This window comes from Sorex araneus, chromosome 4 (assembly GCF_027595985.1).
Source record: "Sorex araneus isolate mSorAra2 chromosome 4, mSorAra2.pri, whole genome shotgun sequence".
Taxonomy (NCBI): domain Eukaryota; kingdom Metazoa; phylum Chordata; class Mammalia; order Eulipotyphla; family Soricidae; genus Sorex; species Sorex araneus.
The window spans coordinates 190,101,025-190,238,380 of NC_073305.1; the positions used below are offsets into that span (position 1 = coordinate 190,101,025).

At 65.1% G+C, this 137,356-nt stretch overlaps 4 protein-coding genes and 1 long non-coding RNA gene across 11 annotated transcripts in view; all 5 read right to left on the reverse strand.

The window, feature by feature from the left end:
* Nucleotides 1-6,435: 6,435 nt before the first annotated feature.
* On the reverse strand, nt 6,436-31,279 carry LOC129404311 (uncharacterized). The gene is made up of 3 exons (XR_008629826.1): nt 31,118-31,279; nt 21,417-21,489; nt 6,436-6,514 (listed from the first exon to the last, which is right to left on the reverse strand). It is a non-coding gene; the product is annotated as an uncharacterized LOC129404311 (long non-coding RNA).
* A 4,178-nt stretch (nt 31,280-35,457) lies between these two features.
* Nucleotides 35,458-40,729, reverse strand: SFT2D1 (SFT2 domain containing 1). Of its 3 annotated transcripts, XM_055135151.1 has the most exons (8): nt 40,595-40,729; nt 39,762-39,848; nt 39,054-39,136; nt 38,695-38,776; nt 37,816-37,851; nt 37,339-37,397; nt 36,539-36,568; nt 35,458-35,856 (listed from the first exon to the last, which is right to left on the reverse strand). In XM_055135151.1, exons 1-8 carry the CDS (start codon nt 40,655-40,657, stop codon nt 35,817-35,819), a joined length of 480 nt encoding a protein of 159 aa, XP_054991126.1. In that variant the 5' UTR covers nt 40,658-40,729; the 3' UTR covers nt 35,458-35,816. The 3 variants fall into 3 exon arrangements, 2 of the variants coding, with proteins under 2 accessions (XP_054991126.1, XP_054991125.1); XR_008629772.1 differs by lacking the exon at nt 35,458-35,856 and having other exon boundaries at nt 36,538-36,568; nt 37,816-38,776; XM_055135150.1 differs by lacking the exons at nt 35,458-35,856; nt 36,539-36,568; nt 37,339-37,397 and having other exon boundaries at nt 37,715-38,776.
* A 6,170-nt stretch (nt 40,730-46,899) lies between these two features.
* Nucleotides 46,900-51,765, reverse strand: MPC1 (mitochondrial pyruvate carrier 1). Of its 2 annotated transcripts, XM_055135222.1 has the most exons (5): nt 51,594-51,763; nt 49,178-49,181; nt 47,914-48,010; nt 47,533-47,665; nt 46,900-47,302 (listed from the first exon to the last, which is right to left on the reverse strand). In XM_055135222.1, the coding sequence occupies exons 1-5, from the start codon at nt 51,662-51,664 to the stop codon at nt 47,281-47,283; spliced, it is 327 nt and encodes a 108-aa protein (XP_054991197.1). In that variant the 5' UTR covers nt 51,665-51,763; the 3' UTR covers nt 46,900-47,280. The 2 variants fall into 2 exon arrangements, with proteins under 2 accessions (XP_054991197.1, XP_054991198.1); XM_055135223.1 differs by lacking the exon at nt 46,900-47,302 and having other exon boundaries at nt 47,529-47,665; nt 51,594-51,765.
* Nucleotides 51,766-53,857: 2,092 nt separating this feature from the next.
* On the reverse strand, nt 53,858-121,070 carry RPS6KA2 (ribosomal protein S6 kinase A2). Of its 4 annotated transcripts, none has more exons than XM_055135147.1 (23): nt 120,858-121,070; nt 117,801-117,860; nt 104,932-104,982; nt 77,315-77,431; nt 75,952-76,033; nt 75,626-75,706; nt 75,093-75,172; nt 73,592-73,698; nt 72,286-72,323; nt 71,808-71,950; nt 70,744-70,814; nt 70,441-70,529; nt 69,525-69,589; nt 66,320-66,422; nt 65,224-65,354; nt 64,998-65,123; nt 62,757-62,846; nt 61,843-62,001; nt 61,113-61,274; nt 60,792-60,868; nt 59,813-59,930; nt 58,736-58,873; nt 53,858-54,219 (listed from the first exon to the last, which is right to left on the reverse strand). In XM_055135147.1, exons 1-23 carry the CDS (start codon nt 120,918-120,920, stop codon nt 54,196-54,198), a joined length of 2,175 nt encoding a protein of 724 aa, XP_054991122.1. In that variant the 5' UTR covers nt 120,921-121,070; the 3' UTR covers nt 53,858-54,195. The 4 variants fall into 4 exon arrangements, with proteins under 4 accessions (XP_054991122.1, XP_054991121.1, XP_054991120.1 ...); XM_055135146.1 differs by lacking the exon at nt 53,858-54,219 and adding an exon at nt 56,437-58,000 and having other exon boundaries at nt 70,744-70,781; nt 120,858-121,069; XM_055135145.1 differs by lacking the exon at nt 53,858-54,219 and adding an exon at nt 56,437-58,000 and having other exon boundaries at nt 120,858-121,068.
* Nucleotides 121,071-131,397: 10,327 nt separating this feature from the next.
* The window catches only part of RNASET2 (ribonuclease T2), an 11,171-nt gene continuing 5,212 nt past the window's right edge, over nt 131,398-137,356 (reverse strand). Inside the window, exons 6-9 of the mRNA XM_004601068.2 lie at nt 136,165-136,278; nt 133,247-133,292; nt 132,341-132,415; nt 131,398-131,680 (exon numbers count right to left, since the gene is read on the reverse strand). Of these exons, the coding sequence (XP_004601125.1) occupies nt 131,507-131,680; nt 132,341-132,415; nt 133,247-133,292; nt 136,165-136,278 (409 nt within the window). The 3' untranslated portion in view covers nt 131,398-131,506. The remainder of the gene's footprint in view (nt 131,681-132,340; nt 132,416-133,246; nt 133,293-136,164; nt 136,279-137,356) is intronic.

Consider the following 137,356-nt stretch of genomic DNA (forward strand, 5'->3'; position numbering starts at 1 on the left):
GAGCTGGTGTAGACCAGGCCGCAGGCTGCACCCACTCATCAGTCTGGTGTGTGGCCCAAGCCCTGGAACTTCAGGGCCTCGACCCAGAGGGTCTTAGGTGTGGGACACACACATTCACACACTCACACACACATACTTACACACATTCTCACACTCACATACACTCACACTCACACATATCCACACATCCACACTATACACACACAGTCACATACACACATACACTCACACACTCAGTCACACACACACTCAGTCACACACTCACACAGTCACACATTCACACACACTCACACATACTCAGTCACACACACAGTCACACAGTCATCTACTCACACACACACTGAGTCACACAGTCACACACTCACAGTCACACTCACACACATTTAGTCACACACACAGTCACACACACTCAGTCACACACATGCTCAGAGTCACACATTCACACACACTCACACACAGTCACACACTCGCAGTCACACACACACACACACACACACACACACACACACACACAGAGTCTTCTCTGCTCTGGCTCCAGCTGTTTGACAAACTGCTGTCCCGGGAGCAGACTCAGTGAGTAGCGGGCGGCCTCCCCCTGGGGGGGCACTCGCCGCCCCAAACAGCTGAGGAATGTGATTGCAGGAAGAGCAAAGTCAGCCTTGCAGGTGAGCAAAGAGATAAACCCAGGCAGGCCTCCTGGAGGAGGTGATGGAGGAGTCTCCCCAGGAGAGGAGCTGAAGGCCTCAGCCCGTCAGGGGCAGGAACTGAGTCAGTCATCGGCCCCCTGGGAATGGAGGTGGGGGAGGGGACGAGCGATTACTGGGATTACTGGGACGACAGCTGAGGTTTTCACACCTGGAGGGGGAGGGGTGACATGCTCTCACACCTGGGCCTTTCCTGCTCCCGGGAGGGGCTGGGGGCCCGGCCTCCCTCTCTGACAGCTGAGTCTGCCCCAGCAGGGCCCCGCTCCAGCCCAGGGGGTGCGGGCGGGAGGCAGGAGGTGGCACGGGCGAGGGGTCCGGCACCTCTGGGCGGACCCTCCCCACCGACGGGCCACCTCTGGGGCCTGGGCCTGTCTCCCTGGTCTCTGCGGGCGCAGGGAAGGGCGCTGGCACCGAACCCGGGCCCAGCCGAGGCTGCAGCTTCCTCGGCCCCACTCGTGGGTTGCAGCCGCGCGCCCAGCTCTCCCTGGCCCGGGCGCCCCGCGGAGGCCTCCCCGGTCCTCCCCAGGACCGCGGGAGGCTGGTCAGCCCGCGCCCAGGGCTGGGCGGCCACGCGCAGCAGCACGGCTAGACGGCCATTTCCAGGCAGTTGAGCGGATGAAAGGCGCGCGGGGGACCGGCCCCCTGATGGCCACTACAAAGGCCGGCTGCCTGCTTCAATCGGGCCGCCTTCATTCACATGCTGATAGCCGCTCAATTGCTCCTCCGGAGGAAGGCGCCCTCCCGAGGGACCCAGCCTCTCCCGCCCGGCTCCGTGGGAAGCCCGCCCCGGGGACGCGCTGGGAGCCACCGGCCCGTCCCTGATGCAGGGGAGCCCGACCCCCAGGAAGACGGCACCGCCGAGCCCCCCGCCCGGCTTGGGACCCTGGGCCCGTCCTGTCCCGGGGGACTGGGAGATGGTGGCCATGCGGGCCTAGGCCGGTCTCCCTGAGCCCGTCCAGCCTGGCCCTGACCGGTCAGCGCCTGCGACCACTGCCGGGACCCAGGTCTGAGCAGAGGCATAGCGTGGGGCCAGGCCCTGGGGTCCCACCTGAGTGTGGGGCGACGGAGAACCTCCTCTCTCCTCCCGGCAAGCTCTCTGCCCCCAGGCATTACTGGGCGTGTCACCTGCAAACCTGGCTGTGCTCACCTGTGATTCTGTTTGTGCTCATCTGGGCCAAGTTCACCTGTGCGTCTGGGTTATGCTCCCCGTGCACTGACTGTGCTTACCTGTGCACCTGGTCATGCTTCCCTGTACCCTGGGCCGTGCATTCTGTGCCCTGAATCATGCTCCCCTGTGCATCTGGCCATGCTCACCTGGGCCATTTTCACCTGTGCACCTGGTCCACGCTCACCTGAACACCTGGCCATGCTCACCTGTACACCTGATCATGCTCACCTGTACACCTGGCCATACTCACCTGTACACCTGGTCATGCTCACCTGTACACCTGGCCATACTCACCTGTACATCTGGTCATGCTCACCTGTATACCTGGCCATACTCACCTGTACTCCTGGCCATGCTCACCTGTACACCTGGCCATACTCACCTGTACTCCTGGCCATGCTTATCTGTACACCTGATCATGCTCACCTGTACACCTGATCGTGCTCACCTGTACACCTGGCCATGCTCACCTGTACATCTGGCCATGCTCACCTGTACACCTGGCCACACTCACCTGGCCATACTTACCTCTACACCTGGCCACACTCACCTGTACACCTGGTCATACTCACCTGTACTCCTGGCCATGCTCACCTGTACACCTGGCCATACTCACCTGTACATCTGGTCATGCTCACCTGTATACCTGGCCATACTCACCTGTACTCCTGGCCATGCTCACCTGTACACCTGGCCATACTCACCTGTACTCCTGGCCATGCTTATCTGTACACCTGATCATGCTCACCTGTACACCTGGCCATGCTCACCTGTACACCTGGCCACACTCACCTGGCCATACTCACCTGTACACCTGGCCACACTCACCTGTACACCTGGCCATACTCACCTGTACACCTGGTCATGCTCACCTGTACACCTGGCCATACTCACCTGTACTCCTGGTCATACTCACCTGTACATCTGGTCATGCTCACCTGTACACCTGGCCATACTCACCTGTACTCCTGGCCATGCTTATCTGTACACCTGATCATGCTCACCTGTACACCTGATCATGCTCACCTGTATACCTGGCCACACTCACCTGTACACCTGGCCATGCTTACCTGTACAACTGGCTATGCTTACCTGTACACCTGATCATGCTCACCTGTACACCTGTGCCGTGTTTACCTGCACACCTGGTCATGCTCACCTGTACACCTGCACCGTGTTTACCTGCACACCTGGCCATGCTCACCTGCACACCTGGCCATGTTCACCTGTACACCTGGTCATGCTCACCTGTACACCTGCGCTGTGTTTACCTGCACACCTGGCCATGCTCACCTGCACACCTGGCCATGCTCACCTGCACACCTGGCCGTGCTCACCTGCACACCTGGCCATGCTCATCTGCACACCTGGCCGTGCTCACCTGTACACTTGATCATGCTCACCTGCACACCTGGCCATGCTCACCTGCACACCTGGCCATGTTCACCTGTACACCTGGTCATGCTCACCTGTACACCTGCGCTGTGTTTACCTGCACACCTGGCCATGCTCACCTGCACACCTGGCCATGCTCACCTGCACACCTGGCCGTGCTCACCTGCACACCTGGCCATGCTCACCTGCACACCTGGCCGTGCTCACCTGTACACTTGATCATGCTCACCTGCACACCTGGCCATGCTCACCTGCACACCTGGCCATGCTCACCTGTACACCTGGCCGTGCTCACCTGTACACCTGGCCATCTCACCTGTGCTATGCTCATCTGTGCTCCTGGCAATGCTCACCGGCTTGAGCCCCAGTCATACAGATGGAGTAGTGCCTCAGTGACTGATTTGGCGATGCCAGGGTGGCACCCTGGGTCTCACACAGGGAAGGCCGGGCTCAGCACCGCCCCAAGCAGCACAGGAATGTCATGAGCAGGTGCGAGAGAGCAGCTCTGCTTCTGAGGACCCAGCACAGTCCCCTGACACAGGGCCCTCTCCCCGCTCCACCCCTGCTTCCCCACAGTCCCCTGACACAGGGCCCCTCTCCCCCCTCACCCCATTTCCTGGTCCCCCATCCAGGGATGCTTCCTTTCACTCTGCCATTGATGTTTGCCTGTTGAAGGGTTGGTTTGTCTGGGGCCACAGCTGGCCATGCTCAGGGGCTACTCCCAGCTCTGTGCTCAGGGACCATGGGTGCCAGGGCTGGATTCGGGGTCTCCTGGTGTGGCCTCCCTGTCTCTGCACCCCGCCATCCTTCCCACTGGTCGCCACCCACAGGCTTGTCCTGGGAGGAGTCTGGAGGTTCTGGGATGGAGGAGTGGGCCGGGCACGGGCGGGACTGCTCGGGGCCTGACCTGGTAGCCAGCTCCATGTTGGCGCGGGCCGCTGCCCGCCTCTGCTGCAGGCGGCCCCGGGCGCCCGGGCGCTGGTGCTGGCGCTGGCCGCCCACCTGGTCCTGGAAGGGAAGTTTCCTGGCTGCCTCTGTGCTCAGGGCCCGGGCGGCCCCACACCAGGACCCCCGGGCTGCACGCTCGCCCTGGGAGCCCTCGGCCTCTCGGGAGGCCAACCCCGAACCCGCCTTTGCCCTGCGGCGCTGCCCACGCGGGAGGCCGCACAGAGGCGGGTGAGGTGGTGAGTCACGTCCTCCTGCACGGTCCCTGCCCATGAGACTGCAGCCCGGCAGGACCAGCAGGTAGAGGCGCCCCTGGGCGGGGTCAGGCCTAAGAGCCCTACAGAGCCGACGAAGACCCCCTCCAAAGTAAGCGAAGCGATGAGGGGCCTCGGGGATGCTTGTTTGGGTTTGGGGTCACATCCGCGGTGCTGGGGACAGAGCCTGGGTTGCTGCGTGCAAGGTTAGTGCCTCCACCCCAGCACTGAGAAGTACAGGGGCGTCAGACCCGCGGGAGCCCCGGGCGAGCTCCACGGGAGGGGAAGGTGGAGAGGAGGGGTGCAGGGGGCAGGGGCAGTGAGGGAGGGTGAAGTGATGCAGGGGGTGGGGGAGGTGGGGCAGGTGGGGGGAGGAGTCCAGGGCAGCTGCCCCCGCCCACCCCCCCCAGTGCTGGATGGTGACGAGTGGACCCCGGGGGCAGGAAAGAGGGAAGGAAGGGCGAGCGGGAGGCACAACACAGGCCCCCCCCCGCCCCCGCACAGACCCTGCCCGTCTGCCCAGCCCTCCCTGGAGCCAGGCGCAGCCCCCCTCCCCGCCCCCCCGCCGCACTGCCCTCCTGGGCAGGCCCTGGCTCTGTCTCCAGAGACCCGCCCTCGGCGCCCGAGCCCCGTCTGACAGTGCCTCGCCTCTGGAGGAGACTGGGGGTCTGCGTCAGGGTGGGCACCTGCCATGCCGGGCCGGGGGAACTCGGGAGCTACCTGGTGGCCGTGCCTGACCCTGACTTCCTTTGCTCGTTTGGGGCCACACCCGCCATGCTCAGGGCCTGCTCCTGGCCCTGCTCTCAGGGGTACTTGGGGGCTCACGGGCACCGAGCCTGGTGCCACCCCGCTGTACTGTTGCTTGCCAAGGCCGCAACCAGGTGTGGGGTCACCTGAGCGACCCGGAAAGGTGTTTGGGCCCTGAGTGGCCAGAACCGGGGCCTGGCAGCCCTCCCGTGTGCGCCTCGAGGCTGGGCGAATGGGCAGGGCGGGGGGACAGGCTGCAGGAGGCCCTGAGCCATGGCACAGCGGGGACTGCGCTGGCCTTGCAGGCAGCTGACCCGGCTCCCATCCCCGGCATCCCGTAAGGTCCCCCCAGGCACCACCAGGAGTGAACCCTGAGCACTGCCGGGTGAGCCCAGATCTACGATTGAATGTAAGTAGTGAGCTAGTCAGAGAAGATGAAGACAGGAAGGAAGAGGAGAGGAAGAACAAGGAGGAGGAGGGGGAAGAGGGAGAGGAGGAAGAGAAGGGAGGAGGAGAGGAGGGAGGAGGAGGAGGAGGGAGGAGGAGAGAGGGAGGAGGAAGAAGAGGAGGAGGAGGAGGAAGAGGAGGGAGGAGGAGAGGAGGAGGAGGAGGAAGAAGGGGAGGAGGAGGAGGAGGAGGAAGAGGGAGAGGAGGAAGAGGAGGGAGGAGGAGAGGAGGGGAAGGAGGAGGAAGGGGAGGAGGAGGAGGAGGAAGAGGGAGAGGAGGAAGAGGAGGGAGGAGGAGAGGAGGAGGAGGAGGAAGAAGGGGAGGAGGAGGAGGAGGAGGAGGAAGAGGGAGAGGAGGAAGAGGAGGGAGGAGGAGGAGGAAGAAGGGGAGGAGGAAGAGGAGGGAGGAGGAGAGGAGGAGGAGGAGGAGGAAGAAGGGGAGGAGGAGGAGGAGCAGGAGGAGGAGGAGGAGGAGGAGGAAGAGGGAGAGGAGGAAGAGGAGGGAGGAGGAGAGGAGGGGGAGGAGGAAGAAAAGGAGGAGGAGGAGGCAGGGGAGGGGAGGGGGGAGCACGGCCAGTCCAGGTTCTCGGCACAGGAGAGCAAACTCTGAGGAGGTGCGAGATTCCACAGGTCTCAGAGCTGCTGTGGGCAGCGGGGGAGGCGCACAGCGTCCATCCGCCCTGTGGCCCGCACTGCGGCGCTGGCCGGGCCCACGGCTGGGCTCTCGCTCGCTCTCCACCCTGGATCCCAGCCGCAGGGGCTCACCAGCTCGGGGCCTGGACTCAGCTTCCTCGCGGCCTCAGCCTCCCGCCGCTCACACCGGCGCCTCCACTCTGCCAGCCGAGAGGACAGGGCCTGTGGGGAACGGCCGGAGCTCTCCCGCCCGCACCCGGACTGCGGCCCGACAAGCCCCTGTGGGTGCCACTGCCCTCCACGGGGATGGACCCCCAGTGACCTCAGGGGGTGGGACCCCCCAGTGACCTCAGGGGACAGGACCCCCCAGTGACCGCAGGGGACGGGGCCCACAGTGACCTCAGGGGACAGGACCCCCCCAGTGACCTCAGGGGACAGGACCCCCAGTGACCTCAGGGGACAGGACCTCCCCAGTGACCTCAGGGGATAGGACCCCCAGTGACCTCAGGGGACAGGACCCCCCAGTGACCTCAGGGGACAGGACCTCCCCAGTTACCTCAGGGGACAGGACCCCCCAGTGACCTCAGGGGACAGGACCCCCCAGTGACCACAGGGGACAGGACCCCCCAGTGACCGCAGGGGACGGGGCCCACAGTGACCGCAGGGGACAGAACCCCCCAGTGACCTCAGGGGATGGGACCCCCCAGTGACCACAGGAGACAGGACCCCCCAGTGACCGCAGGGGACAGGACCCCCCAGTGACCGCAGGGGACGGGCCCCGCAGCGGCCACCCCAGCAGGAACAGCCGCCCCGGCCTGCTCTGAGATTCGCTTCACCTGCAGGGCCCAGGACAGGCCGGTCCCCTACGTGAGGCTCTTGGCTGGGGTCCTGGCCGGCTCCGCGGGGGTTGGTCATCAGCCAGCCGCGTAGACCCTGGAGCCGGGCTGGTCAGGCTGGCCTGCCCCCTTGCCACCCCCTCACTAAGCTGCAGCCCAGGGAGGGAGCACCCCACACCGGGTACCCGGCCTGGGACAGAGTCACTTAGGCCCGGACACCCTCCCTGGAGCTCCGCAGTCATGGCACGCCCGGCCCTTCCCATCAGAGGCCACCCACCGGGTGACCAGGGTCCCGTGTTCCCTCTGTCCTCCCTGCAGACCGACAGGCCGGAGAGTGGGCGGGACTGTCCCTGGATGGGGGGCAGCCCCACCCCAGATGAGTCGGAGGCACAGACCTGCCCTGGTGGCAGCGGCTGCAGGGAGGAGGTGACCTGGCAGGGGGCATGTCCCAGGAAGGGGCCGAGCAGCGGGGCCCCTGTTGGTCCTGCCCCTTGCCAGGCCCCAGGGCCGCTCGCCGTAAGCCGGGGCCCAAGGGCCCAGCCGGAAGTGGCCCCTGACACGCTCTGAGGGGAAGGAAGGAAAACGCTCCTTTGTGGAAATGGCCTTTCCGTTTGTCGCCAACTCTTGAGCGTCGCGGCGAGAGCAATACCGACTTTTGAGCAGGTTGCAGCACGACACGGCCCAAAATAATGCCACTGGGCTGAGGAGGAACCGCTCTTGGCTGCCAGCAAGAACCCAGGCCAGGAACGTAAAGCGAGGCAGGAGGCCGGTGGCGGGTGCCCAGCAGCTCTCAAAGGGAGACGCGTCCCCGGTGAGAGAGCTAGGCGCACCGTGGCCTTACAGGGTGTGACTTCCTGAGGGCCGGGAGGGACCAGCCTCCCCGGCCGGGCAGGAGGCAGCGGAAGGAGCCCCAGGGCCAAGGGGACAGGACCAGCTGCCCAGGGCGGCTGCACACAGGAGCGGCCTGCAGGGAGGCAGCCCAGGGCGCGTGTCCACCCAGCACCAGCTCGTCCATCGCGATGACCACAGTAGCCTGGGAAGCCCTGTGGGGGTCATTCCTGAGTATCACCCCCAATGCCGTGACTGCCGTCCCGGGGATCACGGCAGAGCGTAGCCGAGCGTCACGGCTGTCATACGCCGTCTCCAAGTACTGCCGGGGTGTCCTAGGCACCACGGCTTGGGAGCATCTGAGCGGGGCCTTAGGTCACGGCCCTGAGGAGCTCTGAGGAGCACGCGTGAGCCTTCCCCCACGGGTGTCACCTCGAGTGGTGCCCGAGTATCATCTCTGAGTGCGTGAGAGCCGGTGTGTGAGTCACGTGCCGTCCCTGAGTCCTGGGTGGCGGCCCCCAGGGCTGGCTGCCCAGTGCCCAGTGGGGGGTCACGCCAGCCCTGCAGGCAGCCGGCTCTCTCTGTGGTCACCTGGGGAGCACTTGGCGCTCCTCCGCGTGCTGGGAACGTGGTGGCACGAGCCTGTGAAGATTCCAGAGCACTCCCTGCAGGGCCCCTGGCACCCCGAGTTTCTGCTGCTTGGGTGCGGGCGGAGGGCATTGTGGTGGGAAGCCTGGGCCAGGGGGTGGCTCCCACAGAGACGCTGGCCCCTGGCAGCACCAGGCCCGGCTCTCCCTGGGGCCGCGCCGGGCTGTGGGCCTTCCGGAGGCTGGACAGCACCGTCTCGGCCGGCAGCTTCCGCTCCCCTAACGCGGGTCAGAGGTGATGCAGGGGCCCCCGGCCTCCTTCCCAGAAGCCAGCCAACCCGCTGGCTCACTGGGCGGTTCTGGTCCGGGGGTGCCACCCGGCCCGGGCCGGCCCAGTGGCCTCACTGCGTGTGCCAGGAAGCCCCTGAGTATGCAGCCCACAGCCTCTCCCCAGGCCTCAGCACACACGCATGAACAAGACAGCGGTTCTCTCAGGCGTGGTCCTTCAGTGCTCCTGAGTCCTCCTCCTCCAGTGCTCCCTGTCCCTCTCTCTCCCTGCTCTGCCTCCTGGCAAAGCACCACACAGGCAGATGGACAGACAAACAGGACAGAGGAACCAGTTCTTGTCCAGAACCAGGGGTGGCTCTCCTGGGCCCTGGGGACTGTGGGGTCACAGCAGCCCCTCCCCAGGGGCCCCACTCCCGAGCGAGTGCCTGAGCAGGCCTGGCACAGACCCCAGTGTCCAGCATGCTCAGAGTGGGTCTGGGATTTGGAAACTTCCTTTGCGAGTCCGAGGGCCAAGTGTATGTGTGTGTGTGTGAGTGTGTGTGCATGCACGTGTGCATGTGGTGTGTGTGAGTGTGCGTGTGTGCGTGTGTGCATGCATGTGTGCATGTGTGAGTGTGTGCATCTACACAGTGCATGTGTGCATGCATCTGTGTGTCTATGCATATGTACATGTGCGCACATCCATGTGTGCATCTGTGCGTGAGCACATGTGTGTACGCGCATGTGTGTATGCATGTGTGCGTCTTGAATGTGTGTGTGTTTGTGTGCATGTGCATGTGTGCATGTGTGTGCATGTGTGAGTGTGTGCGTGTGCACGTGAGTGTGTGTATGTGTGTGTGCATCTGTGCGTGTGCATGTGTGTATGCATGTGTGTGCATGTGTGTGCCTGTGCACATGTGTGCGTGTGCATCTGTGCATGCATCTGTGCATGTGTGCATCTGTGCGTGTGAGTGTGTGTGCATGTGTGAATGTCTGTGTGTGTGTCGTGGGGGGACATGCTGCCCAGTGTTTTGCTTTGCTCTGGAGCCTGTGAGGTCCTGGGGAAGCCTGGGGTCAGGGGCGTTAGTGGGCGCCAGCCCCGCGCTGCCCTGGAGGGGCTCCCCTCGGCCCCTTCCTGGCTGAGCACGGCCCCTCCTGAGCGCGGTCTCTCTGGGCTGTCCTGGGGGCTAACGCCTGGGCCTCGGGGGCTGTGGCCCACACGGCTGTGCTCTGCTGGTGCTGGTCACACCCGGATTCCCCGCTCACGCTCAGCCCGCACCCCTGCAGCCTGCACCCTCAAGACCCCCTCATGGTCCTTCTGAGGAGCGGGTGGAGGCTGGCGAGCCCCGTGGGTCCACCGCCAGCTCCATCCCCCAAGGCAGGGCTGTGCCGCAGACAGGGGGAGGGTGTGGAGCCCGCGTCACGCAGGACGTGCTCACTCACCCCTGAACCATCCGGGCCGGGAAGAGTTTGAAGTATCCGGATCACGGTGAAGAACAGACTCAGAAACAGGGACAGCCAACAACATGGCGTCACAGCAAACAGGCTGCTGGGGCCACAGGGGCACTTAACCGTGGTGGGGACCACACAGAGGGTGGCAGGACCCCAGCAAAGGGGACACCAGCCGCCACAACAAAGCCCCAGTGACTTTCAGAGGCGTGAAAAAACTGGCAAGAGTGATGATCAAAAATTTTGATCATCTCTCAAAATTTTTTCTTCTGGGGGGCTGGAGTGATAGCACAGCGGGTAGGGCGTTTGCCTTGCACGTGGCCGACCCGGGTTTGATTCCAGCATCCCATATGATCCCCTGAGCACCGCCAGGGGTAATTCCTGAGTGCAGAGCCAGGAGTAACCCCTGAGCATCGCCGGGTGTGATCCAAAATGAAAAAAAAATAATTTTTTTTCTTCTTCTGGGTTTGAAGACCCCCAGGACCCAGCCACAGCCATGCTCAAGGCCCCACTCCACACATTCGAACGAGCTTCACGCATGAAGGAACCGGCAGAGGAACCCAGGTGTGTGGGACCCGGGGCTGAGACCTCCAAGGCTGCTCAGATCGGGACTGGGCCTCTTCCGCCCAGATTTCCCATTTCCCAGTAGCTAGGTGGTCACACCCAAAAACGGCCCCGGGGCCACGTAATCCCACCAACGGCCAACATCCAGAGACTATAAAACCAAGCTCCTGGAAGTGCGTGGCCACTTTTCGGCCAACATCTTATAGCCTAATTCTCCCCTTCGGAGAACCTGGCAAGCTACCAAGAGTTTCCTGCCCGCAGGGGAGAGCCTGGCAAGCTCCCCGTGACATATTCATCTGCCAAAACCAGTAACAAGCTGGGTCTCATTCCCCTGACCCTGAAAGGGCCTCCAATGTGGCATCATTGGGAAGGACGAGTAAAAAGAGGCTGCTAAAATCTCAGGGCTAGGACGAATGGAGACGTTACTGAGGCCACTCAAGAAATTCGACGATCAACAGGATGATGATGATGATGATGGGTCTGTATTGAGCCGTTAGAACTGACACCAGCCAGACAAGATTGTCCCACTGACACTATTGTCCCCACTTTATTTATTTTTTTGTTTGACTTTTTGGGCCATACCTGGTGATGTACAGGGGTTACTTCTGGTTTTGCACTCAGGAGCTACTCCTGGCAGTGCTCAGGGGACCTTGTGGATGCTGGGAATCGAGCCTAGGTCGGCCGTGTGCAAAGCAAACACCCTACCCGCTGTGCTATCTCTCCAGCCTCTGTCCCCACTTTAGTGATCACTCCCGTCTCTGTGCTCAGGGATCACCTCTGCTCTGTGCTCAGGGCTTGCTCCTGGCTCTGTGCTCAGGGACCACCCCGGGTGGGGCTCAGGGAACCCTACACATTGCCAGGGCATGGAAGCAGGGACAGCACATCCCCTTCCCTCTCTCTGGCCCTAACAACAGCTGTTTGTATGAGCACGTGCACTCATGGGCTCAGGCAGCAGTGCTCAGACAGGCCAACCTCTAGGAACATCCATGCGGAACCATAGGTGATGGAGAAAGAAGACAGCGGAACAAGTACACAGGAAGAATGGAGGACATCTGCAGAAGCATGTGGGATCATGTATGAAGCATGTGGAAGAGGCTGTGAAGCATGAGGAAGCATGTGTGAAGCATGTGGGAGCATGTGTGAAGCATGAGAAAGCATGTATGAAACATGTGGGAACATGTGTGAAGCATGTGGGAATATGTGAAGCATGTGGGAGCCTGTTTAAAGCATGAGGGAGCATTGTGAAGCATGGGAATGTGTGACACATGAGGAAGCATGTGTGAAGCATGAGGGAGCATTGTGAAGCATATGGGAATGTGTAAAGTATGTGGGAGCATGTGTGAAGCATATGGAAATGTGTGAAGCACGTGGGAACATGCGAGAAGCATGTAGGAGTGTGTGTGAAGCATGTGCGAGCATGTGGGAGCGTGCTCATGAAGAAACTGCCATACTTGGTAGAGGTGCTCATCTGCCCTCTAGGGGCTCTGGAGCTGAGGATGGTGGGAAGCAACTGAGAGAGAATGGGCTAAAGTGGTGGCCGGGTCAGTGGGTCCGGGTAGTGTTGTCAGTGGGTCCAGGTGGTGTCGGGTCAGTGGGTCTGGTGTCAGGGTCAGTGGGTCTGCATCAGTGGGTTGGGTGGTTTCTGGGTCAGTGTCTTCAGTTAGGGTTGCAGAGGGGATAGCAGAGACGGACAAGGACTGTCCTCTGAGGGGACAGCAGAGGCAGACGAGGACTGTCCTCTGAGGGGACAGCAGAGATGATGAGGACTGTCCTCTGAGGGGACAGCAGAGACAGACAAGGACTGTCCTCTGAGGGGACAGCAGAGATGATGAGGACTGTCCTCTGAGGGGACAGCAGAGATGGACAAGGACTGTCCTCTGAGGGGTCAGCAGAGACAGACAAGGACTGTCCTCTGAGGACAGCAGAGGCGGACGAGGACTATCCTGAGAGGATAGCAGAGGTGGATGAGGACTATCCTCTGAGGGGACAGTAGAGGTGGACGAGGACTATCCTGAGGGGACAGCAGAGGTGGATGAGGACTGTCCTCCGAGGGCCAGCAGAGGCGGATGAGGACTGTACTGAGGGGACAGCAGAGGTGGACGAGGACTGTCCTGAGGGGACAGCAGAGGTGGACGAGGACTGCCCTGAGGGGACAGCAGAGGTGGACGAGGACTGCCCTGAGGGGACAGCAGAGGTGGACGAGGACTGCCCTGAAGGGACAGCAGACAGACGAGGACTGTCCTGAGGGGACAGCAGAGGTGGACGAGGACTGCCCTGAGGGGACAGCAGAGGTGGACGAGGACTGCCCTGAGGGGACAGCAGAGGTGGACGAGGACTGTCCTGAGGGGACAGCAGAGGTGGACGAGGACTGTCCTGAGGGGACAGCAGACAGACGAGGACTGTCCTGAGGGGACAGCAGAGGTGGATGAGGACTGTCCTGAGGGGACAGCAGAGACGGACGAGGACTGTCCTGAGGGGACAGCAGAGGTGGATGAGGACTGTCCTCTGAGGGTGGAGAGGTTCTGCAGGGAGGAAGGTCACTGCGTGGGGTGCCCTTGATCTTGCATGGGGCGGCAGCTGATGGGTGCGGTGCTGACACATAATCAGGAAGTCAGTGCGGGAAGGGGAGGAGGATCAGGACCCCAGGGGGCCCAGTGCCCCTGAGGAGAGGGTCCCCAGGAAGAGGCGTGAAGCCTGCCCCGCCCCAGCCGCCCCCAAATGCAAACAGGCCGCCCAGACCTCAGACCAACTGTTGATTCCAATTAGGGCTGGGGGGCTGGGGGCGGCTGCACTGGCCCAGCTGATGTAAATAGGGCACAGCTGCCCTTTCAAGTCGCTGTCCTTAATCAGGGCTGGTGGCTGGAGGCGCGGGAGGCTGGCTTCCTGTCCCACATTAACATCCCGGGATCAAAGGGCTGGAAGATCAGCTGCAGTTTGGTCTTATGGGGCTGGGGACACTGCAGAGCTGGCCCTGGGCAGAGCAGCCACCCGGGGCTCGGGGGCTGGGTGGGGGTCTGCAGGGTCTGTGGGTCTGAGGGTCTGTGGGTCTGAGGGTCTCTGGATCTGAGGTCTGAGGGTCTGAGGGTCTGAGGGTCTGATTGTCTGAGGGTCTGAGGGTCTGATTGTCTGAGGGTCTGAGGGTCTGATTGTCTGAGGGTCTGTGGGTCTCAGGGTCTCAGGGTCTGCTTGTCTGAGGGTCTGAGTGTCTAAGGATCAGAGCATCTGAGGGTCTGATTGAGGGTCTGAGGGTCTGAGGGTCTGTGGGTCTGAGGGTCTGAGTGTCTGAGGGTCTGAGGGTCTGATTGTCTGAGGGTCTGTGGGTCTCAGGGTTTCAGGGTCTGCTTGTCTGAGGGTCTGAGTGTCTGACGATCAGAGCATTTGAGGGTCTGATTGAGGGTCTGAGGGTCTGAGTGTCTGAGGGTCTGAGTGTCTGAGTGTCTGAGGGTCTGAGGGTCTGAGGGTCTGAGGGTCTGAGGGTCTGAGTGTCTGTGGGTCTGAGTGTCTGAGGGTCTGAGGGTCTGTGGGTCTGATTGTCTGTGGGTCTGAGTGTCTGAGGGTCTGAGGGTCTGAGGGTCTGTGGGTCTGAGGGTCTGATTGTCTGAGCGTCTGAGCGTCTGAGCGTCTGAGGGTCTGATTGTCTGAGGGTCTGAGGGTCTGAGGGTCTGAGGGTCTGAGGGTCTGAGGGTTTGATTGTCTGAGGGTCTGAGGGTCTGAGGCTCTGAGGGTCTGAGGGTCTGTGGGTCTGAGGGTCTGTGGGTCTGAGGCTCTGAGGGTCTGAGGGTCTGAGGGTCTGAGGGTCTGAGGGTCTGTGGGTCTGAGGGTCTGAGGGTCTAAGGCTCTGAGGGTCTGTGGGTCTGAGGGTCTGAGGGTCTGTGGGTCTGAGGGTCTGAGGCTCTGAGGGTCTGAGGGTCTGTGGGTCTGATTGTCTGATTGTCTGTGGGTCTGTGGGTCTGAGGCTCTGAGAGTCTGAGGGTCTGAGGGTCTGTGGGTCTGAGCGTCTGAGCGTCTGAGGGTCTGAGGGTCTGAGGGTCTGAAGGTCTAAGGGTCTGAGGGTCTGAGGGTCTGATTGAGCGTCTGAGGGTCTCAGGAACAGGCCCTCAGGCTCGGCCTCTGGAGCCTGTTGGTCTCCCTTTCGGCTACGGGCAGCGAAAAGGAGCCTCTCATTAGTCCCCTCAGCCACTTGGCGAGGAGGGGCCCTGGAGACCCCCAGCACCGGGGCCACAGGAACCTGTGAGCTGAGCAGGGCAGGAGGGAAGGGGCGCGGGGGAGTGGAACAGTGAGGGGAAAGTGTGGAAGGGAATGAACGTGGCGACTGTGCAGTCACCGAGGAACCTCCCTGCGTCCGGGGTGGGGAGCAGGGCCGGCTCTTGGGGCGGGAGGCCAGTGAGGACGGTGCAGGGCTCCAGCTGGGCCTGGGCGCTCAACGCCCCAAGGGTGTGGGAAGCCTTGGGCCCTCCCCAGAGGTGCCTGCAGAGCCAATCCCGAGACCGGCCCTGCACACGGGATCATCCCCCGGCACCCCCGGAATCCCCGACCCCACCAGGAACGAGCCCTGAGCACCCCGGGGTGCTCCAGAAACAAACAAAAAGTGCATGAAAAGGAAAAACAGCCAGTGGATGAGAGGGCCAGCATGGGCCTGATGGGGAGTGGGGGCGGGCCTGCCCGGTGTGGGGGTTAGGGGCCCGGATGTAGGGGTGAGGGGCCAGGGTGTAGGGGTGAGGGGCCGGGTATAGGGTTAAGGGGCCGGGGAGTAGGGGAGGGGCCCAGGTGTAGGGGTGAGAGGCCTGGGTGTAGGGGTGAGGGGCCCAGGTGTAAGGGTGAGGGGCCAGGGTGTAAGGGTGAGGGGCCCGGGTATAGGGTTAAGGGGCTGGGGAGTAGGGGAGGGGCCCAGATGTAGGGGTGAGAGGCCTGGGTGTAGGGGTGAGGGGCCCAGGTATAAGGGTGAGGGGCCAGGGTGTAGGGGTGAGGGGCCCGGGTATAGGGTCAAGGGGCCGGGGAGTAGGGGAGGGGCCCAGGTGTAGGGGTGAGAGGCCTGGGTGTAGGGGTGAGGGGCCCAGGTGTAAGGGTAAGGGGCCAGGGTATAGGGGTGAGAGGACTGGGTGCAGAGGTGAGAGGCCAGGGTGTAGGGGTGAGGGGCCCGGGTGTAGGGGTGAGGGGCCTGGGTGTAGGGGTGAGGGGCCAGGGTGTAGGGGTGAGGGGCCCGGGTGTAGGGGTGAGGGGCCTGAGTGTAGGGGTGAGAGGCCTGGGTGTAGGGGTGAGGGGCCTGAGTGTAGGGGTGAGAGGCCTGGGTGCGGGGGTGAGGGCCCAGTGTGGGGGTGAAGGGTTCAGGCCTGGGGCCCGTTCCGGCTGGGCTCGTGGGAGAGAGAGCTCAGAGGCGGGCGTGCACCCCTCAGCCGCGGCCACACAGGGTCCCTGTCCCCACGGGTCTCTGTCTTGGCTTCCTCCTCCCTCCGTGGCTCCTCAGAGCCTGGTGAGCCCCACGGGACCCCGGCCACGCCCTCCTGTCGCTGGCTCAGGACCAGACAGGCTGAGGCCCGCCCTCCACCTCGGGCCCCCTGCAGAATAACCTCGTCATTACCTTTATGAGCAATTCTTTACTCCAGAATAAAAAAGGACAACTGCCTGTAAAAGGGTCTTTTCTAGAAAACACCTGGGGCTCGGGGAAGGCTCTAGAGGGGAGGCAGGACCGGGGAGGGGCCCGGCCACCCCTGGCCTCAGATGCAGACAGAGGCCGAGGGAGCCGAAACCCGCCCGTCCATCTGCTGGTGGGGGGATGGGGTTAGATTTTTAATTTGTTAATTTGTTTTATTGCGTCCCCATGAAATACACGATTACAAAATTGTGCATGATCAGATTTTGGTCTGTCACTATTCCAGCCCCCGTCCCTCCACAGGCGACACTCCCACCGCCAACCACCCGGCTTCCCGCCCACCTCACCTCTGCCTGCCGGTATGGCTGGGGTCTCTCACTCGCTCCCTCGCTCTCCCTCCCTCTCTCTGTCTCTCTCTCCCTCGCTCTCCCTCCCTCTCACCCTCTTTTTTCCTCTGTCCCTCTCACCCTCTCCCTCTCCCTCTCCCTCTCTCCCTCTCTTTCCCTCTCTTCCTCTCTCTATCTCTCTTTCTTGCTCTCTCTCTCCCTCTCGCTCTCACTTTCTCTCTCCCTCTTTCTCCTGCCTCTCTCCCCTTCCCTCTATCTCCTTCTCTCTCCCTCTCTCTCCTTCTCTCTCTCTCCTTCTCTCTCCCTCTCTCTCCCTCTCTCTCGCTCTCTCTCTCTCTCTCTCGTTCTCTCTCTTACTCTCTCTCCCTCTCTCCTCTCGCTCTCCCCCTCCTTTGGGCATTGTGGTTTGCAGTACAGGTGCCGAGGGCTGCCCTGTTGCCCCTCACTCCTCTCAGCACACAGCCCTTCCCGGAGTGACCATGTCCAACTGTCTGCCAGAGTGGCCCTTCCCTCAAGCTCTTGGAGCTTCTCTCTGAAGGCGCCGAGTAGAGCAGCTCTGACGGCAGCTGCAGCCACGTCCCTGTGGCCGGGGCTGGCACACAGGCATCTGGGTTCTCTCCTCCCATCAGCCGGCACACGGAGACGCAAGTTCACCGAGAGCCACGTCTAGACCAGCACCAGAGGCCATCCACGGCCCAGGGCAGCTGTGTCCGCAGAGCGACGCTCAGAACCGGAGTAGGCGAGAGTGGCCGCCCCGCCCTCCTGGACGGGGCAACACGGGGCCAGATGGTGGCCAACAAATGGTTCTGTACTCCAGACGCAGTGCCCGGTGCCCCCTCACAGCCAGGCGCAGTGCACAGGAGTGGGTGGTGTGCGACGGTGTGGCTATGTGGCCACGTGGCTGTGCAGCTGGTGACTGTGACTGTGCAGTTGGTTGTGTGACTGTGTGGCTGCCTGGTGGGTCACCTGGCTGTACGGTTGCGTGGCTTCTTGGGTGCATGTTTCCGTGGCTGCGTGGGCGGCCCCAGGCATCAGGCATCTCCAGGTGCCCCCAGGAAGCCACGTGAAGAACCACAACAGACACCAGCATCCCTTGGAGCTGCCATCAGGGTGGAGGGGACAGACACACAGCCGGAGAACCACGGCTTGTTTCCACACAGAGAAACATCAGTGAGCACTAGGAAGTGAGCGGCACAACTGTCGGGTTTGTAAGTTTGTGGCGGGCACAGGTGAATGTCCTGTGGAAAGAGCACATACGCCGGAAGACACCTGCGCTCGGAGACCGCCACCTGCTCTGAGCTCGCCTGCCCGGGGCACTTGACCAGGCGGGAGCTCGGGTGGGCCTCACCTTCCAGGCAGGCGTCTGCCCCTCGGGCGCTCCTGTGTCCATCCCACATGCAGTCACATGCCGGGCTCCGTGCCCGAGCCCCCCGAGTGCCCTCTGGCTGCTTCTCCCGGGGCTCCCCGGCCGAGTCCCCGGCGCGCCCTGCCCTGCCGGTGCCGATGCTTCTCTGTGCGGCTCCTTCTGCAGAAGCTGTGCTCTCTCGTGACCGCGTTTTCCCTCCTCCTCGCCTCTCACATCTTCCTAGGCGAGTTTCATTCAATAAAAACCATCTTGCTTGACTAGAGAGAGAGAGACCGTGCCAGGCCCACCCAGAGTGCGGGTGACGGGAACGCCCGGATCCTGTTCCTGCCCCCCAGGCTTCTGGCCAAGGAAGGGGCTCCACCCAGTTGTGCAGAGCTGGCTAGAGCATGGAACGGGAGTGCTCCCTCCCCTGCCGTCGTGGACCAGGCTGCATCTTGCAGCTTACCCCAGACACCTCTGCCCAAGCGTTCAGCCATGAGGACTCCCCATGCCCTGACCCCTACAGAGCCCCGACCCCGCCCACTTCCTGCCCTGGGCCCTGACCGCGCCCAGCACCCTCCTTCCTGCCCTGGGCCGGCCCTTCTCTGCTCCAGTGAGGCAGAGCTGTCACCAAGGGCAGGCAGGAGGCCCCGCCCACCCCGTTCTAAGAGTCCCCTCCTCGAGTGAGCAGCTGTCCCTGTCCCCCCAGTCTCGAGCCAGCCCACGGCCACGGTCCCCTGTGGGGCGACACAGGAGGTCAACAAGGTCAGCATGTAGGCGAGCGACATCAGGGCTGACTCCTGGCTCTGTGCTCAGGGACCGCACGAGGTGGCTGGGATGGAACCTGGGTCGGCTGAGTGCGAGGCAAAGCCACCTGCTGTCCTCCCCGCCGGCCCCTGGGGCCCAGGCTGTGTCCCCACGTGTATCCCTAGGATGGTCTCCGTGTGTCCGTGTGTCCCGTGTGTCCCGTGTCCCCCTGTGTCCCCATGTGTCCTGTGTGTCCCATGTCCCCGTGTGTCCGGGATGGGCCCTGATGGCCGCAGCAGTGGCCGAGACCTGGGCCATGGGAGGGGCCTGTCCCAGCAGGGTGGGGGAGGGCGGGCCCAGCGGAGCCAGCCTGGTGCTCTCTGGTCAGGAGAGGCCCAGGCCGGCCACACGGTCGAGGAGCAAGACCTTGACCCCTGCCCCTCGGGCTCTGTCGAGGTCCCATGGCCCCCCACCAAGCATCAGGCAGGCCTGCCAGAGCTGAGCCAGGCAAGGGGCGGGCACCCAGCACTGCCCGTCCTTGTAAAGCGGGCGCAGGCCGGCACACCTGGCCCCAGTCTAGGAGGCAGAGGAAGTGGCCGAGTCACGCTGCTTTGCGGACTTCAAAGGCCCCCCACCTCTTTACCTTTTATTGTCCGGCTCTGGGTGCCCCAGGCCCTCCCTGTCCCTCTCGGCCCATAAAGGCAGGTGGGGGAGGCCAGAGGCACGATGACACCCCTGCAGAGCCCCGGGAGCCGGGGGCGGGGGACGGCCAGGCTGGGGGACACCCCACAGCTCAGCGGTCACTGCCACGTGCCCCCCCATCCCCACGCTCCCGGAGAACACTCAGAGGACCCGAGGTCTGAGACGGACGCACAAAGGGCCAGAGGGTCAGTGGGCCGGGCTGGTCAGCCCAGAAGAACCAGAGGACGTTCGCGGTGACTCTCCTTCCAGACCCCTCTAGATGCTTCCTTTAAACATTGCGGTGCTTTTTAAACGAGAGAATCGAGCCACTCACATATTTTCACAATTAAGAGTTATTCTGCCACTCCTAAAACCCAAACCAAGAGTATCATGGGTCACAGGAAGGGGAGGCACTCGCCTTGACACGCTGACCTGGGCCACCCCTGGCGGGGTTTGCTGAGCACCCCAGGGGTGATCCTTGAAACCACTGGATGTGGCCCAAATCCAGAAAATACATAACAACAAATGCTCAAACTTTTTAATAAAATGTGAGATATTAGGGAGTTGATTTCTCTTTCACAGAATGTCACTCTATATAGATAAAATAGTAAATATTTAAATAGGTAAAAAGAATCTATTTCATGTCTACTCAACAAGAAGTTTTTAGTGACTGCTGGATAGGTGGTGAGTGGTGGATGGGTGGATGGGCAGGTGGAGGGATGGATGGGTGGGTGGTGGGTGGATGGGTGGATAGGTGTATGGGTGTATGGGTGTATGATGGGTGGGTGGGTGGGTGGGTGGTGGGTGATGGATGGGCGGTGGATGGATGGGTGTTTGGGTGAGTGGAGGGATGGATGGGTGGATGGATAAGTAAATGGAGGGTGTATGTATGGATGGATGGATAGTGGATGGATTGGTGGATGGATGAATGACTGGATGGATGGATGGTAATGGTGGATGGATAGATGGATGGGTGGCTGAATGTGTATATGGATGGCTGGATGGTGGATGGATGAGTGGGTGGTGGATGTATGGGCAAATGGATGGATGGGTGGGTGGTGGATGGGTGGTTGGATGGATGGTGGGTCAATGAGTGGGTGGAATGGATGGTGGGTGGGCAGTTGGTAACTGGATGGTGAACAATAGGATGAGAAGGCAGGGAGATAAGGGGATGGAGGGAGGGATAGAAGAGTGGGTGGGTGGGTGTGCAAGTATATGGGTGGGTGCATGAGCAGGTGGGTGGGTGAATAGATAAAAGAATGAATGAATGAATGAATGAATGAATGAATGAATGATTGGGTAAGCAGATGAATGGATGGTGAAGAGGTGCACGGGTGAGCGGGTGGGAGGATAAGCAGATACATGAATTAATGGAGGCATGGATGAATGGATTAGGGGGTGGTAGTTAAATATCAATCATACCCAGAAGCACTTGGGTTTCAGATGCACACCGCCAGGACAGACAGTATTCTCTTCTTTCTTTAATTTTTTTTTTTTTTTGCTTTTTGGGTCACACCCAGCGATGCACAGGGGTTATTCCTGGCTCATACACTCCGGAATTACTCCTGGTGGTGCTTGGGTGACCATATGGGATGCTGGGAATCGAACCCGGGTCGGCTGCGTGCAAGACAAACACCCTACCTGCTGTGCTATCTCTCCAGCCCCAGTATTCTCTTCTGATAGGAAAATGGTTTCATCTTCATGAGTAAGTGTGCTTCACATGTACCCACATGCAACACGCGCACACAGAGATACACACACACCGAAAGGCCCTTCCCCCGCTGCCTGGGAAAGAATCCCGGCCTCACGCTCACTCGCCCCCAGATGGACGGTAAGTCCACCCTCAGCCAGACGCAAGCCCAGCTAAAGGCTTTGCCACTCACCCTGGGAAGGGGCTGCGGGGTCTTTGTGTGTCTGCAGCAGGCGGGGGGCTCGCCGTGGGGTGGGTCCATGGGCCTAGGAGAACAACACGGCATCTTCAGTTCCCGTGCCGAGAGCTCGCGGCACGGTGACGGGACGGGTGAGGCACCCCATCTCGAGGGCTCAGCCCCGAGGTCGCGGGTGGAGCGGCCCGCAGCCCCGCTGCCTCAGCCGCGCCAACGCGCAGAGAGTGAGAGGCCCCGCAGGACGCCCTGTCCTAGAGGGAATCACCTTTGGTTCTTGACACTTTTATCTCCTATGAATCAGAGTGAGAGAATTCCTAAGACGTGGCATTAGAAAACTAAAACCCACCACATTCACTGCTCCTCAGGACTCCCAGATGTGCCTTCAGAATGCTCTTCTGGTCTAGGGGGGAGGGGTGGGCCGGGGACAGTACCGAGGTGAGGCACCGCCTTGTGTGCGGCCACACCTAGTCCATCCCGGGCAACGCACACAGTCCGGTAGGTGTCGCCTCTGAGCACACAGCCATAACAGCCCCTGAGCATTGCCCCAGGGGCCCAAGACAGCCAACAATAACAATAATAAGCAGATGGCGTGGGGAGAGCACCAGCCCTGCCTGTGAGGTGCTCTCACAGGGCTGGCGCACCCTGGCAGCCGTGCCCAGGCCGCTGGGGAGGCGCTTGGGGTCGGCGGGGGTCCACGGCCGGCTGGTGAGGTTCCTCTCAGCTTAGCACCCCACGAGCGGGTGCTGCAGGAACAGTCTGAGTAGGACAGGGACATCGGCGCAGGAGGGACCCGGCACAGGGGCTCCCACGGCCCGAGCCCACTCTGGACCCGGTGATTGGTGACTTCAGGGGAGTTCTCCGTCTGGTTCGAGGGGGGCCGCCGGGCTCGGGAGCCAGCAGTATCCGTCTCTGGCTGTGCTCGGACCCTGCCCAGCCTGGAGACCCAGAAGGCGCGTGGGAGGCCCAGTGCCCAGAGTGTTGGCGGTGGGAGGCCACCCGCGAGGGTCTCCCCTGCCTCCCAGCCCCCACGGCCCTGGACCAGACCTGGCGGGGGCTCCCGGTTCCCTCCAATTTGGGGGGGCAGGGGGGTAGGATGGGGCGCTTTGGAGACGTGACTCGGACGCTGCTGCGGAGCGGGGAACCCGCGTGGGTGAGGAGTGCGTGGTGCAGGGGTCTCGGGCAGGAGCCAGCGCGGGCGCCAGGAGCAGGGGCGCGGCGGGTAGCTCTGGGAGAGCGCAAGGAGCGGGGACAGGCAGGACTGGACGGGACTGGACGGGACTGGACAGGAGCGGGGCCACCCTGGGCCGGAGACTTGGGAGCCGGGCAGACGGGGCCGGGGAGATGGGGGCAGGGGACATGGGGGGGCGGGGAGAGATGGGGCCCGGGGAGAGACGGGGGCTGGGGGGAGACGGGGGCCGGGGGGAGACGGGGCCGGGGGAAGACGGGGGCCGGGCGGAGACGGGGCCGGGGGGATGGGGCCCGGGGGGAGATGGGGCCCGGGCGGGAGATGGGGCGTGTGGCCGGGCGCGGCCGCAGACAAGCCAAGTCCCGAGTGACCAGAGGCGGGCGCTGGTGGGCGCGCCCCGGGCCGCGCCGCCTTCCCGAGCCCACCCGCCGGGCGGGGGGACTCCCCGCACCAGGGTCCAGGGACCGCGCGACCGCCGCGTCCACGTCTTCTCTGGCCGCGGAGAGGCACGGCGGGGTCTGCGGCGAGGTGGGGCCTGGGGGCGGGGGGCCTGGGGGCAGGGGGCCTGGGGGGTCGGCGGTCGGGGCTTGAGGGCATGGGGGTCTGGAGCGGGCGTAAGTTGGGGCACAGGGGTTTGGGGTCGCAGGGTTTGGGGTCGCAGGGTTTGGGGGTCGCAGGGTTTGGGGACGCAGGATCCAGGGCGCGGGGCTTTGAGGCGCGGGGTCGGGGGCAGCGATCCGGGTCGCAGGGTTTGGGGACGCAGGATTGGGGCGCGGGGTCAGGGGTGCGGGGGTCCGGGGCAGGGGTCTGGGGCACAGAGGGTCCCGGGCGGGGGTCCGGAGCCTGGAATAACCCAGCCCTCCGCAATTTGGCCATGCGGGCGCGTCTCTGCCCAGGGACAGTCTGCAGGGCCGCCCGCGGGGTCCCCCCAGCGCTGCCCGGTGTCCCCGCCTCACCTGGGCCCTGGACACGGTCAGCAGCGACCCCTGGCGGTCAGCACGGCCCCGGGCGCTCGGGGTCCAAGGGGCAGAGGGGATTTGGGGAGGGGACCCTGAGGACCCGCCCCAGCCTAGGGGTCACGCTGCCTTAGGAAGGGGGGCTGGGGCTGGAGCGCCGGACAGTGGTGGCCGGGTTGGACATTTGGCCCTGAGCCAGCCAGGAGTGACCCCTGAGGCCCTCTGGGTGTGCCCCCGGAGCACCCAAAGTGGGCAGAGTGGGGGTTGCTCGTGGCCCTGCGGCCCGGCCCTCGGCTGCTCTCTGCACTGACCTCCTGGGTGTCTGTCCCCTGGGAACTAAGGGAGCAGAGGCTGGGGAGGGGTCCGCGCATCCCCCGCGGGCCTGGCCAGCTGCCTGGCTGCAGGGTCCGCAGCTGCTGTCACCAGGAGCGGGACCCAGCCCTGCCCTGAGGCTCAGGGCGGAGCGGACCCCTGGGACCCCCCCCCCCCCCCGGCCCGGTCCATGTGCGTGGACACAGCCCGAACGCAGGTCACCAGATCCTGCCGGCGTCTCAGGGTCACTGCTGGGCCGGAGGTCAGCGCAGTCATCTCGTCCTGCTCCCCTGCGGACCCAGGGAAGAGGGAACTCTGCCCCCGGCCCAGCCCGCGTCCAGCCAGACCGGCCCAGGGGACAGCCCCAGGAGACCCGCCCGGAGCAAGGGGAGAGCTCGGGCCGGGTCTGTCGGCCACAGGGAACAGTGGCTGGTCCTGCACTGGGCCACAGGCAGCCAGAGGCCCCTCTGTCACGAGGGTGACCTCGTGCTGGAGGTGGAGGCCACAGGCCCCAAGTCTGGGGACAGTGGAGAGGGCCCGGGCGCCTGAGACCCGCCACAGACGGACCCGCTGAGGACGCTGGGCCGTGTGCAGAGAAGGGCAGTGGGGGGCTGTGTCCACTGAGGGCCTGCAGGGTCCCTGACCACCCGAGGTGTGTGGGCCCAGACTCTCGCCCGGGCACTGCCCCGGTCAGTGTGGGTTTGGGACCCGGGACCCGGGCGTCCCTCCTGAGTCAGGGGGGGTGTCACTGTGGCCAGGGGTCACAGGTCAGAGCAGGGGTGCGGCCGGGTGGGGGAGCACAGCAGCGCTGCCACACCGTAGGGGGGAGGGACCCAGAGCCAGGAGCAGCCTGGGCACAGCCAAGTGTGACCCGAAACCCAGCCCCAGAGAGGAACAGACCCTGCGGGGAGCCAGCACAGTAGAGGGGCTCACCTACATGGGAGGGGTGGTCCGGGAGGGGAGGGGAGGGGAGAGGAAAGGGGGAGAGGAGGAGGGGGAGGGGAGAGGGGAGTGAGGGGGAGGAGGAGGGGGGGAGGGGGAGGAGAGGGGAGCCCCAGCCTGTGGGGGGTTCCCCCAACCCCCGTCCCTCCACTGGGGGTCTCGGAGCCCTGCTCCCCTCACCCCGGGCAGTGCCCGCGTGACGCTGCGTCTCCCCTGGGTTTGTGGAGGGGCCGGTGTGGGCCCCGTTGTGTGGGCCCCGCGTCCTCGTCCCCTGGAGCCCCTGCTGCTCTCACGGACCCCCGCAGTCGGCCCTTCCCGAGGGCCTGCGGGGTGCAGGAGGCCGAGACTGGTGGGGGGTCTGGGTGCCACCCCCTGCAGCCGTGCCCAGCTGTGGAGGGCTCCGGGAGGGTTCGGGAGGGGCAGGTGGGGACCCTCTGCCCAGGGGTCATGGCCCGGCCTGGACGCTGCCCACCGACCCGGACCCGCTCCTCCGGCTGTGGGGTCTCAGCCACGCGCCCTTACCTCTGTCTCCCTGCGCGGGTCCCGCTCTGACCTCCCGGACCCCAGGACTCAATGCAACACGCGGGGCCCAGCTCAGGGCCCAGCTCAGGGCCCAGCTCAGGGCCCAGCTCAGGGGCCCAGCTCAGGGGCCCAGCTCAGGGCCCAGCTCAGGGCCCAGCTCAGGGGCCCAGCTCAGGGCCCAGCTCAGGGCCCAGCTCAGGGCCCAGCTCAGGGGCCCAGCTCAGGGGCCCAGCTCAGGGCCCAGCTCAGGGACCCAGCTCAGGGCCCAGCTCAGGGCCCAGCTCAGGACCCAGCTCAGGGGCCAGCTCAGGGGCCCAGCTCAGGGCCCAGCTCAGGGCCCAGCTCAGGGGCCCAGCTCAGGGCCCAGCTCAGGGCCCAGCTCAGGGGCCCAGCTCAGGGGTCAGCTCAGGGCCCAGCTCAGGGGCCCAGCTCAGGGGTCAGCTCAGGGGGCCAGCTCAGGGGCCCAGCTCAGGGGCCCAGCTCAGGGCCCAGCTCAGGGCCCAGCTCAGGGGCCCAGCTCAGGGGTCAGCTCAGGGCCCAGCTCAGGGGCCCAGCTCAGGGGTCAGCTCAGGGCCCAGCTCAGGGGGCCAGCTCAGGGGCCCAGCTCAGGGGCCCAGCTCAGGGGCCCAGCTCAGGGGCCCAGCTCAGGGGTCAGCTCAGGGGGCCAGCTCAGGGACCCAGCTCAGGGGCCCAGCTCAGGGCCCAGCTCAGGGGTCAGCTCAGGGGCCCAGCTCAGGGGTCAGCTCAGGGCCCAGCTCAGGGGCCCAGCTCAGGGGTCAGCTCAGGGGGCCAGCTCAGGGGGCCAGCTCAGGGGTCAGCTCAGGGGGCCAGCTCAGGGCCCAGCTCAGGGGCCCAGCTCAGGGGTCAGCTCAGGGCCCAGCTCAGGGGCCCAGCTCAGGGGTCAGCTCAGGGGGCCAGCTCAGGGCCCATCTCAGGGCCCAGCTCAGGGCCCAGCTCAGGGCCCAGCTCAGGGCCCAGCTCAGGGCCCAGCTCAGGGGCCCAGCTCAGGGGTCAGCTCAGGGGGCCAGCTCAGGGCCCAGCTCAGGGCCCAGCTCAGGGCCCAGCTCAGGGCCCAGCTCAGGGGCCAGCTCAGGGGCCAGCTCAGGGGCCCAGCTCAGGGCCCAGCTCAGGGCCCATCTCAGGGCCCAGCTCAGGGGCCAGCTCAGGGCCCATCTCAGGGCCCAGCTCAGGGGCCAGCTCAGGGGCCAGCTCAGGGGACCGCGTCACACACACCCATGCCACCCCCCTGCCCCCGGTCAACCAGGACGTGGTCGGGGACAGTGCCGGCCAGGTCCCGAGGTCCCTCTCCAGGGCTGACCCGAGCCCGCCGGGTGCACCCTCAGAGACACCCGGGAGCGCAGATTGGGCACCCACCGGGCCTGCAGCACCTCTCCCCGGCCCCGGCCCGAGGCCCCGGCCCTGAGAGTGCTCCTGAGCCTGGCCGGGCCACCCAAAAGTAAGAACAAAATCCTCAAAAAGTACCGAGAAGACAAACAGCTCTCGCCTGAGGCTCCAGCCCGCCGGCCCCGCCCGGCCAGCGCAGCCTCTCGGGACCCAGGACTGGGGCCACGCGGCCCCACCCGGAGACCGGCTGCTGTCTCGATTCTGGTTTCTCTGACAGGGACCCAGGGGCACTGGGAGGGAGCAACCCCAGACGCCCTGCACCCGCCGCCTCGGCCTCCTGCCATGTCCCTGCCCGCCACCAGAGGGCGCCACTGACCCAGCGACAACAGACGCAGCCGGGGCAGGGGGCTGGGACAGGGGACAGGGCGGGGGGGCAGGGGACAGGACATAGGTAGCTGCAGTGTGCAGGCCACTAGGACTTAGAGGCCCTGGGGCCACACAGCACCTGAGCCCCCCAGAGTGCTGGACACAGGCCCCGGAGGGGGCGGGGAGGAGCCAGGCAGGAGCAGAGCTCGAGGAGCCTCGCTGCACCCCCACGCTTAGACAGCCCGAGCCCTCAGTCTGACCCCACACTCTGACCCTGCACTCTGACCCCTGCACTCTGACCCCGCACTCTGACCCGACCCCACACTCTGGGGCTCCGGGCTGGGTTTTGCGGACTGCACAGGGCCACTGGGTAGAGGGGCAGGGAGCGGGGGGGTGTGGTCAGAGCCACTGCTGCCCGGTAGCTGAGCCCGAGCTGGAGGAACGGGCCACTGACGGCGTGGGCGGTTCCGAGCGGGACCCGGGAGCCCCCACGCCAGCCTTCGTCTCTGCTCTCTGTGCCCCGGATCAGGCTGCGTCTCCCCGCCCCTGCACCCGGCCGTGCTGACCATGGTGTCTGTCCCCCCGCTCGGCTCCAGGCCCCTGACCCCGAAGAGAAGCCGCAGCCTGGGGCGTCTGCCATCCCCGTCAGGTGGGGGCTGGGCAGCCCCGTCCTCCTGTTCCCCTGCCCGACCTGACCCCTCCCCGCGCCAGCCCTGCCGCCTCCCTCCATCTGCACTCACGGGGACTCCGGGGCCCGCTGGGCCCGACCTCAGTCCAGCAGGCAGGGCAGGAGCTCACCGTGGCCCCGAGCGTCCCGCTGCTTGTCACAACAGCCCGCGGAGCCCTGGCGACAGCTGGCCCCTCCCGGGTGCGGGTGCGGGTCTGTCCAGGCCACGCCCTCGTCCAGGGTCCCAGGCGCGCCCATTTCTGCATTTCCAGAGCTGCAGGGGGCTGGAGCTTAGGGCCAGTGCGAGTCCCATAGCTGGCAGCCTGCCCGCACCCCGGCAGCAGGCTGCCAAGGCACCGTGGGCCGGGCCCCTGAGCACTGCCGGGGAGCCCACCCCAACCAGAGTTCCCACTGCCTGCTCGCCCCCCAGCCCCCGTGGCCAGTGGAGTGGACGGGGTCCCCGGCAGAGCGTGTCCCCAGCACCCGAGGGGCCTGTGTCCCTGAGAGCTGGGAGCACTCGGGCGAGGGCCTCTCCCTGGGCATGCACGGTGGCTCGAGCTGGCGCTGCTCAGTCGCCAGGCCCCAGACAGACAGACAGACAGGACGGCGGGGTGGCCCTCCTGGGGCACCTTCCTGTCCCGCTGCCCCTTCACCTCCCCTGCACCGTCCCTCCTGGGTGTGGGTCTGTCCGGGCCACCCCGGGGTGCCTGGGGACCCAGCAGGACCGTTTCTGAATGGCCCCAGAAAGGATGAAGCTTCTGCAACACGGGCAGGCTCGAGGCGGCACGTCACAGGACCTGCACCGTGAGGAGGAAGGGGGAGGCGGGGGGGGGCTCAGCCATGGGCAGCCGGGAAACAGGCCAGGAACGGGCGCCAGCCAGTGAAAACAGATCTGTGCACTCGGACCCAGGAACCGAGGCCAGCGGGAGGGGGAGGCACGGGGAGGGGGAGACAGGGAGGGGCCAGGACACGGCGTGGCTGTGGGGACGTTCTGTCACCAGACGTGCAGGCTGGGAGCCCGCGTCACCTGACAGGGGCCGGGTCTGCAGTGAGTCTTCTGTCCTCAGCTGCCGGAGAAACAGACCCCCGAGGAGCAGACGGCCCCTCTGCCGCCCGGAGTCCCACGGCCTCTCCTCGCCACACTCCCGGGGCACACAGGGCTCCCGCGACAGCGCCCAAGGCCAAGTCATGCTCGCTGACTTCCGGAACAAGGTGTGAGGGACCGGGGACCGGTGGGCTCTGGCCCGTCCACGGCCAAGCCCGGGTCGCGAGCACCCTCAGCAGCGACCCCGAGCACAGAGCCCAGAGTCAGCCCCAAGCACCTCTGGGGCTGCCCTAGCACTATCGCACAGTCACACTGTCGTCCCGTTGTTTGATTTGCTCGAGCAGGCATCAGTAACGCCTCCATTGTGAGACTTGTTACTGTTTTTGTACTTTATTTTATTTTGATTTTTGGTTCACACCTGCAATGCACAGGGGTTACTCCTGGCTCTGCACTCAGGAATCACTCTTGGCGGTGCTCAGGGGACCATATGGGATGCTGGGAATCGAACCCGGGTCAGCTGCATGCAAGGCAGACACCCTACCCGCTGTGCTATTGCTCCAGCCCGTTGTTATTGTTTTTGGCATATCGAATACGCCACGGGTAGCTTGCCAGGCTCTGCCGTGCGGGCGGGATACTCTTGGTAGCTTGCTAGGCTCTCCGAGAGGGACAGAGGAATCGAACCCGGGTCGGCCACGTGCAAGGTGAAGGCCCTACCCGCCGTGCTATCGCTCCAGTCCAAGGGTCTGCCCTTAGAAACAAAAAAATGAAATGAAATGAAGTGTGAAGGTGGTGACCAGCTTTTCCCCGGTACTGGTGTCTGAAACGGAAAGCCGAGTGAGTGGATTCCTGCAGCTGCACTAAAACACAGGCAAAACACGTTGCTGCGTCTGTATAGAGTCGGGCTCGGGGGAGGCGTCTGCGGGAGTTGGGGACGTTTCCATGGCAGCCGGGACGCGGTGTCTATGGCAACCGCCGAGGGCTTAGCCAGGGAGGACTGGCCCGCTGTTTCCATGGCAGCGTGAAGCTGTTTCCATGGCATCCGCGACGCCGTTTCCATGGCAGCGGACGCCGTTTCCATGGCAGCCGCGACGCTGTTGCCGGTTCCAGAGCTGCTCTAGGCCTGACCCTGTGCAAGGGGTCATTTCCAACGAGTTTTTCATTCTTTTTTTTTTCTTCTAATAATGTAAGAGTACTGCTATTCATTCAGCATTGATTAAGCTGATTGAATTGGGCATGAACTCAGTACTTTTTTTAAATTCAGAATGTTAATTGTATTTTATTATTTTTTAATAATTTTTTCATTCCCGTGAGATAGTTATAAAGCTTTCCTGTTTGAATTTCAGTCCTACAATGATCGATCACCCAGCCCTCCACAGTGCTCATCTCCCACCACCAAGGTCTCCAGTATCCCCCAACCCACCCTCCCCTGCCTCTAAGGCAGACACTCTCCCCCATGCCCTCTTTTGTACTGCTGATTATGAATAGCTTCAGATGTCGCGGCCGGGCGCTCCTGGAATTCTAAAATGTTAGATATTAGGGCCTGGAGAAACCTCTGCAGCGAGCTGCTCAGTTTGGAGACTCCTTTGTGTGTCTCTGGATCAAGGCCGTGAAGGGGCTTAAGTAGCAGCCGGAGGCGGCTTGTGGGCAGGACCTCCAGGGTCCCCTGGGGACGGGACGAGAGGGACCGGCCCATCCCATTCCTTGAGGCCTGGAGTTTGCCGTCACTGGACCCGCACACCTGCACTTCTCACTGGGTTCTGGGAGGTCATTTCCAACGTGCTTTTGGTCCTCTCCGGGAGTGGCTTGTCTGGAGCTAGTCTCTGCTCCAGACTGCCCTGCCAGGGCCTGGTGGGCTCCGGAGTAGGGGGTCTCCCGAGGGCCCAGGGCTGTTCCGGAGGGGGATTCTCCCGGTCACGGGACAGAGCCCGTGGCTCCCACGGGTGCTCAGCCTCCTGCTGACAGGCGGGTAGCAGAGCGGGTGGGGGCTTGCCGTGCCCACGGCAGACCCAGGCTGAGCCTCAGCGCTGCCAAGACCCCTGAGTGCAGAGCCGGGACCCCCTGAGCATCGCCGGGTGGGACCCAAACAAGCAAAACTGGCCCAGCCCTCTAACGTCAGGTGAACTTTCTTAAACACTTGTGAACAATCCAGCTCCAAGTTCCTTCTTTCCCCACCGTGAGCGGCCTGGTGGGCCCAGCTGGCGAGGGTAAGGGTATGTGCTGCAGAGAGCGCCCGGAACCCAGCACCCCGTGCCCCCGCTGCAGGCTGGCGCCCCTCTCAGGGAGCTGGTGCAGGAGCTCACACCCCTCAGGGGGACGCCCTCCTCCCCGAAGCCCTGCACCGGACAGGGCGCAGCTTACCGCGTCTCAGGAGGGTTGGCGGGCCGGCTCTGTGGGCACCACAGAGAGGCTGCGGGAAGAGGCCGCTCAGAGCATCACCAGCCCAACACCTTCGTCTCCATCTCCAGGAGGCAGCGCGGCCACCCGACGGCAAGGGCCCAGCCTGGCCCGGCCTGGCCCTGGCTGCCCTGCTTCCCATTCTCCGGCCGCCGTCCAGAGCCGCCAGAACAAGGCCGTCTCCTTCTCTCCCCACCCACCCTCCACCCTTCCTGTCATCTCTGCAGAGTCCCGGCCCCCAGACGGCGGGTGGAGAGCGGCGGGCTGTCCTCCTGGTGGCGCCGGCGCTGGGCAGGGCGTGCTGGACAGGCACTGACCGCCCGCCCCTGACCTCTCCACCAGCCACAATGCCGCTTGTGTTCCAGAAACGAGGCCGGCCCTCCTCTCCGCCCGCCCTCCGGAGAGCCAGGCTCCGCGCCCGGGAAGGTCCCGCCGAGGCTGCACAGACGTGCAGGACGGCCACGCAGGGACGCGGGTGGCGTCTGTCTCCATCAGCCTCTGGGCACGTTTCCCGGGGAAGTCGGGATCGGCTCTGCCCCTGCAGCAGGAGCGGGCTTGGGGCGGGCTCAGGGGCCTGGAGGGGGCGCTGTCCCGCTGGCACAGACGGCGACCGCGCCCCCTGCGCCAATGCCCCGCCCTGCCCCCTCCCTGCAAACAGGAGCCGGCAGCCTCCATGGCAGGCGGCCCAGGCAGCCCTGGGCTTCTGACCCTCCCTGGCCCGACCCTCTGACCCCCTGCCCCCGTGCCAGCCTGCCTCACTGGCACACAGCTGCAACCCGCGTCCTCTGCTCAGGAGGGCCAGGCTAAACCAAGGCCTCCACTGGGGCGGCCGTGATGGGCGAGCAGCCTCGTCTCCACTGCAGGCTCCAGGGAAGCGGGGGGGCCGCCTCCCCTCCCTCCCGTCCCCCTGACCCCAGCCTCTGGCCTCCTCCGAGCTGGGGCACGGGCCATCCATGCACACGCTTCCCAGAGGGAAACTGCCGGGGGTCTACATGTCCCCCACCCCCGGCACACTGGACACCACCCAGGTGCCCCCAACTCCCCCATATGAATACCCTGTGTCTGAGCACCACAGAGTACCCTGTCTGAGCACCAGAGTACCCTGTCTGAGCACCAGAGAGCACCCTGTGTCTGAGCACCACTGAGTACCCTGTCTGAGCACCACAGAGTACCCTGTCTGAACGCCACAGAGCACCCTGTCTGAGCACCAGAGTACCCTGTCTGAGCGCCACAGAGTACCCTGCCTGAGCACCACAGAGTACCCTGTCTGAGCACCAGAGTACCCTCTCTGAGCACCAGAGTGCCCTCTCTGAGTGGCACTGAGGACACTGCACACCTGTTGGACGTTAACCTCTCGGGTCCCAGGCTTCATCAGTGAGTTGCCCCTTTCCTCCCCCAGAGCTTCCAGTGCTCCTGTGAGCACCTAACCCCCCGAGCCTATCTTTAACCTTTCCCTTGTGGTTAGCTCTCATCCTCACAGTCCCCCGAACCAGGCCTTGCTACCTGTAAGCCAAGACTTTCCGGTGGCTCTGGACCTTGTATTTGTGGTGAGTTACCGGCTTTCCTATTTCCGCCGTAGCCTTTCCATGGTTCACTACAGAAAAGGTGAGACACAGAAAGGCCATTAACGCTGTGCTCCTGGTATTCGGGAGTTGACTGACTCTGGAATGTGTCTACTCTGGGCATCTGTCATATTACTTGGCTCAGGCCTCGGTTGCTGCAGTTCCTGACACCCCGAGAGGGAGGTCCCGCCGTGGGACTGGGATGGACCCGGGCGAGTGGCCAGGTTACCCAACATCGAAATGGGACATTCTAGAAAGTATGAATGCACGGTCGTGATGCATGGCTTCAGAGCCGGGACCCCCGTGGGGTGGGGAAGGACAAGCTGAACTGGCCTGAGGACTCAGTCTGAGATTCACGGTAAAAGCCTCGCTTGCCCTTGGAGCCCAGAGAACCAAGTTCTGGGGTCCTTATCTCTTACTACGTTTATCCAATACCTGCGAGTGTTAGTAAGTAAACCTAACTGTCGACTCCGCACAACTACGGGAAGGAGAGCAGTGCAGGTGTCCCTGAGAGACGGGGCGTCTCCTTGAGCCAACTCCCCCAGAGAACCGGCCCCGCCGAAACACTTCCCTCTGAACCATCAGCCACCCCTGCGTGCAGTCCAGTACCTCCGCACGAGAGCAGCTCTGCAAGGACGGGCCATGTCACCATCAGCCTGGGAGTCCCCGTCTCTGACCCTCTTCGGGGAGGCGGCACTCAGCCACTGCGTGCACCGAGCACCCCCCACACTTGTGAACCCACAGGTTCCCTTCTGAGCACCACTGAGTATCCTCCTAGCACCAAGTGCCCTGTCCTAGTAGCACTGAGTACCTAAGTACCCTGTCTGAACACACCGAGTACCCTGTGTGAGCACCACTGAGTACCCCACCTGGGACTATCGAGTATCCTACCTGAGCACTGCTGAGCATCTTCTTACCCCACCTGAGCACCACTGAGCATCTCACCTCAGTACCACTGAGGACCATGAGCGCCAGAGTACCCGCCTGAGCCTAAGGAGCTCCCCTGGCCCACATCTGGGCACCGCTGTGTGTGCTGTGAAAATACTTCTGAAGAAAAGCTAGGAGAGCAATGGGGGGAGGAAGGGGGCGGGGCAGGACACCTCCCTCGGGACACGGGCACGCACGCCCCCTGCCCTCCACAGGAAGAGGTGCAGGGCGAATTGTTTCCAGAGTTCAGCGGAAACTCCCGCCTTTCCTCAGGTCTTTCTTGTTTCTCCAGTTGTGTGTGCGTGTGCTTACGTGTGCATGAGTGAGTCTGTGTGCGTGCTGTCTGGATGCACGTGCATGGAGGCGTGTGCTTATGTGTGCATGAGTGAGTCTGTGTGCGTGCTGCCTGGATGCACGTGCACGGAGGCGTATGTGCATGTATACAGATCGTGCTGTGCACACACGCATCCTGTGTCTGTTCTCATGCCGTATGCCTGCCTGTGTGTGCATGCATGTGTCCAGTGGAGTGGAGGCCTGGGGGGTCTCACCGACAGATCAGTGTCCCGGCGTGAAGGGAGAGCCCAGCACCCCTACGTGCCCGGAGCACCTTCTGAGCACCCGGGACCAGGGTGTGTGTCTGGGTTGGCCCTCCTCACTGCTGGTGTCATCCCTGCACCCCCAGGCCCCCTCCATGGGCTCTGCTGTGGCCCCAGGAGCCCTCTCCCCGCTCAGGACCACTGCCCGGGGGTGGGGGGTGTTCATCTCAGCTGCAAGGGCTGGCCTGCACCTGCAGCCTTGCGCCAGAGCAGAGCGCGTACCCAGGCCCTGCGCCAGCCCCACCCCCCGACAAACACTGCGAGCTCTCGGATCGAGTATAACAGATGGGGCTGGAGCGACAGCACAGCGGGGAGGGCGTTTGCCTTGCATGCGGCCGACCTGGGTTCAATTCCTGGCATCCCATTTGGTCCCCTGAGCACTGCCAGGGGTAATATCTGAGTGCAGAGCCTGGAGTAACCCCTGAGCATCACCAGGTGTGGCCCAAAGAAGCAAAAAAAAAAAAAAAAAAAAGAGTACAACAGAGGAGCTCGGGGAAGCAGAGGAAGCAGCCCCGCAGCTGGCGGGGAAGCTGGGGGCGCAGAGTCTGCACCCCGTGAGGCGTCTGCAGGCGGGTGTCCGCTCACGCCGGTGCTGGGGAAGGAGGCAGCTCGCCGCTCCCTGGTGCAGCCGGGGCTCTGTAGCCGTCTGGGCTGGGTCAGACCCCGAGGAGGCCCACCCCCGGCACCACGCGGCCAGTTCCCCGCCGCCCACGACGAGCCGGGTGTTTCCGACTGAACACACGTCTGCGCCCTCTCCCGCCCCCCAGGGCCTGCAGTGCACGGCCAGGCTGCTGCGGAGCCTCTGCCGGCCACCCACGCCCGCCCAGGGGCCACGCGGCACGTCTCTGGAGCCAGCACTCAGCCTCAGTGGACGCCGCGAGGGCTCCCCCGCGTCTCCTCAGGGCCCCGATTCCTGCAGCCCACGGAGAAGGCCGCTTCTCCCCGTCCACGTGGCCCTCCCGTCCGTCAGCCCCACGCCTGGCCACCCCTCCTCGGGGTGCTCCATGCTCAGGCCTGCGGGGGAGGCCCTGACCCACCACAGCACCTTCACCCACAGACCCCGACCACCCCCCCGCCACCAGACAGGCCCCCACCCCCAGGACACCTCTCTCCGTGCCGGGCGCTGCCCAGTGGCATGGCCAGCAGCGTCCACCCACAGGGGAGGCGAGCCTGGGAACTTCTACGCAAGCGACCCAGAAACAGAATGTCCACTAGTGAGTTTACTTCAACATTGCAAAAAGTTTATATATTATGTGTTACATATAATAAGCGATCTTTAGTTTAAAGTAAAAACTTTCACAGTTAAGTGTTTTATAAAAGCTTTAAAAAACATACATTTTTAAAAAGGCACAAAACTGATTCTACCTTGCTGAATTTCTCCTGAGATATTCACATCTCAGACACTTGAACAAACTGGCAATAATCACGTACACTGGCAATGACTGGGGGCCCCGGGGAGGGCAGGGGAGGCCCCTCCCCAGGCACCGGGGTCAGTGGCGGCTCAGGCGGCATCTGAACAGGGGACATGTCCCAGAAGCCGAGCATCGACCTCCAGGGGTCTCCAGGAGTGGCTGGTCCTCAGCCCAGGAGAGAAGAGCAGCATTTGATCACTGCGTCCCTGTGGCCGGGGACAGGAAGCACCGAGCCTGAGACACGCTCCCGCCAGGTAACAAAGGCCCACGGAGTGGGCCGAGTGGGCCTGAGGTGTGCACGCGGCCCCCAGCCCGCCCCACTCCCGGCCTCGTCTCGGGACGTGACTCGCTCTGCTTCCCCTATTGTTGAAAGGACCAGGTACTTCCAACCGAGCGCCCAGCACTGCCACTAAGGCTTTCCCCGAGCGGCAGACTGGGCCCCAGAGGCGTCCACACCTGGCCTCACAACCCTGGCCCTCAGCATGAGTGGAAATCTGCGCGTGGCCACCACCGCTGCCTTGACGCGCCTCAACACACACGTCAGACCTCATTCTGGCCACAGCCTTGTTTCAGAAAGCAGAATTCCTTTCTCTTTTTGCCGAGGCCTTGCACCCCACTGGCTGGTTATTTGCTGTTCTGAGGACCCAGGCGCTCACGACTTCCTGCTGCAGATGCCCCGGCCCCACTTCCACTCCCCCCGCCCCCCACCGCCCCGGCCCACCGTCCTTCCGGTTCTCCCGTCACTAGCCCCTTCAAACACAGCTGCTCTGCGGAAGGACTCATGAGACAACAGCGCAAACCGCTTTCTAGGGACAGGAGGCAGCCCTGGGGACAGGCGAGGCCTGTGGTGTGGGAGCCTCACGGGAGCGCGGGGAGGAGGCGGCTCACCTGGCATACGGGATGTAGGACAGGCTGTACCTGCAAGAGAGTCGGCGGCTCAGGCTTCTGGACACCCAGAGTCCTCCTGAACCACGCAGGTCTGGCCCGGACTTGGGACTCGGACCCGAGACCACCGGCAGCCGTTTCTCTAATGAAAAGGCTGGGCCCAAATGACCGGTTTGGGTTGGAGCCACATGCAGTGGTGCAGCCTACTCCTGGCGCCGTGCTCAGGGCTCAATCCTGGCGGTGCTACGGTCTCCCCTGGGTGCTGGGGACCGAGCCTGTCAGGTCACGCAAGGCAAGCACCTAGCACTGCACCAAACCCCCAGCCCCGATAAGTGACGTTCTTGAAAGCAGAAACCACGAGGATACTGCATTCTCCTCTGGTGTCTCTGTGCAGGGCAGCCAAGAGCACACGGGCGGAGCGGGAGGGCTGGCCACACGGGCAGCCCACCCACGTCCCACCCAGCACTGCATGTGGCCCCGAGACCAAAGAGCAGTGGGAACAGCCGTGCAGTGCCACCACTGTCCCTGTCCTCTCACCAGAGGCAGCGGCACGCCGTGGCTGCCGTCTCTGCCCTGGACAGGTGGGCCCGGGCGTGGGGGCCAACTGCCGGCCTCAGACGCCACAGGGAGGCGGCCGAGGGAGGAATAGCCTCACCCCCAAGGCCCTGCGGACGCTGGACTGCTGAGCCGCGGTAGGAAGGGGAGTCTGACCACGCAAGCCCAGCAGGCCCACCGCTCCCCGGCCCCGACACCAGCCCCTTACTTGGGGACCCCACGGCGTGGCGAGGCCGTGCCGGACTCACCAGGTCATGGACAGGAACTGCAAGATGCAGAAGAGCAGGGCCAGGCCCTTCTTCTCCCACTGTCAAAGCAGACACAGAGGCGGGTCAGGCCTGGCTTCCCGCCACCGCCCCGTGACCACCAGTCCCACCTCACCGGAGGCACCCCCCCCCCCAAGTCCCCGAGTCCAAGTGCACGTGCTGCAGCTCGGGAAGGGCCGGCCGTGGTGGGGGTGTCGGGGCTGGAACCTCCCGGGCTCAGCCCAGCCGCTGGCTCGGTGGCTCCCTGCGGGCCCTGGGGGGCTGCCTCACGGGGGGCCGCCAGCTCGGGTGACTCTGGAACCGTCTCAAGGCCTGGGTCAGGCCTGGGTCCGCGTCCTCAGCTGCTGCTCACAAACAGCTGGCCATGTCCCAAGAGCGGGGTGTGAGTGAGGGGCCCGCAGCGTGCTCGGGGGTCAGGCGTCTGTGCCCACAGCCCTGCCCCGAGGATGCGGGACTCACCCAGAGCGCGGCACAGAGGGTCAGCACCAGGCACAGCTGGGGGAAGAGAGAGTGTGAGAGCAGGCACCAGCTGTCCCCCGGCCGTTACCGGCAGAGCTGTCCCGAGGGACGCGGGAGACCCCTGCCTGGTCTGGGCTGGACCCCCACCCTGTGCGAGGGGCCCCACGCAGGCGGGCTCAGGAATGGCACTGCTTCTTCCCGCCACGATCCAAGGAGACGCTGAGAAGCCCCCACGCCAGCTAAGTCGGGCAACGGGAGCGCAGCCCTGTGCCTGGCGCATGGGGATGGAGTGCAGCACGTGGCCGACCCAGGCGCCATCCCGACACCCCATCCCGACACCCCATATGGGCCCCAGGCATCGCCAGGAGTGACCCTGAGCACTTCAGCGTGCAGTTCCACAAAACAAAAACAAAAAAGGGAAGTACAGGGGAGGACCGGCCACCGGGCTGGGGACGGCACCATCTCTGCTGGCACGGGAGTGCCGGCCCCGGGGCCCGCCGGCCGCAGGGACTGATGAGCAGCTTGCTGAGAACTTGGAGAGCGACAGGGTGGGCAGGGACCAGGCTGCCTCGTGTCTCCGCAGGGCCCCAAGGTCCCGTCCAGTGCGAGCAGGCCGCTGCCCGTCACCGCAGACGCAGCGGGTGCGGCAGGGAGACTGGGGGCAGGGGTGTGAGGCACACACAGGCGGGCATCGCTGGGCACGGGCTGGGCAAACTGCCCCTCGGGTCCAAGCGAGTCTGGCACGGGCTGACAGGGCAAGGTCTTTCCCCTGAGAGGCGGAGACAACCCAGCCCTCCCGGCTGGGTGGGAGTGGACAGACGTGGCCGGAGACCTGGCCGGCGTGGGGGGCGCCCGTCCCGCCCGCGCCCTGCTGCTCACGAGCATGAGGACAGTCGCCAGCAGCCGCGTGGTGTCAAACATCTTCTTCAGCTGCTTCATGGGCCCCATCAGGAAGCAGGTGCTGTGTGCGGGAGCGGGCAGAGGCCGGTGAGCCCGGGGTCACTCCTGAGCACACGGGGGCGACCCCCCTGGACTAAGGACCGCGGCAGCAGCTGTGCCCAGGGCTCCCCTGGACGCCCGCTGCCCGCCCCGGCCGCCCGCCTCCCCGAAGCTCCCGGCGGGGAGACAAGGCGCCGAGCTGGTCCTGGGCTGCCGGCCAGCAGGTCAGTCCCAACTCAGGGCCAGGCCCGCCACGGGCACAGGGGACGCAGGCCGAGGGGCCCGACCTGCAGACGTACCTGGCCAGCGCCGCGATGTTCCCAAAGGTGTAGAACACTGCAAAGAGACGCATGCCCTTGGGCAGCCACAGCAGGCCAGTTCCCTGTAGAAGACAGAGAGACACCAGGCTGCGGCAAAGGGACAGAGAGAAACCAGGCTGCGGCAGAGAGACAGAGAGACACCAGGCTGCAGAGAGAGACAGAGAGACACCAGGCTGCGGCAGAGGGACAGAGAGAAACCAGGCTGCATAGACAGAGAAAGACACCAGGCTGCGGCAGAGGGACGGACAGAGAGAGAGAGACCAGGCTGCATAAAGAGACAGAGAGACACCAGGCTGCAGAGAGACAGAGAGACACCAGGCTACAGGAGAGAAACAGACCAGGCTGCAGAGAGACACTAGGCTGCGGCAGAGAGACAGATAGACCCCAGGCTGCAGAGAGAGACAGAGAGACATCAGGCTAGAGAGACCAGGCTACAGGAGACAGACTGCAGAGAGACAGAGGGAGAGACCAGGCTACAGAGACAGAGAGACACCAGACTGCAGAGAGACAAAGAGAAAGAGAGAGGGAGAGAGAGAGACCCAGCTGCAGAGACAAAGACAGACCACGCGGCCTCAATGGCCCACTCGCCCCTCCTCTTGCAGACTCCTCAGCCAACAGCCCCACGGACTCTTAGAGTGTCTCCCCGGGACGCCCCAGTTCCCGGGTCTAGGGCGCGGGCTCACTCACGAGGATGGAGAAGAAGATGCCGCTGACGAAGCAGATGGCGAACCACTTGAGCCTGGTGCTGAAGCTGAGGGACGCGGTGTCCAGGCTCTGGTCAGGAGAGGCAGCGCGTGACCACCACGGGAGGGAGCGGGGCGCGGGGGTGGGGTGCTCAGGGCCCGTGTAGACGCGCGGGAGACGCCTCCAGACCACCGCGGGCGCCCGGCCCTGGGCGGTGGCCGGCGACGCTGGGGAGCCCCACAGGGGAAAGTCCCCTGGAGGACTCACGGAGGCTGTGCCCGCCCCGTCCAGCACTCGGGCCCCCGCAGGAGCGGCAGACCTGGGGGTCGCATGCGGCGGCCCCGGGCCTCTACTCCCCAGGGGCGGCTCTGGGGGCCGCCACCGGCCCCACTCCCCGGGGCAGGGGTGACCCCCACCCAGCTCCAGGCCCGGGGTCAGTCTCCGGGACGGCAGGGCGCCGAGCCGGGGCCGCATGGGGGGGGCGGCTCGCCCACTCCCCCGCCCGCTCCTTACCTCTGCGGGCTCGTCCGCGCCTCCTCGGCTGGCATGAAAGGCAGACAGGGGTTTAGCTGCGGCGCGGCGCCCCCGCCCCCCGCCCGGACCCGCGCCCGCCCGCTACTTCCTGCCCCGCTCGGGCCCAGGTCTCGGCCTGCCGCGGGGGCCCTGCCCGGGGGTCCCGGGACGGGCGAGGGGCCCCGCCGGCGGGAGACCACCCGGAGGGGGCAGGGCGGCCCCAGCGCAGCGGCGGGGCGGGGAGACGCGGGGGGCGAGGAGGGGTGTCGGGGTCCCGGGGGCGGGGGGCGGCGCCGCGGCCCCCCCGGCGCCCGGCCGCCCACCTGCGCCGTCAGCCCCTGCTCCTCGTCGTCCTGGCCGCTCAGGACCCGCCGCAGCTTGTCCATGGCCGCTCCCGGGCCGCCGTCCTCCGCGCGCCAGGGAAGCCGGAACCGAAACCCCGGCGGCCGGAATCCCGGCTTCCGCTTCCGCTTCCGGCGCGTCACTCCGGCGCGACGCGCAGGCGCGCTTTGCCGGGGCGCGTGCGCAGTGAGGCCGGAAGCGCCCGCGCGGCCCCGCCTCCTCCCGCGGCGCCGCGGGGTCACCGGACGGCCAGCTGGGAGGCGTCTGGGGACGCGCGGGCGCGGGCGCTGGTGTTGGGACGTGGTGTCCGCAGCCACGCCGGGGCCCGCTGACCCCGCTCCGGCCCGCTGACCCTGCTCAGGCCCGCTCACCCCCGCTCGGACCTGCTGACCCCACTCCGGCCCTCTGACCCCTCTCGGACCCGCTGACCCCGCTCCGGCCCGCTCACCCCCGCTCAGGCCCGCTGACCCCGCTCCGGCCCGCTGACCCCGCTCCGGCCCGCTGACCCCGCTCCGGCCCGCTGACCCTGCTCAGGCCCGCTGACCCCCCGCTCGGACCCGCTGACCCCACTCCGGCCCGCTGACCCCTCTCGGACCCGCTAACCCTGCTTAGGCCCGCTGACCCCGCTCGGACCCGCTGACCCCGCTCCGGCCCGCTGACCCCGCTCGGACCCGCTGACCCCGCCCCGGCCCGCTGACCCCGCTCCGACCCACTCACCCCCGCTCCGACCCGCTGACCCTGCTTAGGCCCGCTTACCCCCACTCCGACCCGCTGACCCTGCTTAGGCCTGCTGACCCCCCCCCCCCCGCTCGGACCCGCGCCCGTGGCTCTGAGCTCCCTACAGTGCCCAGAGCCACAGGGCTGGCTCCTGGCTCCGGCCCAGGGTCACTCCTGTGGTCCAGCGACCACCCCGCATTGGCCGTATGCAGGGCGAGCACCTTTCCCCTGTCCTGCTGCTCCAGGCCAGCCAGCCAAGCCACGTTTGACGGAGGGTTTCCGTGTTAGCCCCGGCCCAGGTCTACCTAGAGAGTAACACTGGCCCTGGCCTCGCCAGGAGCCCAGCTGCCCTCAGAGATTTGCCCTCCTGGGCTCTGCGCCCGGCCTGGCAGCCCCTGTGGGGTCCCACTCTCTCGAGGCGAGGGCGCGGCCAGGGCTGTCAGGAGGGCTGAATAAGAATCGTATGTGTTTTGCGTGCAGGGGCCCAAGCTCAATCCCTGGCACCACAGGGTCCAAGCACCCCCGGAGGGTTCCCCGAGTACCAAGTGTGGCCCAGAACCTCCTGCCGAAAAGCATGTTTAGCTGTGGGCCCCTTATGCACGGGTTCTGCGTTTGCTAATCTGCGCTCTTGCTCAGAGGTGGTTCCCGCCGCTCCTGGGCACAGGGGGCTGTTGCTTGGATGTGTTTGAGCCAATGGCCATCGACTCCCTTCCTCACTCCGCTCTGCGTCAGAGATTTTGTTCAGTTGGCTGGGTTTCTTTCCAAAGCTCTGCCTAGAAATAACACAGATTGCGCATCCACTTGGGTGGACTGTGATTTTTGGAATGCTAGCCTCAGGCCAAGCAAAACAAGGGCAGTGTTGCCCTGAGCAGCCTCTGCATGATCCGAGGGAGGAGAGAACCGCTGGTGCCTTGCAGACTGTTAGCCTCCGGCACCCACGAGCTGCACCCCGTGGCAGTCGGCTCCTGCTAGGTTGCCGGTGCAGGTGCAGCACAGAACGGTGACAAGAAACGTCAGGAAACAGGCTGAGCAGCTGAACATCCGGCCCGACACCCAGGGACAAAGGGATCTGCGGAGTGAGGCCTCGTCCCCGTGCGTGCAGCTGTGGCTACAGACCCATCTCGAGTTTCGTCTCGCGTTTCTTGCCCGGTGGATCGGATTTGGGAGGATTATCACTAAGCCAGGGAAGCTGAGGGTGTGCAGGTCTCCCAGCCAGCCTGGCCCCGTCAGACACGCTCTCGGCGTGGCTTGGCTGGTGCATCTACCTACAGCCCCCTCCTCGCACACAGGGTGAGCCCCTGAACTCAGCTCCCCCGTGTTCACCTCCACATACTGCCAGAGTCCAGCCGAGTCTCGTGGCATGGGAGATGCCACTTAAATATTTTTATTTCTGCACGCATGAATGAGCAGTTGGGACTCTAAAGTTTACTGAAAAGTCTCCCCCGCCCCCTCCCGGCAGATTGGGGGTCTGGAGACATTCTCTGCCTTTCGAGCCATATAAGGGCTGGCTGGGAGCTGGCACACGGCCACGTGGGTCTGCTGGCCGCACCTCGCTCTCCAGTCACCTGTCTGCGGAACCTGCCGGAAGGGCTTTTGTCTTCTGCCCCCCAGAGGCCACGGCTCTCATACACACGTGCAGAAGGTGGGGCTCCCTCACACACATGTGCAGCGGGCGGGTCTCCCGTACACATGTGAGAGGGCGGGTCTCCCTCACGTGTGTGCAGAGGCTGGGTCACACACGTGCAGAGGGCGGGTCTCCCATACACATGTGAGAGGGTGGGTCTTCCTCACGTGTGTGCAGAGGGTAAGTTTCCCTCACATGTGCAGAGGGCAGGTCTCCCACACACACACGTGCACAGGGTGGGTCTCACACACACACGTGTGCGGAGGGCGGGTGCATGTGCAGCTTATGCTCTGGACGCACCTACCAGTGAGCCACTCCCGCCGTGGCTCCAGACCACCAGGTGGCAGTGCCGGCCAGCAAATGGGCCCCGCGGGCTCTGCTCCTGCGCCCGCCCGGCCCGGACACCCTGAGGCTGCCCCCAGCTCACGAACGGGAAAAGCCGTTGCTCGCACAGAGCTCTAGACTTCCAAAAATCAAGTGTGAAGTCAAGGTGTTTGGCTCCTAAACTGACCGTGAATTTGTTTCTCCTGGTTTTGAATTTTGGGGCCAAAACGGGTGGTGCTCATGGGGGTGGGCAGTGCCCCATGAACTGGGGTCCCGCATGCCCCTGCTCTGCCTCGTCTGGTCTGATGGACAGACCCCCTTTCCTCCCTCCCACGCTCAGCACAGCAGGGACCACCCGCCCTCCTCTCCCTTCCATGGGTTTGGGGGCCCCAAGGCAGAGGGAGGCACATGCGCTTCCAAAGGGCCCAAGGGGTGGGCTCGCCCGGACAGCCCCTGGCCACTGCCTGCTCCTCCTCAGACCCCAGCCCGTGCCCACCTTCCTAGCCCTGCGGCACTCACAGGACCTGGTGGGTGTCCACGCGAAAGGGGCGTTTCCCAAGCTGGTGGTTCTGAGGTTGCAGGCAAGATTTGCAGAGAAACTCGGGCGGCTCAGGAGTTGGCGTATACTGTATACACGTGAGCACATTCTGATATATCTCACACGCATGCGTGTGCAACCACGTACGTGTGCACACATGGTCCTACACTGTGAATATGCATACAAGCAACATGTGTAGGGCTATCTGTTACCTCAGCGGAGTAAGGAACTATTTCCAGACATAGAGGCCCGGCAGCCACCACTCACTGCCTCAGGGACGCAGGGCGGGGGTCTCCGTCTGCTGGGTCAGACGTCAGCGGAGTCCCTGCCAGACTGAGGGGCGCAGGGGCGGCTGCCCCATCCCCGGCAGGTGTGCACTGGCAGCAGCCCTGGGGCCCCTTGTCATCGCAGCCAGAAACTGCTGCAACACCATAGCTGTGTCCAGGGGAGAGCAGCCAGAGGCGCGGCTGACCTGTGGCCCAGAGCAGCACTCAGCACCCAAGGGACCCGCAGGGCACACACCTGCACGCCCAGGACATGCAGGGACACCTCTGCCCGCCCTGTCCCGCCCCGCGGCCCAGCCAACTGCACGCGCCATGCAGGCGGGTTATTTCCCAAGAGCCCGGCTGGGCGCTCGGGCCCCGCGTGCACATCTCCAGCTCTTGGCTTCGCGGTTTGCACTCTGCTCTTCCTTTCGGGGGCTGGGGGCTTGGAGCCCACATCCCCAGGATGGCCTGTCCGGCAGAAGCAGTGGTGCCGTCCCCGGGCTGGGCGACCGTGGGAGACACGTGAGAGGCTCCCGTGCGGGACTGAGAACCCTCCTGGGCAGTCCAGTATCAGGTTTCCTTGCACTGCCTCTTTTGTGCTTGTCTGCTGCTTGGTTTTGTTGGGGGGCCACACCCAGCAGTGCTCAGGCCGTACCCCTGGCTCTGCTCCAGGGATCACTCCTGGAGGGGCTGGGAGGACCCCAGCAGTGCTGGGGATCGAATCCAGGCCGGCCGTGTACGAGGCAGGCGCCCTGCCCGCTGTCCTCTCGCTGCAGCCAGCACTGCCCATGAGGCTGAGTCCTCTCTGCACGGCTTGGCCTGAGGGAGCAAAGAGCTGGGGGCTGCAGGGCTGGGCGGCCGATGCCCCTGGGGACGCATGTCACTCCCGAGTCCTCCCAGGAGAATCCCCCAGACTCTGCTGGAACAGGACACGGCCCGCTGGGCAGAGCTTCTCCCTCCTGGGTGTGGGCAGCAGCCGCTGGATGCAGAGAGGACAGGAAGGGGACGGGCGTCCATCCCCCACCTCGTGAAGGGGCCCCAGGCACCACCAGGACTGACCTGAGCGAGGCGGTTGAGGCCCCAAACCCAAAATAAAAATGACAACTTTCGAAACTCTGATAGAAATCCTGACCCTTCCAGGCCGGGAGACAGGGCAGCGGGGGGCACTGGCCTTGGTGCAGCTGCCCCCGGGGGTCTGTGGGGGTCCCTGGAACTGCAGGCCCTGCAGGAGGACCCCATGCTCAGCCCTCAGCACTCCCCCCTCCCAAGGGCTGGAGGGTCCCAGATAGCCTGGGCACTTCGGGGCCCCTCCCCTCTGGCATCACTCACTGAGTGCTTTCGGGAACCCCCCACCTGACAGTCTGAGCACTGCGGGGACCCCTCCCTCGGCCGAGCCCCTCTGGGGCGGGCAAGGCCTGAGCTGAGACCATGTACCGGCTCCCTGGCCTGAAGGGGCCGGTGCTGCGTGGCTGAGTGACACAGCCCCAAAGAAGAGGCCGGCTTGGTGTTCTCGTCTGCAATGCCCTCGGCTAGGGGTCCCCACCTGGGAGCCCCTCGGCTGGGGGCTCTGCCAGGAGCACTGGCTGAGGGAAGCGGGGCTGGCAGGCAGCGCCATAGGGGTCCCACGGTGTGACCGCCGGTTCAGCGCGTGCCCCGAGCCTGTGCCCGGTCCTGGCTGGGTCAGGAGGCTCTCGGCCGTGGGCGTGTGTGAGGCTCAGCTGCAGGGGCGAGTCCCCACGGCCCTGTCATCGTCTGTCCTTCTGGAGCCCCAGCTGACCCGTCCATGGGGGGCTGCACAAGGGCTACCCTCACTAATCCTCTTTAGTCCCAGCCAGACCCCAGCACCCTGAGTGACCCGGGCCAGACTCGGCAAACCTGACCGGCCAAATGCCCCGGTGTGGACACAGCAGCAGCAGGCCAACCTCTGACCTGGGGCCTCTCCACTGCTCCCAGGGGCCTCCCTGGACACTGTCCAGCAGCAGCGGGAGCTAACACCGGGGCGGTGGGCCCCGAGCCCCAGGAGAAGCAGCTGATCAGGACCCTGAGGCCGGCTAAGGCACTTCCCTGACCGTGTGGGCAGGGGCGCTGGCGGCCAGTGCTGGTCACTGCCCCCAGACAGGCCTCGGGGTCCTGTCGGCCCGGGGAGGGGGATTCTCCCGCAGACCACACTTGGGTCCTGGCAGCTCTAAGCCCCCGTCGGCCAACGGGGGCTGTGCCCCTGCCAGCCTGACGGAGGCCACGAGGGCTGCGGTGCCGCGCGTGGGTGCCAGGTCTGTCTCGGAAGAGTTAGTCACGTCCCATTAGCATCTCATTAGCATCTCCGACTCTCACTGCACTCCTGACGCAAGCACTGGCTTGTCGTGGGCATGTCACATGCGGCAGTGGGAACACACGACTCGGGGGGCGGCCCCTCGGAGGGTGGGTGTGCTCTCACCTGTGTGGGAGCCATGGGAGGAACAGGCAGGAGACAGGAAGGGCCCCAGTCACCGGCAGGAACAGGGTCACCCTGGGGTCCCTGTGCCACTGGAGAGGAGCAGCAGGGCAGGGCCAGGCTCCAGGGCCCCCGTCAGGGCAGGCAGGGCTGAGGGCGGGCAGGTGTGGGAGAGTCGGGACCGACTGGGGTGACTGTACAGCGTGTGCAGCTCCGCACCCCGAGGCCAGTCCCCAGGAGACCCAGCTCCCAGCATGGTGCTCGCTGCCTCTCCCGGTGCTGAGGGGCTGGGCTGCGAGGCCACCGACATGCCCGTCCCACCCACCCACCATTCGGGGGAAGTCCAGAAGGTTCTCAGCAGACAACACGACACTAGTCACACTGGCTTGACAAATATTGCAATGATTTATTGCCTGAAGTCAGCACTCGGCACATGCGCTGCAGGAAACAGCCTCTCCGGACACGGGAGACCAGCGCGGGCCCGCGGCCGGCCGTCTGCAGGGCTCAGTCACACACTTTGTTCTGTTTCTCGGGAGAAGCCCTGACAGGTCACGCTTCACTGCAGAGAGGGCCGAGACTGGAGTGAGGGGGTCGAGGGCACCAGGGTGGCTCTGTGCGGGCAGGCTGCAGGGGGCGGGCTCTGCCGTCTAGAAAAATAGTCTGTTAGCAAAACTACATCCCTCAGCCGGGCAGTTCCTGAGGACAGCGGCGACTGGGGGTCCTGCAGGCCGGGCCGTCCCTGCCAGGGGCGGGTGCGGCATCTCACCCTATGTCGTCTTCTTAGCAAACCTGGGGATCGACAGAGGAAGGCGTGAGAAGCTGGGGCCCCGCACACCTCCACCGAACGGGAGCACTGCCCTGCCGGGCTGGACTCCACAGCTTCTGTCTGGGATCCGGCTCCCCACGGCCAACGGCAAACAGACTCGCGCCCGCCCACCACAGCCCTAGGCGCAGGGGTCAGACCGCCCCCCCCCTCCCGGAGTGCTCAGGCCGAGAGCAGGCATCCGGGATGCGCTTACTCGTATTTGATGAGCCGGGTCCCCTGGGCCAGTTGTGCGACCTCGTTGGTGGCGTGGCAGGCCAGGAGCAGCCAGTTCCGAGGCTGGACCTTGTAGGCGAATCTCATGAAGGCCAGGGAGTAACAGCAGAGAGCTGCAAGGACAACGCGGGCCCGCTCGGGACCCGGCCACGGTCCTACTCAGGCCCTCGGCAGGGGAGAGGGGCACCCAGGCCACGGCCGGGGGCTTCCCGCGCGGGAGCCGCCAAAGAAGGCGGGTGAGCCCAGCAGCCCGCCCTGCCCGTGGCTTCCATCCCCCCCCGCCAGCACCTCCTGGGGGAGCGGTGATGCCCAGACCTGAGACCCTGGGGCCCCAGACAGGGCCACCCCACCACATCCTTACCAAACGTCATCCGCCCACTGATGATCTCGGGGGACTTCTTCATGTCATTGATGGCGGCGATGGGAAGCCCCCAGTTGGCTACCGGGCCCCAAAAGTGCTGTGAAGGACGGAGGGAGAGAAGGAAGGGAAGTGAGCCCTGGCCACCGGGGCGGACCGGGTCAGGAGGCCCCGGGTCTGCCGGGGGGGGGGGCGGGGGGGTGTCCTGGGCACCGGCACCATGAGTCAGCAGTCGGGCAGGTGCCGAGACCGCCACCTGGTTCCTTTCCAAAGTCCACCCGTGAAGTAACCTGTTTGTCGTGTTCGGAGGACCTGGGAGCGAAATGAACCAGTTACACAATTCATTCCCTCCGGCAGCAACGAGAGCCTCCGTGGGAGACTCCGCTCTGTGACCTTGACACCCAGCTGTGTGTCCAGCGACCCACACCTGGTCCTTTCACCTGCAGCGAGCACCTCAGCGAGGGGAGGAGAGCGGGGTGAGTCTACGGCCAGCCCCCCGGTGCCAAGAAATCAGACTGGGGGGCAGGTGTCAGCTAACAGCAGCAACTGTCAACAACTGGGCCAACAGTTTCTCGTGCTACGCCAGCACCAGCCCTCGTGGCCAAGCGCCCCTGTAAGAGGAACAAAGGCGCCACCCGAGGGGCCCAGACGGAAGTGGGGCCACGTCCCCAGGTCACCGAAGTGCATCCTCCGCGGGTGCTGGCAACGCCCAGGCAAGCACCTTGGTGGCCAACACGGAAGGGCCCCTCTCGCACCCGGGGGCAGAAACTAACAGGGGCAGTCACTGGTGTCGCACGACTGCAGCGGAGGCACCGCTGGCCGGCCCCAGGTGCATTGTGTGAAGACCACGTGGGGGTGCGGCCGCTGCAGACTCTGGGGTCTGACAGCCCCTGTCGCAGTCTGAGCGGGACAGCGGCTGTCCGGGGGCCTCAGGCACTCCCCTCTGGGTCCCTTCCCTGGAGCTGCTCTGCTGGGCTCTCCTGAGGGCGGGCAGCCCAGCGCAGGCCCTGGAAGCAAGGCTGGAGTGGGGAGCGCAGGCCCCGGGTGCAGCACCGCGGGGAACCACGGCCCCCAGCCTGCGCCCCGGGCTGCTCAGAAGGGACGAGGCGCGAGCCAGGAGATCCGAGGGGAGGGGCCCTGTGGCCCGCGCTCTCCCTCCCTGCCCCGGGCCTGCGGGGTGGCAGCCGGTGGGAGGGACAGGGGACGCCGGCCACCAGCCTGGCCCTGCGGCCGGCCAGAGCGAGAGGGGGCGGGCCCAGCTTCTTACCGTGCTGCTCGGGAGGAGTCCAGGGTCAGGCCGGGCGGGCATGGAAGGAAGAAGGAGAAAGTGAGATGCTTTCCAAGACCCCGCCCGCCCCGCCCGCCCCAGGTGCCACCGCACAGCCCTGAGCAGCCCAGCCCGGCTCTGCCACAGGAGGGTCACTCGGGAACGCGCCCGGTCCTCAGAGCAGACAGGCCGCTAGGATGGCGCCACCCACAGGAGTCACACACGCGACGAGGAGCCACGTTTACACGAGTAAAGCGACCAACGTGAACACAACTACAGACACCTGTCAGGTGCAGCTTACTGACTCCAACAGGCCCCAACACTCGCGGTGGCTCTGGGACCCACACGCGCACCCTGCAAGGAACCGGGCGGGGGGCAGATGCTGCACCCCCTGCGGGAACCCACAGCCCTACGAGAGTATCACAAGAAGTCTTCATCACTTCTCTTTAAAACTGGCCTGACGGCTGCCACATTGAACTGTAACTTGGGGCCAAGAGCATGAAACTATATAAAATACCCTGATTTCTCTCTCTTTTTTAACGCTGCCTTTAATTCCAGTAAGAGCCCTGCCCACTGCACTAACTCTCCGGCCCTGAAGATTTATCCTGAGGCAGAAACCTATTAAGGGCTTTCTTGGTCGAGCATTCACAAGCCTGCAAGCACCCCCGGAGACAGCAGACACAATGGACAGCACGGTCTGTCCCTCACGTGGAATCCTGAGGGGCTGGTCCCGGCTCTGTCAGGCCTGGCCACTGTCCGGCTGTGCTCAGGGGACCGTGTGGGATGCCAGGGATCGAACCCAGGTCAACTGGGAAAGAAGTGCCCTCCCGGCTGTAGCTCTGCCCCAGCCCCCGCTCCTCTTCCCCACACGGCCGACGGGAACCACCCTCTCTGAGCAGACTGACGCGGGGCCGGCTGGACGGAAGGATGGACTGGACCCTCCCTGACTGCGTGGCAGTCGCGGTGTGTAAGGCCAACGTGACACGTGCAGCCAGAGGCTCTCCCAGCCCGCTCAGGGCTGGACATCCCGGGCCTGGCCCAGCTCCCCGCCGGACACTCCGCAGGGCTGGCGGCCATGAAACATGGTCATATGTCCGACCCCAAAACGTTCCTCTCCATCCTCATCTTTCTCACACCAAAATCCAGGAGAGGAAATGGGAGGAGAGAAAGCAAAAGTGATCATTTACTTCATCAAGAAAAAAAATATGAAAATAACTTCTTTAAAAAAAAAAGTCTTGATTCAAAGTTCTTACCAGGCTGGAAGAAACCGATCAGAACCAGAGCCAGTCCAAGAACCCAAGGGTTGCTTGGCAACAATCAAAGATAAATCAAAGGGGCCAGAGAGAGAGCAGGGCAGGGCGGCGGGCTGTGACCCCCAGCACCCCACGTGGCCCCCATCAGGAGTGACCCCAGGGCTTGCTAGCGTGGCCCCCAAACCAAAACACGGTCTCGTCTATGTTCTGGAGGGGGTGGCCAGGATCTGGGGCACACGAGGCGGCCCTACACCCTCACAGCTCCTGGAATTCTCGCCTGTGCCGTGTGCAAGGTGCCCGGGCGGAGAGGGGGGCACTTCCCGCGGTGGGCGCCGGGAGGAACCGAGCCCCCGGGCTGGCCTAGGGAGTCCGGGAGCCTGCAGCCACAGCCCTGGGCTCACCCACCCACAGCCTCACCTTGGCGGAGCCTGACCTTCACCTGCTTCCTGCCCACGGGACAGGACGCGCCCTCCTCCTGCGCCCAAGGAGAGGACAGTGTCAGCCGCCCGCGACTCAGTGCCCTGCCAGTGCGGCCGAAACAGGCGGGAGGAGGACACAACGCCAGGGCGCAGGGGGTGACCCCGAGGGGGCACTGGCAGGCCTGCCGGAGGGCCGGGCTCTGCACTAAACAGCAGGTGCGGCCGCGGGCCCGGGGGCAGGGGTCACTGGCCGGGCACGGGGGGCCCGAGGGCCCAGGTCCACCCCGGAGCGCGCTGGGAGTGACCCTGCACGCTGCCGCCCCTAAGGCCGGACTGACGCGTGTCCAACGCGGGGGCTGCCCGGAGATGCCCAAGGGGACCCGCCGGTGGGAGGTCACGGGACAGCGGACACTCGGGGTCGCCACCGCCGCCTCCGCGGGGCCGCGCGGACACGACCCTGGGACACGACCCCCGGACACTCGGAGCCTTGCGGGGACACGACCCCCGGACACTCGGGGCCTTGCGGGACCACGACCCCCGGACACTCGGGGCCTTGCGGGGACACGACCCCCGGACACTCGGGGCCTCGCGGGACCACGACCCCGGGACACGACCCCCGGACACTCGGGGCCTCGCGGGACCACAACCCCGGGACACGACCCCCGGACACCCGGGGCCTCGCGGGGACACTGCGGGGCGAGGACGCGCCGCCCGAGGGTCCCCCGCGCCCCCGGCCCCCCGCACCTCATGAGGTAGTCCCGGAAGTCCTTGCTGCGCAGGTACTCCATGGCCTTCCGCGCCACCGAGCCCGCCATGGCCGCGCCGGACACCGCGCCCGCCGCGCCGTCCCAGCCCGAAGACGCCCCGCGCGGCCCGGCCACCGGGACCCGCTCGCGACAGCACGGCCCCGCCTGACGGCCGCCCGCCCTCGGCCAATGGGAGGCCGCGGGGCGCGGGCCGGTGGCGCGGATTGGCTCGTGCGGGCCGCACACCTCCGCCCCGCCCCCCGGGGCCCGCGGCCCGCTCGACCCGCGGCCGTAAAGCGCCGGGCGCGCGGCGGCGATTGGCTGCCGGTTGCTAGGTGACCGCCGCGGGGCGGGGCGGGAGCGGCGCCCGCGGGGGCCGGCCACTGCGGCTTGGCCCGGTCGCGCCCCAAGGGCACCTTGAGCGGGACGCGGCCGCCGGGCCCCGGGCGCTGGACGCAGCCGGCGCGGGTGGACGCCGCGGGAGGCGCTCCTGAGCCGCGGCGCCCGCTGCCCAGTGGGAACACCGCGGGCCTGTCCCCTCGGCCGGGCAGCGCGTGCGGCCCCAGGGCCCCGGGCCCGGCGTGCGGCTGCACCGGGGGGGGGGGGGGGGGGAGGACTGTGCGGGCCGGGGTCTTAGGGCGGCCCAGGGCGGCGGTCGCCAGGGTGTCTCCAGCATTCCTGTTTGCGAACTGAGGAGCCTGCAGTGACGGGGGTGGGGGGGGCGTGCCAGCCGCAGCCCCCCGCCCGGCCCCCTCGCACACCCAGGTTACAAGGTTGTTCTGATGCATCACGTACTTGCGAGTTCCCACGCCAGCCCCCCACGCCCCACCGAGGCCCCTGTTTCCTTTTTCTTTCTCTCGGTCCCGCCTGGCAATGCTCAGGAATCACTCCCGGCAGCACGTGGGGGGCCCTGTGGGATGCTGGGGGTGGGACCCCGCTGTCCCCGCTCAGGGCAAGTGCCCCCGACCCTGCGCTAACGCTGGGCCAGGGGAAGTCTTCATGCCTCCCTGTCATCGGCTGTGGGCAGCCCCAGCCGGCCCTCCCCCACCTAGCAAGCGGGCGAGACTTTAGTACAGACGCCAGACGCCCAGGTGAGCTTTGAACACTTAGAAACCTTTTGCTTGGCAGCTGGACCGTGTCTGTCTATAGACCAGGTTTTTCTCGGGCTGTTCTCGGGGGTCCTGTCCCTGCATCCCTGTGTCCGTGGAGTCTCGCAGCCTGTTTCTCAGCTGTCTTTCGAGCCACCAGCTTTCTCTGCCAACTCAGCACACGAAGCTTTGCCCCGCAGAAGGCCTGTGCCCCCAGCACCCCGGCTGAATCCGCCTTGGGTGCCCCTGGCATCCAGGGTCACTGCTTGATGCCGGAGGGAGGACAGACAAACAAGGACATGGGCAGGCACCTGTTCAGTGCAGGTGACTGAGGCGGGGACACACGGCGCCTGAAGGTGTCGGAGGGGGAAGACACGGTGCCCGCGGTGTCTGTGCCTTGCCAGGGTCACAGTGGGGCCGCTGGTGGGGACAGGCTGGGCGGGCTGGGGGTGGGGTGGGTAGGGGGAAACACCTGGAGCACGAGCCGGCCAGCAGCAACCACGAGCCCGGGTACCCCCTACACCCACACCCAGCCGAGGGCGGGCACCCGAGTACAGAGCCAGGGCCCACACTGCAGGGTGTGGCCCCCAAACAAAAACACCCCCAAAACACTTTCTTGGTTTCTTGTCAGTATCGCAACCCGCGCACGGTCTCCCACAGACATTCTCCGCCTGGCTCTCTCGGCCTGTGTCTGCGGCCCACCGAGTCATTCAGTGACTCGGGGGTCCGAGCTGCCCAGGCCTCTGTCGGTTCCATCGGCCCACAGTTGTAAGAAGCATGTTCACACACACAGGTTTCCCCGGCAACTTTTCCAAAATGGACTGAATCCCAGACTGGAAATCATTTTCCTTTAGCACTTTGCTTTCTTGTTAAAAAAAGAAAAAAACTGTCCTTGGGAAAAGATTACTTTTTAGAGAATAATTTACTTTGAAGCAAAAGCATTTCCGCTCTATGTTGCATCAGCACAGGTTAAGTAAATTCACCCACTTTTTTTTTTAAATTTTTATTGAATCACCATGTGGAAAGTTACAAAGTTCTCAGGTTTATGTCTCAGTTATACAATATTCAAACACCCATCCCTTCACCAATGCCCATATTCCACCACCAAAAAACCCAGTATACCCCCGCCCCCCCACCCCCAACTGTATAACTGATGAATTTCACTTCATTTTCTCTTCACCTTGATTACGTTCCATATTTCAACACAAAACTCACTATTGTTGTTGGAGTTTCCCCCCAAGAAAGACAGCCCTACTACCAAGGAAGCATTTGATAATTAGTTTTCCATTAAAAGATTGTATGTTTTCAGTGTTTAGAAAAGGTGGCACGGCCTCGTTAGCGGCCCGCGGCTGCTCGGATGTGTCCCAGTCCCGCATCCCAGAGCCGTGTTAGTTGCTGCTCAGTGTCGCTGGGGCTCCATCTGGAGAAGGTGTGCTGGCTGTACCTCCTCCGTCTGGATCCCCGGTGTTGCTGGCCCGGTCTCGGGTCCGGAGCATTGTCCAGCCGCGTTGCTCACCAGAACGCCTGGCTTCTTCTCTGTTGAATGTAAATTCACCCACTTTTGCCAACTCTGCACTCAAAGGTCAGGCGAAGAGACGCAGGACCCTGGGGCCCCGGGGGCAGCTCGGCAGCTCCTTTCCGAGAACCCCTGGGTCGGTGCCACTGGTCCGGGCCTGAAAGCATAGGTCTGCACTGTCCACCAGCCGGGCCGGTTGGAAGGAGAGGTTCGCGCTGGACCTGCTGTTTTGCGGAGCTCGTGCGGGGGCCGTGCAGGCTGGAGAGCCACAAGCTGGCACACATGCGTGTCAGAAAGCCCAGAGCACCGCCCCGACAGACCTTCAGTCACCGTCACTGGACACGTCCCCGGAGTGACCAGCTCCGAGACAGCAGTCTGGGCCTCTCTCCCCACAGCCCTTCCCTGGGTCTCCCCTGGGTGGTCAGGGGGACCGGACCTTTCTCCCGACTCCTCCATGCTCCAAGCACTGAGACATGGACTCCTGTCCCCAGTACACGACAGTGGGCCGGCCGCTACTCCCTCGCACTGTGCTCCCCAGGGCTCACTCCTATTGACCAGCCCAGGAAGGCACCGGGGCCGAGGGAATGGGCCGCATTTCCAGACCTGGGGCAGCGGGCAGCGGCTCCTCTCAGTCCAGCTCTTTCCCAGCTTGCTGGGGATCAGGCGGGGCCCCTGGGAGAGGGGGGTCCTCCCTCAGGCTGGACACCAGGGAAGAGGGCAGCAATGCGGGAGGGAGAGTCCCATGTGTGCAAGTGTGTTAGTGTGTACAAGTATGTTTGTGCAAATGTTTGTGTGCTTACGAGTATGTATTAATGTGTGCATGTGTTAGTGTGTGCGTGTTAGTGTGTGCATGTGTGTTAGCGTGTGCAAGTGTGATAGTGTGTGCATGTGTGTCTGCAAGTCTGCTAGTGTATGCAAGTATGTTTGTGTGTGCTTGCATGTATGTATTGTGTGCATGTGTGTGCGTGTTAGTGTGTGCATGTGTTAGTGTGTGCAAGTGCGTTAGTGTGTGCAAATGTGATAGTGTGTATGTATTCGTGTGTGCACGTCTGTTAGTGTATGCAAGTATGTTTGTGTGTACTTGCGTGTACGTATTAATGTGTGCAAATGTATTAGTGTGCATGTGTGTTCGTGTGTGTGGTGGAGACAGGAAATCCCACATTACTTTTCTCCGGGCTGCAGACTTGGGTGTGAAAAGTGGGCAGGTAGGAGCAGCCTCATCTGGGGGCTACTTGCAGCCGCCTCCCCCCAAGTCAGTTGTGGGCTGTGCCTCTGAAGCCCCCCAGTTGGATGGTGGAGGCTGGGGGAGGTGCGTGGACTCACAGCGCCCGATGTGACCATGGGGCTCAGACCAGCAGACGTGGGGCTCTACACTGTGGACGGGTTTTGTGGGCTCCAGGAGCCACTAGTATTTCCTGTTGGGAAGCGAAGGGACTTCTGGGGGCCAGCAGGGGGGCCCCATCCCTCCTGGACACTTCTCCTTCCTCTCCAGCTCCGAGGAGCTGTTGTTCTGGGGACAGGTCCTGGCCCTCCCCAGTGTCCCTCCTGCTCAGGTTTGTGCTGGACGACAGGCCCTCAGAGGCCAGGCCAGCACTCGGGATGGTCGGGGCTGCCCCGCCCTGCAGGACCCACCTGTGTGTACTGCCTCCTGCCAGTGCTCCCAGCGTCCCACACTGCTGGGCTCTGTGTGGGTTCACACATGGCAACCTCCTGTGCACACACATGGCACATCCATGCACACATGGAAACCTCATGTGCACACGGCAACCTCATGTGCACACATGGCACATCCATGCACACACAGCAACCTCATGTGCACACATGCATATGCACTACACATGCATAGTTAGTACATGTTTACACACATAACATCCATTATAGTACCCATGCACATACCACATACACACATGTATATGCACCACACTCACACACCCACAAGCATACCACATATACATATACACAGACATGCAGGACCACACACACGTGCACACCACACATTGCATACCTTCACGCACACCATACATGCACATAGACACTACACACACAGAGTACACACATGTTCACACAGTCTCACAGGCACACGAAAATGCACACACATCTGTGCCCACACGACACTCTGGGTGTCTGACGATGGTAGCAGGGGGGCACTGGCATAGAACAGTGGGGTCCTGGGGTGCTCTACAGACCCTCCTTGTGAGGAATGCAAGACCCCGAGTCTGTTGCCAAGCTAGAAGAGGTCACATTTCAGAAAACCCATGTTTATTCAAAAAAATCTAGTCAGAAAGTCAGAAAGCATAATAAATAACTGTACAGAGGCCGCATACGGCAGACATACAGGGAAGCATGACGGGCGGGAGCAGCGTGGGCGGGGCCAGCCTGGGGGAGGGGGCTGGGGGCTCCTGCACAGTGTCCTGCTTCTCTGGCCATGCAGGTCCTTCTGTCCCCTGGGCAGTGGCCCGAGAGAGCCAAGGGCAAGTCGGCCGTGTGGGCACCAGGGGACACGTGGCTGGGCAGGAGGCACCGGGGGAAAGTGGCACGTGGCTTGGGGTAACACATCTCGTGAACAACACTCGGGGCGGGTGTGGGCGGGCCCCGAGGAGGCTGGACCCCAGCTAACCCTTCCTCATGTCCCCACTGGCCAGCAACTCCCTAAAAAGGGGCGTCCCGGGTGGACGCTCAGGGAGCCTGGGGCTGTGGGGCACTGGGTGCTGTCCCGGGACCTTCTGCATGGACAGAGCACGAGACCCCCGGAGCTGGGCCGTCCCAGGGGGAGGCAGGATGGGTCGGTGGAGGTAGCTCAGAGGTCCAGGGGAGCTGGCTCAGGGCCAGCCGAGCTGGGCGGGCCCCATGTCATGGCTGCTGGGACCCCGGGTCCCACGGAGCGGATAGATGGGCCGGTCAGCTTCTACTCAGCTCAGGGCTTGCGGCCAGGACCCCGGAAGGGCCGGGAGGGGCCCGAGGGTGGCACGGCCGGGCACCGGCTCCTGGGACGGGAACCCCCGAGGGTGGCATGGCCGGGCACCGGCTCCTGGGACAGGCGCCCCCGAGGGTGGCACAGCCGGGCACCGGCTCCCGGGACAGGCGTCTCTGCAGACCTGAAGCCTCACTGCCACTGCCAGCCAGCTCAGCTTCGGGAAACACACTTTGTCACAAAAACGCCAGAAAGACTCCTGGGGGTGCCGAGGGAAGGGGCCGGAGGTGCCCTTCCTGCCATGGGAAGAACCTTCCAGAACTATTAAAGCTCAGAAAGCCGCGGGGGTTAAGGTCTGAAAGCAAAGAGCCTGGGCTAAGGGTTCTTTGAGAATGTGGCACTTCGGGGTGTGAGCCGGGCGAGGACACGGAACGGGGACCCCGGGAGCCCCCAGCCACACTGGGGGCACAGTCGCGAGCAGGACAGGGGCCAGCACGCGGGGAGTCGGGGACACGCCTGCCCGGGCGACCGTGCTCATGCCAGGCGCGACGCCAGACGCTGGGACACGCAGCACACGGCCCTGGCAGCCGGCACGCCCACCGCGAGCTCTTTGGATCGGCTCGGCGGAGGCCCCCTCCCAGGACACTGGCCGGCGGCAAGTGCTCAGAAGGGCTGCCCCGAGACGGCCGCGGTGCGGGGACGGTCCTGGGTTTGGCTGGAGCGAGCGAGGAGGTGGCGCGTGGCTCGGGGCGCGTTCTGGGCAGCTACAGGCGGGTGGACGTGAGTGTCTTCATGCCGCGGCGCCGGGCCAGGCTGGACGCATGCACGGGCTGCAGCCGCGGGGCCTGCGGGCTTCTGCTCAGGGCCAGGTAGGTGGCGGCCATGGCGCCCTGCAGACCAGGCCAGGGTGACCTCTGCCTCAGTTTCCCCACGGGTCACCAGCGGAGACCGAAAAGATCGGCAGAGGGTTCCCGGGGCGGGGAGGGGGCCCAGGCACGTGGCCACCTGCTCAGTGGCCACCCCACCCTGGCCGGTGAGCCACAAACCCCAGTTCTCAGCTCAGACAGCAGGGCCAGGCTGGGGAAGGGCCCCGGGACTGTTGCGAGGCTGCGGGATGTGTGCATGTGTGCATGTGTGTGTGTGTGTGTGTGTGGGGGGGTATGTGTGTGTGTGTGTGTGTGTGTGTGTGTGTGTGTGTGTGTGTGTGAGAGAGAGAGAGAGAGCGCGCAAGGCTGCACTCTGTGTGTGGGGGGGTATGTGTGTGTATGTGAGAGAGAGAGAGAACGAGAATGAGCAGGGCTGCACTGTCTGTGTGTGTGAGAGAGAAAGAGAGAGAGAGAGCAGGGCTGTACTGTGTGTGTGTGTGTGAATAGGTCTGTGGGGGAGGGGGAGCAGAGCTGTGGGCAGGGGTGGGGTGGGGGAGCAGGGCAGGGGGTGGAGTCAAGACTCAGGGGCTGTGAGGGGGTGGGGCTGTGGCCGCGGGGGGCCAGGACTGGCAGGATGGGGGCTGCGGGAGGGGCTGGGGGCTGGGGGCGGCTGCAGGGCATGAGGGGGCAGTCCTGCCTGAGAGCTCTGGTCCTGCCGCCCTGCGGGGTCCCGTGCCCCCGTCACGCTGACACCCCTACCTTGACCAGGTGCACGTCGTGCCTGCTGAGCTGGCTCTGGGGCAGCTGCTCCCCGTCCACCACCCAGGGGTGCTGCAGGACCTGCAGGGCCGTCAGGCGCTGCTGCGGGTCCACGTGGAGCATCTTGGACACGACATCCTGGGAGGGAGGGGGAGGGAGGGGGGAGGCTCACACCGGCCGCACCTGCCCTGTCCCCAGCACCCGCCCCTGCATTCGCCAAGGCTGGGCCCACCTGGAGTCCGGCAGTGAAACACCCCAAATGCAGTCGCAGGGACCCGCACTCCACCCCGGCCCGGCCCTGCATCACATGTGCACCCACATACGTGCACGCACACACGTGCACCCTTGAATCAGCACCGCACTGGGAGTGGGCGCAGCCATTTCCGGGGAGACCCCATCACACATGACCTGAGCGTGGGGGACCCACCTCCCACCGGGCTCGAGACAGGGTCACAGCGAGAGGCAGCCACGCCCACCTCCCCACGGGCCACAGCACACACAGGCACGCTGCCCGCCCAGCCGCCGACCCGCAGTGAGAGACGGGCACAGGGCACGGGGCGCACGGGCACAGGGACACTCAACGTGGCGGGGGGGGGGAGTGGGAATGGCGCAGCTGCAACTCGGGTGCCACAGGGAGGCCGTGATCAGCGCAGCATGTCAGGGGTCCGAGGCAGGTGCAGCCAGGGCCGTGCACACAGCCCCCGGCGGGGTCACCAAGGGGACCGGGGTGCAGCCCAGCTGGGCACGGAGGGGCAGCCCGGCTCCGTGACTCCTGTGGGTGTGACACCAGCTTCACGGCGGATCCACGGAGCCACGGGGCTCAGGCTGGGTCCGAGGGCTGTGACTGTCCGCGGAGAGGAAGGGGCGGGTGGGCACAGTGGGAGACGCAGACGCAGACAGCACTCCTGGGGGTCCCCTGGGCAGGTCGACCGGGCCACCCGACGGCGCCAAGGCCAGAGCCCTCCGAGCCCAGACCCTGCGCTTTTTATTATTCTCGAGAAACGTTACTTGGCAGCCAAGAGGCTCAGCCCCGAGGCCCCGGGGCCAACGTGGCCCTGGGCCCTGCCGGAGACTCACCTTGGCCGCGTCCGATATGGAGTCCCAGTTCCCTCCCGACAGCGCGTACTTCCCGCTGCTGACCCGCGCCAAGATCTCCTCGGCCGTGTCATCAGGGCCGTTGGCGAAAGGCGTGAACCTGGGAGGGAGAGGTCGCTGGCAACTGGCCCCCGGCCCCCGACGAACATCGCCTGGGGGCAGGGCGAGGCCGAAGAGCTGGACCCAGAGTCTGGGATCAACTGTCCACTTCTGGTTCTCCAACAAATCGGACTTTTGTGTGGGGGGGTTGTTTGGTTTTAGTCTGGATGTGCTTGGGACTCAGTCCTGGCTCTGCTCAGGGTCACTCCCGGCTCTGTGCTCGGGACTCACTCCCGGCTCTGTACTCGGGGCTCACTGCATGCGGGTGCTGGGATTAGGCCCAGGTTGGCTGCGTGCAAGGCAAGTGCTCCCCCTGCACTGTCTCTCCAGCCCCAAGTCTAGTCTCTGAGCATCCGGCATCAGTGGGCTGAACAGAGACTCCAGGAGGCCCTCCCCGTTTCAGGAGCCCACGGGCTCGGCCTCTGAACTCCCCACAGTACCAGGACAGGTGTCACGCCCGGTCCCAGGACAACAGTTTAGGGCCCCTGTGTGGTGTCCAACCCCCAGGAGGACAGTGTGGGGCCTCTGTGTGGTGTCCAGTCCCCAGGAGGACAGCGTGGGATTGCTGCCCTGCCTTTGGGCTAAGAGTGCTCTGTCTTGCAGTCCACTCTGCGAGGGAGCAATGGACAGTGCTGGTGAGGCCCCTTCCCCCTCCTGGGCTTCTGGGGTCCCTGCCCAGTGCAGGAGAGCCGTCTTCTCCCTGGGAAGTCAGGGCTCGGCCAGGGAGCAGGACGCAGCCACACCCCAATGAGCCTGCCCACCCCCTCCTGCCATCCCAGGCAAGTGCGTGGCTGTGCGTGCATGCACGGGCATGTGTGTGCATGTGTGTGTGCGTGCATGCGTGAGCGTGTCCTGGCCTCACCCCGCCAGCATGGTGTACAGCAGGATCCCCAGGCTCCAGATGTCGCATGCCGCGTCGTAGCCTTGCCGCTTGAGGACCTGCGAGGGCCAGAGACAGGTCAGGCGTCTGGAGTTCCGGCGGCGCTGGGGCCTCCCATGTGACCAGACCGTGCGCTGCCTCAGCAGGGCCCGGCGGGCGAGTCCAGCCGTCTGCAGGGAGCGCGGGTGGCCATGGCCGCTGCCCCGCCCACGGCTGCTCTCCCGGCCGGGCCCCCTCGGAGATGGCCAGCACAGGCCACAGGCCGGCCCGTGGACAAGCCCTCCCCGGCCTTGCGGGCCTCACCTCGGGGGCCACGAAGTTGGCCGTGTAGCAGGGCGTCATGAGCAGCCCGTTCTCCGCCCGCAGCTGCTTGGCGAACCCGAAGTCGCAGATGCGGATGGACTCGGGGTTCCCAGACTCGTCCATGTACAGGATGTTACTCGGCTTCAGGTCCCGATGGACCACCTGGAGGGGGGCTACGGTGAGCGGGGGCGGGGCCGGGCCACAGGGAGAGCCAGAGGGAGATGGGGCGGGGCCAAGCGAGGGGCGGGGCCAGTGACTGGGGCGGGGCCTGGCGGGCAACAGCCAGCGAGCAGGGCAGCGTCTGGACTGGTGGGGCGGGGCCTGGGCGGGGCGGGGCCACAGTGAGGAGGGGGCCTTGGAGGGTGGGGCCACAGCGAGTGGGGCGGGGCCTATGCGGATAGGGCGAGGCCACACCGAGCAGGGAGGGCCTAAACAGGTGGGGCGGGGCCTGGGCGGGTGGAGCGGGGCGGGGCCTGGGCGGGCAGGGCGGGGCCTGAGCAGGTGGGGCGGGGCCAGGGCGGGGCCTAGGCAGTCCCGGGAAGGCCGCGCCTCCTGGTCCCGCTGTAGCGCCCAGCTGGGCCGCTCTCTGAGTTCTGCCTCCTGCCCCCCTCACACAGACCCTCAACGCCCCCGGATGCTGAGTGGCTGATGGATACCGAGCACTGTCCATGCCAGGGCGGGTGCGGGCGCCCTGGACCCCGTGCCCCGCCCGCCCCCAGCCCGCGCTCACCCCCTGCGAGTGCAGGTAGTGGATGGTGCGCGCGATGGTGCAGAGCACGGCGCTGGCCTCGCGCTCCGAGAAGCAGCGCTGCCGCAGGATGCGGTCCAGCAGCTCCCCGCCGCGCATCAGCTCCGTCACCAGGTACACCCGCTGGCCGTCGTCATACACCTGGGAGGGCACGGTGAGCGGGAGGGTCGGCGAGGGCCCCCCGCCGTGAGTGAGCCCGCGGGACGGGCCGTCACCCCACAGCACCCCCCCCCCCCGTGAGGCCAGTAAGGAGCCCTGATGTCCCCTGCCTCGCTCTGGGCTGTCACCCCCATGCCGCTGGCCGAGGGAGACAGGCCAAACCATTAGGTTGGAGGACAGGGAACTCCGACAGCCGGCACCAGGCCCAGTGCTCTGCCCTGGGGCACACGGGGAGTCACCAGCTCCCACGGACTTCCCGAGCGTGATGACGCAGCCTGGGGTCCTGGGGCACACCCAGCTGTGCGGGATCCCTCCCAGGAGTGCTCAGTACCCTACGCAGTGTCAGGGTTCAAACCGGGGTCGGCTGCATGCACCTGACCCCTCGGTGCCTTAAGCCCTGTCCCATCTCCCTGGCCTGGGATCCTGGACACCACGTGGCCCGAAACTCCCGGGCAGCTTTCCATTCTGTAGTCACTGCCGCAGTGCTCAGGGCTCACTCCTGGATCCGTGCTCAGACATCCCTCCTCGTGTGCTCAGGGGACCACTCGAGGGGGTCCGGCCACGCTTCCGGGCAGGTGCGAGGCTGGGGAGGGGGGTGGGGATGCGCTGGCGGCGTGACTGGGTGTGGGGCTGTGCCAACAGAGGGGTGGGGGTGGGGCACAGTGAACGGGCTCAGGGCATGAGCTGCCCCCACCACAGTCCCAACGAGGGGCCTGGCGCGCCCCGGGGCCACTTACGTCTTTGAGGGTGATGATGTTAGGGTGCTGGCCGTACCGAAGCAGGATCTCGATCTCTTCCGAGGGGTCCCTCTTACTCTTGTCGATGATCTGGAACACAGAGGTGCCCATGGGGCCTCCTGCCTCGGCGCCCCTCCCCCGACCCTCAAACGCCCACAGGGACAAGCCGGCCCTGCAGCCCCGGGGGAGATGCACCCAGAAGGGGAGGAGACCCCAACTCCAGGCCATGTGACTAAGCTGCAGGAATGAAGAGAGGGAAGGAGGACAGACGCCCGCAGGAGCGCACAGGGAGTCTCGCTGAACTTCGATGAAAGGGGCAAAGGCAGGAAGGTGGGGCAGCTGGACGGCCCCGGGCCAGAGCATGAACACAGACCCTTTCTACCAGGAAGCACCAAAGTCAAATCAGAGTGGGATAAAGACCTGACATTGGGCCTGAGTGCATACGTTACACGGAGCAAATCATAGGTAGGAAGCCCCGTGACACTGAACTGACAGAAACAAAGATGAACCAATGGGCGGGATGAAACCAAAGAGCCTCTGTACTGGGAGAGACACAATGGCCAGAATAAAGCGCCACACGCGGACCTGGAGGGAGCCGTGCCCAGCATCTGCCAGGGGGTGGCCGCAGAGAGATGAAGCGGAGGGAGAAGGTCACCAGGAGACCCAAGATAAATGGGGACAGCGATGAACAGAAACTTCCTCTGAGAAGCTTACAAACGCCCAAAAGGTACACGGGAAAACGCTCTCCGTCACGAATCACCAGGGAGATGCAGGTCAAATCACCCACGAGCTGGCCTCTCGCACCAGGGCTGGCACCCATCCCGAATAAGAGCAACCCGTGCCGGCGCGGGTGTGGGGAAGGGGAAATGCCGGCCGGCCCAGTCACTTTGGAAGACAATCTGGACATTCCTCAGAAAACCAGGAACTGAGCGATCCACTTCTCGGAATGATCCCCCACAGCACGGGGCCTGTGGCCAGCAAACAATGACAAACCACCGGGAGGGAGAAGAGCCGTGAGAAGCACTTTGGGGCCGAGGCCGGGCAGAGCTGGCACCTGCAGGCCCAGCACGGGGCACCCGCACACACGCTCCCTGTCCGTCTGTGCCGGAGCCTCTGGGCAGGGAAACACGGCCGGTGGCACGGACTGTCTCCAGGTGACGAAGCCACGGCCGCCCACCGCAGTGGGGAGGGACCGTGCACGTGACAGTCGTGGCCCACCCTGGAAACCCACTGGGGGCAGCAGGGGCTGAGGTGGCCCTGGCACACAGGCTGCCTGGCGAACCCAAGGCCACTGATCCACTGACCACGTCACACTGACCAGGGGGCATCACCCACTGTCCACATCACACTGACCACAGGGTGTCCACCCACTGTCCAGTCACTGTATGTGCCCACTCACATGTGTCCAGTCACACTATCATCATACTGTCCACAGTGTCCACCCACTGTCCACAGTCACTGTCCATGGGGTGTCTACCCACTATCCACATCACTGTCCATGCAGTGTCCACCCACTGTCCACAGTCACTGTCCATGGGGTGTTTACCCATTATCCACATAACTGTCCATGCAGTGTCCACCCACTGTCCACTGTCACTGTCCATGGGGTGTCCACCCACTGTCCACATCACACTGTCCATGTGGTGTCCACCCACTGTCTACAGTCACCGTCCATGGTGTGTCCACCCACTGTCCACATCACACTGTCCATGCGGTGTCCACCCACTGTCCACCATCACTGTCCATGGGGTGTCCACCCACTGTCTACAGTCACATTGCCCATGGGCATCCACCCCCTGTCCATATGGTGTCCACTCACTGTCCACATCACACTGTCCGTGGGCATCCACCCCCTGTCCACAGTCACACTGCCCACAGGTGCCCACCCGCTGTCCAGTCTCTGCCCACTGATGTCCAGTCACACTGTCCATGGTGCCCACCCGTGTCTGCGGGGCACGTGTGTGGGCGTTGGTGCCTCTTTCTTGTCTTCTCCAGGGTTTGGAGAATGCGCCGCCCATACCGGGAGCCAGCTGCAGAGGTGCGCCCCCTGGCGGCCGGCAGCGTCTCTGCAGGGTTTCCCCCACCCCCAGAGCCAGCTGCAGAGGTGCGCCCCCTGGTGGCCAGCAGCGTCTCTGCAGGGTTTCCCCCACCCCCAGAGCCAGCTGCGGAGGTGCGCCCCCTGGTGGCCGGCAGCGTCTCTGCAGGGTTTCCCCCATCCCCAGGGTCCGGCGCCCGCCTCACCTTGACCGCATACTCGGTGTCACTGGCCTTGTGCACGCAGCGCTTGCACACGGAGTAGGCGCCCACGCCAATGTCCTCACCCACCTCGTAGCCGTCGGTGAAGAGGACGTTGTTCCCGTGCAGCTGCTGCGGAAGGTGGCAGAAAGGCAGGCTGGTCCGCAGCACGTGGCCAGCCGGGGGGGGGGGGGGGGCGAGGAGCCCACCTGTGCAGGGGCCCCAGGGTTACCTGCACGATGGGGTGCACGGCCGCTCTGTGTGCGTCCTGCTGGGACAGGTCCTGAACCAGGCTCGAGGCCACGAAGCTGAACCCTCGGAACAGATGGTGCGCGTTGGCGCTGGGGGGCACGCCCGGGGAGTCTGGGGGCAAGAGGGAGCTGCCTCAGCAGGGGCCCGCAGCCGGACAGCAGGGGCACGCGTACGTGTGCAATGGAGGCAGCGTGCACATGGGAAGTGTCACGGGTGAGGGGTCTGCATGCACATTAGTGTATGCATATGTGAGGCATGTGTGCACGAGGCAAGAGTGCAGCAGGCATGTGTAATGCGTGTGCACTGTGTGCATATGTGAGGTATGTGCAAATGTGTGCAGGTATCAGGCATGTGCACTTGCATGAGTGTGCATGTGTATGTTACCTATGAGGCATGTGCTTGCACATGCAGATGCGCATGAGTGCATGTGCACATGTGAAGTGTGCATGAGACACTTGCATATATGAGGCATGTGAAGAATGTGCACATGGGACACACGTGAGGTGTGCATGCATACAAGGCATGTGTGCAGGAAGTGAGACATGAGCATGTATGTGCGTCTGTCAAGGCAGTAAAACAGACGTGGAGATGCTGGCCCGCTGGAAACTCCCCTTTGGGGTGGTGTGTCAATGGGTCGTTTCTGGGGTGCTGGGATGGAGCCCAGGCCCCTCACGCCCAGCCTGAGGCTGCTGGCTGTGCTGCGCCCAGAGGCGGACAAACTGCCCAGGTGGCTGGTGTCCACATGAGCGAGTGTGGAGCCTGTTTCCCATCCTGGGCCCCTCGTGAAAAGCCCAGCGGCTTGGGCTGGCCTGTGTGCTCTGGTCGGTAACGCGGGGCTGCGGGAGGCTGAGGGGTCTGGGAAGACCTGGATATTTCCTCAAGCCATTCCCAGGTAACAGCACAGACTCCAGCCCTCAAGCCGCCATAACTAGGGGGCAGTGAGCCCAGGACAACTTGATGGCATTTCCATGGAGGACACCCGAGGCAGCAGCCCGGGTTCCCCGATGCCCGTCCCAGGCTGGCCAGAGGGGACCCTCACAGGGCCTGCAAGTTTGCTTCCACCCTGCTCTGCTCACCTGTGGGGGTCCGTGCTGTGAACTCGGGGTCGAAGTGGAAGGTGTCCTCAGGCCTGCCCACTGCCGGCCTGAAGGGTGGCGTGACCTCCCTGCGGTACAGTTTCTGCAGAGAACAGAGGGCGCTGAGGGCAAGCAGGCTGGGCAGGCCAGAGTGCCTCGGTGCAGCGGTTAAGGCTGACCTGCACTGACGCAGTCCACAGGGCATGGGCAGTGGGGCCGGGCAGCACGAGCACCCAGTCTGGCACAGCTTCCGCAACGTTTCTCCCCAGAGGCCAGCAGAGCAGCCACAGCTCAACCCCTTCACAGGTACCAGCAGGACCTGGCCTGTGTGCCATCCTCCTGGGAGTGTGCAGGACTCTGCACCCACATGACCCAGAGGCGGACTGTGTGGCACTGTCTAGGGGCACTGTGTGTGGGCAGCGTCTGGTAGTGTCTGTGGCAGCGTCTGTGGGTAGCATCTATGGGTAGCGTCTGTGGGCAGTGCCTATGGTTAGTGTCTGTGGCGTCTGCGGCAGTGTCTATGGCAGCATCTGTGCGTAGCATCTGTGGCAGCATCTGTGAGTAGCGTCTGTGGCAGAATCTGTGGGTAGCATCTGTGGTAGTATCTGTGGCAGTATCTGTGGGTAGCGTCTGTGATAGCATCTGTGGGTACCATTTGTGGCAACATCTGTGGCAGCGTGTGTGGTAGTGTCTGTGGGTAGTATCTGTGGCAGCATCTGTGGGTAGCGTCTGTGGTAGCATCTGTGGCAGCATCTGTGGGTAGTGTCTGTGGCGGCATCTGTGGTAGCATCTGTGGGTAGCATCTGTGGCAGCGTCTGTGGTAGCATCTGTGGCCCGTATCTGTGGGTAGCATCTGTGGCAGCATCTGTGGGTAGCATGTGTGGCGGAGTCTGTAGCCAGCATCTGTGGCAGTGTCTACGGTAGCGTCTGTGGCGGCATCTGTGGCAGCGTCTGTGGGTAGCATCTGTGGTGGCATCTGCGGCAGCGTCTGTGTCAGAATCTGTGGTAGCATCTGTGGTAGCATCTGTGGTAGTGTCTGTGGCAGTATCTGTGGGTAATGTCTGTGATAGCATCTGTGGTAGCATCTGTGGGTACCATTTGTGGCAATATCTGTGGCAGCGTGTGTGGTAGTATCTGTGGAGGCATCTGTGGCAGCATCTGTGGCCAGTGTCTGTGGGAGCGTCTGTGGCAGCATCTGTGGGTAGCACGTGTGGCAGCGTTGCGTCTGTGGGTAGCATCTGTGGCGGAGTCTGTGGCCAGCATCTGTGGTAGCGTCTGTGGCGGCATCTGTGGCAGCGTCTGTGGGTAGCATCTGTGGCAGCATCTGTGGCAGCGTCTGTGGCAGCATCTGTGGGTAGCGTCTGAGGGTAGCATCTGTGGTGGCATCTGTGGATAGTGTTTGTGGGTAGCATCTGTGGGGAGTGTCTATGGTGGCATCTGTGGGCAGCATCTGTGGCAATGTCTGTAGTAGCATCTGTAGCAGCGTCTGTGGCAGCGTCTAGTAGTGTCTGGGTAGCATCTGTGGCAGCATCTGTGGGTAGCATCTGTGGCAGCATCTGTGGCAGCATCTGTGGGGAGTGTCTATGGTGGCATCTGTGGGTAGCATCTGTGGCAATGTCTGTAGTAGCATCTGTAGCAGCGTCTGTGGGTAGCGTCTGTGGCAGCATCTGTGGGTAGCATCTGCGGGTAGCTGCCTGTGGCAGCGTCAGTGGCCACCAGGTTTGTGCGTGCAGCCCGTGCTTGTGGGATGTCTGTATTCCTGCTCCGTGGCACCTCCTGGGCGCGTCGCCAGAACTGGTACCTACAGCAAGGCGGCTGCCTCGGAGTTCTGCCCTCCTGTGGGGCCAGCAGACACAGAAGGAGCAGAGAGAGTGCTCTGCTCCTGGGTGAGGGCAGCCGGGGGCCAGCTGGGCCTGGGTGGGGGGTGCCCACTGAGTTGGCCCGAGGCCTCTGCACTGGCCATCGGGAGAGCTGAGGGACACGGGTTCCAGAGGGCGTGCGTGGGGCCTCCCAGTGCCCACGCAGAAACCCACTCCTGGTCTCTGAGCACTTCTGGTTCCACACCTGGGAGTCACTCAGGGACCAAGGGTGGCTCAGGCTGGTGCAGGGACCAGCTGGTACAGGCTGGGGATCGTGGGTCATTTCAGAGCAGAAGCAGCTTTGTGACAGGGAAACTGAGGCCCACAGGTCAAGTGCTGAGTGGACCCAGGTTCCGCCATAGCAGCACCCTGTGGGGCATTAGGTGCCCTCTGGGGTCTGGGGTGCCCTGTGGGTGCAGGGTGCCCTGTCTCCTTCACCTTGATGCCACTAAGTACTGGTACCTGTCCACCCTCCAACCTCTCACCCCACACCTGGTCACCCCCACCGTTTCCTCTTCATACCAGGAACAGTGACCGGCCTGCAGACATGACTAGGTGGGTTTGGCCACAGCCCCAGCCCCCACCCCATGGACTCCCTCGCTCTGTCCATCTAGTGCCTTCCCCAGCTCTGTGTGCAGCCCCCCGTGGGTTCCGCCCTGACTCAGCCACTGTGGGGAAGAACCTCGAAGCACCTGGATTTTGTTGTTGAGCAACTCTGACCAGATGGTCACAGGGTGGACCCAGGAGAGTGCCCCCACCCCTGGCCTGAGACAATGCCAGGCAGTCAGGTTGGGTGCCCAGGGCTCCTGAGTTCAGAGGGCTGCATCTAGAACCACCTCTAGCTCTGTCCGGGGTCTAGAACCACCTCTGCTCTGTCTGGTGTCTAGAACCATCTCTGCCCTGCCCTGTGTCTAGAACTATCTCTGCCCTATCTGGTATCTAGAACCATCTCTGCCCTGCCCTGTGTCTAGAACCATCTCTGCCCTGTCTGGTGTCTAGAACCATCACTGCTATGTCTAGAACACCTCTGCTCCGTGTCTAGATCCATCTCCACTACATCTAGAACATCTCTGCTGTGTCTAGAACCATCTCTGCCCTGTCTGGTGTCTAGAACCATCACTGCTATGTCTAGAACACCTCTGCTCCGTGTCTAGATCCATCTCCACTACATCTAGAACATCTCTGCTGTGTCTAGAACCATCTCTGCTCTCCACAGGCAGGGGGCTTCAGGTCACAGCTGTCCGGGTTGGGGGCCCCAGGTCTGTGCAGTCAGCACAGAAGGCCTCCGAGTGCCAGGCCAGCACGCGTCCCCCGCTCTCCCGTCCGCGTCACCACCATGCACTCACATTCCAGTCGATGGTGACGAAGAAGGGGTGACGCTTCAGCTCCTCCACGCCGTCGAGGCCGGCTCCTGGGGGCAAAGGGGTCGTCAGGCCTTGGACGGCCCCTCCCGGACGGCCCTGCTGCCACCGGGCTGGGCTGGGGAAGGGGCGCAGAGCTGTGGGAGCTGGAGCCCCGAAGGCTCCGGTGCTGGCGGGGACAGGTGTCGGCCCGCATCTCCCTTACTCCAGAGAAATGGTCCTTTCTATGACCCCCTTTCGGCAGGAGCGCCCAGGCGGGGGTTCCCACTCAGAGCAGCAGGGACGTCCCTGGGCTTTGGGGACCGCCTCATCCCGAGAGTCTCGTCTGTCTGCGGAGAGGCTGCCCCAGCGACTCCCTGCGCGAGGACGCGGGGCTGCGGCAGTCGCTCTGTGATCACTGTGATCGCGCCACCTCACGCCTTCCACGTCCAGAGGGGATGCTTTAATCCCAGCAAAGCACAGACCCAAGGCCTCGGCCTTAGGAGCCGCTGCGCAGGGGGACGCAGGGGACTCGCCGAGGTGGAAGGACAGACTGCGGTGCAGGAGACGGAAGCACAGGGAGCCCTGCTTCCACCTAGGAAGGGCTGCAGGCCGCGTGCTGTGCGCTCGAGAGCAATACCGGGGCAGGGGCGGGGAGGGGCGTGCTGGGTAATGCTGCCCCCGGAGGGAGGGCCCTGAGCAGGGCGAGACGCCACCCACGGGCACCCTCCCCCGTGTCCCACCCAGGCCCGCCCCTGCCCCCGAAGGCCCCCCGCTAGCTCCACTCACAGGCTTGGGCAGGGCTGAGGCCTGCGAGCACCCCCGGGATGGGCGACCCCAGCACCAGCGGATGGGACCCGGGGCAGCGGGCCGGGCGGGGACAGACCGACCCCTCCCGCAGGCGCCCCGTGGCCGCTCTTACCCAGCCGGTTGCATGGGTTCCGTTTGAAGAGCGCCCGCAGCAGGCCCTGCGCCTCCACGCTGAGAAACTGCGGCATGCCCAGCTTGGCTCTGGAACGGGCGGCGGGAGGCTCTGAGCCCGCCCGGCCCCCGGCCCCCTGACCCCAGCCTGCCTGCCCCCCCTCCGGCCCCGGCCCGCCCAGGCCCTCCTGTCCCCCCACGTGCTCTGCCCTTGGAATCTGAATCTCCCTTTGGGCCCCCGGTGCCTGTGGCCGGGGAGGAGGTGCCTGCCGCCCCCCGCCCGTCTGAGGACCGGGCCACCTACTTGAGGATGAGGGCCATGGTCTCCTTCCTGTCCTTGCCCTGGAACGGCAGGGAGCCCGTGAGCATCTCAAACTGCGGGAGACAGGGCAGCGCTGGACACTGGCAGGGAGCCTGGCCCAGCCCCCTCGGGGGCCCCGAGACAGTGGTGGGGCCCACACACAGGCAACTGTGTGCCCGGGACAGAGGGGACAGGGCGGGGGTGGGTGGGGGTGTCGGGACAGAGGGGACACAGCAGGGGTGGGGGTGTCGGGACAGAGGGGACACGGCGGGGGTGGGTGGGGGTGTCCGGGACAGAGGGGACAGGGCGGGGGTGGGTGGGGGTGTCGGGACAGAGGGGACACAGCAGGGGTGGGGGTGTCGGGACAGAGGGGACACGGCGGGGGTGGGTGGGGGTGTCCAGGACAGAGGGGACAGGGCGGGGGTGGGTGGGGGTGTCGGGACAGAGGGGACACAGCAGGGGTGGGGGTGTCGGGACAGAGGGGACACGGCGGGGGTGGGTGGGGGTGTCGGGACAGAGGGGACACAGCAGGGGTGGGGGTGTCAGGATAGAGGGGACACGGCGGGGGTGGGTGGGGGTGTCCGGGACAGAGGGGACAGGGCAGGGGTGGGTGGGGGTGTCCGGGACAGAGGGGACAGGGCAGGGGTGGGTGGGGGTGTCGGGACAGAGGGGACAGGGCGGGGGTGGGGGTGTCCGGGACAGGGGGGACAGAGCGGGGGTGGGGGTGTCCGGGACAGAGGGGACACGGCGGGTGTCCGGACAGAGGGTGGGCATCTGCATGTGAGAGCCGTTTGCCCAGGAAAACAGGAGCACAGACCAGGGCACACAGGGCTGGGGGCCTGGGGTGTGCGGACACTGCCCCCGTGTCACCGTGCGGGCAGAGGGCAGTGGGCACACTGGACGCACACTGGCCTGCGGCAGCTTAGACAGTCCTGGCCGTCAGCCATGCCCGCACAGGCAGGGGCAGCCCCCCCATGCTGCTCCCCTGCCCAGGAGCAGGAGGGCCAGAGGGCAGCGGGCACAGTGCCGTGGAGGGGTCAGGGTCGTGGTGGGCAGTCAGGCCGTACCATGAGCACCCCGAAGGACCACCAGTCTGCGGTGTGCGTGTGCCCGCGCCGGCTGACCACCTCGGGCGCCATGTACTCAATGGTCCCACAGAAGGAGTAGGCGCGCTTGTCCTGGTCCACCGCCTCCTTGCTCAGCCCGAAGTCTGCGGGGCAGCAGGGCACCTCAGCCCGCCCCCCAGCCAGCCCCGGCCCACCCCAGGCACGCCAGCGGGTGAAGGCGGGGGGGGGGGGGGCATGAGGAGCGAGAGTGAGAGGGAGGGGTCCCGGGGACGGGTGGGTGAGGGAGGGGCGGGTGAGGGGCCCCAGGGACAGGCAGGTGAGGGAGGGGCGGGTGAGGGAGGGGCGGTGAGGGACCCCGGGGGATGGGAGGGCGAGGGACGGGTGGGCGAGGGAGGAGCGAGGGAGGGAGGGGCCCAGGACGGGCGGGCGAGGGCCCTCTCCCGGGAGCCGCGCCGGCAAGGGGTCTCGCTCCGCTCACCTGTGACCCGGATGTGGCCGTCCTCGTCCAGCAGGACGCTGAAAGGCAGGACGCGCCTCAGGTGGGGCGGGGGCTGTGCAGGCCGTGCGGCCGACTCGGGACACAGGGCTCTGCGCCCACAGGCCCCGCGCACGTGGCACAACCCCAGACCTCGGGGCTCTGCTCAGGTCAGAGCTCTGCCCCCGCCCTGGAGCCGGACTGAGCCGGTGGGGCTGGGGAGGGGGCAGGCGAGCCCGGGGCACAGGAGTGACCGCTGTGGGCAGGCCACCAAGGGGGAGATCGGCCCCTCGGGTAAGAGGCACTCGGAGGACCCCCGGGGCCCCACCAGGGCGCCTGAGAGGATGGACCTGGCAGGCAGGCAGTGACCCGGCCTCAGTTTAGGAGGAACAGACCTGAGGGGGTCGGGCACCCTGCTGGCACCAGGGCCCATGGGGGTCGGGGGTCAGTTACGGGGACAGCAGAGTCACAGGGACATGGGGTCAGAGCGGGGTCAGGAGACACAGTGGGATCACAGAGACAAAGGGGGATCACAGGGACACAGGGAGACAGTGGGGTCACGGGGTCACAGGGACAGAGCAGAGTCATGGGGTCACAGGGACACCGGGACAGAGCAGGGTCACAGGGACAGAGTGGGGTCACAGGGTCACGGGGGTCACAGGGACTGAGTGGACTCACAAGGTCACAACACAAAGACAGGGCGGGTTCACGGGGACACGGGGACAGAGGGGTCACGGGGACAGAGAGGTCACGGGGACAGAGCAGGGTCACGGGGACAGAGGGGTCACGGGGACAGAGGGGGTCCCAGGACACAGGAGCCTGCCAGGGGGGTCACACCAGCCCTCAGCACAGCCCAGTGCGGCCCACTGCCGGGGAGGAGCCACTTCCGGCTTCCCAGCCGCTGGCCGAGCCCCTGCAGTGACAGCCGCGGGCCCACGCCTGCCCTTAGGGACCCCCGTGCCCAGGCCAGGACTCGCCCATGGTGAGCACCAGCGCGTAGGCAGCTCCACTCTCGGGGGGCCATGGGCGGGCAGTGTCGCAGGGAGGAGGGTGAGCGCGGCGGGAAGGGAGCGGACGGACCCGGGGAAGGCTGGCCTCTCGCGCTCTCGCCCTCTCTGGGCCGCCGCGCCCCGCCTGGTGCCCCTGAGCCCAGCCCAAGGCTCTGCGCAGCCCCGGCCCGTGTCCAGGGGCTGAGGACCACCGTCTCAGCGCCACTGGCCGCCAGGTGCCCCTCCCTGCCTCCCGACCAGGTGCGAGGCCACCTCAGGGTGGCCGGCGGGCAGGCCGGGGTGCTCCTGCGCCCACTCACTTCTCGGGCTTCAGGTCCCTGTAGATGATCCCCAGGCTGTGCAGGTGGGCCAAGGCCAAGGCCAGCTCGGCCAGGTAGAACTTCACGTCCTCCTCCGTGAACATCACCTGGGGGGGGCGGGGCTGTCGGGGGCTGCCCGTGACCCTTGCCCCGACCCCTGACCACCCGCCAGCCCATCTACCCTCTGCCCTGACCCCTGACCACCCACCTGCCCGTGACCCTCTGCCCCGATCCCTGACCACCCGCCGGCCCATGACCTCTGCCCTGACCCCTGACCACCCACCTGCCCGTGACCCTCTGCCCCGACCCCTGACCACCCGCTGGCCCGTCTACTCTCTGCCCGTCTGTGTCCATCTTTCACCCCAGGGGTTGTCTGCAGCTGTGCCGAGAGCCCCGCCCGCCTGCCTGTCAGCTCTAGTGGGCTCCTCTACTCCGTACAGACAGCGTGAGCACGTGGGGTCCCCAGGGCACACATGCACCGTCACCTCCCTGTGTACCACTGTCACAGTGCTCCTCCAGGTCAGGGAGGAGCAGGACACCTGTCCCTGACACCCCAATAGCCACCCACTGGAAGAGAAGAACACTGGGCGGCATGGAATACTCTAGAGCTTTCCGGCTCTTTGGAGAGTGTGTGTCCTTGCAATTTTACAAAGACAACAGATTTCTCCTTTGTGTGACTTGTACGGAAGCTTATCACATGCACCCAGACACTCACTCTTGCTGGGAGCACACACCCCTTACAGCACACGGACACCACACACACACACACACACACACACACACACACACACACACACACCCTGCTGGGAGCACACATCCCTCACAGCACACAGATACCAGACACACACATACACACTCACACACACCCTGCTGGGGGCACACACCTCTCACAGCACATGGACACCACACACACACACCCCTCACGCCTGCACTCTCACACCTGCACTCTGTCATACCTTAATTCTCTCACACCTGAACTCTCACACCTTAACTCTGTCACACCTGAACTCTGTCACACCGGCACACACTCACACCTGAACTCTCACACCTGTACACTCACACCTCCACTCTCTCACCTGCACTGTCTCACACCTGCACACTCACACCTGAACTCTCACCTGCACTGTCTCACACCTGCACACACCTGAACTCTCACTTGCACTGTCTCACACCTGCACACAGCTGCACTCACACCTGCACTGTCTCACACCTGCACACTCACACCTACACTCACACCTGCACTGTCTCACACCAGCACAGCTGCACTCACACATGCACTGTCATACCTGCACACAGCTGCACTCACACCTGCACTCACACCTGCACTGTCTCACACCTGTACACTCACACCTACACTCAAACCTGCACTGTCTCACACCAGCACACAGCTGCACTCACACCTGCACTGTCTCACACCTGCACACACCTGCACTCGCAGGCACACGCATTTCACAGATCTCAAAGCACTCCTGCACACAGATGCCCCCGCTGGGGGCCCTACCTCTTTGGAGAGCCGGGTGAAGAGGTCCCCTCCGCGCAGGAAGTCCAGGATCAGGTAGAGCTTCCCTTCCGTCTGGAAGGCTGGGGGGGGACGGGAGTCAGAGCAGGTGAGGGGGGGGGGCACCCGCCTGTCTCAGCCCCTCTGGCCTGCACCTACCTCTTCCCTCTCGCCTCCTCTCTCTCCTCTCCTCTCCTCTCCTCTCCTCTCCTCTCCTCTCCTCTCCTCTCCTCTCCTCTCCTCTCCTCTCCTCTCCTCTCCTCTCCCTCCTCCTCCCTCCCCTCCCCTCCCCTCTCCTCTCTGCCCCCTTCTCTCTCTCTTCTCCATCTCCACTCTCCATAGGTGACTCCTGGTACAGGGAGGGGGTCCTGGTGTGGGAGGGGCCCTGGTGGGGTGGGTCCTGGTGGGGAGGGTCCTGATGTGGGAGGGGTCCTGGTGGGGAGTGGCCCTGGTGGGGAGGGGCCCTGGTGGGGAGGGGTCCTGGTGGGGAGGGTCCTGGTGGGGAGGGGCCCTGGTGCAGGAGGGCCCTGGCTCACCGTAATGCAGCTTGACAATGAAGGGGTGGCTCACTTCGGCCAGAATGTCCCTCTCCATCTTCGACCGGACCCGGTCCCGGACTGCAGGGCGAACAGGCGTGTGAGCGGGCAGGACTCCGGCTGGGCTCCAGGGCCGCTAGCCCGGGGCAGGGCAGGGCCGGCCACGGAGGGGGCAGCCGCGGGCCCCCCAAGGCTTCAGCTCACTCCGCACCATCCGCACCGGACCAGGTGGCCCCTAAGGACCGGCCCCCCCCCCCACGTGGCCGCAGCTGCCCCCCCTCACCCCTCCCTCCATACCCCTCCCTCCGCACCCTCGCCGGCCTCACCCTTCAGCGTCGCCTTCTTCAGCACCTTCATGGCGTAGAGCTGCCCCGCGTCCGAGCCCCGCACCTTCCGCACGAGGAACACCTGCGCAGAGACGGCGGCCCTGCTCGACCCCTGCCCGCTCACGGCGCCCACCCCCGTGGCTGCGGAGGGTGGGTCCTGGCACCCCGGGGTCCCGAGAGCACCGGCAGGTGGGCCCTGCCCAAGGCCTCTCTGCTCTGGGCTTCATCCCCCCACCGGGGGTCTCAGCTCAGCTTCCCTCTGGACCCTTGGCCAGGGCGGGGCTGTACTGATCTGCATCTGCAACAGGGCTGGTCAGCCCACCCCCCTCCTGCGCACGAGCCCCCCGGGCGCCGCACACACCCACACAAGGGCACGTGTGCTAAGACTGATCACTGCAGGATCAGCAGGATTGGCTGTTCTCAGCAGAACGGCATGGGGTGTGACCAATCAGACGGAGAAACAGCCAAGGGGGCGGGGATACCCAGTGCATGTAAACCCAGACCAGCACTGGACAGTCCATGCTCCCTGGCTTCCGTCCCTGCTGCCCGCCTGGGCCGTTCACAGAGCGCAGCACAGAAGGCGGGTCACACCGTCCATGGGGCCCAGGTCTGCTCACGCCTGGCCTGCGGGGGCCCTGCTTTCACCAGGCGGTCGTGAGGGGCAGCATGGGTGACAGGGGCCCAGCCGGGGGTCAAGAACAGGCCACAAGGATCTCTTTATTCAGAGGCCTCTGGGCCCGGTTTCCGCACAGGGTCTGACCACTGGTCGGGGAGCTGGGCCGTCGCGCCTCGCCGGCCTCCTCCCGCGCTGCCCGGCTGCGCCTTACTCGTGCCATCCTCACAGACCGAGGCAGGGGCTGGGTGCCCTGAGTCTCAGCGTCCCCGGGGCCACCCCAGGCCCGAGGTCCTTTCCCAGAGAAGGCTTCCGATTGCTCATCCTGGACCACGCTGAGTGGTGGTGTGAGCGGGAAGTCCCAGGCACCCCCGAAGGCCCTTTCCCCTTCCGTCCTCTCTGGTTTCCCAGAGTGGCGAGCTCGGAGCGAGGGAGTGACTAAACAGGGAAGAGTGTCTCTGCGTGTCGTGTGTGTATGTCCACACACAGTGTTTCACACGTGAGGGTGTCACTGTATGTGTGTGCAACACGTGAGGTGTCCCTATGAGGATGCACACAAGTGCACACACATGCAAGCACCACAGGTGTCTGCCTGCATGTGTATGCATGTGTCCGTGTGTGCACGTGTGTGTGGCATGGGGAGGTGCCACGACGGCGGCCTGGCTCTCAGGGGGGCTCCCTGAACTCCGTCCACGTCCTCACACGGTGCCCTGGCAGCTGTTGGCGCCTCTGTCACCTGCTGTCACTCACCTTGCCATAGGAGCCTTGTCCCAGCACTTTCAGGAGCTCGAACTGGGAAGGGTCGGCCTTCTCCGCGCCCTCCTTCACGTGGTGGCCAATGGGGATCTCCTTCACGACGCCTTCCTCCTGCCAGGGCACACACGGTCAGGGGGCCCGGGGCCGGTCAGTGCTCCAAAGAGCACAGGGTCAGGCTGCCCAGGGCCGGTCAGTGCCCCAGAGAGCACAGGATCAGGGGGCCCGGGGCCGGTCAGTGCCCCAGAGAGCACAGGGTCAGGAGTGCCTGGGGCCGGTCAGTGCCCCAGAGAGCACAGGGCCAGGTGCCGTCTGGGGTCACTGGCCAGCGCGGCCCAGAGTGTGCGGGGACAGACCCTCTGCTTGTCCCGCCTGGCCCACCTGACCGCACGCTGGCGGGAGCACCAGGGGTCCGGGCCTGGGAGGAGGGGGCCAGGCCTCTGCGTGGGGCACCACAGAAGCCACTGACGTGTTTGGCGCAGGGTCCCCTCGGCCCCGCCTGACCCCCAGCTCGGGCCACTGTCCGCACGTGCTGCCACCCGCGAGTGGGAACCCAGGAGCACCCAGGGCAGCCGGGAGCCACCTGCCTCCGGGGAGGCTCAGGGATGACTCAGCCCGGAGCAGCTTGGAGGGACTCTGGGGGGGGGTCAGAGGACCAGACGCCCAGCACCCCCCCAGCCTGCCGGACACAACCACGCGGCAAACCAGCGCGTGGCCAGGCCACAGGCTCGCAAGCCCAATCACACGGGCCGTCCCGCCGTCCGCGCAGAGGGAGAGGGGAGCCGAGACTCGGGGCCCCCGAGTGCCCCCCCCCCCCGGTAGGGACTTAACCAGGGTCGCCCTGAGCTTGCCCCGGAATCCCGCCTCCTGCTGGGTCCCTCTGGAAACCGAGTCATTCCTGCAGCTGGCGGCGGTCACCCCGGCCCCTGAGAACTGGCCCAGCCTCGCCATGTGTCTTCCCCTTCGGAGGCCACGGAACAGCCACGGAGCACAGAGGAGGCGTGCACGGGCTGGCTCCACTGGTGGCACTGGACATGCAAATGCCCTGGGCTGAGGACAGCTCCTGAGGCGAGGCAGCCCAGGGGGTGGGTGCAGGACACGCTGTCCCCGCCCACTCCAGGGCTTCCTGGGGGCCGCGCTGGGTAAGCTGCAATCACCACGCCAGGGGCCAGGCTGGGGATGCCCTCCAGGTGGGGCCCAGGAGGCCCCCGTAAGCAGGAACACGCACAGGCACACGCCAGCTACCGAGCCCGCACTGCCAGGCCTGTCCCGCGGGACCTCGAGACGTCCCTCAAGGGGCCCGTCCTGCACTCGAGTGACGCTGGCTTGAGCCGTGGGACTCGGGTCGCTCCCTTCCCGAGACAGGAACCGGACACGGCAGCAGCATGGCTCCCCCGTGCATACGCTCACCCCGAGGGCGGCGGGCGGGAGACGCCATGCAGAGACGGGCACCGGCAGGCGGGCGGGCAGCGGCGCGGGGTGGGGCGGGAGGGCGGCCTGCAGGGATTGAGCAGCACTGCGAGGACGCGGCTCCCACACGCCCGGCTCAACGCGCACAGATGGCAGACGTAAACACGGGCAGTCTGCGCGGGCACCCGCCTGGCAGGCAGCTGGCGCCGAGCTCCGCCTGGAGAGCGGCCCGGGGCGAGCGGCTCCGACTGAGGCAGGACGGAGAGCCGGGTGCGAGGGTGAGGCAGGACGGAGAGAGCCGGGTGCGAGGGCGAGGCAGGACGAGAGGGTCGGGTGCGAGGGCGAGGCAGGACAGAGAGGGCCGGGTGCGAGGGCTGAGGCAGGACGGAGAGGGCCGGGTGCGAGGGCGAGGAAGGACAGAGAGGGCCGGGTGCGAGGGAGAGGCCAGCGGAGATGGCGTCTGGTTTCCAATGGTCACAAAGGAAGGGGCGTCCACCCTACCCGGGTGTGCGGGCCGCGGAACCCGGTCAGCTGCGGTCAGTCCTCAAGAGCCTCCAGGCACTGGGGTCACCCGCCCCGGGCACGGCGGGGCACACGTCACCCAGGCGTGTGGAGGGAGCAGCTTCCACGGCCACGGTCTGGCCACAGTCACATCCTGCCAAGCCCACAGGCCGCATCTGCCCATGGCCAAACTTGCCCGAAGTCAAATTTGTCACGGTCACTCTGCTCACAGCCACACTCTGCCGTGGCCACAGTTTGCTCTCAGGGTATGGGGAGGACAGTCGTCAGCCCTGGGGCGCAGGAAGGACCATCACCTGCCCTGCGGTGCGGAAAGGACTGTCACCTGCCCTGCAGGCAGGAAGGAGTGTCACCTGCCTCGGGATGCAGCTGGTCCTTCCCCAGGAGGCCCACATGGCTCTGACCACAACACAGGCCCCTTAGAACCCAAGGGGACGCCTGTCCCTCTCTGCCGAGTTCTGGGAGCGGAGGGCCAATGAGGAGCCCCAGGCCCAGGGCCCTCCCCCTGCACCTCCATCAGACCTGCAGACTGAAGACCCCCCATCAGACTCCTGGGACCCCCATGCGACCCGCAGACTGGGGACTCTCCCATCACACCCAGACTTCAGACACCCCCATCAGACCCTCAGGCTACAGAACCTCCTCCATCAGACCCTCAGGCTGCAGAACCTCCTCCATCACATCCTCAGGCTGCAGGACCTCCTCCATCAGGCCCTCAGGCTGCAGGACCTCCTCCATCAGGCCCTCAGGCTGCAGGACCTCCTCCATCAGGCCCTCAGGCTGCAGGACCTCCTCCATCAGGCCCTCAGGCTGCAGGACCTCCTCCATCAGGCCCTCAGGCTGCAGGACCTCCTCCATCAGGCCCTCAGGCTGCAGGACCTCCTCCATCAGGCCCTCAGGCTGCAGGACCTCCTCCATCAGGCCCTCAGGCTGCAGGACCTCCTCCATCAGGCCCTCAGGCTGCAGGACCTCCTCCATCAGGCCCTCAGGCTGCAGGACCTCCTCCATCAGGCCCTCAGGCTGCAGGACCTCCTCCATCAGGCCCTCAGGCTGCAGGACCTCCTCCATCAGGCCCTCAGGCTGCAGGACCTCCTCCATCAGGCCCTCAGGCTGCAGGACCTCCTCCATCAGACCCTCAGGCTGCAGACCACCCCTGCTGTCCCTGGGCAGGTGGGGTTGTGGCACACGGGATGGAACCAGCTCTCCTGAGTCTCATCCCACGACAGAGAGGGGGAGTCTGGGAACAAAGGGGTGCGTGGGGAGGGGGCTGGGGCGGGTGTGCAAAGCCCCCGGTGTAGCTCCCCACTGCAGTGTAGCTCTCCTCGGCTGGGCCACGGCTGGGGAGGAGACAGCAGGGAAAGGCGTGAAGGGGTGCAGAGCTACAGAGAGGGGTGTCGGTGCAGGAGGGGATTGTCGGTGCACCCCACCCTGCAGGGCTGAGGTGGGCCCCATGAGCCCCGAGTGGCGGTCTCCCCTGAGCAGCAGCCGTGCCCCTGTGTGTCACGGGCGTGTCCCGGTGTCCCCGTGGCCCTGGAGTGCTGGGAGTCTCCCGCACTCTCCCGTGTGGGGCGTGGGGCTGGGGGCTGACCTGAGCGGGGCCGGCGGCCGTCAGGGGGCACAGCCGCCCTCAGTGCCGTCGCAGAGCCTGGCGCTGGTGGGGCGCCCGGAGCGTCAGCACCGGGTGTGAGAGAAGGACGAGGCATAAGCGCCTGGTGCTGACGGGAGGCCCTGAGACCCCGTGAGCCTCGGCCCAGACTCCGAGGGGGCCTCACTGCGAGGGCTGAGGGGCTCGGCGGGTCGCTGTCCGTGGCCAGCGGCTGAGGGCTCGGTGATGGGGATGTAGGAAGACGGGCGCGTGCTGCTGCCAGGGCAAAGGCACGGCCGCCCTCGGGGAGCCGCCAGCAGAGGCGGGGGTGTTCTCGGGCAGACAGGTGTGCCGTGGTCAGGTGGAGTGCACGAATAGGGGAGTGTGGGGGTCTCGGGGCAGGGGGGCAGGGGAGGGCGGGGGTCCCGGGGCAGGGGGGCGCGGGGGTCCCGGGACAGGGGAGGGCGGGGGTCCCGGGGTAGGGGAGCGTAGGGGTCCCGGGGCAGGGGGGCACGGGGGTCCTGGGGCAGGGGAGGGCGGGGGTCCTGTGGCAGGGGAGGGCGGGGGTCCCGGGGTAGGGGAGTGTGGGGATCCCGGGGCAGGGGGGGCGCGGGGGTCCCGGGGCAGGGGAGGGCAGGGGTCCGGGGGCAGGGGAGGGTGGGGGTCCCGGGGCAGGGGTCGCGGGGGTCCCAGGGCAGGGAAGGGCGGGGGTCCCGGGGCAGGGGAGGGCGGGGGTCCTGTGGCAGGGGAGTGTGGGGGTCCTGGGGTAGGGGAGTGTGGGGGTCCCAGGGCAGGGGAGCGCGTGGGTCCCGGGGCAGGGGAGCGCGGGGGTCCCGGGGCAGGGGGGCATGCGGCAGGGGAGGGCGGGGGTCCCGGGGTAGGGGAGTGTGGGGGTCCCGGGGCAGGGGGGCGCGGAAGTCCCGGGACAGGGGAGTGTGGGGGTCCCGGGGCAGGGGGGCGCGGGGGTCCCGGGACAGGGGAGGACGGGGGTCCCGGGGCAGGGGAGGGCAGGGGTCCCGGGGTAGGGGAGCGTGGGGGTCCCGGGGCAGGGGGGCACGGGGGTCCCGGGGCAGGAGAGGGCTGGGGTCCCGGGGTAGGGGAGTGTGGGGATCCCGGGGCAGGGGGGGCGCGGGGGTCCCGGGGCAGGGGAGGGCGGGGGTCCCCAGGCAGGGGAGGGTGGGGGTCCCAGGGCAGGGTGGCGCGGAGGTCCCCAGACAGGGGGGCGCGGGGGTCCCCAGGCAGGGGGGCGCGGGGGTCCGGGGGCAGGGGAAGGTTGGGGGTCCCGGGGCAGGGGAGCGCGGGGGTCCCGGGGCAGGGGGGCACGGGGGTCCCGGGGCAGGGGGGCGCGGGGGTCCCGGGGCAGGTGGGCGCGGGGGTCCCGGGGCAGGGGGTGCGGGGGTCCCGGGTCAGGGGATGGTTGGGGGTCCCGGGGCAGGGGGCGCGGGGGTCCCGGGGCAGGGGAGGGCGGGGGTCCCTGGTAGGGGAGTGTGGGGGTCCCGTGGCAGGGGGTCGCGGGGGTCCCGGGGCGGGGGAGGGCGGGGGTCCCGCGGCAGGGGAGGGCGGGGGTCCCTGGTAGGGGAGTGTGGGGGTCCCGGGGCAGGGGGGCGCGGGGTTCCCGGGGCAGGGGGCGCGGGGGTCCCGCGGCAGTGGAGGGCCGGGTTCCCGGGGTAGGGGAGTGTGGGGGTCCCGGGGCAGGGGGGCGCGGGGTTCCCGGGGCAGGGGAGCCCTGGGGTCCCCAGCAGCTGGTGCTCACGATGCTGTTCTCTCCTGCCGTGCTCCATCTGAGCCGGACCCTGTGTGGCCCCAGGCCCCTGCTCCGCTGCCCAAGGGGCCTGGCCCGTGTCCTCCGGCAGGTCTGGGTGCGCTGCTCTGGCCGTGACCTGCAGCTCGACGGGACAGTGGCCAGTTCCCACGACTCAAGGTTCAACCAGTGAAAGCAGAGCAGCCCCGCTCAGGGCAGCACCCGTGGGGCGGGAGACCTCAGGACTGCCCAGCCGTGCGGAGCCTGAGCCCACAGGGCGGCCGGCACGAGGGGGGAGGCACCCGGGGCCCCTGCAGGGCAGGGGAGGCACCCGGGGCCCTGCAGGGCGGGGGAGGCACCCAGGGCCCCCATCACGTGACTGCGAGCACTGAGCCTCAGAGCAAGGGGAAGGGCCACTTTGGCCCAAAGACACCAGGCCTGCCTGTGGTTCCCCAACCCCCCACCTGGGGACTGACCGGCCACGCACCAGCCGTCTACTGACCCCCCGACGCACGCCCAGCCCAGGAGGGGCCGGGAGGGAGGGGCCGCGGGAGGGCTGGGTGGAGGCGCCTTGCCGGGCGGTGCTGGGAAGGCTCACCGGGCCAGTGCGCAGTGGGCGGCTCCTGGGCCCCTCCAGGCCCCGACCAACCAAGCAGGTCTGTCTGCCCGGGGTCTCGAGAGCCGGGAGACTGAGGCGAGTGCCCGGCGCCCACCCAGCCCGGCCGCCGCCGGCCTTCAAGCAGCGGCTACCCCCCGGCACAGCCATGCTGCCCTCTGCCGGCAAAGCAGCCCTGGACTCCCCCTCAAGGCCCCGGCGGGCGGGTGGAGGGGCAGCCGACCACGCGGAGCCCACGAGCCTCCGCGGCCACTCGGGGTCCGAGGGAAGTTGGGCCCAGTGGGCGGCACTGCCGGGCCCTGCCCGCGCCTGCAGCCCTGCCTGGGCTCGCCAGCCGGAGCAGACGCAGCGTTTCCGAGTGCGGCAGCACCTGGGCCAGGCATCAGGCCCGACTCCTGCCCCGCGGGCCGGCCTCACGGTCTCCCGGCCACGGCGCCCGGGGCCACTGCGGGGGCTGCCATCAGCAGGCAGAGACACCCGAGGCCTACTGTCACCCCAGCCAGGGGACCCTGCCCCTGCCTCCTCCGGCCCCCCAGAGGGCCCTCACCCTCGCTGGCTGGGACACGGTCACTCCCACACGGCAGCCAGGACCACCCACACTGAGCACCGAGAAAACATTGGTGGCCCCTGGGGCTGTCACCGCTCCACGCCCTGCCGTCACCTCGCACACTGCAGCCCAAGGAGGCTGCACACGGGAGGGACTCGGCAAGACTGTCCAGCCCACCTGCACCTGTCACGAGGCCCAGGAGCCCCAACTTCCAAGGAAGATTCCAGAACAATAGCAGGTGGGAGGGCTCATCCCTGAATAGATGGAGAGTAACTAACTGCCTCTCAGAGTCCACAGCCCGCCTGTCACCCCAGGCTCCCGGCACTGAGGCCTGCCCACACCTCCCTCCACCCCGAGGCAGGAGCCCGTCAGGCACGCAAACAGCGTCACACGTTCCCTCACATACACTCACACATGCACGCACACACTGACACGTGCTCACATGCATTCACGAGCCATAGCACGTTCACACACATGCATGCACACACTATCATGTATTCACACACATTCATGCACTATAACATACTCACATAAATGCACACACAGTTACGTGTTCACATTCATGCACCATCACACTTACACACAGGCATGCAGTCATGTGCTTATGCATTCATGCGCCATCACACATTCACATACACACATGCAGTCATGTATTCAGATTCACGCACCATCACACATACATGCACACAATCACATATTCACACATTCATGCACCATCACAAACATACATACACATACAACCATGTGTTCACACACACTCATGCACCATCACACACATACATAGACATACACTGTTGTGTATTCACACATTCATGTGCCATCACATGTCACTCACATGCATGCACAGTCATATATTCACACACATTCACACATTTTTATTACACACACATGTATACATACACCATCACGTGCTCACACACATTCATGCACCATCACATGCTCACACAGATGCATGCACACACCATCAGATATTTACATGCATTAATGCACCATCACACACTCACATACATGCATACAGTCACATGCTCACTCACACATGCATCACACATTCACTAACACACATGCATTCATTGTCACACGCTCACATGCTTACGTGGACACACACTTGCAGGTGTGTTCAAATGGACGCACAGTTGCACTCATGCTTGCTTGCTCACATGTACTCACTCACATGTACATGCTTACACACATGTCCACTTTTACACCTGTTTGTTCACATGTATACTCATGTCACACATACACACAAGTGCACTCACTTATTCACATGTACGCTTACACACTCACAAGTACACATACATTCTGACACGCTGGACTGTTCACATGTACACTCTCACACCTGTTCGCCCACACAGACCCATGTGCACACTCTGATGCTGTTGCTCACTATGTTTTCTTGCACACACTCACAGTTGCTCACACACGTCCACTCACATGTTCACTTACAGGCACGCTCACTCTCATGCACGCTGCATCTACGGGTTCACGTGCACACACACCCACACCACCCTGGCAGGCTCACACAACCCACTAAGCTGGGCTTCCTTGTTCTCATATACAAGGTGGACAGAAGAGGGTGGGGTTCCTGCCCCGAACCCAGAGCTTTCCTGACCCGAGCCCTGGCGCCTCGACGTGAGCGGCGGAGCAGCCCACGGAGGCAGCGGTCTCCCTCCAGAGCCCCCGCTCCCCAGCCAGTGCTCACCCTCTGACAGCACCATGCAAGGCTATTTCGGCTGTGGCTCGTGGACAGTCACCAAGTCTAATCACGTGGCGCAGCTTCTCTGCTGGTTTGTGTTCGACCAAACGCCGGTCAGATGTACGCAGAGCTGGAGACCCGGGACAGCGCTTCCCTAAAAGCCCACTCACGGGCCTGTCTCAGAGCCCCGGCCGTCAGCAGTCCACTCCCGCCCACATCACCAGATTCTGAATTAAAAAAAAAAAACCCGAAAGAAGATCTTTGGCCCATGTGCACTTTTAGCTCACAGGAACAATAAAAATGCTTCTTTCCCCAAAACAAGTTCTTTTTCAGAAGTTCCCACAGAAGCACCCCAGGTGCCCGCACGGCCCATCTCTCAGCTCAAGCCCCCTCCCCTTCGGACTCTGCAGTGTCCACTGTACCTCAGGCTGTGCCGGGGCAAGGGCAGGTGGGCAGGAGGGGGCAGACACGCCAGCAGGCGAAGCTCCAGGCGCCAGGGGCAGAGCAGAGAGCAGCCCCTCAGATCCCCGCGGGGGCATGGCCGGGGTCTCAGCAAGACCGTCACAGGTCTTCTCCATGCCGTGAGAATGAGGATGAAGGCAGCCTCAGGGGAGGGGCGGGGACTGGGCCCGGGCCGCCCTCCAGAGGGTCTGCGTCTCGGAAAGGCCTCTCGCCCGTCCCCTCTCGCCCCTGCCGGGGAGGGGGCTGTGTCGCCAGGTGGCAGCTGGTGAATCAGAGATCCGGGCATCAGGGCCAGCACTGCTGGGAGTGTCTGTCCTTGTCAACCGTCGCCGGGAAGTGCCGGGCACCCAGGAAAATGACTAATGTGTATCCTCTGTGTCCAGAGGCCCGGAGCACGCCGTGGCCCACCCCGACCGGCCAGCGGCTGCTCCTTCACAGACAGGTCGTGCCCTCAGAAACCAGCCACCGAGACGCCTGGCACTTGGGATTCTGCCTTCAGTCAGCATCACAATAGAAACTTTTGAAAAAAAGTCGCTTTCATGTCTCTTCCGGAGCTTGGCTCAGAGATCTCCCGGTTGTGGCGGAACCCACGCCCGCCGCGGGAGCCCGGGCAGCGGGGACAAAGGACCAGGATGATGATTGTTCCAACGGCTGCGACTCCACCAGCGACAACACCCAGCCGAAGCCCCTCCAGGGCCGGGCCAAGGCCAGGCTGGGCCTGAGGGTCCTGGGGAGGCTGCTGGGCCTGCGCCCGCTCACTCCGGCCTCTCCCTGCTGCTTCGGGGCGCTGCCCTGTCTCATCGCGGCACAAAGGCCAGGCTGGACGGCCTGGGGAGGGACACGCGCCGCAGGGGCCACACGTGCCCCTGGAAGCCGGAGGATGGGCGTGAAGGCCAGGGCAGTACCCGCTGCCCAGCACCCCCTGGGTCGTGGGCGGGCACGCCCAGGCAGGGGTCCCGTGCCAGGCTACGCTGCTCTCTCCTAGGCTGGTCTCACAGGCGGGACGAGCCCCTGACCACTGCCCGCTGCAAAATGACCCCGGGGGTGGGGGGTCATGTTCTGCACCGGACTGAGGGGCGGCACGAAGACCGACGACGCCTCCCGGGGCGGACAGCGGCAGGCGCCCCCAGGGCGCTCCCGGGCAGCTCGGACCGGGCCAGGCCCCCGCTGTGCCCGCCGCGACCCCAACCCCTTACCTGCAGCCGGCCCAGGTTGGCGCTCCTGCAGCGCGACCTCCGGCGCAGGTACACGGAGAAGAACCTGCGCACCGTGAACTTCCTCATGGCCGGCTCCATGGCCCCGCGCGCGGCCGGGGCGCCCGCAAGCCCGCAGGGTGCATGGCACGGGCTCGGGTGGGCGCGGGCGCCCGCGGGGCACAAAGGGCAGCGCGCCGGCCGCCGCCGCCCGCGCCCGCCTCCCGCCGCCGCCGCCGCCGAGGCCCGGCCGGCGGCCCCGCCCCCTCGCCGCTCCGCCAATCACCGAGCGCAGCCCCGCCCCGCGTTCGGCGCTGGCGCCAATCAGAGCCCGCCTCCCGGAGCGCCCGGCAGCCCCGCCCCGCCCCGCCCCACCCCGCCCCGCCCCTCCCGCGAGAACCTGTTCCCGGCGGCGGGCCCCGCCCCCGCCGCCACAGCCAGTCAGCGCCCGCCGCCCCCGGGGCCACGCCCACCCCCCCAAGCGCTGGCGCCTACTCCCGAGTCCGAGTACGCCTGGGGGCTCGGCCCCGCCCCCGCCCCGCCTCCAATCAGCGCCCGCAGCCACCCGCGGCGCCGCCCCCCCCCCACCCCGCCCCCGCCAATCAGCGCGCGCGGGGCGCATGCTCGGTGGGCCGCCGCGCTAGCGGCCGCGTTGCCGGGTGCTGGGCCGCGTGTGGCCTGCTCGGTGGCGGCGGGGCCTCCTGGTGGCTCCCCGCACGCAGGCGCTGCGGTGCCGAGCGAAACTTCCACTCTGCATTAGGCAGTCTCCCTAGAAACGGAACCCGACCCCTCTCCAGGTCCCTGCGGGTCCCAGGAGCCCCCCAGCGCGCACCGGGGGTGGAGAGCAAAGACACGCGACCCAGCCCGCCGCCTGCACCTGCGCACGCAGCCGCAAGCCCCGCGGGACTCCGGGCCGGGTGCTCTGCCCGCGGCCCAGCATTTGCCTGCCAGGGAATTTGCTTTCCCTCACTCCCCAGGCCGTGCAGGGCTGAGGGCGGGCTTGAGGTGGGCCGGACTCGCATTAGCACCGAGCCCTGGGGTGGGCAGACGGCAGCAAGCCAGGCGCTCGCCCCCACTCCCTGCAGCAAACGCCACCTCCACACTCCAGGAGGCTCGGCTGCTGGCAGAAGGGTTCCCCCGTGTAACCTACATAGAAACTGCAGGAAGCTCAGTTTCAAAAGTCTGTAGGGCTGGAAAGACTGCTCTACGGGCGGCACACTTGCTTTTATGTTTTTTCCTTTTCGGGTCACACCTGGCAATGCACAGGGGTTACTCCTGGCTCTGCACTCAGGAATCACCCCTGGCGGGCAGCACACTTGCTTTGCACGTGGGAGCTCTGGGTTCAACTCTAGTGCCAGCTACCAACCAGGAGCAGCCCATGAGCACTGGATATGCCCGTCGTGCGTGTGCACACACACACACAAACGCAACAGATGAAGCAGCAGTTTAAATCAAGTCCAAGTAATACTGACTAGAGGAGCAGTTAAATCTGTTGGTAAGGAAGACAGCAGGAGCAGGACATGGCATAGATATCAAGGGAGTGGGCCAAGAGAGGTGTGAGAGATAGAAGGGTATGGGGGAGCAGAGTAGAGAGACAGGAGGGGCAGGGGAGCGGGGCAGAGAGACAGGAGGGGCAGGGGAGAGGGGCAGAGAGACAGGAGGGGCAGGGGAGCGGGGCAGAGAGACAGGAGGGGCAGGGGAGCGGGGCAGAGAGACAGGAAGGGCAGGGAAGAGGGGTAGAGAGACAGGAGGGTGCAGGGGAGAGGGGCAGAGAGACAGGAGGGGCAGGGGAGTGGAGCAGAAAGACAGGAGGGGCAGGGGAGAGGGATAGAGAGGAGGGTGCAGGGGAGAGGGGTAGAGAGGAGGGTGCAGGGGAGAGGGGCAGAGAGACAGGAGGGGCAGGGGAGAGGGGCAGGGAGACAGGAAGGTGCAGGGGTGAGAGGGGCAGGGAGACAGGAGGGTTCAGGGGTGAGAGGGGCAAGGACCTGGCTTGCTCCTGAGTTTCCTGGTGTGAGCATGCCGCTAACCCTCAGCTCCGATGCCCTGCAGGGCTCGCCCCCCACCTCCACTAGAGGCAGAATTTGGTGACACTGGAGTGCGGGAGGGCCCTGCCCGCCCCCTGCGGCCGCTCCCATGCTCATGCAGTGAGGGGGGTCGGGGCATCAGGAGCCTGCAGGGGAGCCGGCGGAGAGCTTCCCTAGGTGTACTGGCCCAGAGTCCTGGGAGCGCCTCTGGCCTCTCTTCTCCGTCTGGGACACGGGACCCACGGTGCTCGTGGCACCTTGGACACTGGTCTCAGGCCTGCTGGACACGGGGACGGAGGGAAGGCCAGGGTGGGGCCCATGTGGCGTGGCCGGAAGGTCCCCCGCCACGGTGTCCCCAGCTCTGCGGTCACCGCTGCCGGTGCTCACGGGTCTTCCCTTCCTTCCTGGCCAGCGGGGGCAGCGGGCGTCCGGCGGCTCAGGAAGCCAGAGGGCCAGAGAGCAGCGGCTTCCGCTGACCACCGGCCCGGAGCATGGCGTGGCGTGGGCGCGGCTCAGCGGGAGCGTCTCCAACCCTGAGGGCCCTGCCCCGGGGCTCTGGACTCCAGCCCGCTGCCCAGGCTGAGCCAGGACTGATCTGCGCGTGGCCGGCCCACGGTCTGCACACAGAGGTGGGGGCAGGTGGGGCCGCAGGGGCTGCAGAGCTGCCTGCGTGCACGGGGTCGCTGAGGGAGCACTGTGGGTGGAGGCCCCGTCCCGTCTCTCGGCCCAGGTGGCTGAGTACTCCCAGGGGCACGGCTGAAGGCTTGCCTCACGCGGCCATGGCATGAGATGTGGGGACCACAGGATGGGGACACGGGGAGGAAGGGGGGCACCAGGTGGGAGGGCTGAGGCCCCTGACGCCCCCACAGGCCCCTTCAGCTCTGGGAGACGGTCAGGGCGGGCAGGGGCGGGGCCTGGGGCCCCCACACGCAGACCAGCTGGCCGACGTTTGTCCAGCCGCTTCCTCTTATTCTTCAGATGTGGTGGCGGGAGTTTCCCTGGGAATTTCCTGCTCACACACGCATACACACACGGTCACACGTGCACACACTCATGCCAGGACTCACAAGCATGCGTGTGTTTACATACATGCACACATGTATGCACAGCTATGAACACGTGCACCCACTCACAATAGACCCGCCATTATCCCCAGGCTGCGGGGGAGAAGCCAGGGGCTTCGGTGTAAACGTCTACACTGGGCGGCAGGAGGGTCCTGCCTGGTGGGCCACAGGAGCCCGGATGGTGTGGGTGTGGCCAGGGCGTGGCCGAGGGTGTGGCAGCCCGGGGTCCTGCAGCCAAGGGAGGGTGAGCAGGGCGGGGGCTAAGGGACTGGCAGCCAAGTGGACGCTACTCCTGATGGACTCACGAGGAACAGACACGGAAACTCAACAAGGCCCCGAAGAAGAGCCACAGCAGGCGTCTCTGGCCCTGCGGCTGTGTCTGACCCACAGAGGCACTGCACACCTAGGCTGTGTCTGACCCACAGAGGCACTGCACACCTAGGCTGCATCTGACTCACAGAGGCACTGCACACCTAGGCTGCGTCTGACCCACAGAGGCACTGCACACCTAGGCTGCGTCTGACCCACAGAGGCACCGCATACTAGGCTGCGTCTGACCCACAGAGGCACTGCATACTAGGCTGCGTCTGACCCACAGAGGCACTGCACACCTAGGCTGTGTCTGACCCACAGAGGCACTGCACACCTAGGCTGCGTCTGACTCACAGAGGCACTGCACACCTAGGCTGCGTCTGATCCACAGAGGCACTGCACACCTAGGCTGTGTCTGACCCACAGAGGCACTGTACACCTAGGCTGTGTCTGACCCACAGAGGCACTGCACACCTAGGCTGTGTCTGACCCACAGAGGCACTGTACACCTAGGCTGTGTCTGACCCACAGAGGCACTGCATACTAGGCTGTGTCTGACCCACAGAGGCACTGCATACTAGCTGTGTCTGACCCACAGAGGCACTGCATACTAGCTGTGTCTGACCCACAGAGGCACTGCACACCTAGGCTGTGTGTGACCCACAGAGGCACCGCATACTAGGCTGCGTCTGACCCACAGAGGAACTGCATACTAGGCTATGTCTGACCCAGAGAGGCACTGCACACCTAGGCTGTGTCTGACCCACAGAGGCACTGCATACTAGGCTGCGTCTGACCCACAGAGGCACTAGGAAGTGAAGGTGCTGGTTGCCATCCCCCGGGGGTGCTCAGACACCCTGTCCTGGATCTCAGCCAGATGCCACCCCCCATCTTCCTTGCCCAGAATGTCTTTCATGGTGGGAGTCCCTGGAAGCTGGCTTGGAATTCCCGCTCAGGGGCCCTCTCGGCCTTCTGGGCGACCCTCTAGCTGTTCCTGTCTCTGGGCTGGGCCTGAGCCCGGGCAGTCTGGGGCGGGTGAGAGCTCCTTCCGGAAGAAAGGTTGGTGCAGGCCCGACTTTGACAGGCACCATGGCTCCTCTCCCATCTGAAACTCGTGTCTGACTGTCCTACCAGCCGGAGACGCAGGCGGGTCACACAGCCGCACCCTCACCCAGCCCTGCACAAGTTCTTCCTAGCAGGACGGCCTCACAGGACCAGAGGGTGAGGGGACGCCCTCTCCGACTGCGGGCACCTGTGGTCACAGCTGTCACCCGCCCGGCCTCGGCGGCTGTCCCCCCACTGGGTGTGTGGTGAAGCCTGTGCCCCCAAGGGGCTCAGAGAGGGACGGGCTGGGGCTGTCCATGCCGACAACTGCATCCCATCGAGGGTGCGAGGATGACGCAGTGCCGCATCCCAGGTCCCCCTGCTGGCTGCCACGGGGGACACTCTGTCACTCACAGAAGGGAGACGCAGTACCACTTCTGGAAACATATCCCGAGGGCGCAAAAAAGCAGAGTCGAAATGACATCTGCACCTGCATGTTCACTGCAGCACTGTTCACAATAGCCAAAAACTGAAAACAACCCGAGTGCCCGAGAACAGACGACTGGTTAAACAAACTGTGGTACATCTACACAATGGAATACTATGAAGCTGTTAGGAGAGATGAAGTCATGAAATTTTCTTGTAAGTGGATGGTCATGAGAGCATCATGATAAGTGAAATGAGTCAGAAGGCGATGGACAGACATAGCAGGACTGCACTCATTTGCGGAGTATAGAATAACATCACATGAGGCTGACACCCAAGGACGTTAGAGAAGTGGGCCAAAAGATTGCTCCACAGTTGGAAGCCGCCTCATGAGCTGGGGGAGAAGGAAGCTGGGACAGAGAAGGGGTCACTGAGTCAGTGGTGGCGGAGGGATCAGTCGGGACGGGAGATGTGTGCTGAGAGTAGAGAAAGGACCTTACGTGAGAGCCTCTCAGTGTCTGCACTGCAAACCCTAACGCCCCAAGGTAGAGCAAGAGTGCGGGGAGGGGGGAATTGTCTGTGACAGAGGCAGAGGAGGGTGGGAGAGAGGGGTACTGGGGACACTGGGGGTGGGGAATGTGCGCTGGTGGGGGGGGGGGTGCTCGGTCACTGTATGACTGAAGCTCAAACATGAAAGCTTCAAAACTGTAGCTCACGGTGATTCAATAAAGAAAATTAATTAAAAAAAAAGAATATTTTCAGAAAGAAAAAAGAAAAAGAAAAAGAAGGGAGATTCCGGGGGCTGAAAGTCTCTGTCTGGAAGGGGACACAGGCCACTGCAGAGGCCGAGGGGAGCAGCCCCCTTGCGGCCCGCCAGCCTGTCCAGCCTTCCTCCCCTCCTCCTGCAGCACATGCACGCGCACACGCACACACGCACGCACGCACACACGCACGCATGCACACACGCACGCACACACACACGCACACGCACACGCACGCACACACACACGCATGCACGCACGAGGGGGCTGGACGAGCGCCTGTGGCACCTGGTGTGAGCCGCAGGGCAGGGGGAGGGGCAGCTCAGGGCCCCAAGGCCAGCCCAGACAGGGAGCCCGGCACTCAGAGCAGGCCCCACCTCCAGGCTGGCCTTGGCTGCATTTCCAAAGAAACAGCAAGTGTGCAGGAGGTGGGGCCCGGGGGCCGGGAAGGAAGTGGGGACCATGGACCAAAAGACTCAGAACCGAGAAGTGGGGTCCAGGGACCAGGAAGTGGGCTCACACCCCGAAGGCCCCCGTGGGAGCTGGCCAGCAACAACGCCCCAACACTTCTGGGGCAGGGGGACCCCATCTGGAGGCGGGGTGCATCCACTTGGCGTGCTGTCCGGGGGAGGGTGCCCCCTCGGCCCTCCCCAGGGGAAGGGCACGTCCCCGGGGAGCTGCAGGGGTGCAGGGAGCCAGGTGTGCTGAGGACGAGATCTAGGAGCGGCTCAGAGTTATTTCTGGGCCGAGCAGACTCCTACTTGGAAGATGTGGGACTCGAACCAGAAACAAGCGTCTCGGCTGCCGAAGCTGGTGTGTCTCCGGGCGCTCCGACACAGTGCTCAAGTGAGCCAGCCATGCCCAGCCTCCGCGCTGGCGCCCAGCGTCCCGAGCTCTGCTCCTTCCTGCCGTGCCTGGCTCATCCCGGGAGGGCCGGGGACAGAGCCGCCGGCACCTACCCGCCCCGCCCTCTGGCTCTGCGCAAGCCCTCGGCCTTCTCCTGCCCTCCTGGCCACCCCAGGCCCACGCCCAAGCAGCCGGTGGCCGTGTCCACGTTCCCTTTGATTTGACGACACCCAGCGTGCTGGGAGCTATGCCTGGCGCTGTCGGACCCTGGCACGGCTGGGCCTGGGGCAGAGACAGGGAACGGGGTTGCTGCAGAGAGGGACCGGGCCTCGCCTGAGGAGCCCTTTGGGGCTGATTTTATATCCGCAAAGAGAGGGGCAGGAGTGACAGCACAGCAGGTAGGGCGTTTGCCTTGTAGATTCCCAGCATCCCACATGGTCCCCCGAGCACCGCCAGGGGTGATTCCTGAGTGCAGAGTCAGGAGTGACCCCTGAGCATCGCCAGGTGTGACCCAAAAAGCAATAGATAAATAAATAAATAAACAAATCTGCAAAAAGATGCTCACTTCCCCCCACACACACACAGCCCCTCCGTCTCGCCGGACCCTCGGGCGGGGCCCTCTGCTTAGACACCGTCTGGGTCGTGGGAGCCTGCGTGGCTCGAGGAGAGGGACCCTGGGACCTACCCCAGCCCCCAGCCCGCAGCAGCAGCACAGTTCCCTCAGCAGAGCTGCAGACCTGCGCACCCTGACGCGTGTCCCCACTACAGCGCGTACAGGGACACAAACACCGGTACTCCCATCTAAACTGCACACCTTGACACGCACACGCAAACACAGGGCACACATGCGCACTCATGAAAGCACAGTGTACACATGCCTTCATGCACACATGTACAGCCATGCAATATACTGTCCACACATCCACAGTACTAGATGTGCTCATGTGCACATCCACATACTACATATGTATCATATGTACACATGGACACCCAAAGCACAGGAACACCTGTTAAAACATGGTACTTGTATGTACACACACGTGCACACATGAACACCCATATGAACAACATGGTTGCCAATGTACACACCATAGAAACAATATCACACACCTACTCACATAACAAGCACAGTGCACACATGTGTTTTCTCATGTGTGTTCACAGTGAGAATGTACAAAATGTACATATAATGTATAGACAGAAACAGTTTACCCACCTGCCCTTACCCAGACACACAGTCATACACAGTCATACACACAGAGACACAGTCATACACATAGAGACACAGTCATACATAGAGACACACAGTCATACACATAGTCACACAGACACACACAGTCACACAGTCGCATGTACAACCACACACATAATCATATACAGTCACACAGACACACATAATCATACACACCGTCACATACACAGTCACACAGATACACACAGATACGCACAGATGCACACAGACACACAGTCACACAGAGAGACACATATTGCCACACACAGATATACCAGTCACACAGTCATACAGTCACACAGTCATAAACAGACAGTATACACACAGTCACACACAGCCATACAGAGACACACAGCCACACAGCTCACACACATAAAACACACAGATACACAGTCGTATGTACTCACACACATCCACACAGTCAGACACATAGTCACACAGCCACAGCCACACACAGACACAGTCATCCACACAGTGATACAGAGAGTCACACACAGACACACACGGTCACACACGTCACACCAGGAGGAGAACCTGGGTGTCACCCAGAAGGGTCAGGAAGGCAGAGGTCACTGACGGGGTGACCACTGACCTGGTCACCACAGGGTCACTGATGGGCACCTGGGCACGAGCCCTGCACACCCGCCGCTGGTTCCCCGGTGAGACATGAGAGAGCGACACTGGGACACGCACAGCCAGAGCCCAGATGCCCCACAGCCTCCTGGGCCCCCACAGGCGGGATCCGGATGCCGGGGCCACATCCCGCACATGTGCATGTGTGCTCTGTGTCTGTGTGCATGTCGTGGGTACGTGCACATTTACATGGGTGCATAAGTCAGGAGTTAGAATTCACACATTTGTTAGAATTTACACACAATTGTTTGTATGTGCACATGTCATGCATGTGCACGTGTGTTATTTAGATTACATGTGCATGTACACACAGTTTTGTGTGCACATGGTGTGTGTGCACGGGTATTGTTTAGATGGGTGCATACATGTGTGCATGCATGCACTCTTAGTGTATGCACATGTCCTGTGCATGCACAAATGTGCTGGTTAGATGGGGCGCACATGTGTGTAAGTGCCCATGTGTGCACTGTTTGTGTGTGCATGTCACAGGTGTGTGTGTGCGTGCATTCGCACGCATGGGGCAGCTTCTCTCACAAAACTGATGGCCAGTCACAAAACACTAGCAGGTGCATGGTCCCTGGTTCTGGATGGCCCACACGGAAGGCCCAAGGGCAGGTGCAGGTGTGGGGGGAGCAGGCGGGGGGCTGCAGGGCCGGCACACAGGGGCTCAGATGCACCACGGGGGAGGGGGGCTGCTGGGGGAGCCCCTGGGGGCACGTGCCCGGGAGCCCTCGGGACTCCTCTGTTCCACCCTGCTGTGACCCACCCTCTGAAACAGCGACAGGTCCGGCGTGGGGCACGCCCACTTCCTGTTGAGCGTCTAAGACCCACCCCTGCTCCAGTCCTGGCCTCCAGGAACCGGGTCAGGACCCCCAGCTGGTGACCCCTTCACACAGCCTCGCCCTGTAGCCCGGCCAGGGCTGACTCCCAGGACCTTCGCTGCGGGCTCTGCCCAGCACAGTGTGTGTGCGGAGGATGGGGAGAGGAGCATGGCAAGGGGGAGGAGAGTCGTACAGAGAGAGGGGGGTGGGTGCAGGGGGAGGGAGGTGGGTGCAGGGGGAGGGGGGTGGGAGCACAGGGGAGGGTTGTGGGACACAGGGGAGGGGTGTGGGAGCACCAGGGAGGGGTGTGGGAGCACCAGAGAGGGGTAGGGAGCACCAGGGAGGGGTAGGGAGCACGGGGAGGGGGCGGGGAGCACAGTGGGTGGCGCCATGGAGGGGGATACAGGAAGGAGAGAACTCCGTGAGCACAGCCCCGGGAGCCCGCCCAGCGCGTCCTGCTCGTGTGAGGAGACGCGACAGCCCCTCGGTGCTCCCCGTGAGCGGCCCCTGCAGGGACGGAACGGAGCGGCAGCCCCCTGGGGTCCCTCCTGCAGGCCCCACGCGAGGCCGGGGAGGGGAGCCGGGCACGCGGGCGCGGGCACTTACGAGCAGGGCCGCGTAGGCCTTGGAGACGGCCCGACGGACCCGAGAGAGCATGTCTGGACGGGGGTCCCGTGGGGGCGGGTGCGAGGGTGCGCCGTGGCCTAGGTCCTCTGCCCGCAGCCCTGCTGGCTCCAGTCGCTGACCTCAGCCCCGCCGCGGGGTCACTCCTAATTTAGGGCTGCTAAGCCGCGCCCGGGGGCTGCCAGGAGGACACCTGCTCTGCTGCCTGCCAGCCTGCGCCCGCGGGCGCACCGAGGGGGGCCACGCAGGGGGGGGGCGGGGGGCGGGGCAGCCGCCAAGACAGAGTCCTGCCGGCGTCTACACCCCCGAGCCGCCCAGCTAGGCCGTAAGAACTGGGTCTTCCTCTGCGGCTCGGCCCCTGCCCACGCCCTGGGAGTCTGTCCTGCCTGGACTCAGCCCCGCCGAGGCCCCGCGAGCTGGGGGGGCATAGCAGCAGGCAAGGTCCCGCAGCCTGTGCCGCCCTGTGCACCCACGTGCAGAGGCAGGCCCCCTGGCCGGCCGGACACCGCGGGGAGAGCAGCATCCCCTCCGCCCCCATCCTGCCCAGGGCAGCGGTCCGCCACACACGAAGCCTCGTCCACACCCTCTCCCGCCCTCTGAAGGCTGGCCCAGGGTGGCAGGGCCTGATATGACCCCCTGTCCAGAGCAGCACCAGCCACGTGGGTGAAACCAGACAGGCGGCACCTGTACCATCCCCGGACGGAGGCCGGGCCTCGTGCCTCAGGCCCTTTGAGCGGGTTCCACGCTGACTGCTGGAGGTCTGTGCCCGTGGCCATGCCTGTGGTAGTGCCCATGGTCTGTATTGACACGCCAATACTCAATACAGGGGGGTGGCAGGAGGAAGTTGTTGGAAAGCAGCTCGAGCCCGGGGGTCCTACAGACCCAATCCCGCCAGTACTGCAAACCCCGACACCTGGCCCGTATTAGAGGCCTCCCTTCCTCCCGCCCCGACAAGTGGCAGTGTTGTAGACCCCCGACATGTGGCCGGTATTACAGACCCCCCAGACACAGAGTGGTATTACAGATCCCCCAATTCATGACTGGTAACACAGACACCCCCCGCGCCCACCCCCGACTCATGGCTGGTATTATAGACCCCTGACACGTGGCCAATATTACAGACCCCCAAACACACGTGGCCGGTATTACAGACCCCCGACATGTGACTCTCACCATCCCCATGAACCCATGAACCCAGGTGAGGACCCACTCCTGGGGACCAGCCACTGACCCGTCTGCACCCAGGGGGCTCCAGAAGACCCCTAGGATAGGACACTCATCCCCATTGCAGCTCACTATGGCCCAAACACCTGGGTCTGAAACGTGGACATCAAGGTCTGAGACCTGGACATCAGGGCCTGAGACAGGGACAACAGGGCCTGAGACAGGGACACCGGGGCCTGAGACCTGGACATCAGGGCCTGAGACAGGGACACCAGGGCCTGAGACAGGGACATCGGGGCCTGAGACAGGGACATCAGGGCCTGGGACAGGGACACCAGGGCCTGAGACAGGGACACCGGGGCCTGAGACAGGGACATCAGGGCCTGGGACGGGGACATCGGGGCCTGAGACAGGGACATCAGGGTCTGAGACAGGGACATCAGGGGCCTGAGACAGGGACATCAGGGTCTGAGACAGGGACATCAGGGCCTGGGACAGGGACATCGGGGCCTGAGACAGGGACATCGGGGCCTGGGACAGGGACATCAGGGCCTGGGACAGGGACATCGGGGCCTGAGACAGGGACATCAGGGCCTGGGACAGGGACACCGGGGCCTGAGACAGGGACATCGGGGCCTGGGACAGGGACATCAGGGCCTGAGACAGGGACATCAGGGCCTGAGACAGGGACATCAGATCTGAGACAGGGACATCGGGGCCTGAGACAGGGACATCAGGGTCTGAGATAGGGACATCGGGGCCTGGGACAGGGACATCGGGGTCTTAGACAGGGACATCGGGGCCTGGGACAGGGACATCGGGGCCTGAGACAGGGACATCGGGGCCTGAGACAGGGACATCGGGGCCTGGGACAGGGACACCGGGGCCTGGGACAGGGACATCGGGGTCTGAGACAGGGACACCGGGGCCTGAGACAGGGACATTGGGGCCTGAGACAGGGACATCGGGGCCTGGGACAGGGACATCAGGCCTGAGATGCTCCTGGGTCCAGCCAGTTGTGCCCAGATGTGCCACCAGCCCAGACCTTTCCTGACCTTTGTCCAGGGACGCTCAGTCCTCTCTGCAGCTGTGGCCTGGGCCAGTGACCAGACACCCAGACACACTGCAGGGATGGGGGAGAGGAATGGGGGTGGGATGGGGTGGGTAGGGGTGCGGGGGCAGAGCCCCGTGCCTGGCCTTGGGCACAGAGCGCCCTAAGTGGCCTGTGCCCCTGCAGACTCGGGCCTGGGTGCGACCCTCCTCTGCCCAAGCTGATTCGGGGCGGACACAGGCGCGGGGGAGGGGCTAGACTGCTGGGACCAGGTGTGCGGGTTGCCGGGCTCAGCTGGAGACAGGCAGGAGTGGGGGTGTGCCTCCTGACCCGCTGGGGCCCCCTCGCTGCCTCACCCAGGCCTGGGCAACCCCCTCCCGCCCGCTCTGCCCTGCAGCCTCTCCTCACCCCTCCTCCGTGCCCTGGAGCCCCTTGTGCCCTGCCGGCCACAGGGCCCCACATGGGCACACGCTGCCATCACCTGGGGCTGCTGCCCGTCCCCAGACGCTTCCAGAAGGGGGTGGCAGGGGCGAGGCCCTCACCTGCCCCCGGATGCTGCCGGAGCTGCAGGATGGCCAGGAAGGGCATTGCCCACGGCCAGCTTGCCACGCGCGGGGCCCAGAGCAGGACCCCAGGGCCGTGGTGGCCAGAGCTCCCGGGAGGACGAGGCTAGGGGGCCACACTGCAGGCCTGCGGCAGGCTGGGGCCCTGCACCCCACAGCAGCTGTGGCCGGGGCACAGGGAGGCCTTTCCAGGCCCATCTCTGCACCCGCACGCCCGCCCCATCAAGAGCAGGGGTGGGGCCGACAGCTGTAAGGGCAGGTTCCCGGTACCGCAGCAACAGTCAGGCTGCAGGTGGCTGTGTGAGCCCCCTCCCCACTCCCAACCGTGTGCTTTTCCCGGGCTGCGTGAGCCCCCTCCCCGCTCCCGGCCCTGTGGGCCTCCCGGCTGTGTGTGCCCCCTCCCCGCTCCCAACCGTGTGCTTTTCCCGGGCTGTGTGAGCCCCCTCCCCGCTCCCAACCGTGTGCTTTTCCCGGGCTGCGTGAGCCCCCTCCCCGCTCCCGGCCCTGTGGGCCTCCTGGCTGTGTGTGCCCCCACTCCCTGCTCCCTGGGGTGGGGGGTTTGACGGTCCTCACTCCAACACAAGGGCTGTGTGAGCCCCTCAGTCCCCAGCACGCACAGCCCCAGGCCGAGGGGAGGAGGGCCGCACTCCCCCTGCACACAGCAATGGAGAGGGGTGTCCGTCCTCCAGCACACGGGGGACGGCATGTCACTCGTCACTCCAGCTACGGGGGTGAGACCCTCGTTCCTCCAGCCCAGGAGGGGGTGAGACCCTCGTTCCTCCAGCACAGGAGGGCTGAGACCCTCGTTACTCCAGCACAGGAGGGGGTGAGACCCTCATTACTCCAGCACAGGAGAGGTGAGACCCTCATTACTCCAGCACAGGAGGGCTGAGACTCTCGTTACTCCAGCACAGGAGGGGGTGAGACCCTCGTTCCTCCAGCACAGGAGGGAGTGGGACCCTCATTCCTCCAGCACAGGAGGGGGTGAAACCCTCGTTCCTCCAGCCCAGGAGGGGGTGAGACCCTCGTTCCTCCAGCACAGGAGGGCTGAGACCCTCGTTACTCCAGCCCAGGAGGGGGTGAGACCCTCATTACTCCAGCACAGGAGAGGTGAGACCCTCATTACTCCAGCACAGGAGGGCTGAGACCCTCGTTACTCCAACACAGGAGGGGGTGAGACCCTCGTTCCTCCAGCACAGGAGGGAGTGGGACCCTCATTCCTCCAGCACAGGAGGGGGTGAGACCCTCGTTCCTCCAGCACAGGAAGGGGTGAGACCCTCGTTCCTCCAGCCCAGGAGGGGGTGAAACCCTCGTTACTCCAGCCCAGGAGGGGGTGAGACCCTCGTTACTCCAGCCCAGGAGGGGTAAGACCCTCGTTACTCCAGCACAGGAGGGCTGAGACCCTTGATACTCCAGCACAGGAGGGGGTGAGACCCTCGTTACTCCGGCACAGGAGGGGTGAGACCCTCATTACTCCAGCACAGGAGGGGTGAGACCCTCGTTTCTCCAGCACAGGAGGGGGTGAGACCCTCGTTCCTCCAGCACAGGAGGGGGTGGGACCCTCGTTCCTCCAGCACAGGAGGGGGTGAGACCCTTATTACTCCAGCACAGGAGGGGATGAGGCTCTCGTTCCTCCAGCACAGGAGGGCTGAGGCTCTCGTTACTCCGGCCCACCCTTGTTACTCCAGCATATGGTATGAACCCCGTACTCCAGTGCTTGTGCTGCGTGCCCGGGCTGCTGCGTGTCCTGGTCCCCCCACCCGCACCCCTCCCCTGCCCTCCCAGCCGCTCCCCTGTCTGCGTCCTGTGCAGCCTTGGCCCCACAGCGGGCAGCTCCCTCGGGGCCCCGGGATGTCTCCCGCCGCAGGGGTGTGCGTGCGGGCCCTTACCTGCTCGGTGTCGGGAGCGCCCAGTCCTGCCGGGTCGGGGGGGCCCCAGGCCTGCCGCACAGCTGGCCGGTCCTGGGCCATGGGCGGCCGCGCGCGCGCCCGAAGCTTGGCAACCGCGGCTGCGTGTGGCCTGGGAGGGCCCCGGGGGAGCACCGGGCACCCAGGGGCCCAGGCAGCCCCGGCTTTCAAAACACGCGCCTCGGGGGACGGGCGCAGGAGGAGCAGAGGGGAGTGCCGTCTGCGGGCGTGGACGGGTGGCCGGGAGGGGGCAGCGCAGGCCGTGGCCTCGGGACCAGGCAGTGAGCGGGGGCGGGCGGGGCCAAATCTGTGTCCACCCTCCCCACGCGGGGACGACGGCGGCAGCGAGCAGGGGACAGGCTGCAGGGTGCAGGTGTGTCCGCTCAGGGGAGCCGGAACTCTACCTTCGCCTGTCCCGTCTCCGCCGTGATGGCCGGTCCAGACTCCACAGAGTTCTGGGACACGAGGCCCTCCTGCAGCCACGGGCCCCTCCGCCCCTCTCCCCGGCGCCCCTGCCTGCCCGAGTGCTGCCCCGGGCTGAGCACTGCCGGCAGCTGGACCCTCGGAGTAACGCCCAATGCCTGGTCTCCTCGTCCGCCCAGCTGTCCCCCCGCCACGTGACTGTCCCCTCCATGGCCTCATGGCACAGCTGCAGCTACGGCTCGTGTCTGACCCAGCCCGGACACTCCTGAGACGCGTCACAACCCCAGGCTGGACACACGGGGCGCCAGGCTGGGCCCTACACGGACACTCACTGCAAACACGGGTACACACCAGACACATAGCTGGGCCCCTACACGGACACTCACTGCAAACACGGGTACACACCAGACACACAGCTAGGTCCCACACTGGACACTCACTGGACACTCACTGGACACACACCAGTACATACACTGGGCCCCACACTGGACACCACATTGGAGACCACCCAGGGACCCGCAGACGCCCCCTGGAGACACACCGAACCCCGCCCTGGACATCTCCCCGACATGCCCTCACACTAGAGCCCACGCTGCCCCCCGTGCTGGACACCCTCTGGACCCCACACTGGACCCCCTGGACACACGCCGCACTCGGCGCCGAGTCTGCCTGTGGGCTTTGGCGGCGCTGACCAAGGACGTGGCTGTCCAGTGTTGGCAGCTGCTGAGCCGCACTCACTCGGGCTCAGGTGCAGACGGGAAGCTCGTGTTCACCCTCTGGCCGAGGCAACAGCGTGGGAGTCTCTTGTCTCATCTATGTGCATGTGTGCATATGTGTGTAGGCATGACACATGTGTGTACATCTGTGCACATAAGCATACTGTGTGTACATGTGTGGGTGTGCATGTGTGATCACATGTGTGCCTGTGTTCACATGAGTGAGAGTGGGTGCGAGCACATGTGTGAGGGTGCACATAAGTCTGTGTGAACCTATGCATGTTGAGTGTATACTCAGGCAAGTACACGTATGGATAAGCATGGTGTGCATGTATACATGTGTACACATGAGTGAGAGCATTGTGGGAGCACAGGTATGGGAAAGTGTGAGCCTGTCTGCACACATGCGTGTGACTGTGAGTACAGGTGTGCACGTGTGTGCTGATTACACATGTGTGTGTGCGTGTGGCGATGTGAGGGGCGTGTCCAGTGAGGAATGAGAGTGGGGACAGGCCACGCAGGCTGGGGGCTGCTGTTCCCTGAGCGGGTGGAAGGCTAGAGGAAGTGTGTGAACTGGACCGGGCGGTTCTGCCTGTGGTCTCAGGGGCAGCATGAGGGGACAGTTCTGTGGAACCGCAGGGCGGGAGATGTTGGTCCTGTCCATCCCGGGCCCAGGGAGGGAGCTCGGCCCGGCCCCTGCCTTCCCGGCACCAACCTCTGTCCGGCTGGCCGGGGCCGCCCAGCACCTGCGGGGCTGCCCCTGCTCCCCAGGGGCCCCTGGACCTGGCGTCCAGCTCCTGAACGTGCGTCCACACCCTGGGGGCTCTGCTCTCCGGCCGCCCCGAGGGAACCGCCGGCTCCGCTGCTCTGGGCTGCAGGTGGACGTGGGTGGACACGTTGCCATGGCAACCGCAGCAGACCACCTCTCTCTCCTCTGAGGCCGGAGCATCCTGGTCCTGGCCCCCGCTGTGGACAGGGCGCCCCCACCCAGCTCTGCCCCCACACTCACGGGGCCTCTCGCCAGGAGAGGAGCTCGGGGTGGACGCTCTGGGGAGGTGCCGTGACCCACCAGCATCAGCAGGGCTTCCTCCTGGTCCTCGGCCAGCCACTCGCCCACCCGGGCTGCCCGGCCTCGCTCAGACACACACAGACACCCGCGCCACTGTCGCCGCGGGGGGAGACGGGCTCAGGCCGCTGCCCGGCCCCCAGCACGTCACTCTGCGGACCCCACGTCCCGTCTGAGGAGGAAATCGGCCTCTGGCAGAGGACGGCGGCCGGAGCGTCTCGGTACAGCCTCGAGAGGGGAGTCCCAAGCTCGAGGGACGGGGTGAGCGGGTCAGCCACGCCGGGAAAGCCTCCATGGGGCTCCCTCTGTCTCTGCGTCCCGTGAGCCGGGCCTGGACGCTGGCCGTGGCCCTGCCTGGAGCCGCGGTCGCTGCATCCTGTGCTCTGAGGCATCAGGACAGCCACCGCCCAGGCCCCAAGGCCGCTGGGCCACGCGTCTGCCCCTACCCCGCCCTTCACGCTCACAGCTGGCTGAGGGGTCAGAATCCCGCGTCCAGCAGGAAGGACCTGGCAGGGCCAACCCCAGGGAGCTGCTGCCCAGGCTGGCCCCGCAGGGGGGGCAGACCCACCCTGCACGGGCAGGTCCTGGTGTGTGCCTCAGTGTCCCCGCCAGTGCCCCCGAGTCAGACCCCCTCAGCCTGCCCAGCACCATGGTCCCAGGTCAGTGTCCACTCGGCAGCACCACACCTCTGGGCGAGGAGGCAGCCCACGCATGGACACCCGCCCCGCAACGGGCACCACGGCCAGGGTGGGCTCTGGACACCCGCCCCACAGCGGGCACCGTGGCCAGGGTGGGCTCTGGACACCCGCCCCGCAGCGGGCACCGTGGCCAGGGCCAGGCTCTGGACACCCGCCCCGCAGAGGGCACCACGGCCAGGGTGGGCTCTGGACACCCACCCTGCAGCGGGCACCACGCCAGGGTGGGCTCTGGACACCCGCCCCACAGCGGGCACCGTGGCCAGGGTGGGCTCTGGACACCCGCCCCGCAGCGGGCACCGTGGCCAGGGCCGGCTCTGGACACCCGCCCCGCAGAGGGCACCACGGCCAGGGTGGGCTCTGGACACCCGCCCCGCAGAGGGCACCACGGCCAGGGCTGGACCGCGGGGACCCTGAAGCAGACGGCCCCCGCCTGCATCTCCAGGGGGAAGTCCCGGCCGCCCGCTCTCCTCTTACCTCCTCCACTGCAGCTGGCTGGGCCTCGGGCAACTCCAGGTCACACTGAGCCTGTCGAGAGGAGGGAGAGGTTCCCACTTAGCCCCAGGCCTGGTCTCGGCAGGACTCACATCACTGTGCTCGGGGGACACTGCCCCCTCAGCTTGCCGTGTCCCACTGGTCAGCAGGGCACAAGCCAGGCCGGGGCCGGGCCGCTGCGAGTCCAGGGCCCCCAGCTCAGTGGCTGCTGGACCTGCTCAAGGGCAGTGTCGGGTCACCCCAGGGACGCCTGCACCCAGTGGGGCCCAGCAGGGACCCCGGGCCTCCCCCTTCTCCACTCACACGGTCCAGCGGGGCTGGGCTCAGCTCCGCCCACTCCTGTGCTCTCAGGACAGGGGCCAGGGTGAGCCGCGAGTGAGGACGCACTGGGCAGCTGCTGGACAGCTGCAGATCCTGGGATGCTAACCCTCCGGACTCAGACACAGGCACCCGCTCCCACCGCGTCTGCTGAGACCTGGGCTCTGGTCCCTGACCCCTCCTGGGGGACCCCGTCCCTCCTCCCCTGGGGCCCCCATCCCTCCTCTCCTGGGCCCCCGTCCCTCCTCCCTTGGGACCACATCCCTGCTCCCGTGGGCCCCCATCCCTACTCCCCTGGGACCCCATCCCTCCTCCCCTGAGTCCCCATCCCTCCTCCCCTGGGGCCCCGTCCCTCCTCCCCTGGGACCACATCCCTCCTCCCCTGGGCCCCAATCCCTCCTCCCCTGGGCCCCCCATCCCTCCTCCCCTGGGCCCCCATCCCTCCTCCCCTGAGTCCCCATCCCTCCTCCCCTGGGGCCCCGTCCCTCCTCCCCTGGGACCCCATCCCTCCTCCCCTGAGTCCCCATCCCTCCTCCCCTGGGGCCCCGTCCCTCCTCCCCTGGGACCACATCCCTCCTCCCCTGGGCCCCAATCCCTCCTCCCTCTGGCCCCCTGCCCTGGCGACACCCCCACAGCTGCCACTTCCCTGCCCAGGCGACCCCCGCTGCTCCCCTCTCCGGTGCCAGCGCAGCCTGTAGGGCGACCCCCCCCCCCAACACACACACTGGCTTCCCTGCTCAGGGCTTGGCCCCCAGCCTCTGTGGTGACCCCGGGGGGCTGTGAGTCTCCTGTCAGAGCAGGGGGTGCTCAGCGGCACAGATGGAGGCGCGTCTCCTGCCGCCGGGCCGGCCCCCGGGGTACAGCCTCCCCCCACCGCAGCCCTGAGCCCCCCCAGCCCTCAGTCCCCTGCCCTGAGCTCTGACGAGCCCAGGACAGACTCAGTTGCGATCCTCGAGGCTGCCACCAGGTGGCGCCCAGCCCCACACACCGAGGAGGCTCCTGCGGCTGGGGGGTCTCCTGCTCGGCCCGGGGTTGGGGATGGGGTCTCAGGACCAGGGACAGCGTCACAGCCTCCGCCCAGAAGCCCCTCTGTGCCTTCCTGTGGGGGCTGCGGCTCTGCTGCAGGCGAGTGGGCTTCTCGGGCTCAGGATGCAGATTCAGGCACCACCTCGTGTGCACACACACGGAACAGCACGAGGGCCGCACCTCCTCGAGCGCGCGCGCGCGCGCGCACACACACACACACACACACACACACACACACACACACACACACACACACGGGCCGGCAGGGCACGCCTCGGGAACTAGCCCCCAAAGCCCGGGGCTCGGGCAGCAGGGGCCAGAGCAGGACCCTCCAGCTCTTGCCGTTGTGGTGGGGGGGGCCAGGGGAGCACGGCTGGGATGGGTCGGGGTGCCCGTGACACCCACAGCTGGGCAGAGCAGACTGGGCGCCAGCACGCGCCCCTGGCAGCGAGACACACGTGCTGCACAGGTCCAGCCAAAGCCCGCCTGGCCTCCGACAGGGGGCAGTGCCCGCCGGGCCCCACGGCCGGGGTCCCACAGCCGGGGTCCCACGGCCGGGCCCCCCACCTGGGAGCCACCGCCTCAGAGCGGGGCCGCCAGCACCCGGCCTGAGACCCCCTTGCCGGGGCCGGCTGAGCCCCGCCCGCGTTCAGCCCGAATCCACGCATTCGGGGGCGGCCGGGCTGCAGCCGCTGCCAGGGGCTCCGCAGGGACGCAGAGACCACCGGGAGAGCCACGGCCGCGGGAGCGGGAGTCGGGCGGGAGAGCGGACGGGCGCCCTGGTGCAGCTCCTCTCCCGCACGCTAGGTCTCAGGGCTGGTGAGCCCGGTGGGTGCCCGCCGGGCAGGGTGGGAGAGAGCACCAGAGCCCGGAGCCCCCACCCGCCAGGCCGGCACACGAGCCCATCTCCCACAGGGGCGACCAAAGCACCCGCCTCCGAAGGGAAGAGAACCAAAAGGACCCCTGGTCCTCGGGCTCCTGAGGTGGACGGACGCGTGGACCAGGCGCTGCTGCTCAGGCCGGCCTCCAGGGGGCGGGAGAGAGGCGGGCGAGAGGCTGGCCGGGAGGGGCAGCCCTGAGGGGAGAGCCCAGGTGAGAGCATGTCCAGGAGGCCAGAGGGGTAGTGCAGGCTCGGGCTGGCCTGGCTGGGGCTGAGCCGGGTTGGGTGCTTGGCTCCGCCCATGACCCCCCACCCCGCCAGCCCGCCAGGAGTGACCCCTGAGCACAGAGCCAGGAGTCAGCCCTGAGCACTGACAGGTGTGCCACAAACACCAAACCACAACATAAAAGAATGTTTATATTAAAAAATTCAAATTCTTGGACCCAGAAATCTCCTGAAAAGTTTATTCAAAGATTTAAGGTCAGGTTCAAGTCCAAATGCAAATGTGCAAATGTTGTCTTTTTTTTTTTTTCTTTTTGGGTCACACCTGGCGATGCACAGGGGTTACTCCTGGCTCTGCACTCAGGAATTACTCCTGGCGGTGCTCAGGGGGCCATATGGGATGCTGGGAATCGAACCCGGGTCTGCCGCGTGCAAGGCAAACACCCTCCCCACTGTGCTATCGCTCTAGCCCCTCTTACTTTTTACAATGCTGAATAACTGATAATTTACATTTAGACCCTGCAACTGACGTTGGTACAGATAAATAATTGGGACTCTTCAAGGAGGCTCAAGAGTTGTCTGGAACTGTCACTGTCACTGTCATCCTGTTGTTCATCGATTGGCTCGAGCGGGCACCAGTAACGTCTCCATTGTGAGACTTGTTGTTACTGTTTTTGGCATATCAAACACGCCACGGGGAGCTTGCCAGGCTCTGCCATGCGGGCAAGGTACTCTAGGTAGCTCCGAGAGGGACGGAGGAATCGAACCTGGGTCAGCCGTGTGCAAGGCCAATGCCCTACCCGCTGTGCTATCGCTCCAGCCCGCCTGGAACTGTGCTGTCAAGAATGTCCAAGGAGGGGGGGCTCGATGGGACAGGGTGAGGCGCTTCCTCCAAAGCTCCATTCCTGGCACCCCATAGAGCCCCGAGTCTGTCAGGGGTGACCCCTGAGTCAGAGCCAGGAGCAAGCCCTGAGCACCTCCGGGTGTGGCCCCCAAACCACCCCACTTCCCCCCAAAAACACCCGTAAGGATTTGGGGGATTATAGTAAGAGAGCATGATGAAAATATGATTGAATGCTGCTCGATTCCACGTATTTGTTACCCATACGCAACGTCGGGCAAACACAGACTCTGGCTCTGTGAAAGACACGCACGGCCCGCCCGGGGTGGAGGGACACAGCCGTGCCCAGCCAGTGGCATGGGCAGCTAGGCACGCCCAACGGGGGACCGTATCCTGGCAGCGCCCGGGCAGGGATGAGCGACCGGGTGGGCAAGGGAGCCCCGGCACGGCGGGCGGATGGAGGGTTCCCGGCTGTGCAGGCCGGAGGCCTCGGCGGCCCGAGGGAGTCCTGGCCAGACTCCCGGGGCCCAGCAGGCAGCCAGCGTGGGTCCAAGGTCAGCTCTGCTTCCTGTCTTGGGCCAGGTCCTGTGCTCCCTGTCCCCAGGCAGCTGCCCCGGGTCTCCTGGCTGGGGGTGGGGGGGGACTGAGTTTCTCAGTGCCGGGAGGAGCCGCCCAGGGCACCCACTCCTGCGAGGGCTGGGGATCGGCCGTGGGACTCGGGAAGAGGGGGTGCCGCCAGGCCCACCCCCCTTCCTTCTGCACCCTCGGGTGTGTGCGCTGTGTGCCCCTGCCCTGCGGGCGGCTCCCAGCGCCTTCTCTGCGCTGGCGGGCTCTGCTCCCGGCAGGGCGTCTTGGGGACTGCACCCGGGTCTGCTCCCCGCCAGCTGCACCAGGACAAGGTGCCCGCCCCGAGCAGAGGATACTCCCCGGGGGCCGGGGACAACAGTCTGGGGCGTTTCCAAGAGAGTCGCAGGGAAGGGGCAGCCCCGGGGAGGGCTGTGGACGGGCCCGGCAGCCAGCTCCCCCCTGCTCGCTTGGCCTCCCCGGTGCCCCGAGGCCTAGAACAAAGGCTGGGGGGAGGGGGGCTCAGCACTGGGCCACCGCGTGTCAGCACTGCCGCATGCCCACGCGCCATGGACAGGTCACCTGCTCCCTGGCCCTGGGGCCTCGGGCCTCTCCCTCTCCCACGCGCCCGTGTCCATCTCACGGGGCGCAAGGCCCAATCTGCCGGCTGGGGAAGCTCCTCGGACACACGTGTCCGGGACATGCCGGGAAACAGGGTCCGGGTCACCGTGTGTCTGAAGCAAGTCACCTCTGGGTGGGAGGTTCCCAAGGGCCACCATGGGGCAGTGCGACCCCCAGGGGCCCTGTGGCTGGTGCTGAGACCCCGCCCCCATTTCCTGCCGGGGGCTTGGCCCAGAGCACTCGCCAGAGGAGCAGGCGGGCGTGTCTCGGGATGCAACGCAGAGATCACAGGAGCCTCTTGACAGCGGGGAGCAGAGGCGCAGAGCGTTCCTCCTGAATCGCCCATAACCGCTGCCGCAGCCAGAGGCGGATCCCGGCCCCTCCCCCCTCCCCGTGGCTGTTTTCTTAAGAGCCTTTGAAGCTGGAGACGGCCTCCGCCCGCGTGTGGTGGAGGAGCGGGAGGGCCGTGGGCGCGGCCGGCACAGCCGGGCCCAGGACAGTCTGCACAGTCGCAGGAGGAACCGCAGGGACGGGCCCGGCACGGGCTGAGGGCCGCGGGCGGCAGGGGCACAAGGAAGAGACAGAACTAACGGGGCCAGGGCTGAGCGACGGCACAGCGGGCAGGCCTGTTCGGTCCCCGGCATCCCCCAGATCCCCCGAGCACCGCCCCGAGTGATCCTGAGTGCAGAGCCAGGAGGAACCCCTGAGCATCGCTGGGTGGGACCCAAAAAGGAAAAATAAAAACAAACAAAACTAGAAACAAGAAACAAAACTGAAGGACGATGGTGGGGAAAAGACTGAGAAAGGCGTCAGGAGGGATGTGGACCCGTCTGCCCCCTGATTAGCCAGGGCACCGGGGCCACCTCACGTCGTCTCACGTCAGCTGACATCGGCTCTCTGGTGGTGAGGGGTCAGTCCGCAGGGTGGGGGCAAGGGGTCAGCCCTGCCAGCCCTCGGGGTGGGGACGAGGGGTCAGCCCTGCCCAGCCCTCGGGGTGGGGGCAAGGGGTCAGCCCTGCCCAGCCCTCGGGGTGGGGACGAGGGGTCAGCACTGCCAGTCCACAGGGTGGGGGTGAGGGGTCAGCCCTGCCCAGCCCTCGGGGTGGGGACGAGGGGTCAGCACTGCCAGCCCGCAGGGTGGGGGCGAGGGGTCAGCCCTGCCAGCCTGCAGGGTGGGGGTGAGGGGTCAGCCCTGCCCAGCCCTCAGGGTGGGGGCGAGGGGGCAGCCCTGCCCAGCCGGCAGCCTGCGTCCTGTGTCTAGTCTTGGCCTTCCCTGTGCGCCCATGGCTAGTGTCCAGTCAGACCCGAGGGCTCTAACGCTAGGAGACCGAGTCCAGGCCAGGCCCGCCCACGGCACGTCCACCCTCTGTCCCTCCCCAGGCCCCGCGGGTGCCCGTGAGGTCAGGACACTGGCTGGAGGGACGAGCGACTCGTTCAAGGCCCTGGGCGCGGCAGGAAGGTGCGGCCTGCCCCAGGCAGCAGGACGGTCAGCACCATGGACAGAAGAGCTGCCTCTTCCCGCGCACTCACTCCAGGGCGCCAGGTGCGTGCCCACCGTGGCCCACCTGCACAGCAGCCGCAGCTGCAGCGACACCTTCGCCTCAGGCCCCGCTGAGGCCCAGGACCCGGCCAAGCTCCGGGCCGAGAGGGGGCGGCCGTGAGGCAGAGGGTCTCCAGGTACCGTGAATCAGGCAGGACTTCCTGTAACGCCCACCTACCCACACGCTCGTCCCTTGGCCCCCGGCCCCAGGGGACCCTCTACGGGACCCTCGAGGCCACAGTGAACGTCTGTCCCCTCTGTCCCGGCCAAGGGCCACGCTGGAGCCGGCGGAGACGCTTGCCGCCCCCTTGTCCAGGAAAGGCCACACGGCCGTGGCTCAGGACCCCCCCTGCTGTCCCCGAGGGTGGGCGTGAGTGCCCGCCCTGGCCTCCGCCCCAAGCCACTGTCCGAGCCTTGGGGTCAGCCTCAGGGAGCTCCCTCCCCGGGCAACGGCGTCCCCGGACACTCTGTGTCCTGCAAAGGCCCCGTGGAGGCCCGGACACGGCGTCTCGGCTCATTCCAGCTGGACAGGGCTCGGCCCAGTGGGCGGGGGCAGCCGCCAGAGCCACGGTCAGTCCCCGCAGGCGTCTCAGCGCGGCCGCTGCTCCCTGCCGCTGTCCTCGGAGCCCGCAGTGCTGGCCACGCCTGTCGCAGGCTGGTGGGCACCGGAGCTCGGGGACGAGGGCTCCAGCGTCAGCCCTGGGCGCCCGGCAGTGGGCGGGGCTCCAGGGTGTGTCCCCGCTGCGTCCTTCTTCCTGACCGTGCCTCGAGCCGGTTCCTCTCTCGTGTAGGGTCCCTTCAGGGGTCCAAGGGTCGGGCCCGAGTCAGCGGTGCTGGCAGTGAGCCGGCGGGGGGGCGGGCAGTACTGCCACGCCCCCACCAGGCATGGCTCCGTCACTGCCACGAACATGAGCTGCTCCCCGGACAGGCCCCGGGGCTGATGTGCCCCAACAGGGAGCGGGAGCGGCTCTGGGAGGCGTGAGGGAGGGTCGTGTCCAGCAGCCACCGGGAAACTGCCCACAAGGACCCTGGCCACTCAGGCCAGTGCCCCCCCCTGTCGGGACAAGTCCTCTGTGTAGCCAGCACAGACTGGCCTCTCTGGGGACCCTGCAGAGAGCGTCCCCAGGGGCAGCACGTGACAGAGAGGCCACGGGGGCCTGTGGAGTAAAGCCAGTGACTGAGGACCCAGGCCTGCCCCCGCCTGGGCCCGCAGTGGACACCCCACCTGGACCCGCAGTGGACACCCCGCCCAGACCCACAGTGGACACCCCGCCCGGACCTAGGCGTGCCCCCGCCTGGACCCGCAGTGGACACCCCGCCCGGAGTGTGTTCTCCTCACAGACCTGCACCCCCCAGGCGCCCCCCAGCAGCACTGCCCACGGGGAGGCCACAGGAGCTCGGCCACGAGAGGAGCCCTGAACCCAACACGGAAACAACAATGGAAAATAATTGAGTGGCCTCACAGACATACAGACACACACGCACACAGCAGACTCCACACACACAGCAGACTACACACACACACAGCAGACTCTACACACACACACCAACCAGACTCCACACACACACCAGACTCCACACACACACCAGACTCCACACACACACACCAACCAGACTCCACACACACAGCAGACTCCACACACACACACCAGACTCCACACACACACACCAACCAGACTCCACACACACACCAGACTCCACACACACACCAACCAGACTCCACACACACACCAGACTCCACACACACACCAACCAGACTCCACACACACACCAGACTCCACACACACACCAACCAGACTCTACACACACACACCAGACTCCACACACACACCAGACTCCACACACACACCAGACTCCACATACACACACATCAGACTCCACACACACACACCAGACTCCACACACACACACACACACCAGACTCCACACAGATACACACTTCAGACTTCACATATCACAACATAAAGCAATCTCCACACCCCCATCTCATATCCTACACACATATACCACAATATACTCCCCATCCACAGACCACATACCACAGGTACCCAACATGCCCCTCACACGTGTGCACATCACATAATACCAAATGCACCCCCCCGACATAAGACACCACCACCCCCCGCGTCCCCCCACCGTACACATGGGCCCTTGACTTCGCCCGTTGGTGCATGCAGGAGCAGACGTGGCGGGCAGGAGGAGGGGGGCGGGGTGGGGGACGCAGTGACGGGCGGAAGGCCTCTCGGGCCAGGTGCTCAGACACACTCCTGCTTCAGGCTGGTCCTGGGGGAGGCCTTGGCACAGCGCCAGAAAGGGCAGCACGGACAGGGCAAGGGCAGCGGGAGTGGACACGGGGCCTGGGGTGGTCTGCAGGCAGGGCTATAGCCACGCGGTGTCCACCTGGGACAGACGACACAACCGCTGGGCCCCAGAGCCCAGGCGGGGTCAGAGCAAGGCCAGCCTCCAGAGACAAGCACAGCACACGCTCACACGCACACACGCATACATATGCACACTTGAGCATGCATACACGCACATATGCATTTGACCACACATGCATGCACACACACATGCATACACGTGCACACGCACACACTTAAGCATACACACGCACACACACGTGCACACTTGAGCACAGCCAGGGCTGCTGCTGGTCTTCCTGGCGCCCTGGGGAGGAACAGCCCTTCACAAACCCGCCCGCCCGGGGAAGCGTTCTAGCCCGAGACACAGCGGGGGTGGCAAATCGCTCTCCTGCTAGTCACTGTCCCTGGTTTGCCGTCACAGGAGGGGGGCGAAGGCTCGTGTGCCGTGTGTCCCAGCACGGTGCTCGCTTCACGGGAGCAGGAGGCGTGAGCAAAGCTCCCCCCCGCCCCTGTGGCCCCCTGGCTCTCGCCAGCGCTCGCCCGAATGCACGGCTCACTGCCCGGGGGCGGGAGCCGCTTCCCCGCTCACATGAGGGCAGTGCGGTCGCCGCCTGAGACAGCTCTCGCCAGCCTTGGCGGGAGCAGGGCTGCCCCAGCCCCTCACGGCACACCCTCCCCCAGGCCTGCGGGGCCTCCCGGGGCCGCCCTCCTCCCGCCCCCCCCGCCCCCGTTACGCCCCGAGAAGGGCCCCCCAGCATCCCCGCACACAAGCGTGGCGTGTTCGTCCGCAAACATGTCTGTTGAGTGACTGTCTCAGGTCAGCAGCGGCTGCCGGCTGGGGGTGGCCTTGGCTGACGGGCTCGGCCCCGCGCTGGTTTCCGTTTGCGTCTCCCCCTGTTCTCCCACATCCACCACAGGCAAACGTGCCCGGGCCTGGCTGTTTGGGTCAGTAACCGGAGACGAGCCCTTTGTCCGCGGAAACCCGATGTCCCCAGCTCTGGCCAGCCCGGAACTGTTTCCGGGAGGGCATCTCTGTGAGACCCAGCCTCTAAGGGGCAGACAGGTCCCTCTCACAGTGCTCGCTTGTTGCCCCACCCTCGGGCTCCCCCGACCAGGCTGCTCTGGGCTGTGAGAGCCTCGAACAGCTGCTGTGTTAAGGTCAAAGGTCAATTCAAGCGAGCCCTGAGGCCCGTCTTCCCTGGTCTCCAGGTCAGCAGGTGTTGCTCAGACACCTTTCTTGGACCCGTGACCGACCCCACGTGGCCGGGGCGCCCCCTGAAGCGGGTCTGTCCTAGCTGACGAGCCTCAGAGCTGCTTCGGGCCTGCGGCCGCTCCTGAGCCCACGACTGCCGCGGGGAGGAGGACGGAGCCAACAGGGGGGCTTGCCCCGGCCCACCGCAGCCCCCAGAGCACAGGAGAGGAGGAGGCGGCGAGAGGGGCCTGTTTCTCCCGGGGTCCAGCGGGCGGTGCTGACCGTGGCCCGCGGCCTCCAGCCCAGGGACACGCCGTCCACCGGGGGCAGGAGCGACGGCCGTTGCCAGAGAGGAAGACCCCGATCTGCCTCCCCGGCCAGGCACCCTCAGGGGTCTCTGCTGGGGCTGGGCGCCCGCCGGAGCACCCCCCGCCCTGGTGGTCACCGAGGACAGGCGTGTCTGCCCTGCCCAGCCCGGCCTGCCGCCTGCCATCCGCCATCCGCGTCTGTCCCAGCCCCCTGCCAGGGACAGCCCGAGAGGACGAGGCGCCCTGCAGCAGGCACGGCGGGGCCCCTGCTCCGTGCAGACCTGGGGCGGCCCCTCTGCTGGCCGTGGACAGCTGACCCTCAGCGCCCGCCCACCAGGTGTGCCGCAGCCTGCGGACCCTCTGCAGAGGCGGGTGAGACCCCGGACTAGGCGGCGAGCCCTGAGCTGGCTGCAGGGAGGCGGGTCCCCGCTCTGGGCCGGGCCGGGACCCCCAGAGAGGGACGGCAGGTCAGGAGCAGGGCGGGTGGGCAGACAGGAGGGAGACAGCGCAGCAGGGAGGCGCTTGACCTCCCGGGTGGACGACCCGGGTTTGATTCTGGCAGCCCATAGGGTCCCTGAGGCCACCTGTGCAGAGCCAGGAGTGAGCCCTGAGCACCGCTGGGCGGGGCCCACACAGACGGACAGACAGACAGACAGATAGAGAAGAGACAAGGGGCTCGGCAGCCCTGGCACGCAAAAGGCCAGCAGAGGCAGCCTGGGCCAGACCCCCCACGTCTGACACTCTGACTCAGACCCTGCCTGTCCCCAGACCCCGCACTGTCCCCACCTGTCCCCCCACTGTCCCCGCCTGTCCCCAGACCCCGCACTCACTGTCCCTGACTGTCCCCAGACCCCGCACTGTCCCCGCCTGTCCCCAGACCCTGCACTGTCCCCACCTGTCCCCAGACCCCCGCACTGTCCCCACCTGTCCCCCCACTGTCCCCGCCTGTCCCCCCCGTCCCCAGACCCCGCACTGTCCCCACCTGTCCCCAGACCCCTGCACTGTCCCCACCTGTCCCCCCACTGTCCCCGCCTGTCCCCAGACCCCACACTCTGTCCTTCGACCCCTGCGGCGCTACGTGGATCTTGTGTGCCTCCATGGCCACATGAAGGCGGGCCAGAGCACGGGTCACCAGGCCAGGCCCTTCACCTGCCGCTGATGCACCCGTAGCCCATGTCAGACCCGCGCCGGGAGACACTGCAGCACTGTCTGCAGAGCACGCAGACCCCTGCCATGTGACCCCAGCCCGCCCTGGGGTCTAAGACTCGGGGAGACTGAGGGCACCTCTCGGCTCCCCTCAGGACTCACAGCTGGCCCCCGCGAGGAGATGACAGGCTGCAGCGAGGGGCCAGTCAGGTGCTGGGGTCTCCCGCCCACAGCTGGCCGCAGGGCTCCAGGACGGACAGACAGGACAGAGGTACACGCTGAGAAGGGCCCGCTGGAGGACCCTGGCCTCTCCTGCCCTGTGACCCCTCTCCCACAGCACCCTGAGCCCCACCCCGAGCCCCCCTGAGGAGATGCATCGGTGCAGCACCCAGAGCTGAGGGGAGCAGAGGGCAGGTGGCACCAAGCCGCCCTCTCGGTGGCCACACCACAGCCTGGCCCAGGCCAGACTCTCCCTGCAGCCCTGGGGCCCTTCACCCACTGTACCCCTCACCTGGGCAGTAGGGCGAGGCCCCCGACTCTCCCCGCTCTGCCCAGGGCGGGGGTGGGGCTTGGGAAATAGCAGGCAGGGGCAGGGTGAACCCCGTCTGCTCAGAGCAGGACCCCTGAGAGCAGGTTGGGCGGGCTCCACCGAGCACCAGTGGGGCAGGAGGGGCCGGGGGAGAGGGTGCGATGACAGGGCCGTTCTGGGGACAGTGTGTGACTAACAAGGGAGTTCTGGGCACAGTGTGTGACTGTCTGACAGGGGAGTCTGGGGGACAGTGTGTGACTTGGGAGTCTGGGGGACAGTGTGTGACTGACAAGGGAGTCTGGGGGACAGTGTGTGACTGTCTGACAGGGGAGTCTAGGGGACAGTGTGTGACTGTCTGGCAGGGGAGTCTGGGGACAGTGTGTGACTGTCTGATAGGGGAGTCTGGGGGACAGTGTATGACAGTCTGACAGGATAGAGTCTGGGGGACAGTGTGTGACTGACAGGGGAGTCTGGGGACAGTGTGTGACTGTCTGACAGGGGAGTCTGGGGACAGTGTGTGACTGTCTGACAGAGGAGTTACAGGGGATGGTGTGTGCCCATCTGACACGATGTTCTGGGGACAGTGAGATCTGTCTGAGGAGGGGATTCCAGGTGTGTGGCAGCGTGAAAGTTTGAGAGGTGAGGCAGCACCTTAGTTCCCAGCCTCCACCCCCAACACCTTTGGCTATTTTAAGTCCTGAGAGTCACACAGCTCCAGCTTGAGGTTTGAGGTACAGCCCCCGTGTTGCCCCGTGCTAAGCCCCATTAGTCTCCAGGCCCTGCTGAGCCTCGGCGGCCTCTGACAGACCCTCCTTCCCGCGGGGCTGCCTGCGCCCCCGCCCTTCTCTGGCCCCCGTCCTGCCGGGGCCGCGGCCGGCTGAGCTGCCTCCTCAGGGAGGTGCTTCTGCCTCAGCACACAGGGCGCCAGATCCCTGCGCCTCCCTGTCTCCTAGTCAGCCACTGGCCACTCCACGGCTCTTCCGGGACTTAGGCCCAGGCTCAGTGCACCGGACACTCCCAGAGCCCCGTAGAGTCCCCAGGTACCCCAGAGTCCCTCAGTGTCCCCTAGGCCTCCCCAGAGACCCCCAGAGCCATCCCTACGAGCCCCCGTTCCATGGGGCTGAGCCCTGAGCCCTCCGCGGGCCAGCTGTGGGCGCCGCTGGCCAGAGAGAAGCCGGGACTTCCCAGGCTGCAGTGTCCCTTCCCCGCTCAGGGAGACAGTGAGGTGCCCGCAGGCTCAGGAGTCTGGGCTGCTTCCCACAGCCCCTGTGACCCTCCCCGTCTCCCCGGGGGCGCCGTTACCTCTTCCGGGGCATCCTCAGGCATGGGCTCCACGTCCACGCTCAGATCCTCCTCGGGAGTCTGGCAGGAGAGAGTAGGGTCAGTGCGGGGGCCACCCCCATGCAGCCCACCCACCCCGGCCCGGCACCCCTGGAGGCGCGAGTGTTGCTCTGGGGAGACCGAGACTCCAGTTGGCCGAGGACGGGTACACAGGGCCCGCAGGGCTGCCTCAGGCACCTTAGCCAAGCACAGACATCGGCCTCAGTTTCCCCCACCCTCAGCCGGGTCTAAGCGCTGCCCCCAGAGGGACGAGGACCACTGCACACCCACTGGCATTCCGGGACTTTGTCCCAGGCCACCAGAAGCAGTCACGGGCCACTGCTTCTAAGAGGCCTGCACTCGGCCAAGGCCGGAACTGACGGCCCGCTACTGCCTGTGCCAGGGTGCCCGCAGGCCTCTGCCACCCGGCTTCGCCCACAAGCTCCTGGGTGCGCTGCAGCTGGCCCCAGTGGCCCCATTTACGCGGGTGTGAGTTGACACCCCCTTGGAATATCCTGGGGCTTAAGGAGGTGGTCCAGTCCTCGACTGGGAAACACTGGCCTAGAGGGCCAGCGGGACGGGTATGGGAACACGGCACCACTGCTCCATGGAACTTACTAGAACGTCACACACACATATACATAAACACACGCACACGATTCCGTGGGGGCCTCATGTCCCCAGGCTTTTTAATTAGCATATTCTTCCTTGTCAACTCACCTCATTAATGGGGGCAAAGACACCACCCCGAGTTCCAGAGCAGACAACCAGATAACAAACCCGCTGACGCCCAGTGACCTGTGTCCTGCAGCCCCTTCAGCGTCTCGCCAGCTCCCGGAAAAGAGGGGGAGATGCTCGGGTCCGAGTCTCAGCAGAGGGCTCCCCCCAGCCCACCTTGCCCCTGTGACGCTGTGTACTGATTTCAGTTATTTGTTATCATCTGCTATATGATTGTATTGTTCAAAAAATATCATCCACATACTGCTGGACCAAGAAGAGCTAAAAGTTTGTAAGAGACAGACCCTAAAATTTCAGAGTAATCATCAGCGCTGGCTGTGTGAATCCCTCACAGATCCCGGGTGAGCCCCTCACAGACCCTGGTGAGCCCCTCACAGACCCTAAGTGAATCCCTCACAGACCCTGGGTGAATCCCTCACAGACTCTGGTGAGCCCCTCACAGACCCTAAGTGAATCCCTCACAGATCCCGGGTTAGCCCCTCACAGACCCTGGTGAGCCCCTCACAGACCCCAGGTGAGCCCCTCATGGACCCTGGTGAGCCCCTCATGGACCCTAAGTGAATCCCTCACAGACCCTGGGTGAATCCCTCATAGACCCCGGGTGAGCCCCTCACAAACCCTGGGTGAATCCTTCACAGACCCCGGGCGAATCCCTCACAGACCCCGGATGAGCCCTTCACAGACCCCGGGCGAATCCCTCACAGACCCTGGATGAGCCCTTCACAGACCCCGGGTGAGCCCCTCACAGACCCCTGGTGAGCCCCTCACAGACCCTGGGTGAATCCTTCACAGACCCCGGGTGAGCCCTTCACAGACCCCGGGTGAGCCCCTCACAGACCCCGGTTGAGCCCCTCACAGACCCCGGGTGAGCCCCTCACAGACCCCGGGTGAGCCCCTCACAGACTCTCGGTGAGTCCCTGCCAGACCCTGGGACCAATCCCTAGGGCACTGGGTGACTCCCTCACAGACCCTGAGGGTCACAGCTGCCTGTGCTGAGGGCCCTTCCCTGAGCTCTGGAACGGACAGTCGCTCCCATGAGATTTAGTGACCTGGAGTCCAGTCTTACCGGTGTACGCCTGTCAGTGACACCTTGTTTTAAACACTGTATCACTGTATCACTGTCATCCCGTTGCTCATCGATTTGCTCGAGCGGGCACCAATAACGTGTGAGCAGTCAAACTCGCAAGATTTTCATGGACACTTGGGAATGTAGTTTGGCGCCTTGAAATGTAACTGCAGCCTCAGTCTCTGAGTCCTCTGCGAAGGGGAAGGGGTCCCCTCCCCTGCCCATCTGGCTCAGCTCTGTCACCGTGGCCCTAATAGCATGTCTGGGGGGGGGGCGTCTGCTCAGGAGGACCCTGAGCCTGTCCTCTGCCCCGACAGGGGAATCAGCTGCAAAACTACAGGGGCCGGGATTTCCGACGGGACCTTGTGGGGACAGCGGGAGCTGTGGCTCTGCCCCAGGAGCCTGGGTCACTGCTCTGGGGCGGCAGCAGAGGCCCCGGGAGCACTGGGCTAACCCTGTTTCACGAGCGCCAACATCCTGAGAACCTTCCCGTGTGGGGCATGTGGCTGGCAGGCTGAGTGCTCATCCTGCAGTGCTCCCCGGCCCTAAACCAGAGAAGCGCCCTCGCGATGGACAGTGTTGCGCCATCTCGCCTCGCCTGAGGGTGAGGCAACACTCCAGAAGCCCGAGAGCCCCCGCCTGGGCCTCCCCTCTGAGCCCTGGGGCTGCCCCCTCCCCTGCGCCCCAACAAACGTTCAATTGTCAGGGGCCTCCGGGCACGTGGGGCCGAGAAGCACCCTCTGACCTCGCCGAGGGTCCAGGCCATCAGCCATTTTCTAAGAACCAAACGTCTCCTCAAAGAAGCAGACAGGCGTCAGGCGGGCGCCTGTCAGCGGCACTTGGGTGACGTCCTGTGAGGACGGAGCCGCTGTTGGCACAGGCCGGGCTGTCCCCGCACGCGTCCTGGAGTGAGCCGCCAGGGACGCTGTCTGTGCAGAGCCTCTGAGGCGGACGGCGTGGGCGCGAACTGGCGGGCCTGTGCCCGACCCCGGCACGCAGGGACGCCCCGACCCGCGCGGATCCTGCCCCGCCCGGCCCCCTGCGCCCCACGGCGACACGACCCCCCAGGCACTGTTTGCAGCCACTTGTTGAGGGCCCGGGGGAGGGGGTGCAAGCACTCTGGAGCCGTGAGCCGCGATCGCAGCAGCCCGGACACTCCCCGTCACTCCCGTCAGTCCCGGCACTCCCGGGCTCCTGGCACACACCCGCACACACCCGTGCCCCGGCCCACCCACCTCGATCTCCATGGGCTCCACCTCGATCTTCTTCCATAGCTCCAGCAGCTGCGCGATGGGCATCCTGCAAACTTTCCTCCCGCCCAAGCGGGCCGCAGGAGGGCAGCGCGCAGGGCGCACACGGCAGGGGCCGTCCTCAGGTGGGCACGCGCCGCGCTGCCCGCGGGAGCAGGACGCAGAGCTCCCTCCGCCGCAGCCTCCGCCGCCACGGCCCCTCCCCCCACTATTTTACCTTAATTGGCTCTAAACGACGGGGGTGAAAGTTGGGTCTGAGGGTGCTGCTGCCATAGCGACTGCATAGCAACCAAGGGCTGGAAGGAGGGGGGAGGAGGGCGGGCCCGCGCAGCCAGCCCCCTCCCTGCTCCCTCCTCCAGCGCACGCACCGCGCCTGCGCCCGTGCACACACACACACTCACACACACGCTCACGCACATAAACATGCACACACATACACACACGTGCGCACATGCACATACACATGTACACATCCACATGCACACACATACACACATACACCACACATGCACACACTCACATGCATACACATACACATGCATACACATACACATGCACACACATACACATACATATGAACACACATGTGCACACACATGCACATACACATGTGCACACACATATAAACACCCACACCCACACATATACACACATGCACACATATGCACACACTCCGCACACTCACATACACACACACCTTCCCCTTCCTTGCCCGCACCTTTCAGCTGCTGCGTCCGCACACACATGTCTGCATACACATACACATACATGCAAGCTCACACACATGCCCTCTTCCCTTCCTTGCTCAAGCCTTTCAGCTTCTGTGCCCACACACGCACATACACACACACACACACACACACACGCACACATACGTGCATGCGCACACACACACACTCACACGCCCCTCCCCTTTCTTGCCCGCAGTTTTTAGCTGCTGCACCTGCACACGCACACACACGCGCACACACATGCACACACGCGCACCCCCCCTGCCTTCATCTTCCAGCGCAGGAGCCCCAGGACGGGGCACCTGCCCACACAGCATTACGGGGCTTGCACCCAGGAGCTGCCTCGTCCCAGAGCCGAGCTGCAGGGCCTCCAAGTCCATCCCTGAGGCTGGGCAGGGCAGTGGTCACCCGGCATGGTGGCGGCAGGGACACCAGGAGAAGGGGAGACGCGGGCTGGCAGCCCCGGGCGCCCTCCGGCCCAGTGCTCTGCGCGTGCCCGCTCCTGGCGGGAGCTGCATGGGGGCATCTTCGCCTTCTCCTTCCGGTCTGGTCTCTGCAGTGCTCCTGGCCCCGAGCTCAGGGCCACTCCCAGGGCTGCCCGAGCAGCACGTGGCCGGGCCCGAGCCCAGCGTCCTGCCCGCAGGCCAAGCCCAGCCGCACCGCGGCCTCCTCTGGGTTCACGGCGACAGGGGCATTTGCCCTCCGGGGGCTGGGCAGGAAGTGGGGGACAGCACGGCCTCCTGGGGCTGTCCCCTTGGTCCCCCCCTGCCTCTCGAGACCCAGGCATGGACTGAGCACTCACACCCAGCCCAGCCTCCCCGCCTAGTGCTCCCTCTGGGGTCGGCTCACATCCGAGCTCTGGACAGCGGGTCCTCTCAGGGCCATCGGGAGTAGCGTGTGTATGTGTGTGAGCGTGTGTGTGCGTATGCGTGTGTGTGCGTGCGTGTGTGTGTGCGTGTGTGAGCGTGTGTGTGTGTGCGTGTGTGTGTGCGTGCGTGTGTGTGCGCGTGTGTGAGCGTGTGTGTACGTGTGTGTATGAGTGTGAGTGTGTGTGTGCGTGCGTGTGTGTGTGTGTACGTGTGTGTGCGTGTGTGTGCATGTATGAGTGTGAGTGTGTGTGCGTGTGTGTGTGTGTGTGTGCATGTGTGTGTGCGTGCAATTGGGGGGGTTCAGCCCAGACCCCGGTACCCACTCGGTCCCAACGGTCACTTGCTCCCTTCAGACTGTCAGACTCGCGCAGACCCACTCCGTGCAGCAGCTCGGGCTTTGCTCTCGGCCCGGGCAGCCCTCTGGCAGACGCCCCTCCCCTTGGATTCCTCCAGATGAATCAATTTCTCTCAACAAAATGATCCACTTCTAAAACACCACAAACAAACACAAATGAAGGTGAACGAGGTGCAGGTCCAGTGAGCACTGGACACCCAGCCCCGCCCGTGGGGGTCGTGGCCAGAAGCTGGGGTCCCCACCATGCGCCCAGGACCCCTCCCCGCAGCTCCACAGCCCCGAGCCCCCAAAACAGCCCAGAGGCCCACGCTGGTCTCCATTGGGGGAGGGGCACGAGGGGACCCCCAGGGCAGGGCCAGCCTGTGCCACGGTCACGACCCCTGGCCTGACCCCCGCCCTGTGACCCGGGACCCACCAAGGCAGTGCCCAGCCACCCAGGAGCTGGGGCCCCAGACAGAGGGGGGAGGGGGAGGGACAGGGCCCTGGGAAGCCAGATAAACCACAGGGACAGGAGAGTCCGTGTGACATGACCGTGTTCCGAAAGCGGGTGCCCCAGAAGCTGCGGGCCCTGGTGTGGGGTGTCCACGCTCGGCCAAGTCCATCTGGTCCTTCTCAGGCATCTGACCCACTTTACCTCGAGTGACGCGGCCTCTCCCGGCAGACACACGCCACCCAGCGGACGCCCGGCACGAGGCCGAGCCCTGTGCAAACCTGGGGCCCGTGTGCATCCGCCCTGGGCCTTCCGGGAGGGGGACGCGGACAGCGTCCACGCGCAGTGTCCTCAGCAGGCACGAGCCGAGGCAGGCGGGGTGTAGTGCTGCGTCGTCCGGGTGGCAAAGGGATGAGGAGAAGGTGCCAGTGGCCACAGCTGGCCCCAAGTGAGGAGTAGCCTGACCTCCCAGGACCTGTCCTCTGACCCCGGGGCATCACTGGTCTCCGTGCCCCGTTGCCCAGCTACTCCCAGAGCCTGCGCCTGAGCAGCCGTGTCGTGGGCAAAGGCCTGGGGGCACGTGGCTAAACCTGTTCAGAGGCCGGCCGGTTGTGGGACCCCAGCCCAAACCAGCACAGGGCGAGTCCAGGAAGAAGCCCCCTTCCAGCTGGCTGGAGGGGGCCCGGGCCCAGCTGCTGGACTGGCCAGCGGGGAGGCAGGGCTCGCCAGGCTACCCTTGGTGCTGGCCCTCGGGTCAGGCGCTGGCTCTGATGCACCGTCGCGGGCTGGGGTGACCCTAAGCCTGCTGTCGCACTGAGAGGGTGGGACGCGGCCGGGCGGGCCTGCCCCCCACTCTGACTCTGAGCACACATCCTGCCCGTGGGCGCCAAGCCCCTGCCCCGGGGCACGAATCTCTGGGTCGAGAAGGCGCCCTCGGGGCCATCCCCCTGGGAACTGATGGAGCAGGAGGTGGGTCTCTGCAGGGTGGGTCTAAGGAAGTGGCCAGCCCAGGAGCCTGAGTGCGAGACCCCACGGACACCCAAGCCTGCCCGTGACCCTGCAGGGACACCCCTAACCCTGCCTGTGACTCTGCACGGACACCCCTAACCCCGCCCATGACCCTGCTTGGACTCCCCTAACCCTGCCCGTGACCCTGCACGGACACCCCTAACCCTGCCCGTGACCCTGCACGGACACCCCTAACCCTGCCCATGACCCTGCTTGGACTCCCCTAACCCTGCCCGTGACCCTGCACGAACACCCCTAACCCTGCCCATGACCCTGCAGGGACACCCCAAGACCTGCTGCACATGGGGAAACCGAGGTATGCACAGTGCCTGCAGCATGTGGCCAGTGTGGCTGGCCGGGAGAGACACGGGGCCTCTCCTTAGCCCGGCCGCTCCCCTGGCCCCTCGGGGTGTCTGGCTCACGGGCACAGCGCTGCCCCTGCTCGGTCCCTCAGAGCTGCCGTCCAGGCTGACGGAGGCCTGACCGCCTGGCAGTGTGTGTCCTACCCTGAGCTGCCGGCACCTGCCGCGTCTCCGCTCCCAGCTCAGACGGTGCCGTAACACGGCACACACAGGCGATGATTTACTCGACTGCTAATTTCCAAACTTTTGAAAATAAACTCTGGACAGATGGTTCATTACCATGTAGTAGAAAACATCGAAGTCTTGCAGACTCATGAGTAATAAATACACATATAATGTTGAATTCCATGGTGTGGCTTAAACACTCCCACCTCCAAGTAGGGAGAAAGGTAAGTTTCTGTTTCTAAGAGCTTAGGAGAGAAGATTTAATTAACACGTTATTGTTCGTGGAGTTTAAATGTGTCCACTGGAAACTGTGTTATGATATGAATTAGAAGGGGCCGGAGCAATGGCACAGCGGGAAGGACGTTTGTTTTGCACGTGGCCGACCCGGGTTCAATTCCCCACACCCCATACGGCCCCCTGAGCACCACCAGGAGTAGTTCCTGAGTGCAGAGCCAGGAGGAGCCTCTGAGCATTGCCAAGTGTGGCCCCTAAAACCAAAACGAAACAAAAAGAATTATGGAGTGAAGGTCATGAACATTTATTGCCCAGTTTAGAGTATTGAGTACAGGCTTTAAGTTGTATGTAGACAGTTGATTCCTTTGTCTCTTTTTTTTAAATCTTTTGGGTGACACTTGGAGATGCTCAGGGGTTACTCCTGGCTCTGCACTCAGGAATTACTCCTGGCAGTGCTCGGGGACCCTATGGGATGCTGGGAATCAAACCCGGGTCGGCCGCGTGCAAGGCAAACGCCCTCCCCGCTGTGCTGTCTGTCGCTCCGGCCCCTAGTCCACTGTCATCTGTTCCACCCTTCTGCTTAGAAAGTGCCCCGAACTGACCAAGTACACATCCACCTGGAGTTTATTTTTGTTGTTATGTTGTTTTTTATGGTGTCTTATCATCCCTGGCTAATGGTACATTCCCTGGCAGCTCCTGCCCCCTCAGCCTGAGCCACCTGGACCTTCCTCGTGGGCCCCTGCTGCCCTGAGTGTACTTCCTGCACCGCCGTCTACATCCCTCACTCTGTGGGACTTTGTCCACTAGCCTCTGCTTTGGCCAGTGAGCCTGAAGGACAGTCTGGATCAGAAAAGCAGGTCTTCTTATTTCCATTTTATTTGCACTTTTCAGCTTAGTTTTAAATGGAGTCACAGAGCACAGTTCCGCTTTGACTACAGTCTCAATGTAACTGAATTTACAGGTATGCCCACGGAACTCAGCCACCCAACAGCTCACAGGAACCCCACAGAACTCGGCCTCCCTGACTGAACACAGTGTGCCCACAGAACTCGGCCTCCCTGACTGAACACAGTGTGCCCACAGAACTCGGCCTCCCGGACTAAACACACAGAGTGACTGGCTCACAGGAATCCCACAGAACTCGGCCTCCCTGACTGAACACACAGTGTGCCCACAGAACTCGGCCTCCCTGACTGAACACACAGAGTGACTGGCTCACAGGAATCCCACAGAACTCGGCCTCCCGGACTGAACACACAGTGTGCCCACGGAACCCGGCCTCCCTCTGCAGGAAGGCAGCTCCCTGTCTGGTTGGTGCTGCAGTAATCGCTCCTTCACACAATAGCTCACCTGTGCCATCATGAAAACAGGTCAAATAGAAATAGGTTTGAGCTTGAGAATCTTTTTCTTTTTCAAACACATGTTTGCAGTGTTTTGACAACCTGTTGCTGAAAGGGCTTCACCCCTGACCTTTGCCACCTCCCCGCACCTCCTCCCGGTGACCCGCCCCCCTCCCTGCCCCAGCCCTGCCTGCTTCCTCCCAAAGGCCAGTTCCTAGGCCCCTGACTTCCACTGCCTTCGGGTGTCTGTCCTTCCGGCACCGTGCCTCGCCCTCAGAGAACCCAGTCTGAGCCGCCCTCTCCTCGCCTGCCCCTCTCCGAGCGCCCCACTCCAGGGGCCCACGGAGGAGCAAGGCCACGGCGTGACCGTTCCTTACTGCTGCGCTGAGACTCTCACGACACATTAGCAGGGATAAAGCTCATCTTCCCTGCTAATTAGAAAAACTCCACATTAAAAGATACTTTGTGGCCAGCATAGCTAGAGGCATTAAGACGTGGGTGGCTGGTCACAGCCGGGTTTCCCCGAGCGCAGTGCCAACCTGAGCACAGGAAAGTGCCCCGAGGCTCGAGTGCGCCTCCGCGAATGGGCCGCAGAGACGAAACCGCAGCAGCAGGACGGAGCGAGCTCAGGGAGGGCGGGTGTCGGCGGGCCCCTGCCGTGCAAGGCCCGTCACACTGACGGGGGAAGCCCACCACGAGCCCCCCACCTGCCCTCCCGCGCTGACCCCATGTCCAGGTGCACCTGTACCTGCTCCCGGACACACCTGAGCCAGGGCCACGCTCAGACCCAGCAAGGCCCCGCGTCAGGCCGGGGACCGAGCCCCGCACCCCCCCAGGCTCAGAGGTCAGGGGAGCCCAGTCCAGACAAGCTCACACCACAGTCAACCCGGCACAGACCAGGACCGCTCAGGCCCACCCAGGGACAGCCCAGGACAGGCCCAGCACACGCCACGCAGAGGCCACACGCAGGCCCAGCTCACACACAGGAGCAGAGAACACGCCCAGGCACACTCGACACGCCCCACGCCCGCCTCGGGACACGGCACCCAGCCCACTGCCCTCCGGCAGTGTGTGGCCGGCCCGTCCCTGCCTGGGGCTTTGCACAGACCCTTCCCAGAGGGACTCTGGCCGCGCCCGCTGCAGCATCCCTGCCAGGCCCAGAGGCTGGCCACAGCCTTCTGTGCTCTGAGTGTCCTCCAGCCCAGCTGCTCCGGGCGCCCAGACTGGTGTCCTGCCCAAGGGACCCCGGGCAGAGCTGGCCCCGCGTCTAGCACCAGTGAGCGCGTCCGCCCGTTTGGGCCGGCCCAGGGTCTGAGGGGGTCAGGGCGGGGACACAGGCCTGTGGGGAGCAGGGGCACAGCTGCGGCCTTACTGGAGGCTGAGCTCCAACGTGAGCGCGGGGACAGGGCGACGGGCCGAGCCCCCACCCGGCCGGCCGTGGGTGGCACTGACCTCGGTGTCTCCGCGCCCCCCTCTCCCGGCTTCGCAGGCACTGCCAGGCAGCAGCCGGCTGCACTGATGAGCAATGCGCATGTGACCAGGCGGAGTAGCGCCATCCACGCCAGCCGGAAACAGCTATTTTTAAGGAAGAAACAGTCCGGCTGGGCGTCTTGCTGACGGAAGCGCCATCCAAGAGGCTACGGCATCAGCCACGAGGGAGAGGGGCAGCCGAGACTGGGTGGACACACAGAGATGAAACAGACACACGGACAGAGATGAGACAGACACACAGCTGGACGAATGCAAAGACAGAGGACAGACACACAGACAGGACAGACGCACAGACAGAGACAGGATAGACGCACAGACAGAGACAGGACAGATGCACAGACAGAGACATGCACAGAGACAGGACAGATGCACAGAGACAGGACAGACGCACAGACAGAGACATGCACAGAGACAGGACAGATGCACAGAGACAGGACAGACACACAGACAGAGAGGACGGATGCACAGACAGAGACAGAGACACAGACAGAGACAGATGCATAGACAGAGACAGATGCATAGACAGAGACAGAAGCACAGAGAGACAGGACAGACACACAGAGACAGGATGGATGCACAGACAGAGATAGACGCACAGACAGAGGGAGGGCGGACACAAGGACAAACAGGACAGATACATGGCAAAGACAGGCTGGACACCCAGACAGACAGACGGACGCCCGAGTGCCGGAGGAGATAAAGGACCACAGTCCACCCAAACAGTTCCAGGAGCCAGAGGACTCGGGCCCTGGGGAGGGGGGGCTGAGAGCAGGACCCGGAGCAGCCTGGCGGGGGGGGGTGCCCCACCTGGAGCTCCAAGTGCCACTCCCACTGTCTGCTCGGGGGCACGAGCCCGGCCCTGCCCTCGGCTGGCTCCGAGCCGCGAGGCCCCTGCTGCGTCCACCTGCCGGGCCTGTCGGCCTCCTGCCGTGCGGGGACACTCACTTCTCCGTTCTGGAAGGGCTCTGACCACCGCCAGGCTGGGGAACGAACCAGGGGTGCCTCGAACCCTGGCCTCCTCCTCGCTGTGCTGGCGTGACCCGCACCCTCAGCGGGTGTGTGGTCGAGAGGGTGGGAGGGGGAAGAAACAGCAGGTCACAGTGGAGCCCGCGGACGCGGCACCGAGCGTCCCTGCTGGGTCGCCCCCGAGACTTCTACCTCCCTGGAGAATGCCGGCCTCTGGGGCTGGAGCGTGCAACAGCGGGAGGGCACTTGCCTGCACTCGGCCACCCTGGGTCAACCCCCAGCAGCCCACATGGCCCCGAGCCCGCCGGGAGTCATTCCCGAGTGCGGAGCCAGGAGGAAGCCCTGAGCATCACCGGCTGTGGACCAAAAGCCAAAGTAAACGACATTTAAAAGCGCTGGCCTCACTGCCGGTGCAGAATGTTCCAGAAATGCTGTCCTTGCTGGCCGGGGGAGTGCACCGGTCACTTGTCCTTTCCCCGGGGGTGCACAAGCTCACTGCCCCGAGCCCCTGCCCTTCTTCCCCGGCCTCGTCCCCGCCACCTGCCTGCTCTCCCCGCCTCTGTGGACCCCACGGTCACGGGGCAGCACAAGGCTCCCTGCACTGGACGCGACTGGCCGAGCCCCAGCTCTTACCTCTGGCCGGGAGAACCCCCAGACTTTCCCCCAGAAGGACGGAGCCTGGTGGGGGCCTCGGGACCCCAGCCCGTGCCCCCCTGAGCCCCTCTCTCCCAGGACCCTTTGCTTGCAGACAGAGCAGGTCCCCCCGGCACCGACCAGGCCCGGGGTCCCCAGGCTCAGCATAGCCCCTCCCGGGGGGCTCCTGCAGCAGGGGCTCTGCCCACCTGCCCCTTGGCTGCACCCCGGGAGTAGGGGGCCGAGGGGGTCCTGGGGAGTTGGGGGGTCGAGGGGGTCCCGGGGAGTCAGGGGCTGAGGGGTCCCGGGGAGTTGGGGGCTGAGGGGGTCCCGGGGAGTTGGGGGGGGCTGAGGGGGTCCCGGGGAGTTGGGGGTCTGAGGGGTCCCCGGGGAGTCGGGGGTGAGGGGGTCCCGGGGAGTCGGGACCCACCTGCACCCACACATGCTTCTGCTCAGCTGCCGGCCAGGACAGCTCCTGGGATGGACAGGCTGGTGTCACGAGGGCGACACGCCCAGAGAAGGCTGGTCCTGCCTCGAGCAGCAAACCTGTCTGCTGGGCCGCCCACCCTCCCGCAGCCCGACAGCACTTCCTGCATGCTCACGCACGCACGCGCCCTACACGTGCTCTGGGGCGGGCCCGTCAGCACCAGCTCCCGCCGGCTCCAGCCAGCCCCACCCCGCGGGGACCGGCCGGGCCACCTGCTCTCGGCGAGTGTGCAGGGCCGGTGGCTGCTTCGGGTCCCGTCACGTGGCAGCCGTGGCCCTGCCCCTCCCGGGCACCTCTGCGCCCAGCCGGGTTTCCATGGAGGTGCCCCGGGTGCCCCAGCACACCGACCCTCGCTCCGGCTGCAGCTGCCCGGCCTGACCTCCTGCTTCTCGGGTCGGAGAGGTCTGGGCGCTGGAAACCATGGAGACGGGCAGGGCGGCCGAGTGTGGAGACAAAGAGGCGCGTGGAACGGGGGCTCGGGCCTCCTGGGGCCTCGGGCGCCTCAGCCGTGGGTGCTCCGGGCGGCTGCAGCAAAGGAGACTGTGTGCGTGCGTGCGTGCGTGTGTGTGTGTGTGTGTGTGTGTGTGTGTGTGTGTGTGTACGCTCGGGGACAGGGCGGGGTGGGGGCAGCTCCTCCTTACCCCAAATAGCCCAGTCCTGAGTCCGCCCAGCCCGGAGCCCACCCGGAGCCCACCCAGGCCTGGCCGTCTCCCGGTCAGTCTTGGGCCTCTCGACGGGAACTGAGTGTCCTCAGGACACACGGTGCCCCGGGGGTGATTCCTTCCCAGGTTGCTCCAGGACCCGGGTCTCACTCTCGCTCCGAAGTCAGGCCCCCGGCCCCACTCTGACCTCACCAGAAGGCTTGCTGTGTCCCCCGTGTCCCCCGCACCCAGCCCACCTCGGCCCACCCGGCTCTCGGCTCCTCCGTGTCCAGAGGGCCATTTTGGAAACCGCTATCCCGTCCTTCCTGCCAGAACCCGGGTGCCCAGTGCTCACGTCCCCGAGCCCAGCCCCTCTCCCTCCCTCTCTAAGCGGCAGGCCGGGGCCCTTGAGATGGACGCCCTCCTGGGCCAGCAGCCACGAACAGGAAGCGACAAGGACTGAACAGATGAACATGCAGCCGCGGCAAACAGGTGAAAAGGCCGAATCCTGTTGCTCTGGGCGGGCATGTGAGTGTGTGTCTGTGAGTGTGTATATGTGTGTGTATGAGTGTGTGTGCGTGTGCATGTGTGTATGCGTGTGTGCGTGCATGCAGGGTGCTGAGCCACATCCCGTGGTGCTCAGGGCTGCTCCTGGCTCAGTACCCGAGTGGCCCCTGGGTCAGAGCAGCCTCACGGACTCTCTCCGCTCCCGGAGGGAAGGGCGGGCTCCCGCCTCCCGCCTGATGTCCCGAGCACGGCAGGAACATGCCCAGTGCAGGCCCACGCGAGGCCCCAAGCACGCAACACAGCAGGGAAGGCGCACGGCTTTATTCCTCGCGAGACGCCCGAGCTGGCTGGCGAGGGGAGGGGCCGGGCCCAGGGGCCGAGGCGGGTCCGAGAACATCTGGACCCAGGAGCGGCCTCAGGGCCGGGCCTCCTCGGGTGGCGGGTAGAAGGCGGGCCCGTCCTCGCAGACCCGCAGGCCCCCGCCCTGGGTCCTGGGCCCCCGGGGCCCCTGGTGGTCGGAGCAGTTGCGCAGCTGCAGGTCCTTGGAGAAGCAGAGCTCGACCTGGCCCAGGGCCTGGACGTCCATGTCCTGCGGGAGGGAGGTCTCAGGCCAGCTGGACGACCCCGCACCTCCCGCTGTCCCCTACTGAGCATGTGGGCCCGGGAGTGGCAGAGAGGGGTGGCACACACTGCTGACGCCAGCAGTGGTGGCCCACGCACCATGGAGCCTGGGAGTCGTCCTGGACGGCACTGACCGCCCGCCCGTCCCTGCACCAGCAGGGGGGACCCGGGGGGACCCAACCCGCTCCTTCAGCAGACACGCACTGTGTGCACACACAGGCCCACGTGTGCTCACAAGGACATGCAGACACGAACACACATGTGCACACAGCCCCCTCCATGCAGAGACACACAGACACACACGTGCACAGAGCCCCCCCATGCAGAGACACACGTGCACACAGCCCCCCCATGCAGAGACACACACGTGCACACAGCCCCCCCCACGCAGAGACACACAGACACGCGCGCAAACACTGCACACATGCACACATGCACACAGGCCGACAGATGTGCTCCCGGGGCCCATACAGATACACAAACATGTGCAGAGTCCCCCCCACGCACTCACGAGGACACAACACAGCCACAGGTGCACAGCCCCATGTACACACGCACACATGTGCACCAAGGCACACACAGATACACACGCATGCTGTGACGGGCGCTGCAGGCAGATGGGCCTGACCTGGGTGGGCGGCAGACACTGCACCTTCGGGACGACTCTGTAGACACTGGCCAGCGCGTCCTTGATGTCTGCGACCTGGAACGGGGGGAGAGGCCTGAGCCCCCGCAGAGACGCACCGGCTGCTGCCATTCCCCCCACTGTCCCCCAGGGCCCCGCAGCAGGGCCACCGGGGCCGCCCTGGTGCCCGACTCCTCTGCCCGCCAACCTGTGCCTGCCTGGGGCTGGAGCAGAAGAGACAGAGGCCCGAGCCAGCTTGGGTCCGGCTCCCCCAGCTGTGTCCTGCTATTCCAGCAGCTTCTGCAGAGGGGCTGAGAGCCACCTGCGGTCACCACGGCCCCGCGCCTTCCCTGGGGTCACACTCGGGCCAGAGGCCACAAGAGCCCCACCCCTCGCTGGTCTGAGCGAAGGAGACGACTATGGTCTGCAGGAGGACAAGGGTGGCAGCAGCCTGGCCCCGTCCCCGCACGGGGACACTGAGCCCGGGAAGCGTGGCCGGCACAGCGGTCACCACGCCTCACCTCCTCCCAGGCTAGCCACACGCCACTGCACAGCCAGGACCCAGGAGGGCGAGTTCCCAGGACGGAACTTCTGCACCCACGAGCATCCGTGTGCCAAGTCCCCAGAGGGGGCGTCCTGAGCCCGGGTGCCACCCGCACACAGGCCCGCGCCGCACGTCCTGTCCTGGGCAGGCACCCGCCGACTCTGGCCACGCACTCAGCTCCGCTCACACCACCGGGACTGGCCAGCTGTGCGGTTCTCACCAGATGCTCTGAAAGAGGGTCCCAGGCTCACTGCAGGGCCTGTGGACTCTGGGCTCATACTGCACCAGGACATCCGAATCCTGAGTGCGAGCGAGACTGCACACGGCCCGACCAAGGGGCCGGACACTCTGGGCGTGAGACTGACCTGGTAGTAGTTGGTGGATGGCTTGATCCCCAACTTCTGCAGCACGCTGGGGTTCAATGCAAAGGACAGTTAGTGGAGATCAAGGCACCTTTAAAGGAAACTGCTTCTGGGCAAAGCGTCTGCCCCCGACCAGCCCTCAGCCACCCAGCGTCCAGCTGCCCCTGCCCACTGCCCACTCTGTGCTGCCGATTTGCCAAGCACCATGGGACCACACCCAGCCCTGGTGGTGCCCAGACGGAAACTGGGCCTCTGCTCAGCACCAAGTGCTCTCCCGTCCCGCCAACACGGGCACTCAGATCTGCCCACTCGGATCTTCTTGGAGCAGTCCCCGAAGTTGAGGGTCCAAACCAGCCCCGAGAGTCCTTTGGCTGGGCGAGCGCCTTGCGGTCACAGGGGAAGTTAACACGCGCCGTGCTCCCCGTGCTCCCGCCTGCCTGTGTGGGCTCGGCCCGGGGTGTGGGCAGGCTCTTCTGGCCTAGACCGCATCTGACGCGGCCATCAACAGACACGTTCGTTCCCGGCCGACAAGGGGCCTCCGGGGAGGGCTCTGCTGGCCTGACAGGGCCTGGTCTGGGAGCCTGGTACAAACCTGCTGCTCCGGGAACAGCAGAGGGGAAACAGCAGAGAGGAACAGCAGAGGGGAAGACGCCAAACCCCAGAATTTGGTCATGTGGGTTTGAAGCTGCAGGGTACTAGAGCGCAGTCGCTCGTGGACCATAAACCTAATTTCCTGTCTCCTTGCCTCTGCAGCTTGTACCGCGCAGTCTGGCAGGTGCGTCCCGGGCAGAGAACGAGGAAACAGGCAGAGGGAGAGCAGGGAGACCCCGGGGTCCGCCACGCTCTGCCTGAGGCCAGACGGTGGCCTGCAAGCGGCCAGAGGTGGCCATGCCAGGACCACCGCGCTGATTCCTTACTGGAGCTGATGGTCGTGACCACCATGGGGGTCACCCAGCCAAGCCAGAGAACAGTGCGGGCAGCTGGAGAGGTCACTGACTGTCCCCTCCTGGGGTGCTGGGGAGGATCTTTAACTGCTCACCAGGCAGCAGGGCCCTGCAAGCACCCACTGCAGGGGACCTGGAGGCCAGGCCCTAGGCCCGCAGAGCAGCAGCCTCGGCACAGGTGAGGCCCCGTGATCCTGCACCTATGTGTGTACACCCCGTGACTCTGCACCTGTGCATACAAGTGAGGCCCCGTGATTCTGCACCTGTGCATATAGGTGAGGCCCCGTGATTCTGCACCTACGTGTGTACACCCCGTGATCCTGCTCCTGTGTGTGTACACCCCATGATTCTGCACCTGTGCATATAGGTGAGGCCCTGTGATTCTGCACCTGTACATACAGGTGAGGCCCTGTGATTCTGCACCTGTGCATACAGGTGAGGCCCTGTGATTCTGCACCTGTACATACAGGTGAGGCCCTGTGATTCTGCACCTGTACATACAGGTGAGGCCCTGTGATTCTGCACCTGTGCATATAGGTGAGGCCTGTGATTCTGCACCTACATGTGTACACCCCGTGATTCTGCACCTACGTGTGTACACCCTGTGATTCTGCACCTGTGCATACAGGTGAGGCCCCGTGACTCTGTACCTACGTGTGTACACCCCGTGATTCTGCACCTGTGCGCACAGGTGAGGCCTCCTGTGCGCACAGGTGAGGCCTCCTGATTTGCACCTGTGTGTGTACATGTGAGGCCCTGTGATCCTGCACCTGTGCATTCGCATGAAGCAATGACTTGGCAGCCGTGTGTGTGGACGAGGGTCCCAGGTGGGCAGCTGAGCCTGCGTCACATAGCAGGGTGTGGGGACTGTCTCCGGAAAGGAGGCGAGTGGTTTTTGTCTCATTTGAAACCCTCGCTGGCTCCTGTTCTCCCTCCTTCCTGTCTTACCCGCCGGAGCCGGCCGAGGGGTCGGCCCAGCTCAGTGGGCCAGACAACAGGCTCTGCCTTCTTCGGGCCCCACCCACTAGGTCAGAACCCAAACAGTCCAGGGTCCTGCTTCCGGGCTCCCGGGCTCTGGGAGCCACTTCACACTGTGCCGGCCCTGCTCCCGAGGTGGGGCTGGGCTCACACCCCCAAGGCCTGCTCCCGGGCACAGTGCCCGCCCGGCTCTGGCTTCCCAGGCAGGGGTCTGCCACAGCGGCTGTACGGGCCCAGATGACAGAACGAGCCTCCCGCTGCCACCGTCACTCCTGCCCCAGAGAGCACAACCCCACCCACTGCACAGTGGCCAGCACCCCTGGGTGCTGCGAGCGGGTGAGTGGACCTGAGTCCAGGGAGCCCCGGGCCCAGCAGCCTGGGGCCTGAGCGTGGAGCTGTGTCTGGGCTGGGGAGGCAGCTTCCTCCTCAGTGCCGGTCTCGGATGCAGTGGCTGCAGCTGAGGCGGGAGGGGACAAGGGCGACAGGCCTGTCCCTGCCTGGGGGGGCGGGGATGGTGCCCGGTGGGCCGCCAGCCCGTGAGAAGGAGCTGGGGTCTCCCAACAGTGGTGACCAGTGACTGGCGGTCTGTCCCACACTGACAGACAGGGCCGGGGCTGGCGGGAGCAAAAGGCCCTGGACTGCCTTCCGGCGCCCCTGCACCCTCCCTCCTGCAGGCTCAGGGCTCAGCAGACCCCAGGCACGGATGGACCCGGCCAATGGCAGGAAGCACGGCTGCACGAGGCTCTCCCTCTGCTGACCACTGGCCAGAGTGAGCACCACCAGCAGGGAGCCTTGAGCAAGCTGGGCGGGGCCATCAGGGGCTTCCTCCTCCGTGCAGATGGACCGTCCACTGCCCTCCTTGCTTCCTTCTGCGAGGAGCGGACGGCCCCGCCTTGGACTGATAGCCACGCCCACTCAGCGGATGGCCCCGCCCCCGAGTGGATAACCCCGCCCCTGAGCGGATGGCCCCGCCCACCTGCAGGGTTGGGTCACGCCCACCTGTTGAGCGCCAGAGCCTTGTACAGCTCCAGGCTCTTGCCAAAGTACTTCTTCTCGGAATCCAGGATGTCCAGCTGTGCCGCGCAGGTCCCATGTTTCTCCCACTCGTGCTTCCTGGAAGGTTCCAGAGAGATCCAGTGAGGCAGGGGAGGGCTGGGCCCCGCCAGGGCGGGTCAGGCACTGTGGTTCCTGCAGGTGAGGCGAGGTGGACACGGAGCCCTAGCAGGGGTCTGCCATCCCTCCAGGGCACGGCCCGGGATGCAAGCAGGAGCAGGGCCCCTGGGGCCCCCGTGGCGGCAGGGAGGGGCAGAGCCCAGGACGCAGGCCACGATCCTGCCCACCCCCGTGTCTCCTGCAGTCACAGGGTCTCCCAGCTTCACGTGGTTCTCAGAACGCTGCAAGGTGCCCTCAGTGCTGGCAAAATGGGGAAACTGAGGCAAGGGCCTCTGGCCTGGGTTTCCCTCTGTCAGCAGTAGGCTGGGTGGGTGGGTGCTGGGGGCACGCCCAAGCCTGGGGCGTTGGTCTGGGGCCACCCCCACAGCCGTGCACGCTCTGCGGCCTTGTTTGCATGTCCGTCTCCTCACGGGAGCGAGGGCTGGGCCGCGTGTGCCCACCAGAGCAGCTCGCCCAGGACGGGGTCGGCAGGGCCTGCCACAGGCGTCCAAGGGGGCAGGGGTGGCACGGCCCCACTCCTCCGGGCCAGTTTCCCCGGGGTCTGAGACGCTCTCGGGCGGGCCATCGCTCCCCCCAGGTTCCTCCTGTGACACCGGGTACCGCCGGGCCGGGGCTCAGAGCGTTTGACCCGGTTCCCGGGACGGGCTGCAGCCAGGCCCTGAGGCCATGCGTCTCCCGACCGTCCTGCCTGCTCAGAGCCAGGCCTCGCACCCCGGCTGCAGGAGCCGTGAGCCACACCCGCCTCCCCTGAACTCTCCGGAACAGCTTTGGCCAAAGTCAGCTCTTCTCTGAAGGTCCCACGCAGAACAATGTCCCTCCTAACCCCTTTCGGACAGAGTGGGCTGTGGTCTCAGCGGGCGGCAGTGGCCACGTCCAGTGGCGTGGGCACAGCTGCAGAAGCGCAGTGAGCTCCAGGTCATGTGGCCCGGCCTGCAAGAGTGCCCCCCCTCCGCCCCATGAGACCCCTGCCCCGGCCCCAGAGGGCCCCCACAGCTTCCAGAAGTTTCCCTCCGGATCT

Excerpts from the sequence above, each read along its gene's own strand:
- RPS6KA2 (XM_055135145.1), bottom strand. The coding sequence starts at position 120,920 with ATGCCCATCGCGCAGCTGCTGGAGCTATGGAAGAAGATCGAGGTGGAG. Across the intron at positions 65,355-66,319 it reads CACAGCACGGACCCCCACAG|ACTCCCCGGGCGTGCCCCCC; the intron begins GTGAGCAGAGCA and ends TCTTGCCCCCAG. Across the intron at positions 62,002-62,756 it reads ACATCATCACCCTCAAAGAC|GTGTATGACGACGGCCAGCG; the intron begins GTAAGTGGCCCC and ends GTGCCCTCCCAG.
- MPC1 (XM_055135222.1), bottom strand. The coding sequence starts at position 51,664 with ATGGCGGGCTCGGTGGCGCGGAAGGCCATGGAGTACCTGCGCAGCAAG. Across the intron at positions 47,666-47,913 it reads CAGTGGGCGGATGACGTTTG|CTCTCTGCTGTTACTCCCTG; the intron begins GTAAGGATGTGG and ends TTGTCCTTGCAG. Across the intron at positions 47,303-47,532 it reads ACCCGGCTCATCAAATACGA|GTTTGCTAAGAAGACGACAT; the intron begins GTAAGCGCATCC and ends GTCGATCCCCAG.
- SFT2D1 (XM_055135150.1), bottom strand. The coding sequence starts at position 40,657 with ATGGACAAGCTGCGGCGGGTCCTGAGCGGCCAGGACGACGAGGAGCAG. Across the intron at positions 39,849-40,594 it reads AGCAGGGGCTGACGGCGCAG|AGCCTGGACACCGCGTCCCT; the intron begins GTGGGCGGCCGG and ends TCTCCTGACCAG. Across the intron at positions 38,777-39,053 it reads AACATCGCGGCGCTGGCCAG|CACCTGCTTCCTGATGGGGC; the intron begins GTACGTCTGCAG and ends TCCCGCACACAG.